This window comes from Delphinus delphis, chromosome 8 (genome assembly GCF_949987515.2).
Source record: "Delphinus delphis chromosome 8, mDelDel1.2, whole genome shotgun sequence".
Lineage (NCBI taxonomy): Eukaryota > Metazoa > Chordata > Mammalia > Artiodactyla > Delphinidae > Delphinus > Delphinus delphis.
The window spans coordinates 57,351,717-57,488,880 of NC_082690.1; the positions used below are offsets into that span (position 1 = coordinate 57,351,717).

The following is a 137,164-nucleotide window of genomic DNA, read 5'->3' on the forward strand; positions in this document are numbered from 1 at the left end:
GGGTCAGGAATACAGCAGAAAGTCACTGCATGTCAGGCCTACCCTTTCCCAGGACATGATCTCGCTGTTTCCCACCCTCCCTGACCTCCCCACTTAGGCCCCTTTCAAGAATTTACTTCTCACTGTCTCCCCTCCAGTGTGGCCCCTGGGCTGAACAGGGATTGGATGGTTCTTGGGAAGCTGTAAGACGTCCCTTCCTCCAAGGGTCCCCTAGGAAGGGAACAGCTAAGGTACCATCAGTCTGCAGGTTCCTCTTCCCACATCTGAGCAAGGTCTGTGGATAAGACTGACAAGTGCTTGGATCAGAAGCCAGCCAAAGGGGTTCAAATCCAGGCCAGAGACTTTGGCCAATAACAGGAACTTCCTTTTTAAAAAACCTATATTCTGGGACAGACATTTCACTAGGGGTTTCCTCCGTATTTTTAAACTGAATCCCCCCCCCCCTTCCCACATGTTTGACCCTATTTCACAGAAGAGGAGCCTGAGGCTCCCAGTTGGGAAGCAACCAGTGTAAGGACAGCAAGTCATAAGGAGCCTGGTACTTGAACCTACCTAGGCCCCAGATTCTGTTGTTGCCTAGGAACTGAAGAGGGAGGAGCTGCCAGATCAGAGGGAGGAGGGAAAAGAGAGAGGGCGAGTTCCCAGCAGCGCGCGCTGACGACAGCAGGTGATTTTTTTTCTGCATCGCGCTATCTCTCAGCATCTTTCCTGGATTTTTTCCCCCCCTCTACTGACCGGCAGAAAAGGGTGGGGCCGCTTCCCCGCAGCAGAGACAGCAGCGGCAGCGGCGGCGGCTGCAGCATCATTGGGAGCAGCGGTGGCGGCAGCAATGCTCGGTCTCCTCGAGAGGTGATCTCCTCTGAGCCCTGCTAGGTGGCCGGCTGCGACTGGACGCCGGCGGGAAGGAGAAGATAGAGCTTTGTCCGCGGCCCCTGCGGCCACACTGCCCGGCCCTTCCTCTGCGCCATGGCTTAAGCCTGCAGTCACCTCGCCTCGCGTTGCCTTGCTTGGCAGGGGTCTGAGCGCCGCAGCAGCCGCAGGGAGGGGCGCGTCCCAGACGCCCTCGCCTGGGGACCCGGGACGCGGTGTCTCACGCTGCGCAGCCTACAGCAGACCGCGCTCCCGAGACCTGTGCGGCGGCTCCCGGAGGCGTTTACAGCCGGGCATCGAGGGACTTTACGGACTTTCTCAGTGATAGCTCTGCCCACGCAACCTTCCCGGGTGCTCTCTGAGGTAGGAGGGGGCGGTAGCTCAGGCCACCAAGGAAAACACGGTGAGAACCAGATTGGCCGGACGAGGGCCAGGGGGCTGAGGAAGATTAGGGACTTGCTTTAGAAACGAGCAAGAAGAGGGAGGACTAGCTCTGAGGCGAGCACCATGGCGTGGCCGTGCATCACGCGCGCCTGCTGCATCGCCCGCTTCTGGAACCAGCTGGACAAGGCAGACATCGCCGTGCCGCTGGTTTTCACCAAGTACTCGGAGGCCACCGAGCACCCGGGCGCCCAGCCGCCGCACCAGCAGCCGGCGCAGCCTGCACAGCAGGCGCCCGCGCCCCCCTCGGCGCGCGCGGTCGCCATAGAAACGCAGCCGGCCCAAGGCGAAGGGGATGTGGTTGCCCGGGCAACAGGGCCGGCGCCGGGGCCTAGCGGCGAACGCGAGGTTGGGGCCACCTCTGGCCGGAGCGGCCCGGGACCGGGCTCCGGCTCCGGCTCCGGCTCCACCTCCAGCGCGGGCCCCGCGGACTCGGTGATGCGGCAGGACTACCGCGCCTGGAAGGTGCAGCGGCCGGAGCCGAGCTGCCGGCCGCGCAGCGAGTACCAGCCTTCGGACGCGCCCTTTGAGCGCGAGACCCAGTACCAGAAGGACTTCCGCGCCTGGCCGCTGCCGCGACGCGGGGACCACCCGTGGATTCCCAAGCCGGTGCATATCCCCACGTCCTCCCAGGCGGCGGCGCCTGTGCTCGGGGCGCCTCAGCGCCGGCCGCAGAGCCAGGAGCGCTGGCCGGTGCAGGCCGCCGCCGAGGCCCAGGAGCAGGAGGCGGCCCCTGGAGGAGCAGGTGGCCTTGCGGCTGGAAGATCAACCAGTGCGGAAGAGCGCGACACACGCAAGAAGCCTGGGCCCGCCTGGATGGTGCGTCGCGCCGAGGGGCTGGGGCACGAGCAGACGCTGCTGCCCGCAGCCCAGGCCCAGGTCCAGGCCACGGGCCCCGAGGGGGGCAAGGGGCGTGCGGCGGCCGACGCCCTCAACAGGCAAATCCGCGAGGAGGTGGCGAGTGCCGTGAGCAGCTCTTACAGGTGAGACGCAGCCCGTAGCTCAGGCCACGGGGCTGGTCATCCTTACCCTTTCCCACAGATTCTCTGCATCGCAGGCCTCCCTGTCATCCTCCCCCTCCAGCCCAGAACACACCCTCTCCTCCTCCCCAGCCCTGGCCGACTGCTCTTTGGCTCTTTCTTTTGTGAAAGCTGTTAGTATTATCCATCCCATCTTGCCAAAGTCTTTCACTTAACCACTTCAGCCATCTTTTCCCCATCTCTGCCCCAACCCGAGTCCCTGCCTGCCCAACAGAGACCTTTGCAGTTTCTTCACTGGCTGTGCTTCCATTCTGCCCCACCCAACTCACTGGCTGCATTAGCCTGGATGCTGCCCCTTGCTGGCTCAGCTGCCGCCCAAGGGCCTCCGTGCCTTCCTGCATGGCCAATCCTCCCCAAAGAAGAGTGATCTCTCCCCCTTCCCCTCCTCCCTAGCCCGGTTCACTTGGCCCTTCATTCTTACCCCCTCTGTCTCAATCCCTGGGAGACCACCAAGCACCACACCCTTTTCTAGATTCCCTGCCGGTCCCTTATAAAGCACCCTCCTCTTTCAGCCACTTATGCTGAAGGCAGATTCCTTACACCTCTAGCTGTGACTCACTGGGCAAATTTCTTAACATTTCTTGGCCTAGGGTTCTTATCTGTAAGACGTGATGGATAATAGATTCTTCGCTTAGATTGTTTGCTCATGTATTGATTTAATATTAAATACTCAACATATTTTTGAGCACCTACTATATGCTAAGCACTGTGCTAGACATTTTGAAGATTAAATGAGATGATTCAGGAGGAGAATTATGCCTGGCACATGGTAGGTAATTAGTACATCTTGGTTCCATTCCAGCCTTCTACATGATGCCTCATTATTTTGATTTCCACTTCCCAGACACTTCCAGCCTTCTCCCCTATTGATGCATCTCCTTTCCTTTCATGTTTGCCAAATGTGGTTCTCATTCTGTTACCACCAAGAACCCCCTCTTCAGCACATTTAAATTCCCTTTAAATGAATGCCTTCCACAGAGCATATTTATTCATTCATTCTCGTTCTCTCTCTCTCTTTTTCTAGAATTCTCCCTCTGCTGCAGCCTCAGTCCTTCCAGTCTGCTTTCTCACCCTTCATTCATTTAATATGTATTTCTGAATGCTTAGCTTTCAGTCCTGCCCTTATGTTTCAAATGGAAACAATTAGCTGACAGATCACTGTTGACTCTGAATATGTGGCATTGGGTTTGGAGTCTCTGGGGAAGAAGATGTACACGATGAGTAATTGAGCTAGAGGTGTTCAAAATGTGGTTTATGGGGTCCTTCATCAATGCCACAGCCAGTTGCCTCCTTCCTGCAGGAGGGTGTGGACAGGAGGACTGCAGAGTTAGTGTCTTTTGCCAGGACCGTATATATAGCCTCATCAGACTGATGTCCTTCTCCATTAAATATGACAAACACTCCCTCTTATGCTGAGGAAGAATAGCATTGATAGACATCCTCTCTTGTTACGGCAAAATCTGCCCCCCACTCAGGTATTACCTCTGGAAAGCATTTCCCAATGAAAAGGGGCAGTTAATCAATTGGCCCCTATTCCTTCTTCCTGAATTCTACCTCCCACCTGGCATTTGTCTCTTGGTGTCTTGTTATCATGACCACACTGGTCCCCCAGGAATACACCACTTCCTTTTAAAGCTCTGGGTCAGGCAAGGACATGGATCCTTTTCCTTGGTTCTAGCTATGAGAAGGTGGAATTTTCACAAAATCTTTATGCTGTTACCAAGGAGAATCAAAAAGAAAAGAAAGGAAACAAATAAGCAAGGGGAATAAAAAAACAAAGCCAGGATACAATCTTATGACTCTGTCATGGCTTTGTTGTTTACAAGGCCCTACCTTTGTTCCCTAAGAACCCTAAGGTTGGCCTAACATCACAGATTTCTGGACTGGCCTCTTCATCATCCTACTCGCAGTCTACCACCCTGCGGCAGGTGGAACCTTACCACCTACCAGACAGAATCTACCTCTCCTCACCTCAATACAGTCAATGCCAATCAAGAGAGATCCAGATTCTCAAATCTCATTTGATGATCCTACTCAGTTTATGTTTCCAGGCTGGTCGGACTTGCTTTGTTCGTAAATGATGGTTCAGTCAGGGCGTAAACCACCCTTCAGACACAACTCACTCCAAATATTTTGGGTTGTACCTTTGTTCTGTGTAGGCTCTTTCCTCCCAAACAACACCTTAACTGTGCAGTAAGCATGTCATGCTTTACAGTTAGAATTACACACATCCTGCAAGTGATTTGATTGAATAGGGGCAGGCTATGCTCTTGCAGCTGGTAAGAATGATTATTTTTCATAGCTATCAGAATTTCATCAACCTGTCAAGAAAAATCTCTGTGTACCTCAAAAAACATTTTTTTTCTAATTTGAGTCTTCTGTAAAATTTAATTATGCATATGACTTTGGGATCAGCCGTTCCATTTTGCTGTATCATCAGAAGGGTTTTGAAGCATTAAGAGAATGAGTATTGCTAAGAAACATCAATTTCTTTAATGGACAATTTAAGTACTTGACAAATTTGATGTGAAATTTAACATTATTTTTTGTTCCAGAAGAAAAATTAACTAATAATAGGGAAATGCACTTTGGGTGAAAGTAGATATGAAGAAATAAGATAATCAATTAATTAAGTATACAATAAAGAAAAAACTGCCTGGAAATTATAGGCTTATCTGGAACATTGATTGTTTCTTTCCCCCCTATTCTCTCACATCCTTTTCCTTGCTAGGATTCTAAATATCTCCTGAATTTAAGTATGTTCCATGTCTTCTGTAGATGAGCCTTACATCACCTTAGAAGCCAAGCTGGGCTACATTTCACTGATAATCTGACAAATCCTTTTCTACTGCCGCTCTACATAAATCATGGTGGTTTACACCATGGTGACTGGTTCATCTCATGGGCTTTACAAATGACATGTCATGTAACATCAGTGTGAGCAGTTTGCTTAAATAGAGAAAGGATATACAACCCATCAGCTTGATATATTGGTACATAATATAAAATATATATTCAGCATCCAGAGTCATATACATGCTATTTGGTTTCCTCCTGCAATGTACAATCAGTAGATAACATCAAATGTCCTTTGACGCTATGGTTTTGAGAAACCTTCCCTGTTCAACAGTTCATTTAATTCATAACCTATCCACACTAGCCTGAGACTTTTTGCATTCAAGCGGTATCTGAGGTATCTTTAGAATTATTCTCAATCATGAAGTTCATTTTCAATACATTCGTATGACATAAATGACATTATAAAATTGAGAAACATGTCTTCGTTATTTTTAATGTTAAGGATGGATTTTACTGCGCAGCTACTTGTGACTTTAGACCTAGCATTCTCAGTTAGGAAATAGATGAGTCATAGGAGGGAATTAAAATTCCTCTCTCAGCCAACCCCATTGCCCCAGCCGTCGGTTAAGAGTGATAGATAGGGTAGCAGGTGCTCCCCATAGAAATGCTAATGAGCAACTTTTCCTGGAAGAAATCAGCTGGGGCACCAGGAGGTAGAATTAATAAACCAGAGGCAAAATAGTACTTGAAAAATGAGAGCGGTAACAAGGAAATCAGAAAGAAAAAGAGCCTTTCCTATCTACCCTGCAGTCTTCCATAAAGGTTAGAGAAAGGCCCATCTGACTTAGCTTATGCTATACAGAACTGCCCTGTGCCTACAGGGCAACTGCCCGTTTCCCTAGGATCTTCCTAACTAAATCCCAGCCATACTTCAAGGCCAATCTCAGATACTAGTCTTCAACAACGCCTTCCAGGTCCTGCCACGCAGGACTAATTTTTCTCTTATTCCCCTTTCGTATTCTGTACACTTGTCATTGTCTGCTTGACTGTAAGATACTTTTGCCTCTGTCTGCCTCCCCTACCAGATAGGAACACTTGAAGGGAAGGGCTGTATTTTGTTCCTCTCTGTACCTCTCACAGTGTAACATTGTGCCTAACTATCATATAGATTTGTTGAATCCAGTGAAAGTTTTAAAGTTAGATGAAAAATTTATTCACCTACATATCGATTCATTTCATTCAGTTTCATTTAGCTGAATTAATTTTGGAAAATGACCACCAAGCCCCTGCAATGTATCAGACAGGATACTGGAGATACCAAAAAGTGATAACCCTATGTAAAGAAATTGTGTTTTCCTTAATCAAAATAAAGGGGGATTCCTACTGGGTTAGCACTAGAAGTAGATGTTCAAATGGGGAAGGGCAGCAAACCTTACAGACCTGACTCTAGGTGCACCTTCACCCGGGGCAGTGGTTCCCAACCTTGGCTGTACAATGGAATCACTGGAGAACTTTAAAAATGCTGTTACAGGGCTTCCCTGGTGGCGCAGTGGTTGAGAGTCCGTCTGCCGGTGCAGGGGACATGGGTTCGTGCCCCGGTCCTGGAAGATTCCACATGCCGCGGAGCAGCTGGGCCCGTGAGCCATGGCCGCTGAGCCTGCGCGTCCGGAGGCTGTGCTCCGCAACGGGAGAGGCCACGGCAGTGAGAGGCCCGCGTGCCGCAAAAAAAAAAAAAAAAAAAAAAAAAATGCTGTTACATAGCTGCCTTGTCCAGAGATTCTGATTTAATTGGTCTGGAGTATAGCCTGCGCATGTGAATCTTTTCAAACTGCGCCAGATAATTCTCATGTGCAATTCAGGTTATGACCTCTTCCCTTAAGACGGAGGTTCTCAAAATTTAGTACACAAAAAAATCATCTGGAGAGCTTTCTAAAATGCAGATTCCCGGGCCTCATCCTCAGACGTACTGATTCAGTACTTTTAAAATGGAGCCTAAGAATCTATATTTTAAGAAGCACTCTAGGTAATTTTTATGCAGGTTAACTTCAGACTTGCTTGTGAAGACACCGCTTGGGAAGATTTGCTATCTTTAAGGTATTGAGTTTTCCCATATACGAACGTGGTATTGCTTGCCATTTATTTGTCTTTTTGTCCTTCACTTACATTTTGTAATTTTCTCCACAAAAATCACATACACACACAATAGTTTTTAAGTTTTATTTTTCTATATTTAAGCCTCTAGTAATATAATTGGATTTAACTTTATGTATGGAATGAGGCAGGGAACTGATTTTCCTTTTTCCCATATGGAAAGTCATTTATCCCAATACCCTTTTTTTTTTTTTTTTTTGCGGTACGCGGGCCTCTCACCGCCGTGGCCTCTCCCGTTGCGGAGCACAGGCTCCGGACGCGCAGGCTCAGCGGCCATGGCTCATGGGCCCAGCCGCTCCGCGGCATGTGGGATCTTCCTGGACCAGGGCACGAACCCGTGTCCCCTGCATCAGCAGGCGGACTCTCAACCAGTGCGCCACCAGGGAAGCCCCCAATACCCTTTTTAACAGTTCAACTTTTCCCCATTAATATCCCCACTGATATCTCTTCTATCACATAAGGGTCGCGTATGCTTGAATATATTTCTGAGATCTCTGTTCTATTCCATTAATCTGAGCTAATGCCATACTATCATCTTTTTTTCTGAGCTATTTAAAATTAGTTTTCCTATTTTCAAGCATATATCTTATTACATTTTCTAATTTGTTATTGCTCATATGTATTAATTTTTATATGTTTTTATTGTATTCAACAACTTTACCACACTCTAATTTTGTTTGTAGATTCTCTTGGACTGTCTGTGGAGATAATGTATACTTTTAGCAAATACCAGTTTATTGTCTTCATTCTGATATTCATATATTTTTGTGTGTATGTATATTGCTACACTGGTGAGGATATCCATATAGTTTTTTTTTTAATGCTTTTTCTTTCTTTCTTTCTGGCTGCATTGGGTCTTTGTTGCTGCACGGGCTTTCTCTAGTTGCTGAGAGCGGGGGCTACACTTCATTGGGGTGCGTGGGCTTCTCATTGTGGTGGCTTCTCTTGTTACAGAGCACGGGCTCTAGTTCAGCAGTTGTGGCTTGCAGGCTCTAGAGCACAGGCTCACTACCTCTTTGTAGTGTTGATTTGCATTTCCTGCACGGCCTTTGTTGCTCCGCAGCATGTGGGATCTTCCCGGCTCGAACTCGTGTCCCCTGCATTGGCAGGCAGATTCTTAACCATTGCACCACCAGGGAAGTCCCTCCATATAGTTTTGATAATAGGCTTCTTTGTCTTGAGACATGGGAATGCTTCTTAAGTTTCATCATTAAGAATGAGGATTGCTCTGTGTCATTATAATATAGCGTCATATCAGGTTAAGAAACTTGTCTTTATACTAGTTTGTTAGGGGTTTCTAAACATGTGGATTGGTATTGAATTTTTTTTTGAATTCCATTTTATTTACTTTTTATACAGCAGGTTCTTATTAGTTGGTATTGAATTTTATTAAATGATTTTTTTGACATCAACTGAGAAAGTCTTATGCTTTTTATTTTTAATCTGCTAATAGATTTTTCTGATACTGAACCATCTTTCCATTCCTAGGATAAATCTTACTTAAAAATATAGTTTATGGTGCTGAATTCTTTTGCTACTTTTTATTTGAAATGTTTGCATATCTATTCATAAGTGAAATTAGTCTAAAATTTTTTCCTTTTTTATATCAGTCGGGTACAGTATTGGAATCATGGTTATGTCTATAAAGTTAGATAGTTAGATTTTGCTCTTTTTCAGTTATTTGGAACAATTCTTATAACAAGTACTCCTCCTCAAATATCTGATAAGAGTCTCCTGTAAAGCTCTCTGTACCTGGTGTCTTTTTCATGAAGAGACTAGTTTTTAACTACCAGTTTGATGTCTTTAATAGTTATTCATTTATTCAGCTTTTGTATTTCTTCTTGAGCCAATTTTAGTAATTTATATTTTTCTAGGAAATGTTATAATTTTTTTTAACTTTTAAATTTATTGACGTAAGAGTCACCATAGCACTATCTTGTGGATTTTAAAATCATCTCCACTTATCTGCAGTTACATCCCCTTTCATACTTAATATTAATTGGTGCCTTGTCTCTTTTTTTCATAATTGTCTTATTGAGGTTTGCTTAGTCTTTTCAAAGAATCAAATTTTGGTTTTGTCGATCATCTCCCTTTTCAGTAAGTTTTGCTCTTATTTTTACTATTCCTTTAGCTTTTATGCTCTGAGAGGTAGGCATAGGTCACGTTAGGAACAGTTTTATATCCCTGGCTGAGGAGTTTGGATTTTTTTTTTTTTTTTTTTAAAGAAATGAGTCACTGAAGGAATCTAGGTAGAGGAACTACATGATAGTTTAATATGATTTAAATTTTATTAATGTCCCACTGACCGGTGACCAGGGGAGGTTAGAGAAAGGGTGGCCTTTCAGTAACGAGCCTACTGGAATAATCCAGGGACAACGATAAAGCCTGAACTGAGGCTGTGGGACTGGAGATTTATAACATAGTACATACAGTTACTGAAAAACAGATCGTAATGACCAGTTGAGATGCAAGGAAGAGGGTAAATCCAGGATAACTCTTTTCTGGTTTGGGTAATTAACTGGTAGTGGTCCTAGTCATTGGAACAGAGGGATGGGATAGGGAGGGAGGGAGGGAGGCTCAAGAGGGAGGGGGTATGGGGATATATGTATACATATAGCCGATTCACTTTGTCGTACAGCAGAAACTAACACAACGTTGTAAAGCAATTATACTCCAATAAAGATATTTTTTAAAAAAAGCAACAGACTTTTATTTAGAATTCTATGATGAATGTAGAGGAGAAGAAAGTCAGGAGTGGAAGTTGAGCTTAATTTTAGTATCTAGAATTTGAGTTGTCTATGAGATATCTGACAAGAAATTTCAAGGGGCAGCTGAGTAAATGGATCTGAAGTGTAGAGAGAGATCCGGGCTGTGATCTGAAACATCCTGTGGATATTATTATTATTTTATTTTTATTTTTTTTAAGAAGATGTTGGGGATAGGAGTTTATTAATTAATTAATTTATTTTTGCTGTGTTGGGTCTTCGTTTCTGCGCGAGGGCTTTCTCTAGTTGTGGCAAGCGGGAGCCACTCTTCATCGCGGTGCACGGGCCTCTCACTATCGCGGCCTCTCTTGTTGCGGAGCACAGGCTCCAGACGCGCAGGCTCAGTAGTTGTGGCTCACGGTCCTAGTTTCTCCGCGGCATGTGGGATCCGCCCAGACCAGGGCTCGAACCCGTGTCCCCTGCATAAGCAGGCAGATTCTCAACCACTGCGCCACCAGGGAAGCCCTATGGATATTATTAAAGCCATGGGAGGAGGTGAAATCATCCCTAGAGAGGAAGTAGAGAAAATTAGCCATCAGAGAGTGGAGCCCTGAGGGATACATGTATTTGGGGTACTGACAGCAGAAGGGATAACCATGAAAAAGACAAAAGAGTGATCGGAAGGGAGGGAAGAAAAGCAGGAGAGAGACTAATCATGGAAACCACATTGGGCACCTAACTCAGCAAAGCCTTATGCTGCCCTGGAAATTTTTACTGAGGAATTACTGTGTGCAAAGCATTTTTCTGGATCATTGGTTGACCTTGAGCAGTTAGATATAATGTTACTGAAACTAACCCACAAAGAGGAGAGGAGATAAGATACGCACAATTAATCCTTGGTTGCTGTCCTAGAAAAAAATGGCATCTAATGCATCTACGAACTTTCAAAAAAAGTCAAGCCAGTGATAGTTCTAAATCTATAATCACAAAGAATCACTGTGTCCAGGATATAAAACTAAAAGAATCCAACCATGTCCACTGGGATTAAGAGCCATCTCTGTAATCAATGCAGCTTTGGCTTTCCAAATTAGGTCAGCTGCAGACATCTAGACAGGTGAGCTTCTAATTCTCCGCCAAATGAAGAAAACTGCAAATGGACCGTGACCAGCAAACTAAAAATTCTTTCGAGGTTCACTAAAGATGCTAGTTTTCACCGTTAGAAACAATAGTAGTACTTAATCAAATGCCTCCTATATGCCTGGCAGGCTGCTAGAAACTTTAGACGCATTTTCGCCTGTAATCTTTATAGTAGCTCTGAAGAAGTGGTCCTGTTACTTCCCTGTTAGAGCTGAGGACCCACAAGGCCTCTTGTCTGTCTTTAGGTTTTAAAACTGTTGAAGGCACAGACTTTGTCTAACACTAATCTCTCTCTACACAGGGCACTTCCTCCACGTCATACTAACATGTATTGTCTCAAACCATTTTCAATCCACTGAATATTGATTAGTGTCTGCTCTGTATCTGGCTAATTCCTAGGAAGACAAAGTAGTCCTTGCTCTTGGAAGACTTATGTTTATTAGGGAGAGACAGGTGAGCTGAAAAGTTATAGGTGCCCTAACAAAAAGTCTATGCAGGGTTTGGTGGGGCGCAGAGGAGAGAGAGGTTAAGTCTACTTGATTTGAGGGTTATCAGGGAAAGGGTTCAGTAGAGAAGGGACTGGTAGGCTGAATCTTCAAAGATGAATGGGCATTACATGGGGAAGGGATCAGTCTGAGCAAAAGTACAGGAGAGAAATTGTCAGCAGTTCTGTGCAGGTAAAACGTAGAGGTCTCGTTGGATGAGGCTAGAATGGCGAGAGGTGGACCAGGCAGGTAGGCTGGACCAGCTCCTTTATCCTATGAGCAAATGAAGAAGGAGGATTAGGTTTTGGATTTTAGCAAAGGTGACTTTGGCAGCAGTGGGAAGGATGGATTGGAGGGGATTAGACTGGGAGCATGGAATCCAGAAAGGAAGCTGTGGTCTAGGTGAGAGATGATGAAGACCTCCAGCCACGAAAGGATGTAAACAAGCACTGATGGTACAGAATAACATAAGGCTAATTGAAAGTCGGCAGAAAGGGAGAGGGAAGAGTCTAGGATGTTTCCTTTAGATGCTTTGGATGTCTGGGGAAACAGTCATTCACTGAGCTAGATAGCAGAGTTTTGGATAAGTTGAATTTGAGGTGTCTTTAGAAAGACTACATGGAGGTGTTCAATAGAAAATGAAAATAGAAACCCACACTGCTGGTAAAGGGTGTACATTGCTACAGTCACCTCATACAACTCTTCAGCATTATCTATTCAAGTTAAACATATGTTTACTCTATGACCCAGCAATTGCACTCTTGAGTATATACCTAGCAAAAATGAGTGCAGAAGCCTTGTACAAGAACGTGTAGCAGCTTTATTAATAATAGCTAGAAAGTAAAATCAACCCAAATGTCCATCCACAATAGGAGAAATACACTGTGGTATATTCATACAGTGGACTGTCTCCTGGTAGGGTGTGGTAGACAGAATCATGGTGCCCTTCCCCCACCCCAGAATGTCCACATCCTAATTCCTGGAACCTGTGAATATGTTATGTTACAAAGCAAAAGGGACTTTGCAGATGTCATTAAGTTGAGGCTCTTGAGGTGGGATGAGTATCCTGGATTATCCAGATGGGCCCATTGTAATCGCAGGGACCCTTATAAGTGAAAGAGGCAGTGATGCAGTGTGATAAAGACTTGGCCAGCCATTGTTGGCTGTGAAGACGGAAGTGTGACATGCACCAAGGGATGCACCAGCTTCTAAGAAGCTGGAAAAGACAAGGAAATGGATTCTTCCCAGAGCCTTCAGAAGGAACACTTTGCTTCTGCTGACACCATGATTCTAGCCAGTGAGACCCATTTCTGACTCTTAACTACAGAACTATAAGGGAATACATTCATGTGGTTTTAAGCCACTCAGTTTGTGGTAGTTTGTTAGAGCAGCTATAGCAAACGAATACACAGGGTTTCTCAGTCTCGGCACTACTGACATTTTGGACCAGATAATTCTTTGTTGTGAGGAGCTGTCTTGTGCACTGTAGGATGTTTGGCATCATCCCTGGCCTCTTTCCAAGCCTTGCCAGTAGCGTTCCCCACGTTATCCCCCTCCAAGTTGTGACAATCAAAAATCTTTCCAGACATCGCCCAAAGCCCTCTGGGTGTGCCAAAATTGCCACTGGTTGAGATCCACTGTTACACAGCAGAAAAAGACAGTTGCTGAAATACTCACTAATATGGATAGATCTTACAGACATAGTGATGAGTGCATGAAACCAGATATAAGTGTACTTACCGAATGATTCCATTTATATGAAATTTCAAAAACAGGCAAAGGTAAGTGATGGTGATGGATGTCAGAATAGTGATGATCTCTGGGGGGGGTGGGGGGGTAATTGACCAAGATGTTGGAAATATTCTGTCTCTTGATCTGGATGGTGGTCATGTGGGTCTATACATATGGACAATTAAGATTAATGGGCTTTGTTCTGTTTGTTATAACTCCACAAAAAATAAGAAACAAATTACAAACTAAGTAAACGGAGATATAAGTTTGATGCTCAGGAGAAAAGGCAGAACAGAAAAGAAATATCTGGATATCGAGCTGTCAGTGAGGATCAAACCCGTAGGGGTCAGGGAGGGTGGGAAGAAAGAGAGTGAGAAGAATAACATGCTGCGGCCACAGCCCAGCCTCCCCAACATATCAGGGATGAGCAGAAGAAGAGTCAGGCGAGGAAGGAGCATGTGTGTCTGTGTTGTTCCCATCCGAGAGCGAGAGCATAGGCCCGCCAGAGTCCCACAAAAGCTACCCACACATGTATAACGTAATAGTAGTCTTTTCCATCCTCCCTATCCCGGCATAGTCCATTGTCTGTGTGTGTTTCTCTTCAAACTGAATGAAGAGACTTTGCAGGAACAAGCCTGATGGAACCTCTTTCGGTAGGAAAATAGGACCCAAGCCCCAAACCACAAAAGCCACCATAAGTGCCTCCACTGTGCTGTTGCTTGTGGTCACTGTCTACTTTGTGCAATGACTTCAAAAAGCTGGCCCATGTTGTGGCACATCCTAGAGTGCCTTTTTGCAATCTTCTTGGCCTCTAAGAATCGTTCTCTATTAAACCGTGATAGTGGGCGAAAGATAGACAATGGCAGAAAGCAGAAGAGCAGCACATTAGAACGGAGACATAAGTGAGTTCCAGCCTCATTTGCTGAGTGCACAGTGCCAATTGCTTTAACATATTTTTTTTATTTAGACGTTATCATGACCTTTTAAGGTAAACATCTCTCTCTTTAAAGATGAAGAATAGAGTCAGGGAGGTCTGGGGACTGAGGTCGCACAACCAGTCAGTGACTGGGCTGGCTCAGGAATCTGGTTCTCCTCATTCCGGCCTCCAGCTGTGTCTCACTCGTGGGCTCAAGCCGACCCCTGCCATGTCCCCGCAGTTCAACATGCCATTCCTGGGAGGGCTGCCACCTGCCCCCCAACTCCCACTCTCCTAAGCCCACGCCATCCTCCTTCACCACCTGGTTCTGCATGGGGAGAGGGATGGATGGTTTCACTATTCCTTGTCTGAACTCTCCATGGATCCCCTTCCCTTCCAGAGCAAGGCCTTGGCGGCTCAGCCTGTGGTCAAGGCTTTCCAGGATCTGACCTCTCTGGTGCATCCAGCATTTTTGCCCACTGCTCCCTTCACAACACCTGATGCTTTTTCCTGCAGATTCTCAGTTCTGGTTGTACCTTAAAATCTCAGGGTCCCCAGCGGGTGATCTAGCCAAATCACAGGCTGAGCTGAGCCATGACAAGCTCCACACGTAACCATTGCTGGATTTTGCTCACAATTATCCCTCCTGCCCACCTTCCATCTTCTTTCTAAATCCTTCCTATCCTTCGGGGCTTTTAGTCCATTGTGAAAGAGGCTTATGCTATAAAAGCAGGGAATTAGGTTGGATTTATTTGATCATAATAGCATAGTAATAATGTAGTGGGCTTAATATCATTTTTATTTCAAGTTCAGTGCATCATCTTAGGAGCATGCCACGGCTGGGGCTATGGGCTATGAGGATTCAAGGTGCCGAGCACACGGTCCCCCATACAGGGGCTTGCCGTCTTGTGGCGGAGGTAACATGGATGCAAGTATCATAAGTACCAGGCAGGGCCTAGTGAGGTTTAATCAGGGCCAGAGTTCTCAAGGGCCACAACAAGGGCTGGTTAATCCTGTTGGAAGATTCATGGAAGAGATGGTTGTATGAGTCCGGGGCAGTGTCCTGGTGGCCAGTAAAGGATTTGGTAACCACTAAAACTGGGTTTGAATCATCTCTCTCTAACTAAAAATCTGTGTGACCTTGAGAAAGCCTTCATATTTCTCATCAATAAAAGGAGATAATTACAGTAGTGAGTTCACAGAGTCATGATGAAGGTGGAGGGAGCTAATGCTTTTAGGAGTGCGTGCCCATCAGTAAGTGCTGCCCACTTTTGTTATCACTGAGAGAACAGAACAGAGTGGGTTACCGATAAAAGTCTTTCACTGATCCATTCATTTAACATCTGCCACATCTTGCATCAGGCACTATGCTAGAACCTGGGGATTTAGAAATGAATTACATAGTACCTGTCCTAAAAGAGTTCCTGGTCGAGTGAGAGAAACTATAGTTTCTAGTGAGAGAAACATATTAAGTTTCCGTAGTTCCTAGTGAGAGAAACATATTAAGAAAATTATAGTAATGGTAGCAAGTACAATAATAGAAATATGCACAAGGTATTGAGGGGATATAGAGGAAAGGGGGGTCTGATTCATTCTGAATCAGGGACCACTTCCTGAGGAGTTGTTGACCTGTGCAGTGTGTCAAAAGCATGGAGTTAGTTCCACTGGGAAGGCAAAGATTAGGAACTATATATTCCTTCCTAGAGGTCTTTACCAATAAGATAAAAATGAAGAAGCCCTTTTAAGAATACAATACTTGGGCTTCCCTGGTGGCGCAGTGGTTGAGAGTCCGCCTGCCGATGCAGGGGACATGGGTTCGTGCCCCGGTCCGGGAAGATCCCACGTGCCGCGGAGCGGCTGGGCCCGTGAGCCATGGCCACCGAGCCTGTGTGTCTGGAGCCTCTCCTGCGTACCGCAAAAAACAAAACAAAAAAACAAAAAAAAAGAATACAATACTTAATAGTAATTCCAGCCCCTCCCAGATATCTAGCTTTATTTGGAGCTTTGCGTTCAAATCCTGCTTACCATTTACTAACTGTATGTCTTTGGTCAAGTTGCTTAACCTCTCTTCTCTGATTTTGTTTCCTGGTTGACAATGACACCTACCTTGCAAGGTTGTTGAAAGACTTAACATTTCGTTAAGTCTGTGACTCTTTTTTTTTTTTTTTTGCTGTACGCGGGCCTCTCACTGCTGTGGCCTCTCCCGTTGCGGAGCACAGGCTCCGGATGCGCAGGCTCAGCGGCCATGGCTCGTGGGCCCAGCCGCTCCGTGGCATGTGGGATCTTCCCGGACTGGGGCACGAACCCGTGTCCCCTGCATCGGCAGGCGGACTCTCAACCACTGCGCCACCAGGGAAGCCCAAGTCTGTGACTCTCTTACCTGTAATATTTACCACTGCACCCCAAGCACCAAGCTTAGTGCATGGTCTTTAGGAGATGCTTAGTAGGTTTTAATTGAACAACTGAATGAATGATATATGTGCAGTACTTAGCATAATGCTTAGCCCATAGTGAGTGCTCAGTAAACAACAACTATGCTCATCATCCAACTCCCCAGTGGGTTCGAGCACCACTTGGCTAATATAAAGAGGTAATTTTGCCCTTCTGTGTGCACACATTCTGTATTTCTGGGAACAGAACCATGAACTGCTCAGATAAAAGATTTTCTGTGAGTGTTGTTAGTCTGACTTGAAGGATCAGGGAAGACCTCAGAGAGGAGGGTATCATCTGAGCTGTACTTTGAAGGATCAGCCGATTTCAGTAGACAAAACCATCAGTGGGCAGGGAGGTGGCACACTGCCGGCAGAAGGGATAGCTGGAGCATGTGGAACTAGATGTGCATTTGGGGACCACAGCTATTCAGATATGGCAAATGTTCCCAGCGTGAGGAATGATACGGCAGGAGGCAAGTCTGAAAAGGTCTAGACCAGTGATCGGAAAATTTTCTGTAAAGGGATAGATAGTAAATATCTTAGGCTTTACTGGACCTTATATAACTAGAAAGAAAAAATTTCCCAAAAATTTTTATTGATGAAATTCAAAATATAATAATAATACTAGAATATAATCTTTTGCAATATGGGTCTACTAATGAGAAGAATGGATTTTTTTTTTTAAGAAGATGTTGGGGGTAGGAGTTTATTAATTAATTAATTAATTTTTACTGTGTTGGGTCTTCATTTCTGTGCAAGGGCTTTCTCTAGTTGTGGCAAGCCGGGGCCACTCTTCATCGCGGTGCGCGGGCCTCTCACTATCGCGGCCTCTCTTGTTGCGGAGCACAGGCTCCAGATGCTCAGGCTCAGTAGTTGTGGCTCACGGTCCTAGTTGCTCCGCGGCATGTGGGATCCTCCCAGACCAGGGCTCGAACCCCTGTCCCCTGCATTAGCAGACAGATTCTCAATCACTGTGCCACCAGGGAAGCCCCGAAGAATGGATTTTTTAGGGGAATAACATTTGCTGAAATCGGGTTCAAAATTAGTGATCTTTTTCATCATATTGATTGCAAACATTTATCTACATAAACCGTTCTTAGCTCCTGGCTGAACAAAAGCAGGTTGATGGCCAAATTTGGTCCGTGGACCATAGTTTGCCAATCTCTGATCTATATCACTGAGGACGGAATATTGTGCTACCAAGGTTCAGACTCTGTATTTAAGTAGCAACTCACCTCCTGAACAGGGTGCCTGAGAATACTTGGTTTGACCATGCCTTGTTAAGCACATCATTTATTCTCCCCAAGTGACATAGTCACTCTCTTGTTTCCTTACCACTGAAGAGCAACAGGGCACTGATGTACGTGTGAGAGTCTCTTTGTCTTTATGTATAATGGGTAACCAACCCATCTCTCATAGCAACCAAGGGCACAAGGTACAGGAGTCTCCATTGTGAAATATTATTAGTCTCTGGCTGCTATGACCATCTGTTTGGGGTTTCCCCAGGTGCTGAAACAGGCTTTAAAAGAAATAGACAAGGAAATAGTGGTATTAAAAGTTGTAGAGGGACGTAATCCACTTGCCTAGGACTCAGCATCCAAGAAAAGTATGGAAGAGAGCTCTGCCGTGGGAGTTCTGTTCTGACTCCTCGAAGAAGCGCCTGATCCAGCATTCCTCCAGTTGGCCAAAGGCTGGCTATGAACTGGAGAGAGGCTTGGTGATTCTAGCTACTAAGAATCTAATCTAACACCATTCTCTGGGGAGCCTTTTTAGCACATCCTGATAGTCCTAATTCAAACAACATTTGTGAGAAGGTGATACTTTATGAGTGCTACCTTAATCTCTACCTAGACGGAGGAATTTTGGTAGAGAGTATTACTTTGTGAATGAATGGATTCAATTCAATTCATATTCAATTCATTCATTCAGTTTAATTCAATTCCTATTTGTTGAGTACTTCCTATGTATAAGACACTGAGCTCAGCTCTGGGGATATGACTGTGAGGTCCACAGTTTGAGACATCCTGATTTACTCTGTGTCTGTTCCTACTTTAATAGCAGGGAGATACATGAGGAGGAGGAAGATGGTGATGATGATGATGGAAAAGGAGGAAAAGGCAGAAGATCTTGCACTGGCAGAAGCATGAGTGCTTTTAACCAGAAGGGTGTTTAGGGCTGGGGGCAATAGAAGAGGGAAGAGTTCTGAAGAAATTGTGAGGAATGTAAGGGAAATTAATAATCACTGATAGATGAATGGATAAAGAAGATGAGGCACATATATACAATGGAATATTACTCAGCCATAAAAAGAAACGAAATTGAGTTATTTGTAGTGAGGTGGATGGACCTAGAGTCTGTCATACAGAGTGAAGTAAGTCAGAAAAAGAAAAACAAATACCATATGCTAACACATATATATGGAATCTTAAAAAAAAAATGGTTCTGAAGAACCTAGGGACAGGACAGGAATAAAGACACAGACGTAGAGAATGGACTTGAGGACACCAGGAGGGGGGAGGGTAAGCTGCGACGAAGTGAGAGAGTGGCATGGACATATATACACTACCAAATGTAAAATCGATAGCTAGTGGGAAGCAGCCCCATAGCACAGGGAGATCAGCTCGGCGCTTTGTGACCACCTAGAGGGGTGGGATAGGGAGGGTGGGAGGGAGACACAAGAGGGAGGGGATATGGGGATATATGTATAGGTATAGCTGATTCACTTTGTTATACAGCAGAAACTAACACACCATTGTAAAGCAATTATACTCCAATAAAGATGTTAAAAAAATAATAATAATCACTGATACTGATCTGGTAGCCATGGTGCAGTGGATCAACCAAATGTCTTGGCATCAGATAAACCTCAGTTCAAATCCCAGCCTTTCCATTTACTATTTATGCAAACTTGATGAAGTTATTTCAAGTCTCTGAGCTTCAATTTCCTCCTCCAGAAAATGGGCAGTATTCTATGTCACAGGTTGTGTGGATGTGAACATGTTTTGTAAACCATTAGGTCCTGCAGTTTTAAATATTTATACTCAGAAATGAGCGTGGAACCTAAATGCACAGCACTTTAGAGGCCGGGAGAGCAATCACTTCGGGATCAGGCTCTTCACTTACGTTCCTGGATTACCGCTATGAGCAAGACAGACGCGGTTCATCATGGGTGCGCAGTACAACAACAGATATGGTGTTAAGCATGCATGCATTCTGATAACTAGTATTAAACACAGCTGTGAGGAATTTTAGGCAAGGAAAGCACAAGGTGCTAACAGAGCACTTAATGAGAGTTGACAGGCCTAACCTAAACCAGGAGCTGGAGCTGTCATCTGAGGAAGTAGCATTTGAGCCGAGCCCTGAAGGATGAAGATGAGCCTTGACGTCTGCCTTCCCGTGTGACCCTGAACAAGCCTCTCCTCTGGCTTCATTTTCCTCGCCTGTCTCTAGAAGCCTGGCCCAGCCCCCTCTCAAGTCCTTCCCAGTGCTAAAGGACCAGACTCAAAGACCCCCAGTGCATGGTACCAGAGAGCCCTTGTCATTGGCTTGCAGTAGACAACACAGGGTAGAGGAGGGAGCACGACCGTGACTGGAAAATCCAATGACATTGAAGAGGGAGCTTGTGGCTAAGGATTTGGTTTCATCCATTTGATACTGCTCTTATTCCCTGCTAAATAGCTGATGCTATCTTGTCTGAGAAATCTTCAAAGCACTTTCTCTTTTCTTTCTTTTTTAGAACTTTAAAAAATACTCTACAAAGAATAGTATAACACCCATATTGCTACTACCCAGAATTTTTAAAATTATTATATCTACTTCCTGTCTTTTTTGTGTTAAAACATTTTTTCTTCCATAGTAAAAGTCTTTTTGCCCACCTGGCCAAAAGACCCATTCTGTTCCTCCCTCTGCTCCCCAGGAGGTCACCACTTTTGGTGTACACACCTCTTTATCCATAAACTATGTAAGGCATTGCTGTATGTGTGTGTGTGTTTACTTAAATGACCTCCAACGCTATGTATCATTTTGTGACTTTGTTTTTTTCATGCAACATTATATATCTTGAAAAAATACAAACATGCATATGTAAACATCCACTCATATAGTTCCTTCTTTTTTTTTTTTTTGCGGTACGCGGGCCTCTCACTGCTGTGGCCTCTCCCGTTGCGGAGCACAGGCTCCGGACACGCAGGCGCAGCAGCCATGGCTCACGGGCCCAGCCGCTCCACGGCACGTGGGATCCTCCCAGACCGGGGCACAAACCCGCGTCCCCTGCATCGGCAGGCGGACTCAGCCACTGCGCCACCAGGGAAGCCCAGTTCCTTCTTTTTAATGGCTGTATAATCTACCAGCATATGAATATATTACATATTTACATATTATTACTTATCTTATATTTAGGTTTTCCTAATTTTTAACTATCACAAATAATATTGCAATGAATTTTCTTATGTCTCTCTGTGAATATATTTATGAGTTAAACATGAAACTGTTGAATCTTGGGTTGTACACATTTTACTAGATATTAGAAAATTACTGGGTTCATTTATACTTCAATGAATAGTGTATAAAAATACCCCTTTTTCTTCTAATGTCAGAATTTAAAATTTTTGCAATTTCATAGTGTGGAAATGGTATATTGTTTATTTCATATTTCCCTAATTTTCAGTGAAATTAAGAAGCTTTTCATGTGTTTATTGGCCATGTGCCTTCCTCTTCTGTGGACTGAATATTCATACCCTATGGCTGTTGTCCTGTTAAGAGGTTGTCTTTTCTTTTAATTGATCTACATTGATTCTGATTATTAATCCTTTTTCCTGTGTCTTGTCTTTTACCTTTATTTACAGAGTGTCTTGTCACACAGAAATTTTTCATTTTAATGTATTCAGTGTATTTAGTCCTTGCCTTTATGGTTTATGTTTTTATTCCTAATTGAAAAAATACTTCACTATCCCAAAGAGAGAGACACATTCTTTTATATTTTCTCCTGATAATTTCAAGGTTTATTTTCACACATTGAGGGTTGTAATACACCTGGAATTAGTTTTTCTGTATAGTGTGAGATAGGGATATGTTTCACATTCTTCTGTGTAGAAGGCCAGTGATCCAAATCCACTTGTTTGAAGGGTCATTTTCCTCCCGATTTAAAAAGTTCCCTCTGTTTCATAGCAAGTTCCCTCACTGGTGTGGATCTGCTGTGGGCTCTTTATTTTGTTCAATGACCTACATTTCTGTTCCTCACAAACACCGCACTTAACTATTATAGCCTTGCAATGTGTTTTGATTTTTAACAGGGAAGTCTCCGTCTGGTTGTTTTTTGTTTTTTTTTTAGAATTGTCTTCATCTTTCTTAGGCATTTACCCTTTCATAATTATTTTGGACTCAGTTTTCAGCCACCACAAATGTTACTGTTGAGATTTTGATTGGACTTGGGTTAAAGTTATAGATTAATCTGAAAATTGATCTTGAATAATACTGAGTACTTCTATGTGTAAACAAGATTCTGCAGATGCAGAACCTAGGCATACGGAGGGCAGACTGGACTGCACCATTTCATCTAAAGGACTTGAGCGTCCTCAGATGTTGGTATTCATGGAGGTCCTGGAACCAATCCCCTGCGGATACCGAGGGATAACTATACGTCATTACATTTTCACAGGTTTTCTTTTATATACTTCAAAAAGGTCCTTTTCTCTTTGTTTTTCCTAGATGTTTTCTAGATTTTGTTGCTGTAGTGAATAAGATTGTTTTCCCATTATGTTTTCTAATTGGTTGTTGGTGATGCATAGGAACAATTTGATTGCTGTATACTTACCTTGTGCCTATAAACTTGCTGTATTCTCCCATTAATTCTAATATTTTCTCTTCTGATTGTCTTAGATTTTCTATTTGCCATGATTTCCTTTGCTCCTGCTTTGATCTATTCCTGCCTTTTATTGAATTGATTAAAATTTTCTGTATTTCCTTCTGTGTAGTAGTTATACATTCTATTTCTGTTTTTTATTGTTGTTGGATAGTTTTGGGGCAGCTATCCTTATTTTTTCAATCTGTATATCTCAGTTTCCAGTTAGTCAAACTTTATACCTCTGATCACCACCCCCCAGCCTGCATGTTCTTGTCTTATATTTTAGCTCATCTTTGCTTTATAAGACATTTCATATAGAAATAATCAATAATACATTTTTAAATTTTTATTTATTTATTTTTGGCTGCATTGGGTCTTTGTTGCTACGCACGGGCTTTCTCTAGTTGCAGCGAGTGGGTACTACTCTTCGTTGTGGTGCACGGGCTTCTCATTGCAGTGGCTTCTCTTGTTGCAGAGCACAGGCTCTAAGTGCATGGGCTTCAGTAGTTGTGGCTTGTGGGCTCTGGAGCGCAGGTTCGGTAGTTGTGGTGCACAGGCTTAGTTGCTCCGTGGCATGTGGGATCTTCCCGGACCAGGGCTCGAACCCGTGTCCCCTGCGTTGGCAGGCGGATTCTTAACCACTGCGCCACCAGGGAAGCCCTAATCATACATTTTTATATTCAATTCTTATTTAGACTTGCCTTAATATTCAGCAATATTTTGCTCACCATTGTTTCTTGACTATCACTCTTGCCTTCTGGAGTATGTCCTTTGTCTGAAATATCTTTATCTCACTTCATGCTTTAGTGATAGCTGAGTGAAGAATCTAGGTAGACAAGCGTTTTCTCTAGCTCTTTGAAGACTTCATTCCACTGTCTGCTGGGCTCTGTCATTACCTGTGAGGAGTATGCCATAACTCTAACAGTCATTCGTTTCTGTGTGATCTTTCTTCCTTGTTTTTATTTAAATGTTGTTCTCTTTGTCTTTGCTGTTCTACCCTTTACTATAATGCATCTAGGCATGGATTTATTTTTATGCTTGAGACTCACTGTTTTCCTGAGATTGAAGATGCATCACTTCTTCAGTTCCATGAATTTCTCAGGCTGTATCTCTGAATAATGCCTCTCTCCTTTTTCTCTGTTCTCCCGCCTAGAACTTACATACACTGTTTCTTCTCATATATCCTCCTTGTCTTTGAAAGTCCTTCTTATTCATATGTCTTATCTCTTTGTGCTTAATTCTGGATAATTTTCTGAATTTGTCACTAATTTTCACATATATGATTTTACCTCATCCACTGAGTTTTTCATTTCTATGGTATTTCATTCTAGAAGTTCTATTTCATTTTTTCAAATATGCTATTCTTTTTTTCATAGTGCCCTATGGTCTCATTATGATTTCTTTTTCTTTGTTTCTTTAAACATTTATTAAATAGTCTCTTTCAGGTCATGATGTTATTTCAAGCTCTTAGGACACTAATCATCATGGCAAACCCTTTCCTCATATGGTTTTAAAGTTTTTATTGTGGGTTGTAAAAGTGGCCTCCTAGAGCAATTATGCACAATTAGGGACTCCACACCCATGCTGAGCAGATCGATTAGTTGTGACAGACTTCCTCACCCCTGCCATCACCCCCACCTAGACCCTTAACAGAAAGGGGCTTCCTTGTTACTTCTCTAGGCCAGCAACTCCCTTACACAGCAGGAGTGCCTCTGTGGCCCTGCTTCATGCTGGAGTTTCAGTTTCCACTCCCCAGACTCCAGAGGCCTGGTCTCCTCCCACTGCCTTACCATTAGAGCTGATACTGGGGTCCAAGGGTTCCCCTCGGCCGTAGTGGTGTCACTTCTCAGGCTTACTGCTCTGATGTGGGGATGCCTTTGTTTTTGGCATCTGAGGTTTCCCATTTATTTCTTTTGAGCTCATCTCTGAATGTAAAAAAGATTTTTATTATATTTTATTATAATTTATCCAGCATTTCTATGTGTTTTAAGCGGGGGGGGAGAACTTAGCATACTCAACCAAATTTCCATTCTTGGATGATCATATTATCTGCAATTAATGACAGTATTTCCTCTGTCTTCACAATCTTTCTCCCTCTTATATATTCAGTTTTATCTTATATCACCGTCTAAGAACACCAGTACACCATTGCAAAACTTCTCCATAGACTAGTATAGAGGTCAAGGAAGTATAATATAGTGGTTAATTTTGGTATCTAGCAAGTCTGGATTGAATTCAAGCTCTGTGACTTAATACCTCTGGTTTTGTGCAGGTTGCTAACTTATTTAAACCTAGTTTTCTCATTTATAAAATGGGATAGTTATGGTATTTACCTTGAAGAATTATTTTTAGAATTAAACTAGTTACTATATGTAAACCACTTGGATTAGTACCTGACACATAATACAAGTATCGTAAATATTAACTATCAGCAGTAGTAGTTGTAGTAGTAGAAATAATAGTAAAAGTTTGGTATACATTATAGCTAGTCTTCCCAAATCTGTTGTAGACGTTTGTTATCTGAGACTCAGAGAGGTTGAATACCTTTCCCAGTGTCTCATAGCTAATAATGGGAAGCATAATTTACACCCCAGAGCAGGTCTCCTGAAGCTGTAGCTTCCCCTCCCTAGATTATCCTGCCCCCATTGGAGTAGCGGTTTGTACAGTTGCAAAATCAGGCCCTGGGCAGAGTACTTGCTAGGCCATCTGTGGGAAACTGGCTGACAAGGGTCCTGGTACCTTGCTCAGCACTTCCAGAGCAAGCAGGGAGAAAAGCTCAGGGCCAGGCAGGATTCTTGAGAGGAACCTCAAAGAAAGAAATAAGCTTATAGCCATGCACCTCTAAGAATAAGAATTCCTGTTTTCCAGTGTGTTGAAAACGTAAACTATAATATATAGAATCAGAAGCTACCTAGGAGAGGAGCTGCTTTGCAAATCATCCGTCCGTCCATCCATCCATCCATCCACTCATTTCTGGATGCCTAAAGCCAGGTGACCTGGGTTCTAATCCTGGCTCTGCTCCTTAACCTTGGACATGCTTTTTGACCTCACTAGACCTCACATTCTTCATCTATAAAATGAGAATAATCATAACAGCACCTACCTCATGGGGTGGGGATTAAATAAGTTAAAGCACTTAGAGAAGCACCTGGCACATAACATATGCAGGAAATGTCTGGTTTTATTATTATTACTTGGTTCTGCATACAGTCAAAGGTCTACTCTGAGCTCCATCTCTAGGACCGCCAGGAGGGACATGTGAGACGTGTGGAAATTGCTGCAGGTGCACAGAATTGGCTGGTTCTATCACGTGTGGGTTTCAAGAAAGATTTGGTAGATGAAGTCAGATTTGCCTTCAGCACCTACCAATGTCCCCCTTTGTGCCAAGAACCTTATTAATCAGCGGGTTTGTGAAGATAGAAAGTTCGAGGTCCCTGCTGTCAAGGAGTCTTCATTCTGGGTGAAGAAACAAATATGTAAATCAGGGATTTTATAGACTGTGGGCTCATAAGTATTAAAAAAATGCAAGGTTGGGCTGCTGTAAGAAAACAAAGCAGGGGCATCTGCAGTGTTGTGCTGGAAAATGGTTAACAACCAGGTCCCCAAGGAAAAAAAATACATTCTGTATTATTGACATAAAGGATGTGAACACACTTGACAAATAATAATAAAATACACAATATTTTTATTGAAAACTCCAAACACCTATAACTTCAGTATGATTTTATATTTCTTAGCAAAAATCCACCATCAGTTTTTATAATTCCACCACCAACAAATAGGTCACAGACCAGACATCACTATCTGACTTTACAAAGAAGGCACTAATGTTACTGACACACGAGTGTAGGTCTGACAAACGTTGGTTGCTACTTAAGGAGGAGGTGAAAGGGAAGCAATGAAGATGCAAAGACATGTCAGAACTTCACTCAGTAGTCACTGCTGTGAGCGTCTTTGCTCAGATAATAGTTTTGAATACTGGAAAAATATTTCCTCAACTTTTTGTGCTGTTCACGATGGAACAGCCACAGATATAGCACACTTTTAAGTTTAATCTGCTTCATCCACTTTTACCCTATCACTTCCTTAAGTCTGGACCGTCAGCAAAACAAGAAAGCTAGTGCTGATTTGTAACATTTGCTGATTTCCATGGTGTCCACATCCCACCACATCCCACCACGGCTAATTTCAGGCTGCCCACCTGACATCACCCGCTACAGGGTGGGCAGGAGCATACCGGTATGTAGCCTTTCCATCCAGTGCATACAGTCGATCTAAATCATCCCCAGAGCATAGATAACAGTAAAATGTGGTAAAATAATTAGAAAGTTGTGCGTTTTGAGCATTTGTTACCTTTATTTTTAATATAATTTATTTAATCATATGTTGATATAATTACATTTCTATAATGGCTGTGCTTAACAGCTAGCTCAGAAAATCTAGCAGTTGGCTCCCTCCAGATAGTATGAGCTGGCTGCAGCACATCACTGACATCTGAAATAGACGTGGAAATCAGAGAAAGCTTCTGAAGGACTGGTGTGTGAGCAGGGTTCTGAGGGTTGAATAGAAGTCTGCTGGGTAGAGGGAGGCATCTCAGGCAGAGGGAACAGAATGAGGGAAGCTCATTCCCAGGCTTCTGAGGAACAGGGTGGGAAGTAGGAGAAAACCAGAGAAGAAAGGCAGAGGTAATTCATGAAGGGTCTTGTGGACCCCTTATCCCCAGAATTCTAGGGAAGCATTGAAGAATATTAAACAAGAGAGTGAGTGATTGGATTTGCATTCTCAGGAGACCTGTCTGGGAGCTGTGTGGTGAGAGGTTTGGTGTGCCATGATGCTGTGGTGCAGTCAGCAAGGTGCCAGGTAATGGAGGTCACGTGGTAAGGGAAGTGCACCCCAAACAGCATGTGCAAAGGCTTGAGGCGTGAGAAACCAAGCACAGGAAATGGGATAGTATGGGAGGCCTGGGCATAGACTTCCTGCTGGGGAATAGCAGGGATGTGACTGGAAACCTGGGCACTGTTGGCACAGTGCCAAGGACTCTCATGCCAGTGGATGTGTTGGATGTAGTCCTGCTCTTGGTCTGCCCTGGCAGGAAGTGGGGTCAGTGTTCTGCACTCTCTCTCTGAACCATACTACTGAATAATTGCTAAGTCCAATGGTTTACCTAATTGGGCTGTTGGCAGGTAAGTGCTGCATGCACCAGCCTCTGGAAGACTGACCATTTCGTTTCTTACTACTCAAAGTGTGTTCCAACGACTTGCAGCGTCAGCCTCACCTGGAAGCTAATCAGAAATGCAGAAATTCAGGGACCACCTTGGACATCCTGAGTCAGACTGCATTTTAACACACCCCATGGGTACTCTAAAGTCTGAGCATCCCTGGGTTAGGGCAGGCTTTCTCTCAAGTGGTCCAGACCACCTGCGTTGGAATCACTTGGGCCCCCTCCCAGACTCCTGGTCCTACGCCTGACCTTCTGAATCTGAATTTCTAAGTTTGGGCCCAGGAACCTGAAATTTCAGTAGGTTTCTGAGATTATTCTTAGGCACGTCAACAGTCACGTTAATCCCCAAAAGACTTGGTCCAAACAGTCATGTTGGAATTGGGTCAGAAAAACTGAACTGCTTAAACCGTTTTGGTAAATTATTTCTTTTGCTTCGTGTGCAAAGCACTTCGTAGGTCAATGACTGGCAGATGGTTGGTGCTCGATAAATGTTAGCATTGTTGTTGTAGTATTTGTGATACTTAAAACATCATGAGTTCCTTGTCAAGGCCAGAACCAAGCAGGATCTAGGGAAAGACGTGTGTGTGTGTGTGTGTGTGTGTCCGTGTGCAGTGCGTTGGGAGGGGGGTAACAGAAGGATGCAGGGTGCTGGGTAACTCCCATGTCCCCCAGTCTGTGCCCCACCCAGAGCCGGCGACCATCTGCTCTGAGCAGCTGCCTGTCTGGGAGTTGAGGGTATCCATGGGAACCAGTATGGAGGTTGCCAGGACGGCTCCAGGGCCATCAGCCAGAGGGAAGAATGGAAATCAAGTGGAACTGAAAGTGACAGACTCATGTGTGTTCAATAGAGTGGGAAGCCATCAGCTGTGAGAGCAAGGGTGAGGCATGAGCAAAGCCAACCCAGCATCTGGCCCCGGAAGGAAACCTCCAGACAGCACTGTGACTTGCGCCCAGGAGGATCTCTTGAGGCAATTTGAATGTTAGCATTTCTCTCCCTCTCTCTTCCTCCCTCCCTCCTTCCTTCTCTCCCTCCTTCCTTTAATAGGAAATTTAGGGTTTTTTTAAAAAGTACAACTTAGTAGAAAAGTAAAACATGAATTTTTTTTTTTTTTTTTTTTTTTTTTAGCGGCACTTGGGCCTCTCACTGTTGTGGCCTCTCCCGTTGCGGAGCACAGGCTCCGGACACGCAGGCTCAGCGGCCATGGCTCACGGGCCCAGCCGCTCCGCGGCATGTGGGATCTTCCCGGACCGGGGCACGAACCCGTGTCTCCTGCATCGGCAGGCGGATTCTCAACCACTGTGCCACCAGGGAAGCCCCAAACATGAAATTTTTAATTGCCTCAAATCCCACCACTCATAATTGGGTGCTTTAATTTTGGTGTTAGTTTGCCTTTTTCTCTATGCATATTTTTGTAAGGTTGATATCATGCATTTTCAGTTCAGTATTCTGCTTTCTTAAAGGTTCTTTTGAGTCAGGCATTTAGCTTCAAGAGAAAAAAACAAAACAAAACATTGGATGTGTAGTGAGATGCCCCCCTGCATTCGCATCGCAGATCTGCCGGGTTGAAAATGAATGGCTGAGGCCAAAAGGACAAATTGATGCAAAATGGATATTCCTAAGTGATTTCTATTGTGCCATCTGAGCCAGTGGTGCCCATTTTAGTAGTTTCACCAGTTTTTGAATTGGGCATTTCTTGTGTGTTTAAGCAACTTTGATAAAGCTTGTGCATAAAGAAAAGCAACTTCCAAAGGGAGAAGAGAATGGAGATTGTTTTGCTGAGATATTTTTGAAAAGAGCATTGAGATTTAAATGCTGTATGGAACATAGAATGTGGCATAGTGGGTAAGAACTGTGTATCTGGATCATTTCTCCTGAATTTCCCGATACAACGAAGCCCAATCATTCCTGTTACCCCAAGAGCACTTACACCACATGGCGGGTGCTGTGTCCTCAAGTGACCAGTCATATTTGAGGGAAAGTGACATCACCAACTGAAATATGCAAACTGCTGGTGAGACCAAGATGCCATTTGAAAGAGTGTTTCTCAGATTGATTCGTTGTTGACACCAGCTCTTTTCTCATGGGTTCACTCAGTTCTGTATGACCTTGAGCAAGACCTCCACAGGGGTGATAGCAGCCACCATGAGAGCTGTAATAAGGGCTATCGGTGATGAGTGAGGAGAGTGTGATCAAATAAGGGCTAATAAGGGCTACCTTAGTATCCTCAAATTTTCCTGAAGCATTAAACTCCTTATTTACATCATTTAAATGACTGCGCACTCTTCCATCACGTGGGCATAGTGCCTTCTATTTAACCATTCTTCTATTACCGCACATTTCACCTGCTTTCACTTTTTTACCACTGTTAATTCAAAACATCATGATGGACGTCATTTTCCCTGCTGCACCTCTTCTATCCCTCCCTCCCTCCCTTCCTTCCTACTTTCCTTCCTTCCTTTCTTCTTTCTTTCAGAAGAACTACATTTCAAGGCCTTAATTTTTATCCACTGGCAGCTTGGTGACTGGAAGTAGTTTTAAAAGTAATTTGTCTGAACTCCCATTTTACAGATGTGGCAGCTGAGGCTGACATCTGGGTTTGTGATTCACCCAGTGACACACACAGATGGGCTCAGAATAGGGAATCAAATCTAAGTCTTTTTGGACTCCTGGTCCAGTGCTCTCTTTTCTCTCACCAAGCAACCTGCAGCTCCATCTTTTTATTTTGCTTGCTCATATATTTCTCATCCCATTGCACAGAAGTACTCCCAACTTAGCCCACTGGAGACTCTATAAAATAGCTGAGTTTATTTTATTGGATATGTTTCTGCCCTTTTAAATATTTCTGTCCTTTTACATGTTTATTAATGAGTAAAAACTGTCTGTTTTCATGGCAAACTAGAAAGCAGGAAATGTGTCTTTTTCAATTCAGTGTCAGTAAATACTGTCCTTGCATGATTGAAGGGAGCCTGTGATAATGTTACCAAACTAGGTTTATTTTCCCCTACGCTCAGCAAGCCAAAACACTGAGACATCAAGGTTTGCTGCAAAGAGAGGGTTTATTCACAAGGCAGCGAAACGAAGAGATAGGAGAAAAGTCTCAGATCTGCCTCCCCAAAGGCAAGGGGCTCAGGGTATTTATGGGGTAAAGAATAATGAAGCAGGGCGGTCTGAGGCTTGGGGAGCAGGGGAAAGGTGATTGGGAAAAGGTGCGACAACTGTCTTCTGCGCAGGCCAAACTAAGCTTCAGCCCTCGGCACATTCAAAAGGTTACTGAGTGGAGAGTGGACATTCACGCATGCTCAGTTGAATGGTCAGTGGTCCTATCCAGCTTTAATCAACTCAGCTCGAAAAAGACACAGGTGACTCCAAGTTCCTGGAAAACAACTCAGGCAAACATCTTATTGTTTAGGCTAAGTTCTGCTTGGAGGAATTCCCTGCTGGTGCAGTGGTTAAGAATCCACCTGCCCATGCAGGGAACATGGGTTTGAGCCCTGGTCCGGGAAGATCCCACATGTTGCGGAGCAACTAAGCCTATGCGCCACAACTACTGAGCCTGTGCTCTAGAGCCCGCCAGCCACAACTACTGAAGCCCATGTGCCTGAGCCCGTGCTCCGCAACAGAGAAGCCACCACCGCGATGAGAAGCTCGTGCAGTGCAACGAACCATAACCCCTGCTCGCCACAGCTAGAGAAAGCCTGTGCGCAGCAACGAGACCCAACGCAGCCATAAATAAACAAATAATAAATAAATAAAATGACCTTGATTAGTGAAGGCAGATGAAATGGATTTGACCCACAATTTCAATAACCCAACCATCATGTGACCATATGTTGTTCACTTGTACACTCCTGCTTGAGAGAAACAATGTAAGTTTGGGAGTAGCTTCAAATTTTACTTCAAATTCTAACCCCCAAAATGAACAAAGTCACTGAAGCTTCATTTAAGCTTCTCGATTAAATTTTAGAAACAATTCAACAAATATATTTTGAACACCCGTAGTGAACAAGACACTGAGTTAGTTTAATAGCTGTTCGGAGAGAGCCAGAATTTGTCCTCAAGTTGCTCCTAGTTTACTATGGGACACTGCTAGAAAATGTAGGCTTTATTGTTATTCAGGTGTGATAAGCCAACACATCAGCAGAGGACGGCTACTGAAAAGACAGTTTGTTGTCAGAGGAGGGGCAGACCACACATGCACTGCAGGGCCACGTGGGGAGGCACGGGGGCTGGTCAGGAGGCAGAAGGAGTGAGGGAAAGCTTGGGCAGGAGCCTTTGTTGTGGGTTTCACAAGAAGGAATGGGTGAGGCAGAGTAAGCAGGCTGAGCAGGGTCAGGATTGGATAGTTTCAGTAATTCCAGTGGCTCTGGGGCACAGAGGTGATCCATGGTTATCTGGTGCCTTGGCCCTGCAGTAGTTAGGGCGGAGGGTAGTGGCCCAGGAATGAGAGCCCAGTAAAGGAGGTGGGGGGGGGGTGAGCACTGGATTTGGGGGGTTTGCATGTGAAAGGCCTGTCTGCTCTCTAGGAACAGCTAGCCTTGGGGTGGAGGTGGGAACAGTCTCCCCAGGGTCAGCAAGTCCCCAGATACCAAAACACCAGAATAAAAAGACATGCTTAATGCAGAGACAGGGCAGGTGCCTATTCTAGCATTGTATTGTACAAGGAGGAAAGCTATAAGTAATAAAAACAGAAACACACTTGGGGTGTTAAGAGGAAAAGATTATTTCAAGAATACTTGTTCTGACAAAGGCTAATGGAAGAAATGGCTTTTCAGCAGGGTGGGGTGAGGGGAGAGAATCCCAGCTCTGCATTCATTGGCCAGTTGCCCACCCTGGGCAAATCACTTAAACCCTCTGACCGAAGTTTATTCTGTTTAAATCTTGTGTATATCTGTGTATATTCTGTTTATATCAAAGTTGTATAGAACAAGTGAATACCTCAGTTGTTTCTCTCCCTGTGACCTGTATCAGAACTGCATGGTGGGCTTCCCTGGTGGCGCAGTGGTTAAGAATCCACCTGCCAATGCAGGGGACACGGGTTCGAGCCCTGGTCTGAGAAGATCCCACATGCCGTGGAGCAACTAAGCCCATGTGCCACAACTACAGAGCCTGCGCCCTAGAGCCCGCAAGCCACAACTACTGAAGCCCGTGCGCCTAGAGCCCGTGCTCTGCAACAAGAGAAGCCACCGCAATGAGAAGCCCGCGCACGGCAACGAAGAGTAGCCCCCGCTCGCCGCAACTAGAGAAAGCCCACACGCAGCAGCAAAGACCCAACACAGCCAAAAAATTAAAAAATTTAAAAAAAGAAAGAACTGCATGGAGGGTCTATTTAAAATGCAGCTTCCTGGGGCTCAGAATCAGACTATGAGGATGGGGCCCAGGAGTCTGCATGTTAAAAAGCCCCTCATTCCCACCCTAGCTGATCCTCAGGAACACTGAAGTCGGATACCAGCCTAGGGAAAACAAGCTAGGTGCATTCTAGAATCTAAAGAGTAAAACACTATACCTATGTAAGGAAATCTTAGGTACTTATTCCAACCATTACCTTCGCTGTGCTTCAGTATCTTCTACATGTCAGCTCTTAAACAAGAATTATGTTTGGGTTGCCTGCCTCATGTAGCATCTGCTGAGCTAGGTGTTAAACACAGGACGACAGAGATACAGCCGCGGCTCTGCCTCCTCTGCCCTGGCTGTCTGAGGCTGGCTGCTGGGGAAGGCTGGTACTACAGATGCTCTGATGGCCTCAGGGGGGAACACAGCCAGGGCACCAAGTCCCCTCAGAAGGCCAGCAGGCTCCACGCCCAGCTTGGCCTCCAGTGTGGCTGTGTGATCTTTCGAATTCCATGTTTATCCCCGGTCTTTCTATTTTTAGCTCAGATTTTTTTAAAAAATATGAACTGACAGACTAACTGAAAGTGATAGGGGTACTTTCAAGGGAAAATACGTGGGTAAGAATTATGAATAATGCTGAGTCCTCTGGCCTTGCCTAACTGGGGTCTCGGCAGATGGTGCTGTGGCCACCGGTGCTGACTGGGGAGGTTGAGAGGAAGGCTTAGTCAGCCGCGCTAGTTTGGCCTTGGGGTCGCTGTGTTAATCCTCCCAGAAGACCTCCAAGGTGCACTTCCCACTGTGTCTCTAGTACAAAGAGGCTCCAGCGGATTCAGGTGCTTGCGCAGGATTCATGGAAGGGAGGGGTGGAGGGGATTCCAGGCAGCTGTTCGATTACAGAGGCCCCTTGCTTTCCCAGCCAGGCTGCCTCAAGAAGATACCGGAACCCCGGGGGCTGGGGTTAAAAGGCATGCTTGTAACTAATTACTTTATAAAACCCTGGTGATGTAGCTCTCACTTTACGAACTGAAAAACTTTCAGTTACTGCCTTTCACAGAAACCATGCTTATCGGATCTCTGACAGAACAACCCAAACCCTGGCTGCGGCGTTTTCCTTCCACTCCCCTAGTAATCATGCAGTAATTATTGTGTTGGTAATTACCTCATTAGTAATTTGGTGTGAGAAAGCTCCGGGAAAGAATAATAAAAGGGGTGTCTCTTTATAGCGAAAAGATTACAAATGACAATTGCAGTTTTCATAGCCCTTAAACCCTCACTAAAAGAAAAGGGGGAATTTTTCCTGCACAATGTTTTGAAAAGTGTCAGCATAACTCTTAATCAATACATGTTTCTCTAAGTTTTCCTTGTGCTCCGAAGAGCCCATTCCTAAGTGAGTGAAGGCCCTCTGAAAGTTCTAGAAAAGAAGAGTAGCAGCAACAATGATGAGCAGCCTCACATGCCCCACGGCCCCTCGTAAAACTGAGAAAGACACACCCGCCAGCAGAACTAGCATCCTGGTCATTGGTCTCCGGCGCCAGCCCCTCAAAGTCCATTCTGCTGAAGCCAGGTCAGAAGCCCGTGGAGGCCAAGCCTCTGTCCTGCCTGGGCCCACCCAGTGTGGCTTTTGGCCTGAGGAGTGGAGGAATGTGAGTGGGCTCTTGGCACAGCAGGGCTGGCTCCCCACCGTCTGGTCATTGACTGCCACGCACCCCCGTGCTCCCTACCCTCAGGACTCTGACCACAGGGGTCTTTGTGCATTTGCTTTCACCATTTTGACCTTGAAAAGCCCTGTGTTCTGCATCTTTGGTGAATTCTTAATCATCAAGCTTCAACTGTAACTTCTTTGACATTTCTGCCCCCTCTCCCATAAAGTGGAATCCATCTTCTCATTTATTTGCCCTTAGCACTTTTTACACACTTCCTGTGTGAGATTACTCATTCATTTAGCACCTGTCTCTACTCAGAGTGTCATCTGCCTGGCGTGGAGATGGGGACACAGCTACTGCAGCCCACTCACCTGTAATCTCTCACGGGGACTGTGGAAGTAGCCTCTCCCTGGCCACCCTGCTTCCTCCTTGCATAAGTAGTGGCTGTCCTTAACCTCCTAAAATGACCAGTGAATCGTGGTGCTCAACACTAGATGGGGTCTCCTCACATCCTGCAGTGACTCCCGACTCACACAGAATAAAATCATATCCCTCGCTTGTATGTGCAAGGCCTACCCATCTGCCTGTCCTTTTCTGCTCCCGTCTCCCTTGACCTTGGTCCCTCACACGCCTCTTGCCTCAGCCTCTTAGCATCCTGCTGGAGCACTCTTCCCCACACATTCCCAAGGCTCACCCATCAGGTCTCTGCCGAATGGCCCTTCATCAGAGAGGTTGTCCTTGACCCTAGGTAACACAGCACAAACTGACACAGGCATATGTGACTCTCTGTTCACCTTTATTAGTCTTGTTAGAACTTACCACCACCTGACCTATTATATAACTGCTTATTGCCCGTCTCCCCTCACCGGAATGTATGTCACTCCCTCCAAGACAGCAGGGACTTGGTCTCTCCTGGCCTCTGTTGTATCCCAATCTCCTGTCCACAGAATCTAGGTTAATATATGTCGAATAAATGAATGAGTGAATTACTGAGCATCACTCAGTGATCCCTCAGTAGTTACGGATGGAAAATCCTGTGTGCTCAGGTTATCTGCCCAAGGAGGGAGATTTAATTTCAAGTCATATGAGGATTAACCTAAAGAACAATAGGCAGGTGGGCCTGTTGGAAAGATCATTTGCCTTCAGAAGTCCTGCAGGATAGGGATTTATGAGCAAGGAACTTGAAGAACACAATGGGATGATTTCTAATGCCCTCTAAATGGTAACTCAAGTGAAATACTTACATAAAGGTACGTTGCAAACTGTTAGGTTCTGCGCAGATAGTATCTCTTGTCGTTTTTAATGACAACGTATTTTAGCAACTTTAAAATAATCAGTCTATTCTGGTGGGGAAAATAAAATAAACAGACTAGGACTTGAGCGACTTGATTGCTGGTTCCCTCTCTGCCACTAGTTTTTCTGCCACTCCATGGAGTTACTTTCCCTCTCTCCACTTCATTTTCCCAATTTGTAAAATTAATATACTGGATTAAATCATCTCCAGAATCTACCAGCTCTAAAATTCCACCACATTTCCCCAGGATTAATGCTCCTGATTGGTTCTAGTTTCTTCTTTCTACTCTTTCCTAGTCCAGAAGATCCCTGTTCTTTACCTGAAAATTTGTTATGTATACCCCTGAAGTCCTTATGTCTTTTTTGAATAGTAGACAGTTAGCAAACAGTAGATTATAGAATAGTAAAAAGCAGAAATGATGGTACCTGAAGCATATTTATTCTGTGAGAAAGGAAGGAAGAAGAGGGATAAATATACTGACTTACTTCCAAGAATTGGGGGAGAAGATAAAGTTCATGGGGCCTGCTTTAGTTGTTACTGTCTGTTTTTGAGAGTCATTCCTTTACACGCTTTTGCACAAGAATTACAGAGAATTACACGTTGACTCTTCCCTCTGGCAAATTATAATCCCAGATAGCTGGATATGGAAAGACCCAGAAGAACATGTGAAGGAGATCTTGCCCACCTAACCTGGTATCCTTGGGCAAATGCCCAGAATTGGAGTGGATGAGAACACAGAGGAGCCTGCCCAGTTTCAGTCCACCAGTCACTTTCTAGGTGACCTTGGGTAAGGCACCCCCTACACCTCATTTTCTTGGAAATGGAATAGAGTTAATGGGGTTGAAGTGAGAATTCAATAAAAAGGCTCAGTGAAGTAAAGTAACATGCCTCCAAGGTCACAGAACTAATCATTTGGACCCCAGAGCTCTCGTAGGAAGTGGATATAAAAGGAATCAAAAGAGACTCATAGTTTTAGACTATCTGTTGATTAACAGATTTAAAGTAAGAAATATCTACATGGTGCCCGTAGAGGTAATTTCACCATCGCTGGAGATTTACTCACTCACACCCTTGGTGTCCATTGCAGCAAAATAGGCCAGAAAGGCCTTGGCAGGATGGAATTGTATGATCCCATCTAAGTAACATAATTGGATACTCAGTGCCTATCTCCTGGGACAGCAGAAATGATCACTTTACATTGATCTGCTTTTAGATCTGACCTTGGTATTCCTTCCTGTCTCCCCCTAAATATATCAAAGCACCAAGGATATAAGCGTTTTCTCCTTCAGTTGAGTTTCACTGCTCTCATGCTGAGGTTTGTGTTCAGAAGCAAGCCTGTGATCTTCTGGTCGCCAGCCTTTGAGTCTGCCTCTCTTTCCCCCTTTTCATGTTGGAGTTTTGTTAGCTCAGAGAGCCACCTGACAGTCATCGTTGTCAGAGTCGTGAAAGTGCATCTGTGCCGTGTCCTGCTGGCTCTGTGTTAAATGATCTCATCTGGAGGAGGGGCAGGGAAGGGGGTTAGCAAAGGGCGAAGGTCAGGTAAGAAAATACTTTTGCTGTATTTCATTAAGTCATCACACTATCAGAGCAAGGTAGATGACATTACCACCGTTTTACAGATGAGGAAACTGAGGCTTAGAAAGGGCAGGTGACTCTCTTGGTTACACAGCTGGTCAATGGCACGTTTGAGATTCAAACCCAAGCTCTTTCTGATAGGCCAGGCTTTGCTGGGAATGAATGGAGATTGTGAAAGAGTGACCCCAAATACTTGGATATGGCCTACAAGCCCGCCAACAATTAACTTTTTACCCAGCTGCAACCCTCTTGGAGGTAATTCAGCTGGTACTTAAACTAGTCACACTGGCCCCTCAGCATGTGCCTTGAGCCTGGGGCCGTGCCCAGCCCTCTCCAGACACGGTTTCTTTATTCATCACCTTCCATCCACACGGTCATGGTAACTTTAAAGAGATGTTTCCCAAAATGAGTTCCTCTGACCAGCTGTGTTAGAATCACCCAAGGAGCCTGTTAAAATACAGAGTCCAGGACTTTATCCCAGGGGTGCGGACAGTGGAATTTTCACTATTAACCAATTCTCTGGTAATGTTTGCCACTCAAAGTTGGAGGACAGTTGTTTTTAAAAGGTAATAAATTCTTGTGATTAATGCAACACTGAAAATCACTACTTTTTTGGAAGGCTTTCTGAGCTAAGCATTTTGTATTTGAAGTGCAGTTATAGGTTCTTCTAGTGAACAGTGAGTGAGTTTAGGAAAGAGAAAGGAGGAAGCTGGAACTCAGTACAGGCTGAGGCAAGTGAATATTTCCGGGCAGTCAGAGGAATTTGAGGGAGTTTATTTTTAGGACTGATTGTAGTCACAACTATAAAATTCAAGTCCTGGTATAAATAGTTTGGAAAATGGCCTCCATTCTGGACTTGTGTAATATTCTATGATGTATCAAGTAGCCTCTTACATATTTAAGTAAAATATTTATAATGCATTTTATAAGATGCAAAATTGTAGAAACAGATTCATTTCTTCAATATCCCTTTTTTAAGTTAAAAAGTTTTTATAGAGGTATAGTTGATGTACAATATTATATGTTTCAGGTGTACAACATAGTGATTCTCAATTTTTAAAGACTGTACTCCATTCATAATTATTATGAAATATTGGCTGTATTCCTGTGCTGTACAATATACCCTTGTAGCTTGTTTATTTTATACAGAGTAGCTTGTACCTCTTAATCCCCTGCCCCTATTTTGCCCCTCCCTCTTCTGTCTCCCCACTAGTTTTTTCTCTGTTTTTCAATATCCTTTAATGAATAGCAATTCTGTGCCAGGTGCAATGGGTTACCAAAAATAAGTAAATAAATAAGCTGGTGCATTCTACCAAATGTTCAACAAGAATCAATCCCAATCCTTCACAGACTCATCCAAAAAATAGTAGAGGAAAGAGCGCCTCACAATTCATTCTGTAAAGCCAGTGTTACCTGTTACCAAAACCAGACAAAGGCATGCGATTCACCTGCAAAGGTGGGAGGTGTGAGCCCGAGTCACCTGCTCATTCTCTGACTCTGGCAGGCAGATTTCAGGGAGCGGGTGGGACAGAAAGATCAGCTGTGATGAAAACAATGACAAGACGGTGGTAGTGATTATCATTACAACAGGGCGGGCACACTCTCACACACACACAGACTGAAATTCAGCCATGTGTTTTTGTGAGACATCTTCTCTAAGGTAGATCCTGGTCTTCGCCTTTCTCTAGATAGCTCCTTTCTGTGGATAATTATAATGTATTAACAGAAGATATTAAAATTAAATATTTATCTTATGAGCAACAATCGGGACTTTTGCTCCTGTGTCAGCGAGATTTACTCTCCCTGACTTCTCTTCTCCCCCCTCAGCCGTCGTTCCCCTCCTATTCTCTCCTGTCCTATAATAAGAGCTCGCTGCATAGAACCCCAGCACACCCCTGCCCGTATAGCTCCAGCCTTGTTTCACAACTTGAATGCAGATCCAGACCCAAATCCAGCCTCTCTCATTGTTTTACTTGGTTATGACTCCTGCCGTTTATGGTAATCCTTTGACAGCCAATCAGGTGATGGCGTCTTCAGAATAAACTGTTTCCTTTCCAGTCCCTTTGGTCTCAAAATTTTAAAATACATTTGAGTCACTTAGTATTTAGACCAAAGCCTTTTATCCTTTGTAGTGAAGTCTTTATTGAGTGAGAGCAGAGCTAATGCAGAATAAATGTACTTGTGGTTCAGAATGTCAAAGAAGCTCCCATCCCGACTTTCTTCGGCTCAGGTTGACCTGCCAGCGTCCGGAGCAAAGACATGCGAGGAAGATCCTGGGGTGGAGTCCCTGTGAGTCTGGGCCCCGGCACTGCCACCTGCCAGCTCTGTGACTTTAGACGGGGTACTTTTCTTCTCTGAGCCTCCATGTTCTAATGTGTAAAACAGGAATAGTCACTTCTATCTTGAAGGATTGGTTTGAGATTAAATTAGATCAAGGGTGTGAATCAACTATGAAAGCTTCTGGCGCACAGTAGGCTTTCACTAATTGTAACTCATAGGGTAGGACAGAATAGTAAGGCGACTTTATTTTTGCCTCCACTATCCCTTGAAATTTATTCTGGGACAAGGTCTTCCCGTACCCTGGCATGAAATCTGGGGCAAGTCCCGTCACTTGTACATCAGATTTCAGTGAATGAAAGTCCTTCCGTCATTAAAAAGTCCAGTCCCGGGCTTCCCTGGTGGCGCAGCGGTTGAGAGTCCGCCTGCCGATGCAGGGGACACGGGTTCGTGCCCCGGTCCGGGAAGATCCCACATGCCGCGGAGCGGCTGGGCCCGTGAGCCATGGCCGCTGAGCCTGTGCGTCCGGAGCCTGTGCTCCGCAGCAGGAGAGGTCACAGCAGTGAGAGGCCTGCGTACCGCAAAAATAAAATAAAATAAAATAAAAGTCCAGTTCCCCTGTTGTAGTTTTGGGTCAGTCTAGTTCAAGTTAAGGCTCTTCCCCTCCTGCAGCTCTGCCTGCTCCAGAGCGGAAGTCTGTGGTGGGACTTATGTCGCTCCTGTCCTGCTCCCCTCCTCCAGCACTCCACCTGCCCAGGTTGGTGTTCAGGGAACGAGAGCCAAGGGAGGGGAGCAGGAGGGTTCTAGCCTGGACTGGCGCAGTCGTGGTGACCGGTGCTGTCCGGACCGGCAGCTGTGTGGGGTGGACTCTCTCTTGTGGACGCCGTGCGGGGTTCTCTGGAGACCCCCACTCATCACGCGGATTTCAGCCTGCAGGTCCCTTGATAAAAGACCTCCAGCAACTCCACTTATTGCTAGCCAAGGTCGTGCCCCTTAACACCCTCAGCTCCTGTTCCCTCATCTGTGAAACGAGAACGATAACAAGAGCACTAGCCTCATAGGTCCTCTGTGACCTATGAGAGAACGCACAGAATGAACTTCCTACGGCCCCTGGCACTGAGAAGGTTCTCTGTGATGTGAGCTGCCTGCACTGCCATCACCATTATCATGATCAATCTCAAAGCAAATCAGTCTCTAAGTGGGAAAATTCCTCATTTTCATGTCCTTTTGTTGCCAACCCTCCCTCCTCTTACTGTTTGGCCGGAGCATACACACGCACACACGTAGGAACACAAATGAGACATACAGGCACGGCCACATGTGCAGAGTAGTGGCTGTCTGGGGGCGTCTCAGTTCCTGACTCCCTTTGATGCTGGCTCTCCCGCAGAAGCACCCTAGGTGCCCTGTCCCCCACCACCCCTGACTTGTGTCTCTCTTACACTGTCCCTCACTAATTAAGTGGTGGGCCTGTGTGAGGCCATCCGCTGCTGGATTGTCGCCATCTCTCTCCCACGATCCCTGGGACTCCCCTAATGGCCCCGGAGTTTCCTGCAGCAGAAAGACAGGGCTCATCCCATTGCCGGGAAATCACACACAGGAGCCTCTGTGTTAAATGATTATAAGCGTGAAGATGGTTTTTGAATCTCATGCAGTGATGCTCTGCATACTTTTCCTTCTGCTTTGAGTTATTTCTTTTTGGGTTTTGCATAGCCTGGTTTTGCTCCAAAAAAACAAAAGTACTAATAGGATGATGGGCTGTTTCCAACTTGTGATGCATTTCTCCTGTCACCTGTCACAATAAGACTTCATCTGTCACCCCCAAGAGTGATTAGAGCCCTGCTCTGGCCTCCCAGCCCCTTTGTTTCTTGGTTACAACACCTCTCATACCACAGGTCTCAAGGCTGCTTATCTTTCTCCTCTTCCCTCACTCGAAGGGGAGCACCTTATTCTCTCTCCCCAGGGGCTGACACGGTGCCTGGCCCCCAAGCTCTCTGAGGCCTTAGACATTCACTTCACCTCTCTGAGCGTCCTGTCCTCACCCTTAAGATGGAAGGTAATCACGTCCATCTGAAAAGGTAGTTCTGAGGATTAAATGAGTGCAAAGCATCTGGCACACCGCAGGCCCTCAGCAGAGGAAAACCATCTTATAACCGCTGTAGGCACTAAGTGGGGAATTCAATAATTCGTTAGCAGAGTTGACACTAAGTTTGTAATGCTGTCATCATTAACTGAAACGTACCTGAGTCTGCAGCTTCAGTCCCTCCATATCCCCAACCCCTCATTGTCCCCAGGTGGCCCGAGTCACCCCACCAAAGTACCTCCCAGGCCACATCATCACATCACTCCCCCGCTTCCAAGTCTCTAGTGACTCCTGCTGCCTCCAGAGTCAAGTCCAAGTCCAGTACGTGTTCCCACCTCACCTCTCCACCTTCTTTGCCTCCACTGCCCCTCATGTAATCCTCTGCTGTAAAATAAGGTGAGAGTCTCCAGGCACCTGTCTGGCTCTGCTGCTCTGTGACTCTCATGCAGTTGTGTTCACCCAACAAGCCTTTTCTGAGTGTCTGCTCTGTGCCTGGCCCTGGGCTCAGCTCTGGGGACACAGCTCCTTCCGTCAAGAACCTCCAGTTAGAGGAGGAGGCAGGCTTGTCGAGAGACGAAGGCAGCAGAGAGGATGTGCTGTGGGGCTGGGGTGGGAGTCCTCTGCCTGCCTGGGGATTTAGGTGAGAGCATGTTTTTGTGAAGCATGTGACTCACTGTGGGCCCGACACATCCCTTCTCTTCTCTCCCCCTCAGTCGCCAGGCTGATGACCTGCTCAGTGTGTCAGATAGAGAAGGCAGGGCACTGATCTGAAGGAGGCTGCCTATGAAATATTAATTGCTTCCCCCAAAGACTAGGTGTTCCGAAGGGCTTTGCTTGCCCAGCTGAAAGGTCGTGACCTTACCAGCTAGAACCTACCATTCCAGGCTGCTGGGGGAGGATGCCGCTAAGATGGCTCTGTGCATAGACAATGTTCAGGAGTTTTTGGACGGGATCTCCTTCCTATCAAGAGCCCTGGAAAGCTCAGAGGGGGAAAGGATTGCAGGAATTTCAATGCTTCTTCCAGAAATGTCAGTGCCTCCCCTTCTCTGAAAACGCCTACTCACCTTCTGAACCCCCTCAGATTCCTCTGTGGGACCTTCAGCTCCAGAGCACTTGCCCTCCTCAGGCCCTGCCATTCACCTTTGCTTTCTTGTGTTGGTGGGGCTTCTGCAGAAAGTTCCTGAAATGCAAGTTCATACTTCACCTTACGCAGGGATGCTTCACGCGTGCCTATTGAACAGAGAGCTAGCAGAGGCTCAGAGGCATGAAACAGGACTTGAAATATTATTTGGGTGCCTGCTGTGTGCGAGGTGCTGGGTTCAATCATGTTTGCTGACCGGGATGTGGCCAGGGGTCAGGCAGGATCTAGTCCCAGCCCAACACGTGCCCGTCTCAGGAATGCAGACCTTTTCCTGACCTCTTTTGGGGCCTGTATTTCAGTTGCATCTTGACACAGCGGTTTCCCCAGTCAAAAGGGGGAAGAAAAGAATTCTAGGTTAAGGACAAGCCTACGCAACACACAGAGTAATGGGAGTGTTTCGGGTTTCACAGGGCAGCTTATGGAGTTGAAAGGTGGAGTTGAACAGACCTGGGCTCAAATCTGGCCCTGACTGACAGACACACCCCAAGTAAATTGTTGCCCCAATCTGAGACTCAGGGAACCTCCAGCCTTAAGGGCTGCACTGATGGTTGAAGAGCGAACGTGTAAATTCCTCCTGCCCCTGGAACAGAGAGGAAGAAGGATGTAATGCGGCCCTAGCCCTTCTCTGGTCCCTTAGCAACCAGCCTCTGAAGGTACCTGCCACAGCAAATCACTGTCACGCTGGTCCCTGACCCAGGCAAGCAACAAACAAGACTTGAGTTCTACGCTGCAGCGGCATGAAGCAATTCTCGACCCCAGTTTTGAGGAAGCCCCTCCAGATTGTGTGGCCTGAAAACAACCTCACGTTTTCTCAGACTCTGATGCCTCTGAGGATGTCTCTCGCTTCCTCAGACCTAGCAGGTTGCTGAAAGACCTCCTGCAACTGAATTTACCGTGTGAAAAGAAAGAATGATATTGAAGCCATAAAGTTTAGTCTGCCTGGGTAAATGAAGTCCTTAATTCACTCACCCAACTGCCCACCCCTTTCCTGCCAGGCTGCTCTTTCCCTGACGCATCCCAGACTTCCCCTGACCTCAGACAAGATGGAACGTAGGCAGTCAAAGGCAGAACTTAAGGGGTACCGCTTCCAGTGAATCATTAGCAACAAGAGCACACTGACATCCAATGCACGAAAAATGACATCATGGAGATCACTTATTTAATATCGTTAGGCTAAATATTATTTAATAATTTCTGAGATTTAGCTGTGCTCCAGCACTGTCAGACTTGGAATGCATTCGTATTTCCAAACAGAGGATTGATTTGCAGCCTTCACACATGATGATAATCCAGAGTTTGTGATACTTGAAAAAAAGACTTTCTTGTCCAGTTGTTTCTTTTTTTTTTTTTTTTTTTTTTTGCAGTGCGCGGGCCTCTCACTGTTGTGGCCTCTCCCGTTGTGGAGCACAGGCTCCGGATACGCAGGCCCAGCGGCCATGGTTCACGGGCCCAGCCGCTCCGCAGCATGTGGGATCTTCCCGGACCGGGACACGAACCCGTGTCCCCTGCATCGGCAGGCAGACTCTCAACCACTGTGCCACCAGGGAAGCCCTCCAGTTGTTTCTTTATGGCAAATTCCTAGAAATGGAATTGCTAGATCAAAGGATAGCAATTTTAAAGGCCTCGTTCACTAATTCACAAATTCAACAAATACTTATGATGTTCCAGACCCTCTGCTGGGCCCTGCAGTTACTGTAGTGCCCTGCTGCACTGGACCAGGCTACACTTTCCCCACATCCTTGACAATAGTGGGTACTGTGATTCTTTCTCTGTTTTGGCCGTCTACATGAAAATAGTAATATATTCCCAATGGAATCCCAAGATTTAAAGGTAAAAAATAAATACATAAAGAAGAAACTCTAGGTAAATATTTATATGATTATGGCATAGAGAAGGGTTTTTAAAGGTTTTTAACCTCAAGAGTGAAAGGATAAAGGAAAAGATTGATAGAATAGGCCATGTGCAAATTTAAAGCTTATATATGGATGTAGCCACAAGTGAGGAAGTCACGCTGACTCTTGTCCCTCCTCAGGCCTTATGTACACAGCTTTCCAGTGATGCTCAGGAGACTGCTGCGGAACACTGGGGTCTCTCATCATGGACTTGTCTAAACACCCTGAGGCCCCTAGAGCAGGGCTCTAGTCCAAACAGGGGGCCATGGTAGGTCACTGTTATGTAAGCTGGGATTTGCATAGACATAGATAGAGCCATAGAGAGGTAGGCAAAGGACAAGCTGGGAAACACAGTGGCAAAGAAATATTATGTCTTATTTTTATCTCTAATACTTATAGAGATTCATACCAATTAATAGGAAAAAGAATAGTAGACAACTAATTGTAACTGCTACGTGTTACTTTTACAATTAAAAAAGTAAAGACAAGGGTGTTTATTTACATGTTCAGCAACACTAACTGGGCGAATGGTCAAACGTTCCAGCCTCCAAACCCGGCACCTGGGACACAGAGAGGGCTTGGAAGCCCTGGCTGTCCTCCCAGGCCTCCCAGATGGGCTTGGAAACAGCCAAGAATGCCGTGTGAGCAACCAGACAAAGAAGCTGGTGCAGAGAAGTCCCAGGGCACTAAAGGAGGCAGAGGTCAGCTCCCTGCAAGGGGAGGGATGTCAGGAAAGAAGACAAGACAGCTGGATGTTTTAACAGCTTTATTGAGTTATAGTTTACATAGCATAAAATTAACCCCTTTTAAGTACAGTTTGATGAGATTTAGTAAATTTATGCATCGGGGCAACCATCCCTGAAAGATGGTATTAGAATATTGTCATCTGTCCCGCTCATTTACCATCAATCCTCCCTCCCACTCCCGGGCCTAGGCAACCATTGATCTTTCTGTTTCTATAATTTGCCTTTTCTATCAATTTCATATAAACAAAATCATATATGTCATATCTTCTGTCTGGCTATTTCATTTAGCATGATACTTTTGAGATTCACCCATGTTAGTTCATTCCTTATTATTGCTGAGTGTTATTCCGTTGTGTGGATTTACCATTTTCTTTATTCATTTATTGGTTGATGAATATTTGGGTTGTTTCTAGCTTTTTGGCTACCATGAATAATACTGTTATTAACATTTGTGTATCAATTGTTTGTAGATGTATATGTTCATTTCTTCTTGGTACTTAGGGATAGAATAACTGAGACATGTTGTAAGTGTATGGTTAATTTAAAAACAATGTTTTTTCCAAAGTAGCTGTACCATTTTACATTCCTATCAGCAATGTATGAGAGATCCAGTTGCTCCACGTTCTTGCCAACATTTAGTGTAGTCAGTGATCTTTATTTTAGCCATTTTAGTGAGTGTGGTGGTATTTCATTGTGGTTTTAATTTGTATTTCCCCTTAAAATGTGGTGTTGACCATCTTTTCATGTACTTATTTGCCATTTGCATATCTTCTTTAGTAAAGTGTCTATCAGTAGTTTTCCCATTTTAAAATTGGGTTGATTGTCTTTTATTATTGAGTTTTAAGAGATCTTTATATATTCTGGATACAAATTTTTATCAGGTATATGTTTTGCAAATATTTTCTTTTAGACTATGATTTGTCTTTTCCTTGCCTTAATGGTATCTTTTGAAGACTAAAAATGTTATTTTTGGTGAATTGAATTTATCATTTTTAAAATTTTATTGTTTTTGCCTTTTGTGTCATATCTGAGAAATCCTGGCCTACTCCAAGGTCACAAAGATTTTCTTCCATGTCTTCTTTATGAAGTATCATTTTCAGGTTTAATTTAGTTTAGGTCTATAGTACATTTCTAATTAATTTTTGTGTGTGGTATAAGTTAGTGGTTGAGATTAATTCTCTTTCCATATGGATATCCAGTTTTCCCAGCACCATTTGTTGAAAAGACTACCCTTTCCTCTATTGAATTACCTTAGCACCTTTGTCAAAAATAAATTGACCATATATGTGAGCAATGATATGATGGTAAATGTTTAACAACTAACTCTCTGGGAAAAAGAAGGGGCTTAATTTGTAGTGTTGGCCAATTTCCTGGTATGAATACTCTTACATGGCTCATTTCAAGCTACCAATAGTTTAACAGTCAGCTCACCAGATTCCTGAAAATTTGACAGTCAGCTCTGTAAGCCAGGATAGGCCAGCTTCAACACACTACTGTATACAAAGATCAATTTCTGAACTCTCTATTTTGTTCATATATCTATGTGTCTATTTTTATGCCAGTAACATACTTGATTACTATAGCCTCATAATAAGTTTTAAAATAAGGAAATATAACTACTCAGACTTTATCTTTCTCAAAAAATTTTTATCAATTCTATATCTCCTGTATTTCTATATAAACTTTAAAATCAGCTTGTCATTTTCTACAAAAACTCCTGCTGGGATCTTGATAATATTTGCTTTGAAATTTATAGATCCATTTCTAGATTTGCCATCTGAGCAATATTAAATCCTCCAGTTTATAAACATTGTATATGACTTCATTTGTTTAGGTTTTCAATTTCTCTCAGCAATATTATGTAGTTTTCAGTGTTCAGGCATTGCACTTCTTTTGTTAAACTTATTCCACAGCATTTTATTCTTTCTGATGCTGTTGTGAATGGATTTTTAAATTTTTTATTTTCTTGTTGTTTGAGACTAGTCTATAGAAATATAATTAATTTTTGTATATTCATTGTGTATCCAGTAACCTTGCTAAACTCACTCATTTGTTCTAGAACTTTTTGTAGATTCCTGATGAGTTTCTAAATGCAAGATCATGTTATATGCAAATAATGACAGTTTTACTCTTCTTTTCTAATCTATATGCCTTTAATTTCTTTATCTTGCTTTATTATACTGGCTGTGGCCTCCACTACAATGTTGAATAAAAGTGATAACAGTGGACATCCTTGCCTTATTCCTGATCTTAAGGGGAAAGCATTAAGTCTTTCACCATAGAGTATGATGGTAGTTGTAGGGTTTTGGTAGATGTCCTCTATTAGGTTGAGGAAGTTCCTTTCTATTCCTAGTTTACTGAGATTTTTTTAATCATGAAAAGGTGTTAGATTTTGTCCAACATTTTTTCTGTATCTATTAAGATGATCATATGGTTTCTGTTCTTTATTCTATGACAATGGCATATTACATTAATTTTTCTTTTTTTTTTTTTGTATCTTAAACCAAGCTTGCATTCCTAGGATAAACTTCACTTGTTAAATCTTCTTATATGTTGCTGGATTTGATTTGCTAATCTTTTGTTAAGGGTTTTAATATCTATATTCATGAGTAATATTGGCCTGTAGTTTTCTTAAAACGTGTTTGACTGGCTTGGTATCAGGGTAATACGAGATTTTACCCATCTTAAAATGAGTTAGGAAGTGTTCTCTCGTCCTCTATTTTGAAAAGAGATTGTTAGGCTGGGTGTTTTTTTGTTTGTTTGTTTATTTTTTTGCGGTACGTGGGCCTCTCACTGTTGTGGCCTCTCCCGTTGCAGAGCGCGGGCTCCGGAAGCGCAGGCTCAGCGGCCATGGCTCACAGGCCTAGCCGCTCTACGGCATGTGGGATCTTCCCGGACCGGGACACGAACCCGCGTCCCCTGCATCGGCAGGCGGACTCCCAACCACTGCACCACCAGGGAAGCCCTAGGCCGGGTGTTTATTTTTTCCTTAATGTTTGATAGAATTCAACAATATGAATTTTAATTCTAATGCTTGATAGAAGATCACCGGGGCTGGATTTTCTTCGTGGAAAGATTTTAAGTGACTAATTCAATTTCTTTACTTGATATACATTGATTCAGATTTTCTCTTTCTTTTTTGAGTCAGCTTTTGTGATTGGCATCTTTCTAACAATTTGTCCATTTCATCTATATCGTCAAGTTTAATGACATGAAGTTGTTCCTAGTATTTCCTTGTAATGGAGCTACACTTTAAAGAGTAACTTAGCATAGGTCTCAAGAAGTCATAAAATGATATTATCTTTAGCACCAGCTTTATTTGTTAAAAAAATATTCATCAAGTCCCTCCTATACACAGAGCAAAGAATGAGGAAACCTGGATTTATTGAGCACTTCACTGGATGTATCATACAATGTCCTTGGCACTTTTTATAGATCATCTCATAGGAGTGTCCTCCCAGAATTCTAGGTTTACCCAGAAGGAGGCAGCAGTCTTTCCCTCCTTTCAGGGCAACTCTCAGGGTTCCCATTTCCTGTCTTAGGAACCATTTTTCTGCAAGTAACGGACACAGGTCCTTGGGGACCCAACCATCCAGAAGAGAGTGGCCTCAACCAGATAACTATGGTCTTGTAGCACATCCCGCATTCCTGCGAATAATAAACGCAGACAATAATGCGAAAGTGGGGGCTAGCAAGCAAGGAAGGGGAACTGTAATTTTCTTATAACCTCTCATCTAGCTCTTACTCTTTTCTACGTGAGGTATATTTGTATGTGCACTTACTTTAACTACCACGTTCCCCCACTCTTATCCTCCACCTCTGCCAACTGTAGGTTTCTTATTTTGGACCCTTTTTCCCAACAGTTCCTAGCGTAGTGCCTGCTAGACACTGCAACCTAAATTAATTTGTGTAGAATCAAACTGACTCCTACTTTGAGCAGTTTTCATTTTTAACTATCTGTACTCATAATTCATATATATCATACTCATATATATCGTGCACATGGTTTTCTCTGTGTGAGGCGCTGTTTCCCAGGTGCACGGGGGCCTGTGAGCCCCATGCAGCCCGTGACAGACTGAGACAGCAGTTAGCTGCAGAATGAGCCATTTACCTAATGCGGGGAACCCACGTCCCGACACTTGTCATTGCCACCTGATGCCCATGCTAGATCTTTCCATGGAAGGGAAAGGAGGATGCTTTTCCTCTCATTCTCCGTTCACATTCGATAAGCTTCAAACTTTATATACTGACAAGTTTTTTGCCCAGTGTGTGCTTTCCTCATTTCAAAAAAAACTCACACATGGTGTGCATGTGTTTATTGGGTTTTAATGGATAAGAAGAGCAATCCTAAATGATTAGAATGCTGGCATTCTTTATAAGATTCCCTTTCACACAAAAGAAGCTGCAAGATGCAAGCAGTACATATACATGCATAGATCATAAAACTCCTCTCTTGACCCAGTCATCTCTAGCGGGAAGAAGCAATCATCCACTCCCCCTAGAAGGAGAGAGAAGCCTCTCTAAGCCCCCTGCAACCCACCAGGCCCAGGGATGTTCTTTTCTTTTTAATCTACAAATCCTACTTCCTTTAACCAACTCCTGACAATAGCTTGGTAACCGACAGCATTCGCTGACTGCTTCCAACCTGAGTTCAATAAGAAGCCTGCTTCCCTTCTTCTAGAACACTTTAATATAAAAGTGTGGACAGGATTTTTGAACAAAGACAATGTTTCCATGGCAACATAAATTACTGATGAAAATCTACAGGAAGATTTTAAACCACTAAGATTTAAAAGGGTGGTTTTCTTCCTTCATAAAGCAGTTGAGGAATGTTGTTGAAAATTTCGTTGTCAAGAGAATGGGGAAAGAAGTATCTTTCCCAAGGACTTAGACACATAATAAATAAATCTGGGGCTTATGGGCAGAGAAGTAGAATTTATATATGATCGTAGTTGGCAATAATCTATTATTCTAAGACTCCACTTCTGTCAAGAGGAGATTTGTACTAATTAACACATGTAGATATTCTTCACAGCAGTAAAATTGTCCTTCTATACTTCTGTTTCATTGTTTCTTGTAAATGTCAGGCTTTTCCAAATGAGAAATGAAGGACCAGCCTCTGTTCTCTTCTTTTACAACACCGTCTCTCCAAGGCCAAACCCTCTGCATTCTCCTGATGCCTCCCCCCTTCCTCTTCTGGGACCTGGCTTCATCAATCACCCAGCTCTCTCCCGTCTTCAGTCTCTCCCTCTGTAACTGCTCTTTCAATATCTCCCCTTGAGTCACTGCAAAAAAATGTGCTTAAGTGCGACAAGGCCTTAAGGAGTGAACATCTGCTTACAGTGGGCCCTCAGTATTGGAGATTCAATTAATCAGGCATTCATTGAACGCTACTTTGTTCAAGTCTAACATGAAATGCATTCAGAAATGAACCTGCCACTGGAAGCTTCTGTCCAAATTTTGTCCACATTGGGCACCAAACCGTTGACTGCAGTGGTCAGAGAACACAATAGCTGGACAGATATTTGATGTCTGTGTAATTGTTTAGACCTTCCCACTAACCGCGAGGTCAGTGAGGCTGGGGCAGCATCTGGCTTTCACACCGCATCTCCAGCCTCGTGACTGCGATGAAGAAGATGTTCAATCATTTTTCTTGAGCACGTGACTCTGTAATGAAAACCAAATACATTATGATACAGTTATCCGCCAAAGACTTGGTAATTCTGACGTTCAGGTCTTCTGCTACTAATACGTTCTCATTTAACCCCACATCAATCCTGTGAAACAGGCCTTGAGCAAATCCTTTCCAAATGAGCTCACTGAAGTTCAGAGCAAGTGAGGGACTGACTGGAGGGTTAGAGCCAAGATGGCACCCAGGTTTATTTTATTCCAGAGCCTGTGTTCTTGCCAGGGAACCACCGACTCTCTTCTGACCCAGGTTCGATGCTTGTTCCCACCTCCCTGCCCTCGGCCTGTGCTTCCCTGAGCCCTGTCATGTGCTGTGTGCACTGAGGCATCATTTTCTCCTGTGAGGGCCTGAGTTTCTTTGTTTCTGCTTGTGACCAGGCCCCCAGGCACGTATTTCTCAACCAGCTTTGCTGCATAGGAGGCTTTGCTACCTCTAGTGAAGGCTGCAAAATGTTCCCCCTCAGGTTCTTACCACCGGAGCATGGCCGTCTCTATTCACCTGATGCCACAGCTCTGCTGGGAACTTGAACTTCCTGGGCTCTGCTCACACCAGTGCTCTCTGCCTTGCTGACCCGAACCCTGGGTTGTTAAAACTCCTTTCAATGGGAAGAGTAATTTCTGATTGGGGTCTGTGTTAGAATTGATTGCTATGTAACAGATTACTCCACAACTTAGCAGCTTAGGCCAACAAACGTTAATGATCTCAGACAGCTTCTGAGGGCCAGCAATCCAGGAGCCACTTAGCTGGGGAGTTCTAACTCAGGGCCTCTCGTGAGGTCCCCTGAACGCTTGCCTGGGGCTGAGGGTCCACTTCCAGGACGGCTCACTCATATGGCTTTTAGCAGGAGGCTCGGTTCCTTGCCCCATGGACCTCTCCCTAGGGGCTGTTTGAGTGTCCTCGTGATGTGGCAGCATGCTGTCCCCAGGCTGAGTGATCCAAGAGAGGGAGAGCAAGGACGAGGCTACAATGGCTTTGCGGTGCAGTCTCGGGAGCTACATACCATCACTTCCACCTTATTCTGTTTATTGGAAGCAAGTCACTAAGTCCAATCACATTCAAGGGGTGGGGGATTAAACTCCATCTAAGGGAAGAATGTCAAGGAATTTGTGGACATACTGTGAGAAGTGGTATATAAGCCATAAGACGCTCGTGTAGCAACCTTATGCCCCCTCCCTGGCTGGGGCAGCCCAGGGACTTCCTGTTTAGCTGTTCACAGGGGTGAGGTGGAGGCTGCATTCTGAATCCATGTCCAGGGCACAGTGAGGATTACACAGATGCAGAAAGACAGTCCTGACCTTCAACAAGGGCACAGTCTGGGAGGGAAGGAAGATATCTACACAGGTGGCCTAGGACAAGCTGGAAGACAGTGAGTGCTACCAAGAGATGAAGGTCAGAGGAGGAAGGCCTGATTCAGCCGTGGGCCTGGGGACTCCCTGGAGGGGAGAGCACTGGATCCTGGCACGCAAGGTCACGTAATGCTTTAGCAACTGGAGGCGTGGAGGGAGTAGCGTGCCAGGAAGGGGAACCGCACAGCAGGAAAGTGCAGTCTGTGTCTGGGGAAGGGCAGCGTGGAGTCCTCCTGGGCAGAGTTGGTGATGGTACCCGTGGCACAGTGTGGTTGTGAGGACAGCGTAAGACAGTGCAGTCAGAGAACCTGGCACGCAGAAAACACTCACTCACTGATGATGCGGATGACTGATGAAGGTAGAGAAATGAGGCTGGAGTGGTCACCTGGGGCCAAGTCCCAGGGCTTTGCCTATCATCCTAAGGAATCGTGACACGTGGCAGCTAGAAGGGACCTTAGCTGGGACTTGGTCCTTCAGGACACTGGGAACCGCTAAGGTGCTCCCACAGGGGAGAGTGCGCTCACAGCCGAGCAGATTTATCCTGCAGCATGTCTTGGGTGGGTCCAAGTGAGGAGATGGGGGCCAGGATCCTGGTGCTGTGGTCCAGGGAGAGGAGGCGTTGAGGGCCCAGGGGAGGTGGGCACAGGGGCTGCACAGGAGGAGGTGAAGGTACAGCATTTGTTGACTCCTTTAAAAACTCTGCCTGGTCAGCACAATCCAAAAGCTCTACTTCAGCAGCTGCTCTAAGCGTGACTGTGCTGTGATTTGAAGGTCCCGAGGGAGCAGCCCAGGAACATCTTGTCCACCAAGTCCCCACACACTGAGACGGCTCACACCGGCCCAGGCTCCCCTCCATAGGTTTCTCCAGCACACAGGGGCCATCAGCAGAGTCCCGTAAGGAGTCCTTATGCCCAGACCCGAACATAGCAGTGGGGCCACTTCTCTGTGCAGTTGACTCACCCACAGAGGGACATCGTAGTCCCAAAGCCATTCTCTGCCCCTGCAGGGATTATTAGGACATCAGTGATGCCCTAAGCCTCAAGTGATGGGGTCCTTCTAGGGGACAGTGAGGCCTTGGCAATGTGGTTGGATCATCCAATCCCCATGACTTCCTTACATCCGGATACAGGAGAAGCCTTGGCACGAGGAACAGCTCTGGGAGGCCAGCGCAGCAGCCTGCAGATGTGGAGCCTCCCAGTTTGCCCAGAGCCTCACCGTGGTGTGTACCAGACAGGCTGAAGGGCAGTGCTTTTTTGTGTTTGCTGCCAGGATCCAAAGTCGCTATGAGCTTGAGGTGGGTTACGCACCCACCCCCAAGTGTGGAGAAGCAGACAGAACGAGGCCTTTGAGTCAGGCAGACTGCGGTCCAGTAACTGCCTGACTACATACTGGCTTGTACTGGCTTGGCTTGGCGTCCCTTCGTTCCCCCCCCCAACCCCCCCAACCCCCACCCCACCCCCCCCACCCCCACCCCCGTGCTCAGTTCCTCACACACAGCATGGGGTGAATAACAGTGACCACACAGGGTGTTCAAAGGCTAAAGCAGGGTTAGATTCTTAAAGGGCTCAGCCTTTTAACAAGTAGGTGTTGGGCAAGTGTTTGTTAAGTTTTCCTCTCCTTCCCTGTCCTGATTCTCCACGGCCCCCAGCCAGCCCCTTTCCCACCTGAGGCAGCTTCGCTCAGCAGGGGCGCTAGGTGCCTCCTGTCCATCTAGGGAGGATGGATTCTGTGGAAGCTTGGGTGACTTGACATGTTTACTTTCATGAGGGAAACTCTTCCCGACAAGAACTTAAGACTTGCGGCTCATGGGTTTTAGGGACGTGGTTTAAGCAGTAATAGAAGCCCCGCGTGTGAGCAGCCTTCACAAGTCTCTGTAGTTGAACAGAACCCTTGATTTTCTTTGATTCTCCAAATGTTTCTTGGATGTTTTGCTCTATGCTATTCAGGGCAGCAGGGAAACACAGATAAACAGAGCTCAGTTCCTGGTGAGAATGGCCTCTGGCTAAGGCAGGAGACAAGTTTGTGAGACCATCATCATTTCAGCATGATGGGCACCGGACAGAAGCATAAGATGTTCTCTTGCTTCCAAGGAGCAAGCTCTGCACCATCTAGGCAGGCAGGAAGGGCTCAGGAGGAGGGCCAGTTGCTGACCAGAAAGGAAATCAAATAACAGCTGTTTCTAGTAAATGCCTACTGAATGCCAAACCCTTCAATCCTGAGAGGAATGTAGGAAAGATATGGAGTGTGGCTCTCAATGATGGCCCGGGAGAGGGAAGGGTTCTGGCGGGACTGAGGACTGAGGTCCTCGCCCAGCCAGGCCCCTAACCTGTAGTCTGATACAGGGTAAGTTAAAGAATATCCCTCTGCAGCCACGCAAATGAGATTGGACTTGAAGGAGAGTTCTGTCATGAATTTTCTGTTGTATATGTTATCCCTCGAGAGAGACAAACGGACTCATGAAAGAATTAAAGAATGTGAAACTGCTAGGTAACCACAAAGTTGGACAGTACAGTAGAGGGTCCAGGAGCCAAGAGCTGGGAGACTTTGGGCTGAGTAATCCAGGAGGGCTTCCTGGAAGAGGAGAGCCCTGAGCTGGGCCTTGGAGAATAACTAAAATTGGGACAGTCTGAGAGGAGGAGGACACCATCAGTGGAGGAATAGGAATAGTGCTGCCTCGCTCAGAAGTGTTCAGCGGCTCCCCAGGCCTCCCACTAGCATCCAGGCATGGCATTCCAGGCTCTGTACAGCCTGCTTCTAGCTCCTGCCTGCCCGGTCACCATGCCATCCCTCCAAGAGCCCCACCCTCCCGCTCCCTGAGTGGTTCAGCCACTCTGTGAACCTGCCCCAAATACCTCACTGCTGCCTGATTCCCCCCACACACTTCTCTATCAGCATCCTTCAGTGCCCCCTTCCCCACTTCACCCCTCAGAATAAAGCATCCTTTCCCCTCTATCCTTCTGAGCTCTGTTCCATTTGCTTCATTCTGCCTTTTCTTAGGGTCACACATGGACAGACCCTGACTCACTAAACTGTAGAGACCTCAACCTTGGCTTCCTCCTCTCTGTGGGCCACGTGCCATAGCCATGGCTGGAGTTTGGCAAATGCCAAACAGATGAATGAATGAATGATCAAGCTGAAATCTGGTTGCACAGAAAGGGGAATTGATGGTTACAGGGGACCATGAACTCGTGGCAAAAGGAACTGGACATGACTGACCTGAGAGTGTGGCCCATACTGCTCTGGGAGGAGCATCTCAGGGCTGGGGGAGCTCAGGTATTCTCTGTGCAGTCTGTCATATAAACCCTCCACAGCATTGCAGACAGGAGGCCACAGCCTGCACAAGCACCTCCAGTGAGGGCCACCAGCACGCTGCAGCTCCAGCACATTGTCCGAGTGCAGTGGGAAGGATGTGGGCTGTGGAGCTCGACTGACCTGGGCTGAGAATCAGCTCTGCTATTTGCCAGCTGTGTGGCCTTATGCAAGCCACTTAACCTCTCTGAGCCTTGGTGACCCTCTTTCATAAAAGGGAAATAATACTGCTTCCTTTCAAAGTTGTTGTAAGGATTATAGAGAATATACAAAAGAAAAACAACCTTCCAGCTTTATAAGAGGTGACTAATGAATGGTACATAATTTTTTTATGACACATGATTAATTGTTCCATGTGGCTGGGGAAGGTTTTGTGGAGAGTTCAAAGAAAGTTCTAGGTAATAGAATTTGGGTTTAAACCTAACAGCCTGTTATAAGTACAGTGAACTTATTATGGGACTCATTAACACATCCCACGTGAAGATGATGTACCAAAGTCGTTCAAGACCAGGGTGACCAAGCTGTCCCCACAAGGACACGTCCCGTGGTTAATGCTCACAGAGAGACACTTACCAGCCCACAGGGGCCGCTGCAGAGAGAGAGAGAGAAAGCTGCAGAAGCTGGCCTGGGAGAAATGACCCAGAATCAGTGCTTGGGGCCAGTGTATACCTATCTCAGCCCTCATTCTGCAAGCAGGCAGGCAGGCAGGGGTGGGAGCAGAGAATCCGGGTTTCTGCCATCGTATTTTGGGAGCCAGGCTGTTACTGCTTTGGCTACTGGGAGATGCAGGCCAAGTATCAGGGCCCGAGGGTGGGAGGAAGGAAGGGAGTCCTGGCGCCTCAGGCAGGTAATGGGGCCCAAGCCCCAGAGGCAGCCCGGGCCAGCACTGGGCCTGTGTGTAGAGCCAAAATGGCTCAGAAGTCGGGTCACGGTAACTGGTCGAGGCTACAGAGGTGAATGGGGGGAGGAGGAGGAGGGAGGAGAGGCTCCAAAGGCAGCCTTGAAGCCGAGTAGGTGGCCGCCATTAACAGAATCAGGAGGGTCTCAACCCTCCTCCCAAATCCCCTCTCTTCCCAGTTTCCACGGCTCAGGGGGGTAGTGTCCCCACCCACAAACCCAAATATCTCTCCAAGCCTGGCCTCCCTCAGCTCAGCCATGTTCGAGTCCCGCCCATTTCCCTCGACTCAGTGCCGTGTTCCGTCCCCACTGCCACGATCCTGGTTCAGGTCTCCGCTTTCCTCCCGGCTCACTGCACATCCCTTCTGGCCTCCCACTCCACCCCTCCCCCTCTGTCCCCATTCACACTGCTACCAAAGTTCTCTTCCCCAAGAAGAATCTGGCCACACGCATCCATGGCTTGAACTCATCTGGCAACTTCTTGTTACAGTCAGACCATCCCCTTGACGTGGCTGGCAGGACCTTCATGACCTGCCCAGCCTCTCCTGTCCTTCCCCACCAAGCTTCAACCCAGCCGCCCGAGTTGCCCGCAGGTCCTCCTGGGGGGCTGGGCCTCTCGTGAGCCTCTTTGCATGCCCCCCATTTTGCCTGGAAACCCGCCCCGCCACGTTCGGCCGGCTCCCTGTCAATCTCCATGACTCCTTCCAGAACCCGCCCCCCAACTCCCGGGCTGGTGCAGGAGCTCCTCCCCTGTGCTCCCCACTCCCTCCTCCTTCGTGGAGCCTATCTTATTGTCCTGGAGTAAACTCCAGTCCCTCCCTCTCCCACACCTTGAGTTCATCCTGCCAGGCAGACCTTAAGCACTCAGTAAATGTTTTATAAATGAATGAATAAATGAATGAATGAATGAGTGCAATGGAGCAGTGAGGGAATCCAAGAAGAGTAGAGAACTTGGCAGGGGAGACAAGATGATTTGGTTCTAGGGATGCTGAGTTTGAGTTGGTGGGGCATTTAGAAGTAGGTCCAACTGCACTGAAAAGGCAAGTCTAAAGCTTCGGGAGGATCTCTTAAGAAACTGTGGTCAGTCTGCTCACACATGAGCCAGTGCCCCTCAGGAGCTCAAATGACCAGGATATGGCTCAGTGTTACCAAACCAGCTTTATCAACTCAGAGGCCCTCAGAGCCTGAAGGGCATTATAAGGACATTGTCTGGTCAATTCTTTTTTTGACAGATGAGGAAACTAAGGCTCAGAGAGGGGAGGGGCCTGCTCAGCATCTACCTAGAGGCAGAGCTAAGGCTAGAATTCGTGTGTCTCCTTGGCAGCCTGAGCTCTCTCTACCGTCCCCTGTGGCCTGTTGTTTGTGGCACTCGTGTCTGAGCCCTGAAGGAGAGAGTTACCATGAGGATGAGAGAAGGTGCTGGAGAGCCTCACTCCACAGATATTCGTACACTGGCTCTTCCTTTCCCACAGCACAGCTTCTCATGGCCCCAAATCAGGGGAGACTGATAAAGACCTCAGAGCCACAGAGCTTATGTACTGGATGTCTTGCACTCAACAAACAGGATGGACCCTGTGGCCTACATCAGCAGCGACATTTATTTTACCCTGTTTTGAACACTGTCACCATCTACTCTCCAGTCCTGTAACAGATCAGATATGGCTCATTAGAAACCAGGAGAGAGATTGCTATGAAGAAGCAAACTGACACACTGACTCAAAAAACACCAAATAGGGATCATTTAGGGTAAGGACCAACAGCCATTCACACCAAACCCACCAAGACTCTTACACATCATGTATCCCAACACAAGTCCCCATGGTGACATCCGGTTGTGTTCAGTACATTTTGCTTATTTATGACCTGCAGGCATTTAGACATTTCATAAGGATTTTCATCTAAAGTGATTGAGATTGTTAAGGTTCAGGTAGCACAAGAAGCAAGCCCTCTGCTATTTTGAAGAGAAGTATTAACTTTAAAGATTCAGGGTTACAGAGCATCTTCATCATGACAAAGGAAGGAACAGAACTGGCTTTTTTGTTTGTTTGTTTTGTTGGTTAGTTGTGGGGTTTTTTTGTAGAGTTTTTTTTTTTTAACATCTTTATTAGAGTATATTTGCTTTACAGTGGTGTGTTAGTTTCTGCTGTATAACAAAGTGAATCAGCTATATGTATACATATATCCCCATATCCCCTCCCTCTTGTGTCTCCCTCCCACCCTCCCTATCCCACCCCTCTAGGTGGTCACGAAGCACGGAGCTGATCTCCCTGTGCTATGCGGCTGCTTCCCACTAGATATCTGTTTTACATTTGGTAGTGTATATATGTCCATGGTACTCTCTCACTTCGTCCCAGCTTACACTTCCCCCTCCTCATATCCTCAAGTCCATTCTCTACGTCTGTGTCTTTATTCCTGTCCTGCCCCTAGGTTCTTCAGAACCTTTTTTTTTTTCTTAGATTCCATATATATGAGTTAGCATACGGTATTTGTCTTTCTCTTTCTGACTTACTTCACTCTGTAGGACAGTCTCAAGGTCCATCCACCTCACTACAAATAACTCAATCAGAACTGGCACTTTTTCGTTTGGCCACAACGTACCAGGCACAATGTCCAACACGTTGTCTCACTTAACAGTCACAGCTCTCTAACCTCACACACAGCAGCATTCGGTCGTATGTGCTGAACTCATAAATGACTGAATGGATTGAGTTTTTTCAGCCTCATGTTAGGTATTGTGAAAATGAGGCCTAAAGATGAGAACTGCCTGTCCATGGTCACACAGTGGGAGCTGGGAGCCCGTGCTCTTTCTCTGAACTACTGCTGCTGTTGTCACAACCTGCCTCTACCGGGCAGGAAGGAACACTTACACTTACGCAGGAGGAGAGAGTGAGTTCACTCTTCAGCCACACATCAGTCAGCCCGACAAGCACTCACTGAGAACCCGCTGCGCTCGCCGCCCTGTGTGAGAGCACTGCTTCTGGGTATAGGATGTATCGTATCACTGAGGCTTTCTTTGATTTGCAGGAATGAGTTCAGAGCATGGACGGACATCAAGCCCGTGAAACCCATAAAAGCCAAGCCCCAGTACAAGCCCCCGGATGATAAGATGGCTCATGAGACCAGCTACAGCGCCCAGTTCAAAGGCGAGGCCAATAAGCCAACCCCAGCTGACAATAAGGTCATTGATCGCAGAAGAATACGCAGCCTCTACAGCGAGCCCTTCAAGGAACCGCCAAAGGTGAGACTGAACTTCTGGGGACCCATCAGCACTGTCTGGCATGGAGGGGTTAACTGCAGCAGAGATTGGTGGGGTGGGGAAGCGGGTACTGCCAACTCTGGCCCCGCCCCCAAGGGCTTCTTTAAAGCCCCTCCTTTCCTTCACAGCACACAGAGACAGAGGGGCTTCTTACCAGGGACCTTTGCTAAATTCAAAGTGAATTTTTAAAGGAACATTACCTAAAATGAAAACAGCTTAAAGACTGGTAGCCTTCCAGAGAACTAGCTTCTGATTTTGAGAACCCCCCCCCCAAATGGCAGAAAATCTCACATGAGCCCTAAATCCCCTTGTCTTAAAATAACTGTGCTTTTGCCCCTGAAGTGCTGACCCAGCCTTGGAGGCTTCCTTGCCTGACTTCTTTCCCACCCAGCCCCTGCCTCATCCTCAGCTCCAATCACTGGACACTTCTTTACCTCCCAAATCCCTAAACATCACCTGCCTTTTGTTATCCTTTCCCTCCAGCCAGCAGCAATTCTCAGTCTGTCACATCAGCTGCAAGATGTGTTCCAAGTAATTTGCTACTATAATAAACAGTTTGTGAATGATTTTCATGCCTAAGTAAGTTACAGTGGATTCAGGGATTTTCCAGTGACATCAGAGCTTTGCCTTATTTGCATCGCAATATGCATTCATGAGAGGGAGAATCATGTTGGAGACTCTGCTGCTGAGGCGAGAATCATACACGCCATAGCTTATTCTATGATGTCAAGCCATACGGAATTGTGCAATTATCAGCTCTCCTCTCTATAAAAGTCTGAAAACCTAAGAGCCTTTGCTCTGCTTTGCCCTAAAGTCCTGCAGTCAAGTGGAGTCTCCTCTTTGGCCCAGGACTGGTTTACAGGTAAGGCAACTACCCAACCCAGTTTGCCTAGACTACTCCAGGTGAAGCATTGAAAACTCCCTATTCCATGAAAGCCCTCAGTCCTGGGCAAACCAGGACGATCGGTTACCTTATTTCCAGGTCAGGGGTGACTTGAAAACCCCTAGACTTCATTGAGTGGATGACCCAGCCTGTGAGGCCCAACATCATCTCCGTCCACCTTCCACAGATGAAGTGGGACCCAGGACATGGGGTTGACTTTGGACAAAAGAAGATTCAAGTAGAGGAGCGAGGGAAGATTGGGGAACGTAAATCCAGAGGTGGGTGGGAGGAGGGTGGCATATTGAGGCATCATACCCAGTGGCCCAGAGTTCTTGAAAAAGAGAAGAAAAGACCATCTTCCAGGAATGAGGGGGCAGAACTGGCAGGAGGTAGCTTGGGGAGAGGGAAGTGGGCTTGAACAGCAGCCCTGGGGAAGACCGTCTGGGAAGCCAGCCAGAGGGGAGGAGGGGATGGCTGGACAGCGCTGAAGGGCTCACTGGGCGAGACTGCCCGCCCAAGCCTCTCAGTGAGGACGTTTGTGCACAGGAGCTCAGAAACAGGAAAGGCCGGCTCCTGCTGTGGTAGTAAACCGCCCAGAATCTCAGTGTCTTCCATCAACAAAGTTTATTTCTTTTTTATTTTTTGCGGTACGCGGTCCTCTCACTGTTGTGGCCTCTCCCGTTGTGGAGCACAGGCTCCGGACGCGCAGGCTCAGCGGCCATGGCTCACGGGCCCAGCCGCTCCGCGGCATGTGGGATCTTCCTGGACCGGGGCACGAACCCGCGTCCCCTGCATCAGCAGGCGGACTCCCAACCACTGCGCCAACAGGGAAGCCCAACCAAGGTTTATTTCTTACCAGTATGGGCCCACCGTGGGTGGGCTGCAGCTCTCTTCCTCGGCACTTCTTCCATCTAGAACTCAGGGTGAAGAGCAGCCTCTCTGTGGCAGAGGAAAGGGGCACATTGGGAAGCACAGGCTGACTGTTGATCTTCTGTCTGGAGGTGACCCATCACCTCTGCTCACATCTCATTGCCTAAAGCCACTCACGTGCCTGCCTGAGTTGAGCAGGATGGTGAGGTACAGTCCTCCCGCGGGCAGGGGCAGCAGGGAGTGCATCACAGAACACAGTCCGCCTGGCGGGGCCCGGGACGCAAGGGCTGGCGGCGGGAGCCAGTGTGGCCAGCGAGAGGGCAGCCAGAACGGCTGACGGGGGGCTTCAGAGGGGAGATGCCGGATGCCCTAGCGTCCCTGAAGAGGCTTTACACGCCACGCCCCTCCGAGTCCTGTGTTGTCACTGTTATCCTTTCACTAATCACGTCTTCTCTCTAAATTCGTCCTCCTACTCCCTCCCCTTCTGTGTTTCTGTTCGCCGTCTGTCTGTCTCTCCGTGCAGGTGGAGAAACCTAGTCTCCAGAGTTCCAAACCAAAAAAGACCTCAGCGAGCCATAAGCCCCCGAGGAAGGCCAAAGACAAGCAGGTGGTGTTGGGCCGGGCCTCCAAGAAAAAGAGCGCGGAGGGCGCCAGCGCTGCCCCGCCTGCTGACAAGGAGCAGAGCGCAGAGATGAACAATAAGCTGGCTGAGGCTAAAGAGTAATGCACTGCACTTCCCTTGCTTCTTCTCTTCCTTTTCTTTTTTCTTTTTCACTAACCAACAAAAAAGGCCACAAAATTGATTAGAGGCTTCCCATCTGCATGGGTCCTGAACGTCCTAGGAGCTCTTTGGTTTCTTTGAACAGACGGATCCTGTTTCAGAGACTGGGCGGCCTGCCTCCTGTGCAGATCTAGAGCAGGTCTGCACCACGGGCCCCTGGACCAGCCAGAGCCTGTGTGCAGGGCGGTGCCTCCTGGCGGGGGAGAATATACCTGCCGAGGGAGGCCCGGGGACCACAGGGGAACCGTCCTGGCGGTGCTTAGACATGAATGTAGGGCGTCCCCCTCCTGTTCCTCCCCAGGGTCTGTGCCAGTGATCAATTTTGAACTTTAGGTAAAAGTGTTCTTTTCCAAAACTCATGCGCTATAGAAGCTTGACCTGGGCTTCGGCAATTGACAAAATTTGTGGAAATATTTAACAAGCAAACAAAAATATTCTGGCCTTCATATCAATAAAATGAGTTGCGTCTGTTAAGTTTAAGTAATTTTTTCATAGACTCTTCTGTTAGAAACATGTGACTGCATTTAGTTTCCTATCAGTGGGCTTTAAATCATATACCAAGTAAATGATGTGCCACTGATGACCAAAACTAGGCCAGGGCAGAAAGATTAGGTGTTGTAGGTACACTCCAGACAGCATAGGAAGATGACGAAAATGAGGAGATTGTTTTCCTGTTAACTCTCCGCCTATCCAGTGCTGCAGATTTTGCAAAGTGACTGGTTACAGAGGACTGAGGAAGAAAGTTCAAGGTGTAAAGAGAGTGTGTTTAGAATGTGGCTTTCTTGCTTCCGAGAAACACACAGCAGGAAGCAGATGTAGTGGCTGCTGTGACAATGTTTACTGTTCCTGCCTGGGCTCTGCTTGCTCTGTTCCTCAGAGAGGATAGGAGATGCTGAACTTCAGGTTATGGGAAATTTCTGTGACTTAGCCTAAGACGAGGACAGTTCCCTGCTATGTGATTAGCAAGCATTTTTGACCTCATTTCTGAATAAAAGCAGCTCTCCCTGCATTGTGTGTCTCGTGTCTGTGTGGCCGAAGCTGCCAGTGGCAGCAGTGCCACCTTAGCTGTGCTAGAGTTGTGCTGTAGGCATTAGCCAGGGAGCTGTGGAAAGACCCCACATACCTACTAGAAAAATTACATTTGCAAACCCCGTGGCGGCGTGTAGGTTGCGCAGTACTCTTTATTTCCCACATCCCCAGGGTGCTTCCTGTCGCCGTCATTCTGAAATCGCTGGGCTGTTGTGTGACACCAGCCTCTGCTCAGGCGTACTTTTCTTTTGTAATAAAAGTGGTAATGAGTGAAGTTCTCACGGTTCCCTACCTCAAAAGTCCCGTTAGGTCCTTCAAGTTGGAGGAAATAGAGCCTCCACAAGCTCTCTCATCTTCTGACCATTCAGGCAGCAAAATCCCCATTTACACCATTTTCTTTGTCACCTTTGGGCTGATTGAGAAGTCTCTTGCAAATTAATTGAGACTGTGCTATGCAGGCCCTATTTCCTAAGAGGACAGAACCTGCAGAAATGAAGCGCTTGGCCAGGCCTCTCTGCCATCTTCTTTTCTGCCCCAGGGAAGGAACTGTGAGGAAGAAGTACCGAGGAAGGTAGAAAACGTTAGTGAGTTTCAGTGTTTATGGATCACAGATTTTGATGCCTAGCTGGAAAGGGCTAGAGTAGATCTCGGTACTGATTCAGGTATTTGCTATCTGATCTTAACGATAATCTCATGCTGAGAGCTCGGTCAGCATGATCTTAACTTTGTCCGGAGAATCTGCCAACGTATGTTCGTTCTCTTGAGATCTGGCATTCGTCAGACATGTTGATGTTAGCCACGATTTGGATTTCTCCGTAGAATAGTCATCTATTTTTTTGCAGATCAAGTAAATCAAACTTTACGACGCACAGGGGACCATTCACTCAACATTCGCTCATTGGATGCCTGTGTGCCCGACACGGGGCCAGCTGTAGTGGGTAGCGTGTGTAAATGTCTCCACCACAGCACAACCAGGATACGTAGGACTCCACCCCTGTGTCTGATTCGAGTTTGTGTTGCCCCAATTGTAGAGTTAACCACCCACCTTGTGGCCCCAGGCACTGAGTTTCTTCCCTGCCCCACCTGACGCTTTAGATGACCTGTAGGATGTCTTTTCAGGCCTTTAGTCTCCCCATCTTTTTAGTGCCTCCAACTGAGAAAACCCTGTTGGTAGTTCGCTTTGACTCTTGAATGTGTCACTTCACTGGCAAGAAACCTCCTTTGATTTCTACTGTTTACAAATAAAACTCAGCCGGTCTAGTTCTGCATCCCAAACGCGCTGACTGAAACTGATTTCAGTTTCACAAGCAGTGTTTTAGTGTTGCCTTTCTGAAGGTGGCCAAGCTTCAAATGCCTGTTCGCCCCATTTTTGTACACTTCCCTGTGGTTCCCTGAACTCCCCTGACAAAAGAGCTAGGACTGAAGCTTTCTCACCTTCTGCTTCACTCACCTGCAAAGATGATCCCTAAAGCTGTGCGTTGGGTCCTTAAAGCTTTTTGTTATCTGCTGGTGCTCCCGTTACGCCTTTGCCTCTCTCAAGGCAGACCGGAAGCGTCTAATTACGATTTTGTGGCCTGGGTTTTGTTGCGAACCACAGATTGTCTATGTATGTGTAGCGCACACCTCTCTTGGTGCTATTTCATTCCTGCTGTTAGTAAGAAAATGACAAAAATATTCATGTATAGCCAATTGATTGTGACGTGCTTGTGGTCTGTGCTTGCTCAGAAAAACAAACAAACAGTTTTTCCAATTATAAATAAATGCTAAAGACGAACACCACTTTCTTGATCTTATTTCCTTGGTAAGGCCCAGCTGAGTAGGTGAAGGAACCAACTTTTGCCATTTGAGCCGCTCTCCACGAGATGAGCTGCGCCCTGCAGTTTCTCTGGGGTTCTCCGTAACGCAGCTTGACTCTTTTAGATACTTGCCTCTCAGATACTAATTGCAAGCAGTCAGAGCTAAGTGTTGGGAAAGGCGACGATGGACCGGGAGACCCAGTGGCCAACAAGGTAGTGTAACGATCTGATCCCATGTAGCTGGGGGTGAGTGGCCAGCACCACCTCGCCACCCTGGGAGGCTGGCCCCCGACCTCCACCCTCTTCCCGTCAACCCGCAGGACTGTCTGTGATGGCTTTTCTCCTCCCAAGAGATGGCAGAGATGCCTTCACTTATTTAATCTGGTCACTGTGGAGGCTCCACGCTCAGGGGCTGGCTCACTGTGTGGGTGATGGCGTGACGGTCGGGTGTGCGCCTAACACGGGGGTGTGGAAGCCGCCGTAAGGGAGTCCAAACAAGGTAACAACAGGCCAGGGAGCTGGGAGCTCAGATGGAAGACAGGATTCTTCCCACCGGGAGTGGGGAATCTGTAGTCTTCATGGGGGGGAAGCTTGGCGAGTGGGTGGCATGTGGGTATGCGGGGCATGCAGGGGCAGGCCTACAGGCAGGAGAGCAGAAGGGTGGGCACCTCAGAGCCGGGGCCGAGGGTGCCCACTTGGATGTCCTTCTGCTGGAATGGGAGACAAAAGCTTCTATCCTTTGGGATCCCGCTTCCTTTTGCCAGTGCATGTTGACTGAATACCTCTCATGTGCCAGGCATTGGGCTTGGAGCAGAGAAGCAGGATGGCTGAGACCCCACCTCCAATCACAGTGAAACGTGAAGAAGGAGTCTGTTCTAGCAGATTCTGTGGGTCAGGGAGGACCTCAGTGGATGGGCAGGCGGCGACCAAGTGAACAGAGCTGGATGGGGGGCGGCCAGTCATGACAGGCAGAAGGGCTGCAGGAGCAGAGATGTGGGAGCCCAATGCCAGGTGAGCTCAGTCCTTGGGAGGGTCAGGGTGCCGTGGACGTCCTGGTGCCGTCGGGGGTGGGGTGGGGAGGTCACTAACCAGGGTGTCTATTCACACCCCCAGCTGTACCCCACCTGCGCATGCTCCTGCCATCGTGCTTCTCACCCTCAACCTCAAACCGGGCACCAGCCACAGGTCCTCTCTTGCTCTAGGCTGGGAGGTAGGCTGGGACTCATTCTGTTGCTGTTTCTCAAAATCTGGGCTTTGAGTAGGAGCCGTGGTAGGAATAATCAAGGATCGTGTATGTGGAACAAAACACTATATATTTGTTTTCCAGATGAACAGAAAGCATTCCACCCACCTGCCTGCTTTTGTATGAGGCAGAAAATGCAAAATACTGTCCAATAATAAAACATACCTAAAAGTATATTATTAGCTCTCTTTTGATCAGTTAAGAATTGTTTGATCAAAACTAGGGATTGAGAGATGAAAAGACAGGAGAAGTAGAAACAGGCAAAGAGAGAAGACACCCAGAAAACACACATGTATGAAGACACTGAGAATAACCCAGGAGAAGGTGAGACGCACTCAGAATCAAAGGGCAAGAATGGGCCGCGGAGAAGCAGGAAGGTGGGAACCACCCCGTGGTCAGGCTCACCTGGAGCCTCAGCCTCACTTCCGCTGTGCTCCCTGATGCTGCCCAAGCCCAGGAGGCACATCTCCACCCCTCACTATCATCACCTCCCTGAAACAGCAAATGGAGTCCAAACCAGCCTCTAGTTTTAAAATAGGTCCCCACTGCTACATTCGTTATAAGCGTAGTTTAATCCTTCCTTAGAGCTTGTGTTCTTAGTGAAGTTCTTCCCTCATTTTTTTTTTTTTTTCCACTACGGTTTAAAACTGCACAGCCTGCTTCCCGTAGATTCAGGGAGTGTCAAGCGGACGCGCTCTGTGTGCGGACTCCCTCCATGAGCATCACGTTTCAAGGCCCTCTCCCTGCTAAAATGCTTAGAGCAGTTTACATTTTCAGGACCTCAGGTATAAAACGTTTCTTTCAGGATGTAGACCGTGGACCATCTACAGTTAAGGGGAGACCTAGAGCAGCCCCGCCTGAGGCCAACAGGGCAGGGACAGCAGCAGGGACAGCCGAGCCGAGACAGGACAGGCAGCTGTTTCCAACCAATGGAACCAACCCTGCTCGGCTTCCCCTCGTGCAGAACCCGGCACGTGATCCCAAGCTCTCCATCCCACTGCCACTGATGCATCGATCCTCATGACACCTAGACCATCCTAGAATAGCTCTAACAACAGAGTTGCCATCCTTGCATATTTTCTTCCTTAGCATGTGAATACGGGTTAACAGTGGCGGTGCCCATAGGCCTTTACCAGGTTCATGGATGGATGTCGGTGGCAGCTATGCCAGTCTGTGTCTTTCACTAAACACAGACTGTCCTCCTCTAAAAATTGGGACACGAATACCCACCTCATATGAGAGGAGTGAGGATGAAATGACTTGATGGCTATAGGCAACCCATAGTGGACACTAAATAGAGCCCATTTCAGGCCCCTCTGCCTTCCCTGTACAGTACTTGAAAGGTCTGTGTTCTCTGTCTTTTTGATAATTACTCTGACAATAGATGAAGCTGATTGAGGCAAACACTGATCAAGAAGAACACTTTTAAAGAATCCCAGCTACTGAATTACCTTGAGTTCACAAACCTAAGCAATAATATTCTAAGGATTTATAACTACCGATTGCTTACGAAGCCTTTCTTTCTGTGCAGTCCCGCTGAGCCCTCCTGATGTAGTGGAGCAGGTGTTTGCACCAGGTGACAGACAGGAGGGGGAAGCTCAGGGAGGAGGGTGTGTGCCAGCTGCACCTGGCTGCTCCACAGCCTGGGCTGCTTCTCCCTTTCACCCAAGGGAGGAGGCCGGCCTGAAGGGAGTCAGGTTTCAGATGAGTTGGACTCCTAAGCTATATCCTCACCTCGAGGTGCCCTGTCTGCTTGGGCAAACTGCAGGCTCACCCAGGATCCCCTCTAAGTCTTGGGAACCAGATACAAATGAGGGGAAGTAAGAGTTGGGTCAGGTTTTCACACACAACTGGCTCAAACCTCCTGAATGAATTGACCAATTGTCTCAGCCAAATATATAGGTTTTCTCCTTTGGGTGCTAAATTAACTGACTGGGTTACTGAATACAGAATGATCCAACTGTTTTCATTCATAAGAAATATACTTGGTACTAGAGATACCAAGATAAAACAGGGGCCCAAACCTGACACTGGAGGTGTTGGATCAGAGACCGCCAGCTTGTGCATTTTATTTCAAACAGTGGAACCGAGCTTAACTCTCTGTCCCTTGTCCTCATATAAGTGGCCCTCAGTCGCTTGTTAATTTGGTATTGTGTATATCTATTTCAACCTGGACATCTTACCTGGGGCCAAGGGAGCTTCAGATGCTGAGATACGCAAATTACCGCCACTGGTACTGGTTTAAGCTGCCAGAGGGATCTTTAGAACATGCAGTTCTGACCATGTCACGCCCTGCTTTAAACCGTCCGTGGGTTCCTCTCTCGGCCTGCAGAAGCTTATGTCTGCTCAGCGCACCATGCTGCTTCTCACCTCCATGCTTTACCCACGCTCACCCACCTGCTCAGATTGCCCTTCTCCTGCTTCTCCACCTGGCTAACTCATCCTTCAAGACTCCGCTCAGGGGACAGCTCCAGGAAGCCTTTCCCGCACCTCCCAGGCTGGGTAAGATGCTCCCTGTGTGTTCTTCATCGTGGAACTTAGCACACGTACTGTGTCATCTGCTCATATGTGTGTGTGTGTCCCCCCCACCACTAGACTATGCTCCCCCAGGGCAAAGACCCTGTCCTTCTGCTCATCTTTGTAGCCCTAGCTCCCAGCCCATTGTCTTCCACAGATAATGTCTTCTAAAGTGTTTGCTGAATGAACAGTGAGCGAATGAATGACTGATGATATCCACCATCTGCCTTCATAGGCACCACTGAGCCTCCGCAAGGCTTTATTCTGCCTCGTAACTGGCTCTGCTCACAAGACAGGGCTGGTTTCAAGAAAGGTCACGGCAACGGCTGAGCACAGAGGAGTCAACCGCTGCTTTTATAATGGCCAGCCTCTGGGCCAGCCTCCTCTGTACGTCATGTGGCCACTTTTTCTAAACAGTCCTGACTTCATAAAATCATAGACTCGTGGTTAGAGGGTAATCTTAAGAGGCTGGCTGAGCCCAGCCCTTGCCCAGTGCAGAGGTGCTAACTCCGTGATGGCAGAGGCATCCTCCAGGGGCATGTCTTAGCAACAAGGGCTGGGAATTAGAGCCAGCAGGCCTGGTTCTAAATCCAAGCTCTACTAGTTAGTAGCTGTGTAACCTTGGCTGAATTTCTTACTTTCTTTGAGCCTCAAAGAAATAACAAGAATACAAGTATCAGTGACTACCCAGATCTATATGACTCCCAAATTCAGAAGGTAGGAGTTTGGTCAGCAAGGAATATAGTGTGACCTGAATCTGTTTGGTTCCAGAGTGTGGGTAGCAGGTGGTAAGAGGTCTGATCACAGAAAATCCTGTTTGTGATTCAGAGGACTATTATGAGGGCCCCGTAAGACTGCATACGAAGGCCTCTGTGAACTGTAAGTGGAACACGCTTGTCACAGTTCACTTTATGGGTAATTTGCTCACCACCACTTCCCAGTTACTTACCACCCTTAGTCCCAACGGAGTGGTGGTGGCTGGAGCTACACGTGGCAAAGCCACTCTCTCTGCCACACAACAGCTTGAGATGATGCCCCTCTAGTACTGGCTCTTGCTGCCCCCTCGCCTTCCCAGCCCTTCCCCAGCCCCTCCTCCCTGAGCACCTTATTAATCAACCTCCTGGTGCAGATTCCATTTCTGCAATTACACGGTCATTTTCATCGATCCCCTCTGGACACACCAAACCAATTTTTGATTAATGGCTCAAGATCCCATCCTTTGCTTTAGATGGGGTAGGGGGAAGGACAAAGATTGATTTGCAAGTTCCCAGGTAGACAAGGACTGAGCCATTACTGTCTAGCAGCCTTAGTCCAGCACTTCACTTTTTTTTTTTTTTAACATCTTTATCGGAGTATAATTGCTTTACAATGGTGTGTTAGTTTCTGCTTTATAACAAAGTGAATCAGCTATATGTATACATATATCCCCATATCTCCTCCCTCTTGCGTCTCCCTCCCTCCCACCCTCCCTATCTCACCCCTCTAGGTGGTCACAAAGCACGGAGCTTATCTCCCTGTGCTATGCAGCTGCTTCCCACTAGCTTTCGGTTTTACATTTGGTAGTGTATATATGTACATGCCACTCTCTCACTTTGTCCCAGCTTACCATTGCCTCTCCCCATGTTCTCAAGTCCATTCTCTAATAGGTCTGTGTCTTTATTCCCATCCTGCCCCTAGGTTCCTCATAACCATTTTTTTTTATATTTCGTATATATGTGTTAGCATATGGTATTTGTTTTTCTCTTTCTGACTTACTTCACTCTGTATGACAGACTCTAGGTCCATCCACCTCACTACAAGTAACTCAATTTCGTTTATTTTTATGGCTGAGTAATATTCTATTGTATATATGTGCCACATCTTCTTTATCCATTCATCTGTCGATGGACACTTAGATTGCTTCCATGTCCTGGCTATTGTAAGTAGAGCTGCAATGAACATTGTGGTACATGACTCTTTTTGAATTACGGTTTTCTCAGGGTATATGCCCAGTAGTGGGATTGCTGGGTCATATGGTAGCTCTATTTTTAGTTTTTTAAGGAACCTCCATACTGTTCTCCATAGTGGCTGCATCAATTTACATTCCCACCAACAGTGCAAGAGGGTTCCCTTTTCTCCACACCCTCTTCAGCATTTATTGTTTGTAGACTTTTTGATGATGGCCATTCTGACTGGTGGGAGGTGATACCTCATTGTAGTTTTGATTTGCATTTCTCTAATGATTAATGATGTTGAGCATCCTTTCATGTGTTTGTTGGCCATCTGTACGTCTTCTTTGGAGAAATGTCTATTTAGGTCTTCTGCCCATGTTTGGATTGGGTTGTTTGTTTTTTTGATATTGAGCTGCACGAGCTCAATATGGAGATTTTGGAGATTTTGGAGTAAATTTTGGAGATTAATCCTTTGTCAATTGCTTCATTTGCAAATATTTTCTCGCATTCTGAGGGTTGTCTTTTGGTCTTGTTTATGGTTTCCTTTGCTGTGCAAAAGCTTTGAAGTTTCATTCGGTCCCATTTGTTTATTTTTGTTTTTATTTCCATTTCTCTAGAAAGTGGGTCAAAAAGGATCTTGCTGTGATTTATGTCATAGAGTGTTAATGCCTCTGTTTTCCTCTAAGAGTTTGATAGTTTCTGGCCTTGCATTTAGGTCTTTAATCCATTTTGAGCTTATTTTTGTGTATGGTGTTATGGAGTGATCTAATCTCATACTTCTACATGTACCTGTCCAGTTTTCCCAGCACCACTTATTGAAGAGGCTGTGCTTTCTCCACTGTACATTCCTGCCTCCTTTATCAAAGATAAGGTGACCATATGTGCGTGGGTTTATCTCTGGGCTTTCTATCCTGTTCCATTGATCTATATATCTGTTTTTGTGCCAGTACCATACTGTCTTGATTACTGTAGCTTTGTAGTAGAGTCTGAAGTCAGGGAGCCTGATTCCTCCAGCTCCGTTTTTCGTTCTCAAGATTGCTTTGGCTATTCGAGGTCTTTTGTGTTTCCATACAAATTGTGAAATTTTTTGTTCTAGTTCTGTGAAAAATGCCAGTGGTAGTTTGATAGGGATTGCATTGAATCCGTAGATTGCTTTGGGTAGTAGAGTCATTTTCACAATGTTGATTCTTCCAATCCAAGAACATGGTATATCTCTCCGTCTGTTTGTATCATCTTTAATTTCTTTCATCAGTGTCTTATAGTTTTCTGCATACAGGTGTTTTGTCTCCTTAAGTAGGTTTATTCCTAGGTATTTTATTCTTTTTGTTGCAATGGTAAATGAGAGTGTTTCCTTAATTTCTCTTTCAGATTTTTCATCATTAGTGTATAGGAATGCAAGAGATTTCTGTGCATTAATTTTGTATCCTGCTACTTTACCAAATTCATTGATTAGCTCTAGTAGTTTTCTGGTAGCATCTTTAGGATTCTCTAGGTATAGTATCATGTCATCTGCAAACAGTGACAGCTTTACTTCTTCTTTTCCGATTTGGATTCCTTTTATTTCTTTTTCTTCTCTGATTGCTGTGGCTAAAGCTTCCAAAACTATGTTGAATAATAGTGGTAAGAGTGGACAACCTTGTCTTGTTCCTGATCTTAGAGGAAGTGATTTCATTTTTTCACCATTGAGAACGATGTTGGCTGTGGGTTTGTCATATATGGCCTTTATTATGTTCAGGTAAGTTCCCTCTATGCCTGCTTTTTGGAGGGGTTTTCATCATAAATCGGTGTTGAATTTTGTCGAAAGCTTTTTCTGTATCTATTGAGATGATCATATGATTTTTCTCCTTCGGTTTGTTAATATGGTGTATCACCTTGACTGATTTGTGTATGCTGAAGAATCCTTGCATTCCTGGGATAAACCCCACTTGATCATGGTGTATGATCCTTTTAATGCAGAACTTCACATTTTTAAAAGCGTCATTAGCAGGATTGTCAGATTCATGGCAGCTCATTGAGACAGTCAACTATGCCCCTGACTTTGCCTTCTTGGTGTTAAAACAACCAAGGGAGCTTTTAAAATATTTTTTATACAAATGGGAATTTATTTAGTTCTTAGGAGGTTATATCCAGAAAAGGTATTTACCAGCAAAAATGTAAAAAGGAAAACGCAGGGACTTCCCTGGTGGTCCAGTGGTTAAGACTCCGTGCTTCCACTGCAGGGGGCATGGGTTCGATCCCTGGTCAGGGAACTAAGATCCCACATGCCACACATGGCGTGGCCAAAAAATAAATAAAGTAAAAAATTTTTAAAGAAAGAAAGAAAAAGCAACAACAACACAGGGCAGAAAACAAAACTATCTAGCTATGTACTGCAACCATCTCCCTGTACTTCAGGAGAACACATCTTCCCACAGGGGACCTGGAGTGGTGGAGAAAAATCCGAACTAGGAATCTGCTCAGCTGTCTGGTGCCACTTCTGTAAAATGCAGAGGTGGCACAACCTAGGGGAAGGGAAGGAGCATTTATTTGACCTTTACACAGTTGTTCACATTTAATCCTCACAACAGGGCTAGAGAGTCTGTTGTAGGCATCATCCCCATTCACAGATAAACAAGTCAAGACCAGGTGATTAAATAACAAAGTCACACAACTTGTAAGTGGTGAGCCAGGATTTGGAGCCTGGTTTGGGTGACTGAAACCCATTCCTTGTCCAGTACTTGGGACCATCTCTAGGATTCCTACTGTAAAGAATTCCTGAAAGGGCAGTCTCTTCATCCTCTCTCTTCCTTGCTCCAAAACCTTCAGTGACCCTAAGTATTCTCATCATCTTTGGAAAGTGAGTCAGATGAAGGTCACAGATGCTGAGTTTGATCAGCACAGTTACTACCTCCTACCCACCCCCCTCCACCCAGAATTAAGCCTTGTGTTGGCAGGCATTTTTTTAGCCATGGTCCTAGCTGCTCTTCCTGTGCAAATGAGCCACATCTGGGTGGACTCCCTTTGTAGCCCCGGGCTGGTAGCCTGGCTGGCAGCCATACAGGTAGGGTTTACAGGTGTGGGTGCAGATGGGCACTCTTAGACCAGGATGCCCCTGTTTTCTGAGACGATTTTCTTTGCCAGGGTCTGCTGAACACCAGGAGGTAAACCAGGGAGGTCCTCACGTAGTGGATGCGGGAAGGGCTGAGGCAAAGGGGGACTGGTTGTTGGAGTCCCAGAGGGGCAACTCTCAGGAGAAACAGTTGGGAGCTCGAAACTGGGGACCTGCAGAGGTCAATGGCTCCAGCCTCCTGGACCAGGCAGAACCAGTCAGAGTCATGTCAAGCCAGACCCAGTTCAGACCTCAGCAGACAAATTTGGAATCTCTATGGTTGAAGTCACACCCCTGAGGGATACTGTTGTAAAAAGGAAAGAGCTTGACCAAAAGTCTGTCATCCTCAGTTAAGGTCTTGACGTTGCCACCGACTCACTATGTGACCCTTCAGAGCCCCGCTTCCACCTCTGGAAAATGGGGGCACGAGTGACCCCTGTCTGCCTGGGTGACGGGCTGCTGTGAGAATACAATGTGCCACATTGAATGTAAAGTCCTCTTAGAAAACCAGAAAGAGAGGTTACAGTTTGGGAGGACAAAAAAGGTGCTAAGGCAGTTAAGAATAGGAAAGCATTTGTGTGTCTTGTAAATGCAGTTGTTAGAATTTGATCTTGTGTGAGTTTTTGTTTTTAATCTTCCCATTTGGGGTGCAGGCCTCCTGTATGTGCCAGCCCTATGCCAGGGTGCTCTGGCTTTCCACTCTCGTCAGTAGCCTGGCACTGAGTAGGCATTTATTAAATGTTTGTGGAAAGATGGAGGGAGTAAAGAGGAGGGGAGGGCGAAGGGTGGGGAAGGAGAGAGGGAGGGAAGGAAAGACAGAGGAAAGAGAGTGAAGCAGACATGGTCTCTGCCCTAAAGAGCCCCAGTCTGGAGAAGCAGCTACAGAACGGTAGGCAGCTCATCTGATGGAGGCTGCTGTGATGGGGCGAGGGGATGGGGACAGCGGGGGGCTGCGGGGACACAGGAGAGGGAGTACTCGACCCCTGGAGGCGGAGGGTCAGGGTGATCTCCCTGAGGGAGTAACCCCGGACCTGAACCTTTAGTTGCTGAGGGCGTTACTAGGCAGATGGGCAGTGGTGCTGGGCAACAGCACTGACATGCCTTAGAGAGAGCTGCTGAGGGCCGTATCGGTAGAGGTACCAGGGCGGAGGCGGCGGGTGCTGCTTCTTGGAGACTGTAACTGCGACATCCCTTTCAGTTCTGGGGGCACACATTCCAAGGGAGGGGAGTCAATGGAGATGTGCAGTGAGGAGAGCAGTCAGAATGGTGAGGGCTCTGAGCTGTTGGGGGACATGCGTTGCCCAGAGAAGCCAGGAATATCTTCAGATATCAGTCCTGGGTCAGGCAGCATGGCATTCTCTGGAAGGGTGGCCCCACAGCACAGAACCCGGATCAGGGCAGGGACACAGGGAGTGGAGCTGACAGAAATACAGGCTTCTGTTCAGGGTCCAGGCTACAGAGGGTGGGCTGCCTCACCCGGCTGTGTGGCCCTGACCCCCCCCGCCCCCCACCCCCTGCACCGGGGCAGCGCAGGCAGAGGCTGGGGCCAGCCAGCGGGAGACAGCAGCACAAGTTCAGGAGACCCGATGACCCCCAGGTCTGTCCTTTCAGCCTGGGTGCCTTTGAAGTGTCTCTGCGGAGTTGTGCTTTCAGGGCCCAGAGAGAAAGGACTTCTCGAACAAAGTAACGTCTTCGCACTGAAAGGACTTTCAGCCCTCTCCGGTTGGAGAAACTCAGGCAGGTGAGGGCTTGGGGCCAGGGCTGATGGTCCTGGTGCACTGGTAGCTTTACAGTGTTCGTGGTGTGCACCCCACACGGGGGGCTCCGCAAGTCAGGGCCCCGGGCTCATTCCCACCTGTTCCCCCAGCAGAGGACCTAACCCAGAGCGCAGGCTCAGCAGACTTTGTCCAATGAATGGATAAAAGAGAAAAAAACATCAAATAGAATAAAGAGAAAAAGCTATATGCCAGCCACCCATTACTCCCACAGATAGCTGCCAGGTACTGTGAGCCAGACACTAGGTACTGACGGTGCAGAGATGAACAAAACGCAGCCCATGAGCTAGGGGGAGAGGCAGGCAATTACCGAACACCATGATAATCTCTAGAATAGAGGCCACAGAGTCCCGTGGGGGGGGGGGGGGGGGGGGCGGGGCGCGAGTTCTTGTTTTGAGAAGGCCTTGTCTCCTGCAATTCTTCATAAGAATAACAAGCCTTTCAAAGACGGTTTCCTTGACACCCCCCCTCGGGTAACTGCATCTCTTATAATGTGTTGGGAGCTCTGTCTGTGTCTAGGAAACGTGGGTGCCTGTCCAGGGCCCTTGGAGGCAGACAGGAGGAGACAAAGCTGTGAAATCGCCCGGCCCACCGTCCCCCCTCCTCCTGCAGGGCCCCTCTCAGCCCCTCCTGCCCATCTTTGTTTCAAGTGAGTTTGCTCCATCCCTTCTACCCACCCAGTGAGATTTTGAGAGGTCTCTGTTTAGTCCTGGACCTGCTATTTCTAGCTGTGTGGCTTTGGGAGAGCTGCTTGCCCACTCTGGGCCTAGTTTCCCATCTGTAGAGCGAGACATTGGACCAGATCACCAAGTCCCTAACTAACATTTAGTTAACTAACTAACTAACATTTAGTTAATACTAAATATCACCTGTATTCCAGGGGTCATGCCATGAGTGTTTCCATAAATGAATCCTCCCTGGAAGGTGGGCACTGTAATCCCCATTTTATAGATTAAGGAAACTGAAACGTTGCAGCCTGGATGCCCATGATGACACCATGGCTAGGATGGAGTTGAGTCAGCCTTCGAACCCAGCTCTTCTGGCCTCGAGCACAGTCAGTGCACTTTCTCCTCCAGCAGCCTGCTCTATACCGTCCAAGAAATGACCTAGGTTAAAATACCCAGCACCGAGCCTGGCACATGGTTATTGCTCAGGAAATATGAGTTTCTTGCTTTCTCAGGGCTTTTCTAAGCTGTGGAAGCAGGGGGTTCAAGGACAGGGTCTATAGGTCCCTGATTTCTGAACAGGGCCCTACACCAGGAGCACTGCCCCAGCTCTGGGCTGCTGTGATGGTGCATCAGGAGAGTCTGAGAAGAAAAAAACCAGGTGGATTATGGGATTAGAACTGTGTGCAATGGCAAGAATCAGCCTTTCTCCAGATAGTCTCGGGCAGCGCTTGGTAATCCTGTTTACAGACTCTAATAAAGCTTGGATCCAAGGTCAGCGTGTGTGTACCCAGGAGGCATTGCTTGTCACCATGGAAACAGGAAGAAGGGCAGAAAACTAAGTTCCTAAGACTGGTTGTCTCATGTAACCTTGGAACGCTACATTTTACAGATAGGACAGAGCCTGGCACAGAAAAGTCTCTCATTTATTCATTCATTCGACAAGTATCTAGTCAGGGCTTTCCCTGGGTCAGGTACTGTTTTAGGTACAATGATTTACGAAATTGACACGGTCCTGCCCTTTGAAGCTCCAGTCTAGCAGGAGAAACATTAAAGAATGCAAGTAATTAGCTGTGATAAGGGATATGAAAGAAAGTGTCAGGGACTAGGAGAGGCTGTAGCAGGGGCCTGGTCACATCTGCTTCCCTGGGAAGGGGAGCTGAGAGACGGAGGATGAGTAGTATGAACAGGAGAAGAGGAAGCAAGAGAAGGTCACAGGAGGAGACAACAGCATGTGCAAAAGCTGTAAATGGAAAGGAGCAGAGCATGGGAGGCCGGGGCATAGAGAGCTGGGAGACGGTGGGAGCAGGCTGGTCAGCGAGGTGAGGCCATGGAACAGCGTAAAACCTCTTTATTCTCAGCGCAAGGCGAAACCTTGAAGAACCTCAGCAGGGGAAGGATTTGCGTTTTTGAAAGGTCATCCTGATTTCTGTATGAAGAATGGATTGGAGGAGGGGCCAGGGATACCAGTTAGGGGACGGTGACAGTGGTCCACAGAGATGATGGCACAGCTGGTGGGGGAAGGGAGAGAGGGAAAGAAATGTGAATATTCAGGAAATAAATGTTAGGTGCCGGAACAGATGGCTCCTGATGGATTGGGTGAAGGTTTTGAGGGAGTCGAAAGTATCTAGGATGACTCTGAGTTTCTGGCTGGGGCCATGGGATAGATGATGAACCAGGTTTCAGCAACAATAATTTGTACATCTTTCTGTTTGACCTTCTTTGCTCCAGGTACTGTGCTGAGCATTGGGGCTGCAGGCCAGGTGGATGGCCCCTGGCTTCAGGGAGTTCACAGTCGAATGGGGGGAAAACTGACATGCGATTAGGGTATCTACGAATGTGGGGAGAGACTGTAAAATGGTGCTGCAAGGGAGATACAGACAAAACTAATTTGGAGAGGTGCATCCAGGAAGACCTTGTAAGGTGGGATCTGAGCCAAGCCATCAGGGACAGACAGGAAAAGTGGGTTAAAGAGGGCAATCCAGGCAGCAGAAACAAAACAGCATCATGGGGTGGCCAGAGGACAGTGAGGGGGGGGAGGCTGCAGGGCTGTCCACCACCTTCCCTGCCTTCTTCCAGGGCTGCCAGGAGGCTCCAGTGAGCTAAAGTGATGAGCGTGTGATCATCTGATAAACTCTTACACAGTTATTATGGTTATGGACTTATTCATGTAAGGCACAAAAGCACTCTATAGATGTCACAAATTATCATTTCAGATCCCTGCCCAACAGGATCATCTAATCCTCTGTCGTAATTGTCCCTGACATTTGTATTGCTATCCCCATTTTACAGATGAGGAAACTGAGGTCTATTGTGGTTGAGTAATTGCCCAAGGTCTGGCAGGCAATTAGCAGCACAGAAACCAAGAGAAAGCCAGCAGGTCATTCTAGTTTCTAAGAGGGTACACAGGCTGGGAGGTGAAAGGAACCTGTCTCATATGCTGTCTTGAGAAGATCTGCTGCTGGCTCAAGGCACCAGACTCAGACTCAGTTGTGCAGGTTGGGCTGGGCCCCTGGGCAGCTGGCCTGTGGGCTGAGTGGAACTGAACCCAGCCCATCTCCACTCACCTACCACGCATCGGCTTCCACCCTAGGGGAGTGGCTCTGTCTCATTCACACAGATGGCACTGTGAGTGGTGGGACATTTTACAGATGGGGAGCCTGGCAGGCCACCATGGAACGAAGTGATGGCCAGTCAGTGTCAATGAGAGTTTTATGTTGCCCTTGAGAGTGGTTTTGTTCACAGGAAAACCAACCAAGGCTGCATTCGTTTTAAAAACAAAAGCTTAATTTATAAAAGTAACAAACTTAAAAATCTAGTAAAATTTAACAAACTCTTTTAAGGAGGATTTTATGACTTAAATCAATTCCCCTAAATATTTTTAAATAAATTGTAAGTAACTTAAAATAAACTAAGCTTAAAAATATGTTTACTACTGGGCTGTAATAGAAGTTCCATCATTGTTTACAAAATTTATAAAATTGTCTTATATCTTTCTTTTTTTTTCAACATCTTTATTGGAGTATAATTGCTTTACAATGGTGTGTTTGTTTCTGCTTTATAACAAAGTGAATCAGCTATACATATACATATATCCCCATATCTCCTCCCTCTTGCGTCTCCCTCCCACCCTCCCTATCCCACCCCTCTAGGTGGTCACAAAGCACCGAGCTGATCTCCCTATGCTATGCGGCTGCTTCCCACTAGCTATCTATTGCACATTTGGTATTGTATATATGTCCATGCCACTCTCTCACTTCATGCCAGCTTACCCTTTCCCTTCCCCATGTCCTCAAGTCCATTCTCTACATCTGTGTCTTTATTCCTGTCCTGCCCTTGGTTTCTTCAGAACCATTTTTTTTTAAGATTCCATATATATGTGTTAGCATACGGTATTTGTTTTTCTCTTTCTGACATACTTCACTCTGTATGACAGACTCTAGGTCCATCCACCTCACTACAAATAACACAATTTCGTTTCTTTTTATGGCTGAGTAATATTCCATTGTATATATGTGTCACATCTTCTTTATCCATTCATCTGTCGATGGACGCTTAGGTTGCTTTCATGTCCTGGCTATTGTAAATAGAGCTGCAATGAACATTGTGGTACATGACTCTTTTTGAATTATGGTTTCTCAGGGTATATGCCCAGTAGTGGGATTGCTGGGTCGTATGGTAGTTCTATTTTTAGTTTTTTAAGGAACCTCCATACTGTTCTCCATAGTGGCTGCATCAATTTACATTCCCACCAACAGTGCAAGAGTGTTCCCTTTTCTCCACACCCTCTCCAGCATTTATTGTTTGTAAATGCTTTGATGATGACCATTCTGACTGGTGGAAGGTGATACCTCATTGTAGTTTTGATTTACAGTTCTCTAATGATTAATGATGTTGAGCATCCTTTCATGTGTTTGTTGGCCATCTGTATATCTTCTTTGGAGAAATGTCTATTTAGGTCTTCTGCCCATGTTTGGATTGGGTTGTTTGTTTTTTTGATATTGAGCTGCACGAGCTCAATATGGAGATTTTAGAGATTTTGGAGTAAATTTTGGAGATTAATCCTTTGTCAATTGCTTCATTTGCAAATATTTTCTCGCATTCTGAGGTTTGTCTTTTCATGTTGTTTATGGTTTCCTTTGCTGTGCAAAAGCTTTGAAGTTTCATTAGGTCCCATTTGTTTATTTTTGTTTTTATTTCCATTTCTCTAGGAGGTGGGTCAAAAAGCATCTTGCTGTGATTTATGTCATAGAGTGTTATGCCTATGTTTTCCTCTTAGAGTTATATAGTGTCTGGCCTTACATTTAGGTCTTTGATCCATTCTGAGCTTAGTTTTGTGTATGGTGTTAGGGAGTGTTCTAATTTCATTCTTTCACATGTAGCTGTCCAGTTTTCCCAAGCACCACTTATTGAAGAGGCTGTCTTTTCTCCATTGTATATTCTTGCCTCCTTTATCAAAAATAAGGTGACCATATGTGCGTGGGTTTATCTCTGGGCTTTCTATCCTGTTCCATTGATCTATATTTCTGTTTTTGTGCCAGCACCATACTGTCTTGATTACTGTAGCTTTGTAGTATAGTCTGAAGTCAGGGAGCCTGATTCCTCCAGCTCCGTTTTTTGTTCTCAAAATTGCTTTCGCAATTCGGGGTCTTTTGTGTTCCCATACAAATTGTGAAACTTTTTGTTCTAGTTCTGTGGAAAATGCCATTGGCTGTTTGATAGGGATTGCATTGAATCTGTAGATTGCTTTCGGTAGTATAGTCATTTTCAAAATGTTGATTCTTCCAATCCAAGAACATGGTATATCTCTCCATCTGTTTGTATCATCTTTAATTTCCTTCAGCAGTGTCTTATAGTTTTTTGCATACAGGTGTTTTGTCTCCTTAAGTAGGTTTATTCCTAGGTATTGTATTCTTTTTGTTGCAGTGGTAAATGGGAGTGTTTCCTTAATTTCTCTTTCAGATTTTTCATCATTAGTGTATAGGAATGCAAGAGATTTCTGTGCATTAATTTTGTGTCCTGCTACTTTACCAAATTCATTGATTTGCTCTAGTATTTTTCTGGTAGCATCTTTAGGATTCTCTATATATAGTATCATGTCATCTGCAAGCAGTGACAGCTTTACTTCTTTTCCAATTTGGATTCCTTTTATTTCTTTTTCTTCTCTGATTGCTGTGACTAAAGCTTCCAAAAGTATGTTGAATAATAGTGGTGAGAGTGGACAACCTTGTCTTGTTCCTGATCTTAGAGGAAATGGTTTCAGTTTTTCACCATTGAGGACGATGTTAGCTGTGGGTTTGTCATATACGGCCTCTATTATGTTCAGGTAAGTTCCCTCTATGCCTATTTTCTGGAGAGTTTTTTTTTTATCATAAATGAGTGATGAATTTTCTCAAAAGCTTTTTCTGCATCTATTGAGATGATCATATGGTTTTTCTCCTTCAATTTGTTAATATGGTTTATCACATTGATTGATTTGTGTATATTGAAGAATCCTTGCATTCCTGGGATAAACCCCACTTGATCATGGTGTATGCTCCTTTTAATGTGCTGTTGGATTCTGTTTGCTAGTACTTTGTTGAGGATTTTTGCATCTATGTTCATCAGTGATATTGGCCTGTAGTTTTCTTTCTTTGTGACATCTTTGTCTGGTTTTGGTATCATGGTGATGGTGACCTTGTAGAATGACTTTGGGAGTGTTCCTCCCTCTGCTATATTTTGGAAGAGTTTGAGAAGGATAGGTGTTAGCTCTTCTCTAAATGTTTGATAGAATTTGCCTGTGAAGCCATCTGGTCCTGGCCTTTTGTTTGTTGGAAGATTTTTAATCACAGTCTCAATTTCAACACTTGTGATTGGTCTGTTTATATTTTCTATTTCTTCCTGGTTCAGTCTCAGAGGGTTGTGCTTTTCTAAGAATTTGTCCATTTCTTCCAGGTTGTCCATTTTATTGGCATATAGTTGCTTGCAGTAATCTCTCATGATCCTTTGTATTTCTGCAGTGTCAGTTGTTACTTCTCCTTTTTCATTTCTAACTCTATTGATTTGAGTCTTCTCCCCATTTTTCTTGATGAGTCTGGCTAATGGTGTATCAATTTTGTTTATCTTCTCAAAGAACCAGCTTTTAGTTTTATTGATGTTTGCTACTGTTTCCTTCATTTCTTTTTCATTCATTTCTGATCTGATCTTTATGACTTCTTTCCCTCTGCTAACTTTGGAATTTTTTTGTTCTTTATCTAATTGCTTTAGGTGTAAGGTTAGGTTGTTTATTTGAGATGTTTCTTATTTCTTGAGGTAGGATTGTATTGCTATAAAATTCCCTCTTAGAACTGCTTTTGCTGCATCCCATGGGTTTGGGTCATCATGTTTTCATTGTCATTTGTTTCTAGGTATTTTTTGATTTCCTCTTTGATTTCCTCAATGATCTCTTGGTTTTTTAGTAGTGTATTGTGTAGCTCCATGTGTTTGTATTTTTTACAGATTTTTTCCTGTAATTGATATCTAGACTCAGCGTTGTGGTCGGAAAAGATACTTGATTTTCTTAAATTTACCGAGGCTTGATATGTGACCCAAGATATGATCTATCCTGGAGAATGTTTCATGAGCATTTAAGAAAGTGTATTCTGCTGTTTTTGGATGGAATGTCCTATAAATATCAATTAAGTCCATCTTGTTTAATGTATCATTTAAAGCTTGTGTTTCCTTACTTATTTTCATTTTAGATGATCTGTCCATTGGTGAAAGTGGGGTGTTAAAGTCCCCTACTATGATTGTGTTACTGTTGATTTCCCCTTTTACAGCTGTTAGCATTTTCCTTATGTATTGATGTGCTCCTATGTCGGGTGCATAAATATTTACAACTGTTATATCTTCTTCTTCTTGGATTGATCCCTTGATCATTATGTAGTGTCCTTCTTTGTCTCTTGTAATAGTTTTAATTTTAAAGTCTATTTTGTCTGATATGAGACTTGCTACTCCAGCTTTCTTTTGAATTCCATTTACATGGAATATCTTTTTCCCCCCACTTTCAGTCTGTATGTGTCCCTAGGTCTGACATGGGTCACTTGTAGACAGCGTATATATGGGTCTTGTTTTTGTATCCATTCAGCCAGTCTATGTCTTTTGGTGGGAGCATTTAATCCATTTACATTTAAGGTAATTATTGATATGTATGTTCCTATTACCATTTTCTTAATTGCTTTGAGTTTGTTATTGTAGGTCTTTTCCTTCTCTTGTGTTTCCTGCCTAGAGAAGTTCCTTTAGCATTTGTTGTAAAGCTGGTTTGGTGGTGCTGAATTCTCTTAGCTTTTGCTTGTCTGTAAAGATTTTAATTTCTCTGTTTAATCTGAATGAGATCCTTGCTGGGAAGAGTAATCTTGGTTATGTTTTTCCCTTTCATCACTTTAAATATGTCCTGCCAGTCCCTTCTGGCTTGCAGAGTTTCTGCTGAAAGATCAGCTGTTAACCTTATGGGGATTCCGTTGTATGTTATTTGTTGTTTTTCCCTTGCTGCTTTTAATATATTTTCTTTGTATTTAATTGTTTATAGTTTGATTATACAGGATTATACAGGATTTATCCTGTATGGGACTCTCTGTGCTTCTTGGACTTGATTGACAATTTCTTTTCCATATTAGGGAAGTTTTCAATTATAATCTCTTCAAATATTTTCTCAGTCCTTTTATTTTCTCTTCTTCTTCTGGGACCCATATAATTCGAATATCAGTGAGTTTAATGTTGTCCCAGGAATCACTAAGACTGTCCTCAATTCTTTTCATTCTTTTTTCTTTATTCTGCTCTGCAGTAGTTATTTCCACTATTTTATCTTCCAGGTCACTTATCCGTTTTTCTGCCTTGGTTATTGTGCTATTGATTCCTTCTAGAAAATGTTTAATTTCATTTATTGTGTTGTTCATCATCGTTTGTTTGCTCTTTGGTTCTTCTTGGTCCTTGTTAAATGTTTCTTATATTTTCTCCATTCTATTTCCAAGATTTTGGATCATCTTTACTCTCATTACTCTGAATTCTTTTTCAGGTAGACTGCCTATTTCCTCTTCATTTGTTTGGTCTGATGGGTTTTTACCTTGCTCCTTCATCTGCTGTGTGTTTCTCTGTCTTTTCATTTTGCTTAACTTACTGTGTTTGGAGTCTCCTTTTCGCAGTCTGAAGGTTCGTAGTTCCCGTTGTTTTTGGTGTCCTCCCCCAGCGGCTAAGGTTGGTTCAGTGGGTTGTATAGGCTTCGTGCTGGAGGGTCTGGTGCCTGTGTTCTGGTGGATGATGCTGGATCTTTCTGGTGAGCAGGACCATGTCCGGTGGTGTGTTTTGGGGTGTCTGTGACCCTATTCTGATTTTAGGCAGCCTCTCTGCTAATGGGTGGGTTTGTGTTCCTGTCTTGCTAGTTGTTTGGCATGGGGTGTCCAGCACTGTAGCTTGCTGGTCATTGAGTGGAGCTGGGTCTCAGCATTGAGATGGAAATCTCTGGGAGAGCTTTTGCCGTTTGATGTTACATGGAGCTGGGAGGTCTGTGGTAGACCAATGTCCTGAACTCGGCTCCCCCACCTCAGAGGCACAGGCCTGACACCCGGCCAGAGCACCAAGACCCTGTCAGCCACACGGCCTTGCCTAAAATTTCCAGTGTATCAACTGGGGTGAGTTGAACAGCTGGGGGTTAGAGCAGCTGGGAGCTGGCTGGGTACCTCTTGCTTTCTCCATATGGCCTTTCCAAGTGGCTTTTCCAAAAGTCCAGACTTGGCTTCTTTACAGTATGAGAGCTTCAGGACAGTTAACTTATATCTTTCAACTTAAAATCAAGTCTAAATTAATTATTAAATTACACCTTTTTTATAGGAATCACAAAGCTAATCTGTTAGATATAATATGCCAAATTATTTTAAACATTACAAATACTTTCAAACTAAATCTACACAGATTTTTCCTAAATTTATTACCCAAAAAAGGTAATATATAGATTTGATTTAATTTATCATTTCTAATCTTTTTTCTAAAATTTCCATGATTAAAGATACTTACTTACTAAGGAAACAAGTTTACTAACCAGAGCAACATAGGGGTGTATATCTGAGCAAATTTAAGGTTAGTTCACAGCTGGCTGAGAATGCTCATTCAGAAAAATGAGGCACATGGGAGCCAGTGCCCCAAACATCGGGAAACTATACTTTGCACCCCATGCTGTGGGTCTGGCCCTCTTTTAAATCTCCATGCCAGCAGGGGACACTGAGTCCATGTCCTGCCAATGGGATAGGTTTTGCAACCCAAGCTCCTGAGATCAAGTTAAGCCCTGGTCACCTCTTTTGTCTCCTGTCTCAGCTTCATCACCCCTTTCAGGATGACTCTACCCAAGTTGTTCACTCGCAGATAGGATTCATCTAATCAGTGTCCTGCTGGATTCTATTCTGAATTAGGTTTTTATTTTTCCTTTCTGGCCAACCACCAGGTATTAGAGGTATTTTAATGCCATCCTTGGATTCTGCATGTTTTTCGTGGCCTTGCCTGGCTCCCTCCACAGACACTAAGGTCCTACTGATGGCAGCCAGCTGGGTTCACGTGGCTGGGACAGCTGTGCTCTGTGATGTGCTGAACCAGCAAGCCACCCCGGCCCCTCTCTGTCCACTGTGATGCTCAGAGACATCAAGGGGGACTGGATGGACAGGCTGCCCGGGGCACTGTGTACTCTGCTGAGAGATGTCAGTTCCTAAGGGCTCAAGGTGCTAAATATAGTAAAAAGCTTCTGGATCAGGATGACATGTCAGAATAAAAGTAGTCCAGATGTGTGTAAGTAAATAGAAAAATAATTATAATATTACATAGTAATATGGTACAAGGTGCTCTATGTACATAATTTCTCATCATCATAAATTTCTGAGTGAATATCATTTTACCCAATGAAATAGATGACACACTTGGGGCCCAGAAAGACGAAACCATAATGAGCTAAGAAAGTGTTACCAAGTAGAAGTCTTACCGGACCAGCTTTAAACTATAGGAACTGTTAAAATACTGAAATGATTTTAAGCATAAAGACGTGACTGCAATGTGTAAAAGAGTAATAATAACAACCAAGATCGAGCACCTACTATGTGGCAGGTGCTATAAGGGAAGGAGCACAGGCCCCGGGAGTGGAAAGACCCAGACTTTACAGTCCATGCAGGTCCCCTTACTTCCCATATCACTTGCCCACTCGACCTCAGTTTCTTCATCTGTATATCATACAAGTAAGGGTAATTAATCCTCCCTTCGAGCTTCACAGGATTGCTGGGTTGCTGAAATGAGCTTTGGAAAGAAGTGATTTGGAAAGTAGAATGTGCTGTAAGTGTGCATAGGCTTGTGACACTGGCTGAGCCCAGCCTGCAGGGCAGGAGGGTGCATTCTCATCTTGACTGGGGTGGTCTGAGTGTGGCAACGTTTGCCCTTGGTGTCAGTGATGTCACCTGCTCTCCATGATGTGGGTGGGCCGAGAGGTGGGGCGGGGGTCCACGGTGAGGCAGGTGGAGCAGCCTGTGAGGGTTCTGATGAGAGGCCTGGACTCTTGGTTGCCGGGAAATCAGCCCCAGAGCCTTGGAGTAAGTGAGGGCAAGGGCCCAGGGAGAGTAGAGGGAGCCAGAGTGGGGACGGAGCGAGGGGAGCAGGGCCTCTTCACTGCCTGAATGGGGAGTCCCAGCCAGTCACCTACCAAATGTGATACAGGCGACAATGGGGAACATTGTTTATAGAGAATTTAAAAGCAATAATAAAACCAATTAAAAGCTGGTCTGCTTTTTATTGTCACCCCGGCCTGCTGGCTGTTGTAAGCAATGTCGGTGATAAAATACGTTTTTACGTTTTCCCTTTTCAGGGAGGTGGGGAAGAGGAATATTCCCTCTTTCTTTCATGCATGCCTTGGACCCTTTGCCCCTCCCCACTCAGCACTTAACTAGGGGGTTGGGGAGGGAAGGAGTCTGGGAAGGCCCTGAGAACAGGAGCACCCTAGCCTGTAGAGTCCTCTGAGAGGATAGCTAAGATGGGCCCCCAGGATGGGCCCAGATATTCTGGAGGAAGGAAGCGTGTCCTGTGGAGTGTGGGGTGGACAGGCTGCTAGGACGCTCACTGGAGGACTCTGAGTCCCGCTATGGTGCTGCCGCTGTCACCCAGGGGCTGCCCTCCGTGCCACGCGCAGGTTATAATCAATTGGCAAGCACATTGAATGACCAATTCCCAAGCCTGCTCCCCACCCAGCCCCACATTCTGTACTAAGGATGTGGAGATCAGGTTCTCCTCCTGACTCTCCAGCAAGAGCTGCCCTGCCCAGGCTCCACTAGGCCAAGACTTATCAGGCAATCTGTGCTCTGCCCTGTCCCTGGCCTGAGCAGTGGCCCTCACAGTGACCACCTCTCTCTCCTCTGCAGGAACCAGGTCGAACCCACCAGTGATTCACGTAAGAGTCAAGGTCCTGTAACCATAGAACCAGACAAAGATCAAGGTCCCGTGGGCCCTGGGCCTCTGAAAGATCAAGGTCCTGTGATCCAAAAGCCTTCAAAGGGTCAAGACCCCACAGTCCCAGAGCCTCTGAAGGATCAACCTCCTGTGGTCCCGGGGTCTCTGAAGGATCTAGGTCCCATAGTCCCTGCCTCAGTTAAGGATCAAGATCACGTGGTCCCTGAGCCTTTAAAGAAGGAAGGTTCTGTGATCTCAGCACCAGTCAAGGACCAAGATTCCTCGGCCCCAGTGCCTCTAGAGAATCAAAGTCCTATGGTTCCAGCAAGAGTTAAAGATCAAGGTTCCGTGGTACCAGAGCTTCTGAAGGATCAAGGCCCCGTGGCCCCAGCACCTGTCAAGGATCAAGGCCCTGGGGTCCAAGCACCTGTCAAGAATCAAGGCCCCATGGCCCCTGAACCTGTGGGTAAAGGCCCCATGGGCCCAGCACTTGTCAAGGATCAAGGTCCTATGGTCCCAGAGCAACCGCAGGATCAAAGTGCCATGGTCACAGCACCTGTGAAGAATGAAGTTTCTGTGCTCTCTGAGTCTGGAAAGAATCAAGGTTCAGTGGTCCCAGAGCCAGTCACAGATCAAGGTGGAGGGGCCCCAGAGCTCCTAAAGGATCATGATGCTGTAATTGCAGAACCTGTGAAGAATCAAGGTCCAGAACTAGTCAAGGATCAAGGCCCCGTGGTCCCAGAGCCTGTGAAGAATCAAGTTCCTATACCCCCAGTGCCTCTGAAAGATCAAGGTCCTCTGGTGCCACCACCAGCAAAGGACCAAGGTCCTGTGGTCCCTGAGCCTCTGAAGATTCAAGGTCTCAGGAGCCCTCAGCTGCCCACTGTACAACCTCCACCCCCAGTCATGATCCCAACTGTCCCCTATGCAGAATATGTTGAGAGTTCTCCTTGACACTCACCCCTCGACATGCCAAAGAAGGAGCTAGCAATGAAAATGCTCCCTCTCAGGGGCGGCAAAGACACTTATTTAATCTGCATGAAACACGTATTGTATAGTCTTGCTGGAATCTAATAAAACTTGTCCCTCTGGCTCAGCAGTGTCCCTCTCCCTGTCTGGCTTCATTTGAGTGTGTGTGTGTGTGTGTGTGTGTGTGTGTGTGTGCGCGCCATGCACATTTGAGGGTGGGCATTCAGGGCTCTGCATTCATCCAACCGGGCCATCTGAGAAATTCCCAGCTCCTGTGAGCTGTCGCTATGAGATGGGAGTGGGTGGGAGTTGCTTGAGACTGAGGACAGGACCCCATCGTGAGGGTGTGGGCGGGACACACATGTGTTTCCCTTTTACTCTCACACTGTGACCACACTTCACTTCTGACACCAGAGGTGGTTGGGGGGGGTGGGGGTGGAGGAGGTCCCTCACATCAAGCAATTATCTAACACCAACTGGGGGGCCCTACATTGAAATCAATTCTGACGCTATCTACCTAGAGACAGCGTCAGCTCCCACAGGTGAAGGGCTCAGTCCCACAGGACTGTCCCCCCGCACCCCCCCCCCAACTTCAGATGCCAATTGCAAGTCCCAGGCTATCACCTGTACTTCTGACTGACTTGCTATAAATCAGCATTCCCACAACCCCCTGCTTGGGTTCAATAATTTGCCAGAATGGCTCACAGAACTCTGGGAAACACGTACTTATGTTTACTGATTTATCCTCAAAGGATAAAGCATACATCCAGATGGAAGAGATGCATAGGGTAAGGTACAGGGGAAGGGGCACGGAGCCTCCCTGCCCTTACCAAGCACACCACCCTGCCAGTGCCCCCAGCAACCCAGAAGCTCTCCGAACCTCAGACTCTGGGGATTTTTATGAAGGTTTCATCATGCTGGCATAATCAATGATTAACTCAATCTCCAGCCCCTCTCCCCTTCCCAGAGGATGGAAGGTGGGGCTGAAAATTCCAAGCTTCTAATCGTGACTTGGTCTTTCTGGTGACCAGCCCCCATCCTGAAGTGATCCAGAAGCCACCAAGAGTCCCCTCATTAAAACAAAAGACACTGCTAGAACCCAGGAAACTTTGAGGGTTTTAAGAGCTCTAGTATTTCACAGGTCAGTTTCCATGAAAGCCTAGGTACCCAACAGGGACCAAACTGCAGCAGCTGACTGTTCAGAGTTGAAACCTGCAGAGGAGACAGGAGCAGGGACCCAGGTGCCCAGGATAACCCTGGATGACAGTTGTTTGCCAAGGGCTCAGTCCTAAAGGTCCTCCAGGGGTCATGCTTCTTGAGTAAACCAGGCCTCTGATCAGAAGGGTCCCGGGACACTCATGAGGGCAGAACCTAACATTTGCTGGTCCTCATTCAGTATCCAGGACAGCTCAGCCAGGGCTTTTAAAACAACGCCTGAAGTCCCCCACTCATTCATGCCTGCAGTTGACTTGTCCTCAGCACTCACTTTGTGCCTCGCTCAGTGCTGGGCATGAGGTCACTGTGGTACAGAAGTTCCAGTCTTATGACAATAAAGGTGGCGTGGGATGAGGCCCTAGGACAACTAAAGGCCTGGCTTTGAGAGGACAGTGAAGAAAGAAAATCTAGTAGGGGCATCCAGGAAGCCTTCTCAGAGAAAGTGGCTATGAAGTAGAGACAGCCCAGGCAGCAGGGGTTGGAAGGGGTATCATGGATGTGGCTGGGAGGGCCAGGGTAAGCCCCCTCTGGAAGTCCTTGAATCAAAGAAACCTGATTTTCACGAGGGCCTGACCAAAGGGTGTAGCAGGCCTCTGGGGCAGACAACGGAGACCAGGGAGGGGTGACCAATTTTCTGAACCCCAGGACCTCAGGGAGGGAGTCAGGGAGTCAGTCCTGTAGGCTGTGAGCGTGTTACTGGGAAGAAGCTGGGGGCTAAGGCTCAGGCTTGCTCAGAGATGGGCCCTGCTAGGATCCCACTGGTGTGGGTCACAGTAGCCTCCCCTTTAAAACCCAGAGCCCTCAGGGGCCTGGGGGTGTGGGGAGAGCTCCACCTGTTGACCCCACCAAAGCTGGCTCCCAAGGAACACTCCTACCCCTTTAAGACCTTTGAGACCCATTATGAACACTAACCCTTTTTAAAGGTCTCTTTTTTAAGAAGCTCAGCGTGGTTCTAACAGAGAAATCACAGGAAGTACTGATGACTTCCAAATGGTGAAGTTTTCTGAGCAACAGGCCCCAGTCCCGCCTCCTCACTCCACTCCCAACAGCACCAGTGTTTTCTGCCCCACAAGCCACCTCTATAAACACACACACACACACACACACACACACACACACACCCCCCATGAGGATTCTTCCTGGCTCACCCAACACAGAGTTTGCTGCCATGTGAATTCTAATAGGGCCCTGCAGATAAGAAAAGACCACGCTGAGGCTAAAGAAGTATTGTGTACGGACACCACGCCCCTCCTTTCAGTTCTCCCTCTGACCCACACACCTGGTCCCGTGGCACACACATTCCCACGGGCCACATAGATGGTGCTCTCTCTGTGATGGGCAACATCCAGGGGCAAATGTCCAGAAAGCCACTGGCTACCAGGGCTCCCCCTCTGAAGAGACAGCTGCCTGGAAACAATGTGTGGGGGTCAGCCCCACATGGGGAGGCTGAGCTCCCTCAGGGACACTGTCAGAATGGAAAGAGAAGTGGGCCCAGCCCAAGGCTCTGATGACTTTTTAAAGGTAGGAAGAGAAGGGCACAAAGGAAGCTGAGGAAGGTCTCGCCCAAAGCTGTAAGGAGAGACCAGGGCCTGCGGTGCCAGGAGTGATTCAATAAGGAGAGCGATGCCCAGGGTCCAAAGCTGAGGGAGAGAGTGCAGATGACCGAGAGGCGGCAGTGGCGGAAGCAGGTCGGCCTCCAGCCCAGCGCCAGCCCCCTCAATTTCCTCCTGATGATAAAGTGGCTCTGATGATAAGAGGTGATACTGAGGCAGAAAACCTCCAGCTCAGGCTTGAGCTGCAGGCCACCGCCTCACCTGCATCACGCCCAGCTCTCTACTGCATTGGAAGAAGGCCCAGTGACAGAGGTGGTAGGCTCAGGCCCCCGCCCTGGGCTGGGGCGGCGAAAGGCGGGAAATGAACTAGATGCTCTTGGCCCTTCTCAGATGCAGACTTCATCCTAAGCCTGGTTCTTCCCAGCTGCAGCCATTTCCCAGCCCCTCCCCAGCACGCGCCGTCTCCACCCCTCTCAATCCCGCCCCTCGGCGGCCTGGCGAATCCAGATAAAGGACCCCGGCGGGCCGCGGCCTGTAACCCCACCCAGACGCGGCTGCCTGAGGGAAGGAGGAGAGGGCGGCGCCCCTTCCCCGCGGAGCGGCCTCGGAAGCGCGCCGGCATCCGAAACTCGGATCCCGAAGATGCCCAGGCTCCGCCCAAGAGCCCTTAACCGGGCTCCCGGCTCTGAATCTGACAGCTGGGGATCCGACATACCCCCCGGGCGGGCGGCGCTGAGCCCCAGTCCCCAGCCGCGGCCGTCCTCGCACGCGCACGCCGTCTTGCCCATGCGGCCAGGTCAGTTTCCCCGTCTGGGCTCCGGGCCCAGTTGCCGGAGCTTCTCGGCGCGGGGTCGGGCCAGGGCCTGGGAGCGGGCTGGCTAGAGAAGCCTGGGGACCCGCGGGCGCGCGCCCCCCGAAGGCGGGTCTGGGGGGCCCTCTTGGAGCTGGGCTGAGGCCTCGCTGGAGCCCCTTGTGGCGGATCCAAGGAAAGACTGCGATTTTACTCCTCGCACAGTGATCCCCGCCCTGAACACCTGCCGGGGACACCCCCGCACTGCCTGGACACCTTTTGGCATTTTTGTGTAATGAGGAGGCGGTGCGTGCGGATTCAGGGCAGACCATGGGGCCAAATCGTACTGCAGCGGCACCTTCCGTAGTCTTTGTCTTTGTCGCGGCGAGGATGGATCACCTAGAGGAAGGGGATGGGGAATGCACGCCATTCTCAGTCCGAAACCTGGAAATATTTTTTGCACCAATTACCAGCCCTCCACTTCCAATCCGTCACTAAGACCTGCGCCCTCTACCAGCTAAATAAATGGTGAATCTGCCTTCTTTTCTCTATCTCTATGGCCACCCCCTCTTACGTCACATATATCACAGTTTGTAATTCTGTATGTGAATTACATGATGGCACTCAGGGTGTAAGAAATGAGGCATTTCTTTATTCTGATAAATCAAATTAAATCAAGTTGGAGCCCCTCCTCTCACTGCCAGGGTGGGCAGGAACTCTAATATTAGTCATTTTCCTAGAGCCTCACCCTGTCCCTAGGTCCAGGAGGCTTAGGCCATCCTGAGAAGACACATAGGTTGTCACTATGGCTGCCCCAGCCCAGCCAGAGGGGCACTGGCAGCCCCACACCCCCTGCACCGTGTCTGGCTGCGGAGCTCCCAAAGCCTGCCCAGGTTGTGTGGTGTTAATGCCGTTCCCCAGATACTCCTGTAGCCATCCACATCTGAGCCCATCCCTCAGAGGCCCCGTAATCCAGACCCCCCAGCTCCCTGCCCTTTCTACACACCCCCATTCCCAAGTCAGGCCAGTCTACCCCCTCATCCATCAAAGCACCTACACTTTTCCCCCCTCTCCATCTCAGCCCATCCAGTTTAACATCCTCCGTGAGCTTAGACCTGATTCTTGGGGGGGCAAGGGCTGCACCATCTTATATTCTCACCAGCAACACATGAAACGTTCTAGTTTCTCCACATTCTTGTCAACACTTGGTCTTGTCCATCATTTTTATTATAGCAGTGATTTCTTTGTCTATTACAGAATCTTCCATTCTTGCCTACACACCCAATAGATATGTAATAACTATGTGTTGGGTGGATGAATAGGAAAACAGGAAACGGAAGGTTTGGGCAGGAGGATGAACTCAGTTTGGTTCTTACTAGTTACTCCATAAATCAGAGCGGAACACCAAAATGTGACATACATTGCCACCAAAATACACAGAAGCCCAACGAGTGTGCTTCTTTCTTACTACTAGGGACAGAAAACAGCAAATTCCTTTCACTTTTCAGGATGTGACAGTTTTATGTATCAACTTGACTGGGCCATTGGGTGCCAAGATATTTGGTCAAACATTTTTCTGGGTGTGTTTGTAAGGAATGAGATTAACATTGGATCTGTAGACTGAGTAAAGCAGATTGGCCTCCCCAGTGTGGGTGGGCCTCATCTAATTTGTTGAAACAGAATAAAAGGCTGAGTAAGGGAGAATTTGCTCTCTGCCTGGCTGTCTTCAAGCTAGGACATTGGTCTTCCCCTGCCTTCAGGCTGGAACTAAACACCATCAGCTCTCCTGCTTTTCAGACCTTCAAACTTGGACTGGAACTATACCACTGGCTCTCCTAGGTCTCCAGCTTACAAACAGAAGATCACAAGACTTCTCAGCCTCCATAATCCTGTGAGTCAATTCCTTATAATACATCTCTTTGTATCTATCTCTATATACACATATCTATAGCTGTATCTTCTATTGATTCTGTTTCTCTGGAGAACCCTGACTAATATATGTTTCCTGGCACGATCCAGACCACTGAACACCCAGAAACTTCACTCAGGGGGCAGGGCCCTGTGTTCTTATGGGATTCATCTCCCATTCTCAGCACATTTGTATCTTATCAATGCATCTAAAGTACCTGCTACTTTCCACTCTCTGAATCCTAGGAACATGATGTAATCAGTGTAGCAGACAAGTATGATGTTGTGTGTTATGGGAGGATGGTCAAAATCCCCACAGGTTACATTGTAACAGAGAATCAGAGACTTGGGGAGTTTCAAGACAAGATGAGAAAGCTGTATTGCTGTCCCTGCCAAGAAAAAGAAAGCTGCTTCTGGTATTTTCCGCAGAGGAAGTTTAAAAAAAAATTCTTTCTCAGATAAATAGTTTCACATTAAGTAACAAAATATATGTGTATTTGCTCCCATAAAAAGACCATACCTAGAATAGTAGCTGCTGGAATCATCTGAGTAAGCTTATGATAATTCGCTGTCATTCTCCAAGACCTGTGCCTTCTGCACAGACCAAAGAAGTAAATTAAGTGGGATGTAATAGAAACCAGCCTGCATCTCTCAAGTTTTGATGAGGGCACAAATTTCTGTGATTCTCCCAGATCTGTACCAGTTTATTGATTGGTAAGAAGAAAAAGTTCCAGAAGCTTCCACTTGGCCCTTTCTACCATAATGGCCCTTATTCCACAGGTCTAGAGGCTCATGTGTGCTGTAAATTTCAATTATACACCCTGAAACTAAAAATACAATTGCAGGATGATGCCTGGACTTGAGTCAAAGCTCCAGTTGTCACCTGATGCACCTGAGCCTCTACACAGTGGCTTTCTATGTCCTCAGGAATTAGCATTAGATAAGCTCAAGGTCTGCTAATCCCTGAAAAGCCTGTGTATTTTCCTTTCACAGAGCACAGTTCTCTGGCAAATGCCCTAGGGCCCTTTGTGGAAGGTAGGCTGCTAAAAGGAAGATTTACAGTATGTATCTGGGGTGCTATTGAAGGGGCCGCTCTGAAGGGTACTGACCTCTCTTCCATTCAAGGGGCTTTGGGTGAGAGACCAAAGTTCTCTTTCATAGTGGGTCAAATCAGGCTTCTGCTACCAGGCCTGGAGGGTTTTGGTCGTTGTTTTGCTTTGTTGTTTCTGTTATACATTAAGGAGGACTTAGAGGCTGCCTATCCATTTGGTCCCTTTGGTCCTATTTGGCCCTTAAACAATTAGTCTTTGCTAAAGACATCTGTGGGTTAGACCATTCTGAGTACCACTTGGCATCTGACGTCCCAGATGGCCAAGTGCTGCTGTCTGTGCTCTGCTCCCCTGGGATCCCATCATTTCCACTGAAATCATGGAGCCCATTTCTGTGGCAGTGTCTTTCACTAGTATCCCTAGCCTGCAGAGAACAAGTACTGCATCATGTTTCAGAGATGCTCCCCTCACTAACATGTTTCTTCATGCCTTGGCGAAGGGAGTTTCCTCCAGGCTCTATAAGAGGAAGTCGGGAGTGTGGAACTTGGCTTGGGAGTATGTGAGTGGGTCACACAGGGTAAATCCACACCAACATTGCTCCCTGCTTTAGCACTGGATTCCTTCCTCTATGTTAAAGCAAGGAATTCTGGCATTTCAATATCAACTAAGCATAGGCCTCAGTTGAATCCAGGTTTCAGTCAACCAGCTAAGCAAACAATGAAAACCACTCCTAGGTGCTCAAACTGGCACACTGACTCTGCGATCTGAGGTAAATGTACCCGTATTAATAAATCCAGCCCAGTGAAAACTGTGTTCCTGCCTCCATGCACTAGCACCCGCAGAAGACGTTCCCACATATATCATCCAGACTCCTTGGTGATATAAATTAGCAAAATCTTGCAATTCTTCTGATGTGGCTGCTTCCTCCTCCCCCATCTGACTCTGGAACTAGTCTTCTGAGACAGGAAAGTGTCTAATCCCAGTTATAGGACTGGAGACAATGGGATTGGTGCGTGAAGAGACTTGGCCTCCCCCTGTGGGGTAGATTGAAATCATGCCCATGATATTTCGCTGCTCTTTCCATCCAGACGTGAAGTCTCTTTTTCAGCCCTCGAATCCAGGCTGGCCTCGTGACTTGCTTTGACCAACAGGATGTGATGGAAGCGACATGTTATAAGCTGCAGAGCCCAGGCCTCAGAGGCTTAGCTCCTGCCTTCATCCTCTCAGAATCCTGAGGCCACCACGGTGCCAGGAAGAAGACGGGGATGCAGGCACACATAAGAGAGAGGCTCAGCGCCCAGCCATCCCAGCTGAGCCCAGCGTCCAGTGGATACAGTCACCCGAGCGAACCCAGACAAGACCAGTAGAAGGACTGCTCAGCCACCCCGCAGAACTGGGAAAAAGAGTGAATTGTCATTTTAAGCCACTAAGTGTGGAATGGCTTGTTTCTCTGCAATAAACAACTAGAACACTTTGCAGGGTAACTTCCAAGACAAGGTCACTTCAAGGTCTTCAGGCAAGGCAGCTTGGGCTGCACGGGGATTTACTGGAGCTAGGGGTGCTCTAAATCGTCCAAATCCTGCCATATGGCCTCTAATTCCCTCCCTGAGATCAGTGCCCTAAATTTCACCTGAGATCTAGCAGCACTGTGAATTCAGCTGACAAACTGACAATGTAATTTGTTGACGGCAGCATCAAACTCCTGTCTTGGTAAGTTATATAACACAGCTTAGCTCTCCCCTCCTGTTGGGCCTCCTCTCGGCTCCCCTGTTGAGTTTGTCATCTCTGGTTTACACCAAGACAGAGGAATGACATGAAACACAAAAGGAAGTCTGAGAGCTGACCGCTTCTCAGTAGGTGTGTTTGAAGTGTCAGAACACTTTCTAATTCTTGCTGGGACAGCCAGGTGGATCAGCTCATGCCCGGACATGTGGACTCCGTGCTCCCCCCAACAAATGAAACCCTGGTGGTAGGCACGTAGGGGAGCTGAGCAGACATGTCCATGTCACAGAGAGAGAGGAAGAAAGGTGACAGCAAGAGGTATTGAAGGACCAAGTCCCCCAGAGAGCACCTGGAGGGAAAATGTGGTGTGTGCTGCCCAGAGATGCTTCCCCAGAACTCTGGGAGCACAGAGGCAGCTGCGCTTCTGACAGGGGCCCAGGAAGGGTCTCTGGAGAGTCGGTAACCTTTGAGATAGGCTTTGAAGGATGAGGAGGGCTCCACTGGCAGAGGTAGGGGGAGGCATGATACCAGCAGAAGAGGCCACATGAGCAAAAGTAGAGGGAGGAAAGTCCAGGGGAGGGGATAAGTCAAGCGGGGGCTGTGGGAAAAGGAGGGAAATTGGAGGGGTGGGAGTGGCAAAACCAACTGCTCTGCTCCTGCAGAAGCGTTCACTGACCTCAGGGCCTCCCCGTCAGCCGCCTCCTCCCAGCCCCTCTCAGAGCAGTTCAGCCCAGCACCTGGCAGCCAGGCCTCCCTCTATCTCACCCCCACCCTCCCCTGGGCCCCTCGCTGTGTCCCAAGCTCCCATGGCCCTTCCAGCGGCCGCACCTCTGTTCACGCTGGGCCTCTCTTCCAGAATGCCTCTTCCCCTCTTTCCTACCAACCTCTAGCACCTCTTCTTCCAAGAAGTCTTCCCTGACCACTTCAGCTCTGCCTGACCCCCAGGTTGTATGGCATGATGGAAAGAATCAGGCTTTAAAGTTGTGGAGATCTGGGTTCAAATCCCAGCTCTGCAGTATGATCTTGATTTACCTTCTCTTATTAATAGTTAATATTTCTCGGCCACATATTATTTGCCAGGTACCATGGGTTACCTCATTTCGTTCTCACCACAGCTCTATGAGGTACTTGCTATTATCATTCCCATCTTACTAGTGAGGAAACTGAAGCTCAGGGAGGTTAAGTATCTGGCCCAAGGCCACACAGCTAGGAGTGGCAGAACTGGGCTTCCAGTCTGGTCTGCCAGGCTCCAATGCCTCTGTTGCTAAGCACCAGAGCACCCACTGGACCACTTCCTTTGAATGAGCATTTATTAGGCACCTCCTGTGTGCCAGGCGTTGTGCTGGGTTTGGGGATGTGGCCAGGGCGTGGGCAGACAAGGGCTACTCTCAAGGCGGCTTTAGCTGCGGGGACTGGAGTAAAGATTATATAGAATCCCATTGGTTACTGACCGCCTCCTGTAAACCGTGGAGCACGGAGCTCACGCGTATCGACCATCTCTCTCCTCCACAGCCAGCTGACCTGCGCTCCCATACGTGCCAGGCTCTGTCACTGACCTGCTAGGTGGCCTTGGGCTGGTCACGTTATTCTCTAAACCCCAGTTTTCTCTTCTATAACTTGGGATGGTAATAGCTACCCCTGAGGGAAGCTCTAAGAATTAAGAGCTTCCCTCATGTGTACCCGGCAGTGCAGGGCACATAGTCGGTGCTCAGTAAAAGTTAATCCCCATCTCCCCACACTTGCGCTCACATCCAAGACCCACACAGTGCAGCAGGGTCATCATCTTTCTGAGACTTTTAACAAGGAGGTCCCTTCAGTGGCCTCCAGGTGGCAAGAAAGCTCCACACAGAGCTGTGATGGGCCATCAAGGGCGCCGACGTGGCTGGTCCAGCCCCAGCCCAACCTTGACCTATCCACCTCCACCACCTGCCCTGCCACCCTTCACACCAGCAACCCCACCCCTCACTGTGAGGTGGGAGCACAGACCTCCCACCACCCTCCCGCCTGTGCCCGGATGGAGGCAGGTGGCCTCAGGGCCCCCTTTGTGTCATCTGGGCAGCCCCACACTCAGCCCTGCCTTCCTTCACTGCCCATGCCCACCTGGTGGGGAAGCTGTTGCAGGCTGAGCGTTGGGTCCAGGAGTCCCAGCTTCTAGTCCAGTCTCCCCATCTCTGAACTATACCTGTGTGAGTAGGAAGACTTCCCACCTAACTGGGCTATTGTGGGGACTAAGTTGGACAACGTATACAGACTGAGGTTATGCACCTTTCCTGTTAAAATCTGGCCAGTTCCTCTCCTGCCCTTTCTGTGTGTCATGGAGGAAGAACAACTCTCCAGCTGGCTAGGAGCATTTCCCAGCCCAGCCCTACTGGCTGTGGAGCCTCAGGCAGGTCACTTAACCTCTCGCAGCCTCGGTTATCTCACCTGTAAAATGGGAATAATCCCTACCTAGCCAAGCCGTTAGGAGGCTGGGATAAAATTTATATATATCAAGTGACCAACATGGTGTTCGGCACATAGTAGAAGCAAAATACAAAGGAAGGACCAGCTGGTATTATTAAAATCATTTTTCTGATCAAGAAATGCCTACTTACCCTTCAAGGCAGCCTACATGGCACTTCCTCCTGGGAGTCTTCCTTGATCTCCCCATGGCAGTCATGGCGCCCACCCATAGCACCCTTCTGGATTCCCGAAGCCCTGGTGCCCTTCTAACACAGCTCTTTCACTTACTAAAATGTTTTGAGTGCCTTATGTGTGTATGACACTGAATTTGAGTGCAGGACATACAGTGATGAACAAGACATGGGCGCAGTGGTTAAGAATCTGCCTGCCAATTCAGGGGACGTGGGTTCGATCCCTGGTCCGGGAAGATCCCACATGCCGCGGGGCAACTAAGCCCATGTGCCACAATTACTGAGCCTGCGCTCTAGAGCCTGTGACCTACAACTACTGAGCCCACATGCCACAACTACTGAAGCCCGCGCACCTAGAGCCCGTGCTCCGCAACAAGAGAAGCCACCGCATGAGAAGCCCGTGCACTGCAATGAAGAGTAGACCCCGCTCGTCGCAACTAGAGAAAGCCCGCATGCAGCCAAAAATAAATAAATAAAAAATTTTTTTAAAAAGTCATCGTCCCTATTCTCGTGGAGCTTCCATTCTAGTAGTGGGGACAGACCAAATGTGTCAATAGGTGGATAATTTAGGAGCACTGAGTCAGTAAAACAAGAAAACATAGTAAAGAAACTGATGTTGTGGAGGAGCTGCTTATACTGGGTGCTTAGGGAAGGCCCTTGTGGAGTAGATGACATTTAGGCCGAGTCCTGGACGACAAAAAAGCAGGCTTGCAAAGATCTAGAAGAACCACTTGCCAGAAAGAACAGCTAGTGCAAAGGCCCTGAGGCAGGAGAGTAAGTGTGGCATGTCTGGGAACAGAATGATCCAGGGGACTGGAACACGGTGTGTACCGAGCATACTTGTCACTGTCCCTACGTCTCCACTTCTAGATGAAGCCTCCTGAGGGCAGAGATCTAATTTATTGGGTTCACAGCACAGAACAGACCTGGAGTTCTAAACAGTTGTGTTGCATTATGGTAATAATGGGAGTGAATCAGCTGGCCCTTCTGCAGCCCCATTCACATCTTGGAGGACTCCAACTAGGTTGCCCAGCCAGGCAGGGATTCCCTCCTCGGACCAACAACCCCCAGGGCAGAGTTGTTGGCAAACAGAAGCTGGAGAGGTACCCAGAGAGAGGTAGTGACCTTCCCAAAGTCACACAGCCAGCAAACAGCAGAGATGGGACATGAATCCAGTTTCCTCTGTTCCTCTGCCTCCCTGGCCACTGGTCTTCTGTCCTGTGCATCCCACTTGCCCTCTCCCTCCCTGAGCTGTGATGTCAGGAGCCCCAAGGACCATGAAAAGTAACCAGTGTGAGGACTGTTATCAGGTCCCTCATCTCCTGCTGCAAACCCAGACACAGAGCAAGGTTCCCACAAGCCCCTTCTTCACAAAGTCCTGCCCAGCTGGGCAGCCTGAGCTTGTGCCCTCTGGCCCTGGATGTGGATGAGGTCAGCTTTAAGTGAAAGCCTAGGGGGCTGAAGACTGGGACCCTGGGGCCCTGCACAGCAGGACAGCAGAGTCTGGGCTCCAGGTCCAGCACTGTCACTCCGGCCCTGCAGCCACCATCTCTCCAGGGTAGCCCGAGCCAAAACAATTTCCAATTCAGCACATAGTGGGCCTGCCACATGGTATCATCTGCCAGGATTTCAGGGCCTGACAAGGGCTATTAGTAGCAAACGTGGCTTAACAGAAGGAGCCCTTTTCCCCGGGGAAGAATGAGATGGGAATCTCTGATCCAATCTCCTTCCATGCTCTGACAAAATTTCACTGGAAAATTTTATTGAAAAAAAACAATTGTACAAATAAGATCTTTGTTTGACAGCAACAAAGGCTCATTTCCCCCCTTTCCTCCCCATCTTTGAAAATCTATAAAAGGGAAAAAAAAATGTTCATCCCCATGATGCCTGACTGGAGTCTGCCCAAGAGCTCCCCCTGCCCCCCCATAAGCTATACCCGACCCCCTCACTGGGGTCAGACCCATGGGGGGGCAGGGGCAGGGGGCAGGTACATGTCCCAGGGGCTGCAGCACCTAGTTTTATAGTTGAGGGAAGTCAGAAGATTGGGAGGGAGCCGGGGAGGGGCTGAGGTGGTGGTGGTATCAGGAAGAGGGCCCCCTTTCCATGAGGGCTTGGCTAAATCCCCAACTCGATTCTGTCTCACAGATGAGAAAGCACACAGCTATAAATATGAACACTGACCGAGGCAGCCTGGATCCCAGGGCCAAGAGCAGGGCTCCACGACTACTGCCCAGCTCCCACAGGATGTGGGGTCTCTGGGCTCAGCATCCTGACATCTGGGGGCCTGTGTCCAGGCAGAGTGAATCCTGGCTAGGAAGGTCTGCTCAGACACAGCCAGCCCCCCTGTTTTCCCACCCCCACCCCATGGACCATCCAAGGTCAGTACCTCAGCTCCCCACCCCCATAGCACCCATGTGTCTCAGGAGCCTCCCGCTGCCCCGTGCCATCCCACACCCACCCTGGGGCCCTACAACTCGTCTCGCATCTTGTCACCCTTGGGCCGGACCAGGCGCCCGATGAACAGCAGGGAGCCGCTCTGGGTGTCTCGAACCAGGAAGATGAAGGGGTGGTCGGCGTAGAAGAGCTTGGGGCTGCGCAGCTCCTCACGCCCATAGATGTCCTGGTCGAAGGGGTTGCCGTCTGTGTCCCACTCGAAGGCGGTGGCGTGGAACACACTGGCCAGGTACAGGTCCTTCTTGCCGGACATGCGAGACAGGTCTGCCTTGTTCTTGTCGATGGCCTCAGTCAGACCCAGCCCAGCCAGGTGTTTCTGCAGGACCAGGTGAGTGCCGGTGAGGCCACGGTGGGTAAGGCTCCTAGACCCTCACCCTCCACCCACACCGCCTGCCGTCTCCTCCCGTCTCTTCCCTCAGAGCAGAGATGACCACTCCCTGCCACCTTCTGTGTGCCAGACATGGCGTGGGCACTGCCAAGCACTGCTTTCCTAATTCTCATGAAAACCCTGCAACAGCTTCCAATCACCACGTCACAGATGAGGAAACTAAGGCCCAGGGGGAAAAGGCAGAATCTATGCCTGGCCCCGCCGAGCCACCTTGACCTGTGCTTCTCAGACTGTGGGTGGTGGGTCGCCAGCATCAGCGTGACCCAGGGGCTTACACGAAGCGCACATTCCCTGGCTCCAGCCCAGAGCCACGGAATCACAATCTCTGGGGGTGGGCTGGGAACCTTTTGAACCAACTCTCCAGGTAATTCTTGACACACTCGTTTGAGAAAGACTTATCCTAAGGACAGCTATGACCACATCACTCTGGGGCTTAAAACCTTTCCAGAGTGATATGATATCTGGGATTTGCTTCAAAATAATCTGATGGGTGAGGAATGAGTGTGTATAAATGAATCCTTATTGGTCATGAGCTGACGATGGTTGATGTTGGGTGATGGATACATGAGGGTTCCTGATACTAATCTCTCTTTAATATATCTTTATACATTTCCATAGTAAAAAGTCAAAAAGCACACACACACACACACACACACTCTTCTAAGGCTCCGCACCCTGGAAGCCAAGGACAAGCTCTTTCCTGTGACCTGTGCTTGCACTGCAGCCTTAACCCTCAGTATGTCCCACTCCGCTCTCCACTCAACAGCCTCCCTGAAACTGCATCCTCGATGGCATCTCAGTGGCTACCCTGTCTCTGTAGGTCCCTTTAGACTCCACGTCTTCCGGGAAGGCTTCCCTATCCCACAAGACTGGAGCCGCGCCTCTCTGGGCCTCAGCACCCCTGGCCTCCCTCTGGCTATCAGTGTGTGGTCCTGTCTGTCTCTCCCACCTGGCTCAGAGCTCCCTCAATGCAGGGCCCATATTCAGGGCTCTCCCTGGCTCTCAGTGCAGAAGAGGTGGCAGTAAAGGACTGTCGGCTGAGTGAACAGCAGCCTTCAGGGCCCAGGCTTCTGCGGGACAGTGCACTTCCCCAGCATGGCCAAACGGGCACGAGACCTAGGGATCTGAGAGTCAGGGTGTCCTGAGACAGGCATTCTAGGCCCAGCTATTCCAGTCCCCTTGACTTTGCACAAATCACCCTCTTGGAATTTCCCAACTCAATCTATTGCAGGATAGCGGGTAGTGTGTCCAACCAGGGTGCCAGGAAAACACGGGAGAAAGAAGGGGAGTCAGATGACAGCAACTGCAGGAGAAAGGGCTGGGGTAGAGTCGGGACAAGCGCAAGAGGGAGACAGGTGGTTCCTCTGGAAACCCTCAGTGCCGTCTACAGTACAGACCACACAAGTTCCACTAGTCTCCAGTTTGGAGCCTAAGCCCCATCTCATCTCAAGCTTTCTCTCTCCACGCTCTCTCAGCAACAAGTCTGAAACAATTCTGTAGGTGAGAGACCTGCCAAGGAATCATTTCTGGAATCCAAGGAAGGAATGAGATGAACGTTTTCCCTTTCGAGTAGAGGAAAAAATCTTTCTCTCCTGATTGACAAAAAGGCCACCCTGAGTTTTCACCTTGAGAACTAGCTGCAGCTCCACTGCTTACTAGCAGGGTGACCTTAGCGAGTCACTGCTTCTCTCTGAGCCGCTGCCCACCACCCAGGGTGGTCATGAGGGAGAAATGATGTTGAGCGGGTTTGGTTAAGTTTCCAGCCAAGTGACTCAGAGCTGAAAGCCATTATTAGTCTTATTACTGCATGGGGGACAGTCCTCCAGCTTGAACAGTCTATACACGCATACCCCAGAGATATTGCGGGTTCGGCTCCAGACCACCACAATAAAGTGAATATTGCAATAAAGTGAGTCACACGAATTTTTTGGTTTCCCGGTGCATATAAAAGTTATGTTTACACTATACTGTAGTCTATTAACTCTGCAATAGTATTATGTCTTAAAAAATCAATGTACATACCTTAATTAAAAATACTTTATTGCTAAAAAATGCTAACCATCATCTGAGCCTTCAGGGAGTCGATCTTTTTGCTGGTGGAGGGTTTGAAATATTGCGAGAATTACTGAAATGTGACACAGAGACACGAAGCGAGCAAATGCTGTTGGAAAAGTGGAGCCAATAGACTTGTCTGACGCAGGATTGCCATAGGCTTTCAGTTTGTAAAAAAACGCAGTAAAGTGAAGCACAATAAAATGAGGCATGCCTGCAAAAACGTCTGAGTTATTGACTGTGTGAATTTGGATACGTTATTTCACTTTCCTGAGCCTCACTTTCCTCATCTGTAAGATAAGGTTGATAGTCCTACCTAATAAAGTTGTTTTGAGAATTAAGAGTTTAATACATGCAAAGTGCTTAGGAAGAGTGCCTAGCATACAGCACGTGCTCAATTATATTGGGTTGGCCAAAAAGTTCGTTTGGGTTTTCCGTACGGTGTTACAGAAAATCCTGAACGAACTTTTTGGCCAACCCAATATTTAGCTGTTGATGTTATCACCATCTTCCCAAGGGCAGGGACCATGCCTCCTCCCCCAACACAGCCCAGTACTGCCTGGACAGCCAGAGGGGCTCAGGACAGACCTGCTGAGCTGGTGAATGGTTGCCCCGTGCGCCATGCCCCCCTCCAAGCCCTGCAGGCCCTTGAGTTGGGCCATCCCTCACCTGCAGGTCGTGGGTCACCTCTACCACACCCTTGGGCAGGGAGATGGCAACAGCCTTCTTCTGAATCTTCCCCATCCAGGTCTTCAGCTGCTCTTCGGTCAGCAGCTTCTCAAGGCGCTCAAGGGGCTCCACGTGGTGGGGCATGATGATGATGAGGCTGGAGAGCTTGTGCGCCAGGGGCATCTCCACAATTTGCAGCTTCTCCTTCTCGTCATCATAGTAGTTGTAGAGACCTGGGAGAAGAGCAGAAACGGCGCTGGGAACACTGTGGGGCGGGGGCGGGCCAGGCCCCAAGCACCCTCAAGCCCCCACTTGGCCCCCCCACCCCGCCCTGCAAGGCACCTACCTGTTCGGTGCATCATGGTGACGCCCACGGTATAGGAACGGGTCACCATGAAGCCTCGGTTGTCCACCATCTTGTGGTGGAATCTCTCATCCCAGTGTGCTGTAGTGGGAAGTAGAACACAAGGTCAGAAATAGATGCCCCCATCTTGTCAAGACACTCCCCTCAACTGCATACCCTGGATTTCTCCCTGCTCAAGGCCTTTGTTAAAGCCTTCTGGGCTCAACTGCGGCCCACCTCCCCCCGAGCACCCAGCCCACAGAGTACATGTTCCCTGGGGGTGTGGGTCTTGGCCCCAGGACATGCTGCCTGAAGATACGGTTCTCTACATTTAGGGCCTACCCGTTTCCACATGACAGGGGGTGCCTTCAGAAGGAGGACCCTCAGCTTAGCTACCACCATGTCCACCTCCGCCCTGACAGCTGTCAGGCATTTGTGCAACATGCGCTCAGCTAGACTTCCCACCCCACCTGCTAACTGAGGTCTGTGCCCCGGGCAGGGGATGCCCCAAGACCACCCTTCATTCTTGTCTGCAAGCCCTGTCTCTGTGCCCCCCAAAATGACCCAAAAAACCATGAATACGTGACAGTGGCATGAGCCCTGCCCTATGTCACATACAGACGTGTATTCAAATTCAGTCTCAGTCACCAACTGGCTGCAAGACCTTTCACCCCTATCTTGGTCCCTTCATTTGTAAAAGAGGGGTCACCTCATCCTCACAGCATGCCGTGAGAGGGACAGTGCTATCCATATAGGTACTCAAAAATACACATTAAGCCCAAATCGAATCTTCAATTCAAGATGCACCTGGACCTGAGTCCGGGCTCTCTCCTCCTAGCTGAGCCTCAGTTTCCTTACCTGTGAAATGTAGGTAACACCACCTGCCCCCAAAGTTGCTTTGAGGGTTAGTAATGGTCACAGATGTGGAGCCTTTCTCCAGCTCATTACTGAGATAGAACTGATTACTAAATTTGATTCTAAGACAAGCAACAACACTCTGATGTGATGAAACATGGCAGGAGCACATCTTATGGAGTCCTTCAGTGGGTCTTGCATCTCTGTCCCGTTCCTTTAGACACAACACTACACCTCTCTGAATCTAGTGTCTCGTATGTAACAAGAGTTCAGTAACAGTGCCTCCCTCTGGGTCCACAGGTTGTTAATGAGGACTGAAGGAGCCCCAGCTGTGGTGCTCGGCACGGGAACACTGACCTGATTTGCCAGGGGCGGGGCTCCGGGGAGAGGAGGCCCCGCCCCACCGCGCCCTGCCCCGCCCCTCCGGACTCACGCTTGAAGAACATAGCATTGACCAGCAGCGCGCCGTCGGTGCGCTCCACGTCCTTGGTGACCTCGGGCAGCTTGCCGTCGGTGGTCTGCGCCGCCCACTCGTTGATGGACTGCAGGGCGCTGCGCTTGTCGCGGAAGTTGATCTTGGAGTGCTCGCAATTGTAGTGCTGCTTGCTGCTGCGCACGAAGTCCTCTGCGAAGCTCACCGAGCTGGGCCCATACAGGCGGCTGCCCAGCTTCCACGTCACGTTGCGCGCCGTGCTGTTGCTGAGCGAGCGCAGCAGCTCGCCCAGGCCCGCGTGCACCTCCTCGTCGCGCAGCTGCTCGGCGCTCAGCACCGCCTTGGCCTGTGACGCCGTGGCCGCCTTGCCGCCCAGCGACACTAGCCCCAGGGACGAGGCCACCACCACAGGCGACAGCAGGATGTTCTCCACCGCCTGGTCCTTGGCCATGGCCTGGTACAGGCTGAAGGCCAGGCCGGCGCTGCGCTCAGCAAACGTGGCCGCCTTGGGGCTCAGCTTCTCAGCCGGTCCGGGAGCTGCTGTAGCCGCGGGTTTCTTCACCTCGGCGGCCAGGGCCCTGGCCAGTAGGCAGAAGGTGCTGACGAGCAGAAGGGCACGCATGGCTGGGAGGCGGGGTGTGAGCACCACGGAGGACCTGTGAGGGTGGCAGAGAGAGGGTGGCCCTGAAGCCCTAGTCGTTCCTCGCCAACAACCATCCCTAGCCTCTGGCTGTCACCAAGTCCCCTGGAGATGGGAGCAAGATGGCCCAGAGCTCTAGGGAGCCCGGACCTAACTCCGGGTTGCCCAGATTGGGGGTCTCCGTCTGCCCACTCTCTCAGAGGCCTTCTTTGACTCCCTAGCCAAAGCAGGCAAATCCCCACCTCAGCTCTATTGATTTCTTGCACTGAACTTAACATTTAGACTTATGTTTGTTATGTACTGTTTCCATCCCTAATTAGTCTGTGACCTCCAGGAGGGTAGGAAACCTAGCTAGTCTGGCTTCTGTCTATATCCCCAGTGCCTGGCACACAAGAGGCCTCAGCTGTTCCTTAATGAACAAAAACCAGGGCCACTTGCCCAAACCTGGGGCCTTTAGTTATTAGCTCTGATCTCATACAACCCTGGGGCCCTTTTCCAGTGGGAAAAAAAAAAAAGTGGTAGATGGGCTCAGGGTCTGCATGAAACTCAGGGGCCTGGACAAAGGATGTCATGTGGGGTGGAGGTACAGGCCTGCTCCTCCCCGAATGCCTTTCCTCCTGCCCTGGGATGTTAATGAGTCGCCAGTCGGTTCACTCATTAAATGAGAGAGTCCAGATGCTCTGCTCTGCTGCCCCAAGGGTGACCTTGAGTTCGCCTGTGTGCATGTGTGTGTGCTCCCCTCTCTGAGCCTCAGGCGCCATTTTCCAAGTTGTATGGGTCTAGGTCTCCATGCCCAGGCTTCTGTCTCGGCAGGGACTTGCCTGCCCGTCTGCCCACAGCCCCTGGAGCGGATGTGAAATCCCCAGGACAAAAGCGGGGGGAGCCGGCGGGTGTGGGGGGGGGAAGGTTTCCTGAGAGGAAGGATACTAAGGGAGAGGGTAAGTCACAGCTCAAAGGAACAATGACACCAACACCCCTTCACCAGAGGCTGGTGGCCAGATGTGTGTTCATTCTCCCAGGAAGCTGGGCCACCTCAGATTCCATTCTTCCCTCCCATCTGACAGTCATCACCACACGTGCCTATCTACTCTGTGGCTTCAAGATTGCCCTCAGGTCCCCTCCTCAAACCACAGCAGTAGCAGTGGCCCCTAGGACAAGCCCCTCTCCCCTCTCTGGGGCCTCCCATCAGGACAGTCTCTCCACATGGACTTATTTCCACACTCCTCCAATCTGAGGTCATTTCCGCTTCTCCAGGCAGCACAAGGGAAGAGGAGGTGACATGGCAAAGGGAAGGTTTGGAAGGAGCCGCGGTGATCCCATGGCTCTGGCAGATTCCATCTCATGGTCCTCAAGAAGACGGAAAACTCAGAATCCTGGTGGACGACCCTCAGGCCTTGAACCTGCCTGGGGAGCACTGGCTTTCTGCGAAGACTCTACTGCTGCAGCCATCCTGTGAACCAAGCCAAGGCCCCCCTCCCTGGGCTGCCACCTCCTTGGAGGTGCGGTGCAGAGGAGAAGCAAAAGGTACATGGGGAGAGGTGGTGGGAGGAGGGAAGGCCACTGAGCCCCACAGCTGCCTGGGGGGAGGTATCAAAGAGATCTGTAGCCTAGAGTATGGATTGCAGAGGTAAGACAGAATTTCACCCTAAAGAACGGATTGGGAAGGGAATATCTCAGGGCCCAGCCTGCCTTCCTCCCAGCCCTAGCTACTTCCCCACCAGGCCTGGAGCCTCAAAGGCAGAGCGGCCATATAATTATTGTACAAAAAAAGACACTTAGGAGTGTAAAATGGGACACTACTAATTATTAGGCCAGGACAACAGGCATATATATGGTCATCCTATTCAAAGGCCGCCTTTAGTCCAGACAGCTGATGCCAGAGCTGGGACCTCTGCAGAGGCCACCAGCATCCCCTTGAGAGACAGTCTCGGAGTCTAGTTCACAGCCTTGCCACGTGGCAGGCACTGTCTTGACAGCCCCACCCCCAGCCAACCAGAACCTTAAAGGGCTGGGAGGGGCTTTTTAAGAAAGCTCCAAATGACTAGTTTGGGATTCCTCAGGCAGCCACACAGCTGCGCTCCTGCGCCGGGTGACGTGGCAGGCTGGAAACTGAATTATCTGCACCCGCCTGCAGAGGGGGGCTTCCTATTCGGGAAGCGGGAGGCCTGGGTTCAGGTCCCAGGGGGTGCCACAGAGCCTCCCTGGCCCTAGCTTCCAGCCCGCAACGTCACTCTCTGCAGGGAGATGTGCAGCTATGGAGAAGGGCTGCCCTGTTAACCCAGCAGTAGGAACGGAGGAAGGCAAGTCACTGCAAGCAAGCCAGCCTCCCACAGCCCAGCCCCTGTTGCTACAGAGAAATCCTAGCCCTTAGGCTAAGGTTAGAAGATTTATACTCCCATAAAGAAAAATACACGAGCCCAGAACCAAGGGCTGTGCCCACAGCTAGCCAGGCCAAGTTGAGACTGGGTTCCAGATTTTTGTAAGTAGAGGGAAGGGAAGCAGATGCTGGGGGGGGACCACCAGAAGGGCTCTCGAACACTTGAGGAGGGCTAAAGTACCTTGAAACTGCCTCAGGGGGAGGTCAATGCCTGCCTTTTTCATTCTGAAAGAAAACAGAAGAGTGAGGAGGATGGGATAGGGCAGAGCTGGCGTGGTGGTGAGGAGGGGGCCTGGTAGGCCCAGCCCCCATATGGAACCCTGTCTGCACTGCCCCTGGCAGAAGGAACACATAACCAGTCCCAGATCTACAATGACCTTGGAGGTCATTCACTTCACCAAACAGTGGGAGAAACTGAGGCCAGAGAGCGGGCAGGGAGCCACCTCCAGTCCACCAAGGATCAGTGGGGGTCAGGCTTCCTAGCACAGGGCTCCTTCCTCCCAGAAGCACCCACAGAGCCCCTCTGGAGGGCTGGATGTGGTGTCCTGTTACACAGCCCGTGAAAAAACATTTCTGCTGGGAATCCCGGTGACCAGAGACAAAAGGAGGAGACACGGAGGCCTCAGGAAGGGGGGATGGGCAGATGAACTGCCAGAGGACAGTAGGGTGTGGTCCCAGCCAGAGACTTCCAGGGAACCAAAGCCCCCTGATTTTCCTTCGGCCTCCATCCGGCCTCCATCCGGGCCCTGCAGACCAGCGGGACCAGCCGGAAGCCCGGGAAGAGGAGGGGCCAGGCCTTTCTGGTCATGCTGGAAGCGGTTTCATTCTTCTTCCACCACTCCAGCCGTCTCAGGAATGTCCCTAAGCTGGGGGCAGGGAACCCCGGCCTCTTAAGTAGCCTTAACCCTGCAGTTACTCCAGGAACCAGGTGGCGGTGGACAGAATTAGAGTGGGTGACTCAAAGCCTTCTAGGGAGCGCCCCCTTGTCCCTTCTGTGGGAGGACGCACCCCTTTTTTGGAGGGAAGTGGGGGAGACTGGTGCTGGCTGCCGATCAGAAATGGAGCCGCGGTGGGGGACTCCTCCCAAACCATGGGGACCCCAAGAGCCCAGTAAAAGTCAAGGCTATTTCACCTCCTTTTCCTACCACCCTACCTCAGGAGGCTCAGATGCCCCCCCAGCAAGCCTGTGAGGAGGGTGGCCCACTGGCCCTTGGGCCTCAACCCCACAACTGGAGGCACCCAGACATGCAAAGCCAGCCTGGCCTCCCTGTCCCTGCTGGAAGGCATTCCAGACCCCATCTTCTCCCTCCTTGATCCTGCAGAGGGACGAGCCTCAGCATCCCGGCTCCCAGCCCCACTGTTTCCTCTCTGCCACCAGCACCCCTGCCCCACACTTCTGCGGAACCCTGCACTTTTTCCGGGCCCTCTGAGTGCCCCGACTCCCCATCCCGGCTCTGATCTCTGCTCTGGCCCTCGGGCTCGCTCCGCCATCAACCCCCAGCCCCGGGTTCTCCATGCCGAACCCTCCAGCTGTCCCCAAAGTGCCAGGGACTCCAGTTTGCGGGCTCTGGAGTGGCCCCTAAACCCTCCCGCGGGCCGCTCTCCCCTCTCATTTTCTTGAGCACCCCCAAAGCTCCCGCCGCTCTCCCCGGCCGCTCCCGCCCCACCCGGGCCGCCCCCGCCCCTCACCTGGCCGGGCTGTGCTGGCGCCGGGACCGCAGTCACAGTGCCGCACTCGAGCCGCGAACGGATTCCACTCTCCGCCGCGCCCCCGCTCTCCAGATCTATATATGGCGTTCCCCCACCCCACCTCCCTCCCGTCCCGAGAAACTTCTGGAAAGTTAGAAAAGCTTCCGGAGGGCGCCCCGGCTCCGCCAAAAAAAGCCAAAGACCTCCCCCAAACCGCCCCGGCTCCCGCCTCTCCCTCTGCGGGCAGTCACCCGGCCCCTGGGTCCTACTGCCCCCCTCATCGGACGGGGTCGCGGCACCCGGGGAGCCCCTGCCTTGAGGCTGGGCGCCTGGGGCCCGCACGACTGCAGAGCGAGCAGGCATCCTTTGATTCAGCTGAGACTCTGCACCCTAGTGGGAGCTCGGAACACTTAGCTGGAGGGGACATGGGTCTCCAGGGTCCAACTCCCCGGAGAGGAGCCCCCTAACACCCCAAGGCTCTTTGCACAAGCCAGCTACCCCTGATTGCACATTCCTTCCAGCACCCCTTTCCCTGCAGCAGCTCTGCCTCCAAGTGGATCCATTCCTTCATTTTTGAGCTGAAACTTAATTGGGTTCCCCTACACAACCCCTCCTCAGTCAGGGCCCCTCTCCTTCCTCTCAGGGGAGGTGGTCAGAGGTTGGGAGGCAGCACCCTTCTCCATGTGCAGTTTATCCTGAACACCTTGGAGCTCAACCTCAGTGGCCAACCCAACAGGAAGAGTGGTCGGGCCAATCCCAGTACCTGACCCTCACCTAGGAAAGTATTGGAGACACCTGGGAAACACCACATGGTCTGCCTGGGCCTGGAGGGGTACACAGGAAGAAAACCCTGGCTGTCCACTAAGTAATATGCTGTGTGCCTCTAAAGAAGTTACTTTCCTTTCTGGGCCTCAGTTCCTTTGTGAAATGTCATTCCTTGCTTCCTTTCCTTGTCTGTCTCTGTCTGTCTCTGTCTCTCTGTCGTTGATCGTCCCTGCCCCCTCCCTGTCTGGGTCCTCTCCCGCAGGTCTCACTATCAACTCCTCTTGCCCCACCCTTCCCCAGTTGATAGCCTCTTGAGCTCTGAGCTAAGCTGGGGTATTCATTTCCGTTCCAGGTGCAGAAGACACAACCAAGAACAGGACAAAGTCCTTGCCCTTAGGATGAACATTCTGAGGGGGGTATGTACATCTTAGTAGGGAACTTGAGAAGGTAGAGGATGATTTAGGACATCCCCCTCCCTCCCCCAAATCTTTAATAGGGAAATCATAGATAACCCATGGACCCCAGTATGGAGAGGAAGGGACAGACACTTCACTCACGCACTCATTCATTCAATCAACAAACTGTGCTGAATATCTTCTTGCTTCCAGGTGCATCTCTGGATCTTGGGGAGCAAAGGAAGCCCAGCACCCAAAAGATGACTCATCCAGGTCCCTGGCAGCAGAGGTGAGGGGAGGGCAATTTCTGGCTACCCCAGTGGTGGGAGTGACTAACTTCTCAGTCTGGCTTAGGTTCAAAGTCTGATTACAAGGATTGTGGGAACCCTTAGATCCCAAGAGCTTCAGACTCTTCGAATCAGGGTCAAAGAATCAGAGATCACTTGAACCTTAAGGTAGTCATCACAGAATATGATATCCCCATGAAATCTTCGAATTCATACAAGGAATCTTAGAATGTTTACTCTCAGAGTCAAAGAATCTTAGAATAAAATTATTGAGGACTCTGGGCTGCAAGGCATCTCAGAGGTCATGGATTCCTGTCTGTAGCCCCTAGCGGAAGTCCTCTCTGCAGTACCCCAAAAAGGCAAGCACCCAGGTTCCTCCAAGAACAGGGAGCTCACCTCCCTCGGAGGCAGACCAGTATCCTTTTCTTAGGACAGGTCTGATTGTTGACAAAATCTCTTAGCCTCAGGGCAGTGTCCATCTCTTTGGTGCAGCTGTCCTGGTTTTCATGTACTTCCCTCTGCCTCATCTGTGTATTGTTTTTAAGAATAAGTCCTTGCTATTCAAGGAAACTGAGAAAATCGCCTGGGTCCCAGGCCCCACTCCACCCTCTACCCCACCCCCAGCTTGGCCCTCAGGTGGTAATTGGCCGGTCAGCTAAGGGTCCATCAAAGCTGGTGTAATGAAAGAGAGGTTTGCCTTGATTTTCAGCAGGTCCAGATGTTAGAATCCCGCAGAGATTTCCTTTCCTCCACACCCTTTCATCTCTTAGCTCTCTGAAGCCTCACCAGAAGTTTAGGGGAAAGCTGAGTGCTACGACCCTCAGTGACGGCCCTGAGGGGGAAGGGTAAACTGAGGCTCACTCTGTTAGATAAACCCAGAATCCTAGAAGGTCAGAGTAGAAAGGACCAATGCCCACCATATACCGATAGGGAAGCTGAGGCCTAGGGAGGGGGCTGGGTCTGGACACTCTCTACCAGACTCACTAGACCGATACTGTAGCTCAGACTGGGTCAGAAGCCTCCTCTATGGCATTGTGCTGCGTTCTCTCCGTGTCATCACCCTGTATGGTCACTGAATGTCATTGGAGATTTTGGATGGGCAGAGATTTCTTCTCACTCTGAGTCCCCAGTACCCAGCACGTGGCGTGCCCAGAAAAGGCATACGGTGAGCGTGGCCAGTGAGTGAGTGATGGGAAGTGTCTTCCTGAGTCTACTGGACTCCAAGCACAGCCTCCCTGCAACCTCCCTGAAGAAAGAAAGGCAACGGCTCCTTTAAATTTCCAAGATCAGCAAAAAAAAGTTTGGAGAGCCTTTGCCACATTATTCTTAGCTCTGAGCCCAGCCCAGGCCCTGCTGACTGCAGCCCTTCCCCCACACTCCCAGGCTGCATTTTTTGAAAAAGCACTGTTTTTGGAGGGAGGAAAGAGTCTGAAATGCAGAGAAACTCTCCAGCATTTCAGGTCTGGATTCCTCCAATGCTTCTGCTCCCAGCAGGAGCGGTTCCTGCCCACCCCCTCCCCCGACAGAGGCTCAGCTGGAAATCCCATGTCCCAAGAGGTGTGGGCAGCAGGAAATAGAAAACCATGGAATCCAACTGCATCACATCGTACAGAGAGGAAAACTGAGGCCCAGAGAGGGGCAGAAACTTGCCCAAGGTCACACAGCAAGTCAGAGGTGGAGCTGGGCCAGAGCCCATGCCCTGGGCCCCAGCCCTCTTTCTCCCACACCATCTTCTAACTGGGCCTTCCAGGTACACAGGCCCAGTTCTGCCAGATATTGCAGAAACGGCTCTCTAGCCCCAGTGGCTAGATTGAGGCAGTCCTCACCCTACAGAATCCTAGGACAAAAACTAACATGTTAAGTGCCCAGCATGTTCATATTACCATATTTAATACTCTCAGGTTAAGTAAGAATGTCTCCATTTTAAACACAAGGAAACTGAGGTTCAGGGAGGCTAAGTTCAAGACCTTACAGCAAATTGCAGTCAGAACTGGGATTTGAACTGTTTGTCTGTGGAAGATGGGGAGTTGGGACAGGGAGAGGACAAGGAAATGACCTTCATGGGGCCCTTTGCTGTGGCCAGGTACCCTAAACAATATCTCACTTTTAATTATTGGACGTTAATTGGAAGGAAGCGTCATCCCTTTCTTCTTTTTTTTTTTTTTTTTTTTCTTTTTTTGCGGTACGCGGACCTCTCACTGTTGTGGCCTCTCCCATTGCGGAGCACAGGCTCAGCGGCCACGGCCCACGGGCCCAGCCGCCCCCACGGCACGTGGGATCCTCCCAGACCGGGGCACGAACCCGCATCCCCTGCACCGGCAGGCGGACTCCCAACCACTGCGCCACCAGGGAAGCCCCCCTTTCTTCTTTTAACAGAGGATAAAACTGTGGCCAAGAAAGGCTTGGATAGCCAGCCCATGGTGGGCCTTCTCCCTGGGAAACCAGGGCTGCCACTGGCAGTTTTTCTCTGAGATGCTGTCCAGGAGCCAAGAATGTGCTTGCAGCCCCAAGCATGAGTCAGGGAAATGCAACTTCTGCAATCGCTGATTCTCTCTCGTGGAGTTTGGGGCCTTCTGACCCAAAGGGCTGTCCTGTGAGCTGCCACGTTGGAGGGTGGGAGGCTGGTGAGGGGTGGGCAGACGCATGACTCCTCCCTTCTCCTCCCAGAGCAAGCCCCACCTTCCTACCATCCTCCTGGTGCTGAGGCAACTCCAGGGCCTTCACCCACACGCCTGACACCCTGACAGGACACCCCAGAGACACACGTCCACTGACACATGACACTGCAGACACACATGTCCACCCACCCACTGCGGCCGCTTCATGCAATCCACATACACACATGTCTGCATAACTCTCTAGCAATACAAATGCACCACATGTGGCACACATGCCTAATAGGTACCTGTACACAGGCTCAGGCTCAAGGGGAGGCGGGGAGGACAGCCCGCAGTCGGGATTCCACTCTCTTCACCCCTTATTAGCTGTGAAGCCTTGGGGAAGTCACTTCCCCTCTCTGGCCTTCAGTTTCCAGTTGTAAAATGAGAGGGTGTGACTCCTCCTTGCCACCCGCCTCCCTGCCAGTTGACATTCTCCCCTGCCTTCACCCGCAAAACCTGCAGACATTTCTTGAGCATCTACCATGTGTGGGGAATGAGCCAGGTGCAGAACACAGGGACAGGGCTCCTGACCCTAGCCCAGGGCTCAGTCCATGGCACCAGCTCCAAACCCTTCTATGGCTCCCAACAGCCCCTCGAGAAAGTCCAAGCCCCTTGGTGGCCCTTTGCAGCAAGCCAGTTTGCAAGTGCACGTCCTCGGTGCTCCTGGGCAGAGACTCTCTGCCTTCTTAGGGCCAGAGCAAGGGAGGATGCTCTCAAGAAAGCTCAGCTTTGGGACTGGGAGCTCCCTTCCTTCTGCCAGTTTCCCTCTCCCAGGCCTCCTTTGGCAACTTATGGAAATAGCTCCAGCTGCCTGGAGAGCCCTGGGGTGGTCAGATGGCTTTTAAGTACCACTTGCCTTTTCCCTTCCCCTGTTGCCTCTCTACCCACCCCCTTACCCAGCACCCAGCTCTCCTTTTCTCCCCCAGGGGACGCTGACAGCTGTAATAATAGTGATGGCCAGGTTAGCCGCAGGGCTGCCCTCCTTATCTTAGGGTCTCTGACACTCAGAAAAGGGCCCCTGGGCTCTGACCGCCCCACTCCCAGCCCTAATCCGCTTCAGCCCAGTGCAGCCACCCCAGTGTTACGGGATACAGTAAGCCCTGGCATGGGGGTCAGGAGACCTGGGATCCTGGCCCAGCTCTGCTGTGTTTTCGCTGGTCTAGCTCCCCACCTCTGTCAAATAGGAATGATGATCTAGAGGATGATGAGAAGCACAGATGAAACAATGGATTGGAGAGCACTTTGAGAACTCTGCATGCACACTGCTCACCTCTCCATCACCTGGTCAAATCCTTCCTAACCTTAAGACGCCACTTCTGACCATTCCTGCTCTGTCCTCTGATCACCATCCTGTCAGTTCCACTCACACCTGGCCTTGCACATACACATGAGGGTAGCAAAGGGCTGGAGTGGGGCCCTTCAGAAGAGGCACAGGCCAAGGGTGGCATCCTGGCAAAGCGAAGAGAATCCAGCCCAGGAGTCAGGAAGGCTGGGTGCCACCATTCAGCGAGTGACCTTGGAAAGTCACTGCACCTCTCTGGGCCTCCGTTTCCTCATCTGTAACGTGGAGAAATGAGGAGGATCTGGAAGGATCTGAGGGATTTCATTTTAAATGGGAAAGTTTAGTTTCGTCCCACTGTTGGCAAGAGAAGAAACGGACACAGCCTTTCTAGAAGGCAGTTCGCACTGGGAGCTTTAAAGATTGTACTGAATATTTCCCTGCAACATTGTTTGTAATTGCAAAACTTGGAAACAACCTAACTGTCCATCAGTAGGGGAGGTGGGAATACCAGGAAGTTGGGAAAAGCAAAAAGCAAGGAAGTTCTTTATGTCTTGATATTGATTCGATCTCAGAGCTGAAGTGAAGGAGGGTGTTACTTAGATCTGCACAGACTGTCCCAGCAGGTGGGTAGAAACTGGTAACATTCCTTGCTGGCAGGGGAAGGACTGGATGTGAGAGGGAGAGGGGGAGGAGTGAGACTTATCTTTCATCCCCTATGAATTTGGAGGCTATATGAATGCATTACCTATTCACACATTTTTAAATTTTTAAGTTATTTGTTCTTTAAAAAAAATTTTTTTAATGGTTCTGAAGAAACTAGAGGCAGGACAGGAATAAAGACGCAGACATAGAGAATGGACTTGAGGACACGGGGAGGGGGAAGGGTAAGCTGGCATGAAGTGAGAGAGTGACATGGACTTATATATATTACCAAATGTAAAATAGATAGCTGGTGGGAAGCAGCCCCATAGCACAGGGAGATCAGCTCGATGCTTTGTGACCACCTAGAGGGGTGGGAGAGGGAGGGTGGGAGGGAGACGCAAGAGGGAGGGGATATGGGGACATATGTATATGTATAGCTGATTCACTTTGTTATACAGCAGAAACTAACACACCATTGTAAAGCAATTATACTCCAATAAAGATGTTGAAAAAAATAATAATAAAATTAAAAACAATTTTTTAAATTTATTTTTGGCTGTGTTGGGTCTTCGTTGCTGTGCACACGGGTTTTCTCTAGTTGCAGTGAGCGGAGACTACTCTTCATTGCGGTGCACAGGCTTCTCATTGCAATGGCTTCTCTTGTTGCGGAGCACGGGCTCTAGGCGTGCGGGCTTCTGTAGCTGTGGTGCACGGGCTTAGCTGCTCTACGGCATGTGGGATCTTCTCAGACCAGGGCTCGAACCCGTGTCTCCTGCATTGGCGGGTGGATTCTTAACCACTGCGCCACCAGGGAAGCCCCCCAAATATTTTTTTAAAATTTTATTGAAGTATAGTTGATTTACCGTGTCATGTTAGTTTCAGGTGTACAGCACAGTGGTTCAGTGATATATAGATGGATAGATACATATATATATTTATAAATTCTTTTTCGGGTTCTTTTTCCTTACAGGTTATTACAAAATATTGGGTACAGTTCCCTATGCTATACAGTAGGTCCTTGGTGGTTATCTTTTTTATATAAAGCAGTGTGTATGTGTTAATCCCAACCTCCTAATTTATCCCATGCCCTTTCCCCTTTGGTAACCATAAATTTGCTTTCCATGTGTGTGGGTCTATTTCTGTCTTGTTAATAAGTTCATTTGTATCTTTTTCTTTAATTTGTTCTTTTTGGGGAAAAAAATCAGTTTTTAGAAATTTAACGTAAGGAAACCATTATTTAAAAGTATGAGCATTGGGCTTCCTTGGTGGCGCAGTGGTTAAGAATCCACCTGCCAATGCAGGGGACACGGGATCAAGCCCTGTTCTGGGAAGATCCCACATGCCGCGGAGCAACTAAGCCCGTGCGCCACAACTACTGAAGCTTGCGCGCCCAGAGCCCGTGCTCCACAACAAGAGAAGCCACCGCAATGAGAAGTCCGCACACTGCAATGAAGAGTAAATCCCACTCACCGCAACTAGAGAAAGCCCGCGTGCAGCAATGAAGACCCAACGCAGCCATAAATAAATAAATTTATTAAAAAAAAAATTAGGTGGAAATCACCTAGTAACAAGAATTGACTTTTTGGTGAAATGTAAACATCCTTCCACACATCTGTGCCTCTGCACATGGAATTTTCGTAAACATGCTGTTTTATAAGCTGCTGCATTTTTTATCCACCAATCCATTAAGCTCTCCGAGGATTAAAGTGGCTTTTCCACATTTATGGTGGCTGCCAATAGTCCTTGCCTTACTGACATTGTCTCTAATTTTTGGCTCTTACAAATGAGGCTATAATGAACATCCTTGTACGTGTATCTATGTTCATATTTTTATTTTTTAATTTTTTTAACATCCTTATTGGAGTATAATTGCTTTAGAATGTTGTGTTAGTTTCTGCTGTATAACAAAGTGAATCAGCTATATGCATACGTATATCCCCATATCTCCTCCCTCTTGCGTCTCCCTCCCACCCTCCTTATCCCACTCCTCGACCAGGGATCAAACCCGTGTCCCCTGCACTGGCAGGCGGATTCTCAACCACTGCACCTCCAGGGAAGTCCCTCCACCTAATTTTTAAACCATTTCTACTATTTCGAGCTTTTTTTCCTCAATGAATGTGTATTCAAAAATATAGAGAGATCTGCATAATATTCGTAGAAAAAGGCCAGAAGGAAATACTCTTAAATGGTTTAATCCTATCTTTGGAGATGGACATACACATTATGTCTATTTTCAACTCTCTGCTTCTCTGAATTTTTTCAATAGCACATATTACTTTTATAATCACTTTTTGACAATCAATAAAGTAAATAGAAAAGCAACATCCAGTGGGAGATCAAGCCAGGCTTGAAGGCCATGTCTGAGTAGGTGCTGGGGAAGCACGGGCCGTGATGGGGCCTGGGGCTCGGGGCCCCTCACTGCAGCTCTGGGGAGCCTGGGAGGCTGGAGGTGGAGCCCGTCTGGCCAGGGCCGGCATTTTCCACCCCCATGGCCTCAGGCCAGGCTAAAATGAGCTTGATTGTGGCAGGATTTCATGGGCAGCAGCCAGCGGGGACAGAAGAGTCATGCCAAAGGTCACCATGTGAAGGGACAGGAGTATGTGTGGGCAGAGCTGCAGAAGGTGGCCAGGCCAGTCCTGGTCTAGCAAGAACTTGGGCGCCCCTCCCGAAGGCAGTTTAGCAGGGAAATGACAAGGTCTCGTTGGAGTTTTTAAAGGAGTTCTGCGTCTGCTGAGTGGAGAGTGACAGAGGGAGGCCAGAGAGGAGAATGTCACAATAACCCAGAGCAGGATTCTGGTGCCTGGACCCGGGCAGGGGCCATGGGGCTAAGAGGGTCCAGCAGTGGACTGGGGCTTGGAGGGCCAGGGAGAAGGAGGGAAGCGGACTCTCAGGGGTGTGGCCTGGGTAAACAGGTGGCAAACTGTCCCCTCTCTGAGATGGAGGCTCTAGGGGGAAGGTAGTGAGCTCTGTTGTCTGTAGATAGGAGGCATCCAAGAAGCTGTAGCATCCGTGAGTCTGGCACTCAGGAGAGGCCAGGCTGGGATTTGGGATTGTGGCACAGGAGACTAATGGATGCCATGGGATGGTCGGTGTGGGTGAGAGCAGGCGCAGAGGCTGAGAAGAACAGAGGCTGGGGAGGAACAGGCCCATGCCAGGCAGAGGGGGGAATACCTCTGCCACCTCCAGGAGGGAGAATCAAGGAGGAGCTGGCCGGGCCGCTAGTGGGGTGGGGGGGCGGGCAGAGGGAGGAAGGCCATGCTGGAGGAGACGGAGCCACGATGCCCTCTGTCCCCTCCTCCCTCTCTGAGAATGCCGAGGGAGGACCAGGCTGCCGCGTGGTGATTCCGTGGCTGGTGGGGTGGGTCAGAGCCAGGATCTGTACACTCGGCCGGGCCCCATTGGCTGGCGGGCAGGAGCCGGCGCAGGGACAGGCCAAGCTGATGCAACATGGGCCTATCGTTGCAGGCCCTGCTGAGGGGATGCAGCTGTGCTGGCCGCTGCCCAGAGGTTCCAGTGGGGAGGGGGGACCAGCTCTTAGGGCAGGCTGGAGCTGTCTGCTCTGGGTGTGCTCTGACTCAGGAGGGAAACACGCCTTTCATGGAAGCACCCAGAGCCCTCGGCTGTGTGCATGTGCGTGAGGCGGGGGAGGGGCCCCAGCAGCTGCTGCTGCACAGCTCAGGCTCGGCATTCTCAAGGCCAGATGGGGAGACGGGAGCGGAGGAACCTGGTACCTGCAGAGCCCAGGGTGAGAGTCAGGTCCTGGGTGCCAGCCTGTGCTCAGCCTCTGACTCTGTGTGTGACTTCGGGCAAGTCCCTGATCTCTCTGAGCCTCAGTTTCCCCATCTCTTTCGCTAGGACAGAGAGTTGTGAAAAAGAACTCAAGGCGTGGGAGCTGGAGGGGGAAGGGGGTTACCAGGGGCACAGCTGACCAGTCTGGGCGCCCAAAGTAGACACAGGAGGAAGGGAACGAGCATTTATTGATGCCCGCTTTGTACAGGGAGCGCTTTCATTCTCTGTTAACTCCCATATCCCTGCTGTGAGGCAGGCATTTTCATTCCCAATTTGCAGATCAAGAAACTGAGCCCTCAGAAAGCCCAGGAATGATAGAGCCTAGATTTGAAGCCAGGTTTCCCTGCTTGGGGTCCGGGGTTCTGTCCGCTGCAGCCAACTGGGGAGTGTCACACTAGCATCGCTGATGCCCAGGACTCAGAGTTGTCCAAATCTTGGGCACTGCCTACAAGTCTCTTCTTCATTAACCCTGCCCAGGCCCCAGTGTCAGGGCCACAAAGAAGGGGGATCTGGACAAGTGGTGGCCAGGTCTGACAGAGTCCCAGGATCTAAAGGGGGCGATCTCAAGGGACCCAGCCCTGGAAGACTGGCAGGAGTGGGGCTGAGTGTCAGAAAGGGTCTCAGCTGCAGATCTAAACAAGCCTGGTCCCAGGACCAAGACAGGAAGCCCAGTCATGGGAGCAAGACTGAGTCCCTGAGGCTAGGAGCCACGCAGCAGCTCAGTGTGGCTTGTACAGTGAGCGATGGGCCAGTGACAGGCCACAGGCGGGGATAGCACAGCACAGAGATGAGGCTGCCTTGATACCAAAGTCCTGACAGGGGGCCCTCTCCGCCTTCATCCACACCCACAGCACTGGCCCATCCCCGCGTCCTGCTGGAGGTCTGTCCTGCCCTCTGGAGTGGGACTGGGTCTCCCGCAGTGTCCTGGGGGAGGGGTGTGGGGGACAAGCAGGCCCAGTGCCCACAGAGCTGGCTCTGCCACCACTGGGCATTTCCAGGGGGTTTTACCAAGGTCCTTCTCGAGACAGAAGGACTTGACAAAGGCATCATGTTGACACAGAATTCCAGACGCTGGCAGGCCACTCATTTTCACTCGAAACCAACTTTTCCTGAGCAACTGTTTTGAGCCAGGCCCTGTCCTGGGAACACAGAAACAAACCAGATCCGCCCCCTGTCCATAAGCAACGGAGCTCACACAGGCTGCTCAAGGCTGTGACAGAGGGGAGAAGGCAGAGGGCTGCCAGAGCCCATGCAGGGATGGGAGCAGGGAAGACTTCCTGGAGGAGGCTGCCTGGGGTGGAGAAGGAGCTCACCTCAAGCAGAGAAGGCTCGGGGAGCGTGAGAAAAGGGAGGTGGCCTCCTCGGGTGCACAATCAATGGGAACACCAAAACCCACAGTAATGAAGATAAGTAATATTTTCATGCAATATTTAAAAAAATGAAAATCCATGCTAAAAAAAATAGATGATGAACAAAATATCAACGTTTTAAATAAAGACAGGATCAGGGCCAACTTCCTGGGCATGCAACCTGTGTAGTCTGACATGGTGCCACACTTCGTTGCATATTCTGCTGTTGCCATCTTGAAATTTGGAATAATTTTTGAAGGAGGGACCTCACACATCACATAGCCAGTCCTGGACAAGGACAATAAAATAGTACTGTGTCGAGCCATGTTGGAGCTGAGCCAAATGGGAAAAAAAAGGGTTTATTTAAAATTTTGATATTTTGTTCATCGTGGGTTTTTTGGCATTAACTTTGATTTTTAAAAAATATTGCATGGAAAGCTTATTTCTTCTGATTCCTGAGGTTCGGGGTGCCCCTTGTAATTTGCACCGAGGTGCAAATCACTCTCCTCACCCTAGTCCCAGCCTGGAGAGAAGGCGAGGTGTGGAAGGGCATCCCAGGCAGATGGACAGAAGGGCTGTCCAGCAGCTGGAAGCCTGCAGGGCCTGGGGAAGGCTCGGGGGACAGGGCAGCCTCAGGCACTTCCCAGATCCCATGAGCCCTTGCCAGAGATGCACCTGGATATCTTCCCACTCTCAAGTCACTGAGTGCCTCAGTGCCCCATCTGCAAAGTGAGAACAATGGTTCCTTTCAACAGCCTGTCTTCCAGGTTGAGAGACAAAAGAAAAATAAAAGGTGCTGAGTTTGAAACCAGAGAGGGCTGTACGCTAGGAAGTCTGTGCACCAGTTCTGTGTTAGGTGCCACTGTAACTCCCACAGGCACGCAGAGATCAGCTCCTCCACCCTCCATGCCTCTCTCCTTCTGACCTCCAAGCTTCGAAGACCCCTTCTGCCTTCTCATAGCCTGGGAGACTCCCCCAACCAGCCACAGCTTCTCCCTTCCCTTGCCTTCAGTGCACACAGGGGAGAGAGATCATACTACGCCCTTTTTTTGTTGTTTTTTTTTTTGCGGTACACAAGCCTCCCACTGTTGTGGCCTCTCCCGTTGCGGAGCACAGGCTCCGGACGCGCAGGCTCAGCGGCCATGACTCACGGGCCCATCCACTCTGCGGCATGTGGGATCTTCCCGGACCGGGGCACGAACCTGTGTCCCCTGCGTCGGCAGGCGGACTCTCAACCACTGCACCACCAGGGAAGCCCTAAGCCCTTTATTTATTTTATTTATTCCTTCTTTCATGTAACCAACATTCATCAAGGACTCACTACGCACCAGGCGCTCTTCTAGGTGCAAAGAGCACAGGAGGGAACAAACAGGTCCTTCGCTCTCAAGGAGCCTCACATGCGTCTGGAGGAGACAGGCTATACGCTACGAAACAGATCTGATAATTCCAGGTAATGGTAAGCGCTACGAAGAAACAAAAGCCGGTGGTTGGAGGTGCGGGGATGAGTACTTTACAGGGGGTGTAACCTGAGAACTGAATGATGAGAGGCTGTATTGTTTTCCTATTGCTGCTACAACAACTTACCATAAACTTAGTGGCTTAAAACAATAAAATTTATTCCTCTTATAGTTCTGGATGTCAGAAGACTAGAATGGGTCAGCAGGGCTGCGTTCCTTCTGGAAGCTCTGGGGCAAGTCTGTTTCCTCACCCTTTCCAGGTTCTAGGGGGCTGCCTGCACTCCTTGACTCATGACCCCTTCCTCCATCCTCAGTGCCAGCAGTGTAGCATCTTCATAGCTGCCCCTCTCTCTGACCTCTGCTTCTGTCATCACCTATCTTTCTCTGACCCCCCTCCCCTCCTCCCTCATATAAGGAACCTTGTGGTTACATAGGGCCACCAGGTAATATCTCTATCTCAAGATCCATAATTTAATCACATCTGTAGGAGACTTCCCTGGTGGTCCAGTGGCTAAGACTTTGCACTCCCAATGCAGGGGGCCCAGGTTCGATCCCTCGTCAGGGCACTAGATCCCACATGCTATGACTAAGAGTTCACATGCCGCAACTAAAGATCCCTCATGCCGCAACTGAAAAAAAAAAAAAAAAGATCCCACACACCACAGGTAAAGATCCTGCACACGGCAATGAAGATCCCGTGTGCTGTGACTAAGACCCGGCACAGCCAAATAAATATTAAATCGCATCTGCAAAGTCCCCTTCACCACGTAAGTTAACATATGCAGGGATTAGCACCTGGATGCCTTTGGGAGCCACTCTTCTGCCTGCCAACGAAGCCAGCCCCCTGAAAACTTTAGAGTGGAGGAGAGCAACCCAAACAGAGGGGACTATATATGCAAGGGCCCCAAGGCTAGAAAAAACTAGGCATGTTCTCAGAATAGCAAAAGGCCACCCTTCTAGAGAGCAGTGCTCCAGTTAATTTGATTGTAATTCACTTCATCCATGGGGCCAATCTCACCCCTGCAGATGAATGTGGTGTGTTCCAGGAACCCTGAGCAGCCAGGACAGCCCTTAGAGAGCATTCTCTTGGCACATAAGGTCATCTCCTCTCTCCCCCTGCTTCTAGCTGGCCAACCCTTCACATGCTTAGAATGAGAGCCCTGCATGTTTGAGGAAGGTGCCAGCCCGGGTGCCCACCTGGAGCTGGGGGCCAGACTGACTGTGGTCGAGGAGTGGGCCCAGCCCCTCGTGCCTGCGTATAATCCTGCTCTCTCTTCCCTGCTGAAGGCCAGGACTGTGTGGCTGAGGGAGAACGGGAGCAGGAAAGGCTGGACCTCGAGCGGTGGCAGCAAACCTCAATGGCCATATTGTTAGCTCTGGGCTGCAGTGGGGAGGGCGCCAAGGTCTGGCTGAATGAGGCATCTGTGCTTGCTAGGTCAGGATGCCCAGGTCAGGGGCCCTCCTGGGAGATGCCTCCCACCCCCCACCTCTGCCCAGACCCTGCCATTTGGCTTCCTTGGCATCCCTTGTATTGATCCCTCAGGGACCACAGATATCACTGGCTGGCTAACTGTGCCATGAGCTGTTGGTTGGTGGCCTTTCCTGTTAGATTGTAAGCTCTCTGAGAAGGCCACCAAATCCCAGCATCCAGCCCAGGGCTTAGATCAGAGAAGTTGCTCCATAAATGTGTGTAATGAGTGGACGAATGAATGAATGAATGAATGAGACTGTTGCCATTCTTGCTTTGTCTGGTCACCCCTTCCCTGGACCACTGTACCGACCAACTCTCTAGCTTCCCTGCCCCTGGTCTTTCCTCCTCCACACCATTGCCTGGGGATCATTCTAACATACCATCAGTTAAAACCCTCCTGGGGCTCCCTGAGACCTTTAGGATCCAATCAAGCCCCCACCAGCCTCGCCAGGTATTCACCCACCAATTCTCCCCCCTGCCTCTGTGCTAGCCCTTGGTAACACCTGACATTTCCCAGCCTGCATGCCCTTGTACTTGTGCAGAATGCCCTTCCACCTCTTCTCCCCACCTGGGTGACTCCTACTCATGGTTCAGGCCACAAGCTCCTGCAGGAAGCCTGCCTGACTACCCCCAGCCTTCTCTGGGTTCCCACAGAATCCCCACCCAACTCTACTCTGTGCTTCCCAGCACCTCAGCGCCAATTATAATTGCCAGTTAACACCTGTGTCTCCCTAACCAGACCCTGAGCTTCTCAAGAGCAGGCACTGAGTCTGACCCATGTTTTCATCACAGCCAGGGCCCTGGACTTGGTCAGGCACAGAGCAATTGCTCAGCCTAGGTGTAAGCCCAGCCCCAAGACAGTGGGCTCCCCGTGAGGCCTGACTAGTGGGCGCCTCTGCCCTCTGGTGGTTATTTTGGGTCACTGCACATTTCTGGATCCTATTCATGGGCTTCACTGTGGTAATGGACCCTTGAACCTTGGTTCTCAGAATGTGGCCCCAGGACCAAAAGCATCAGCATCACTTTGGAACTTGTTAGAAGTGAAATTCTTGGACTCCACCCAGACCTATGAGTCAGAAACTCTGGGGATGGAGCCCAGCAATCTGTTTTAACAAGCCCTCCAGTTGATTCTGATGCAGGCTGAAGTTCGAGGGTTCTCCTCCTAGAAGCCCCAGGTAATGGAGGAGACACCAGGATGCCCCTAGTAGAGTTGCCAGCTAACGTACAGGATTCCCAGTTAAAGCTGAATTTCGGATGAACAACGAATAATTTTTTAGTATAAATAAATCTGGTGCAATATTTGCAATTTTTACCTTGAAATTCTTAATAATTTTTGGACAGGGAGCACAGTAGTTTTCACTTTGCACAGGTAGTTAGTCCTAGGAAGGACTCAGAGCTTAAAGGTGGGAGGGGTCAGGGCACAGCAGCTGAACTGTGCCTCTAAGTTTTCCAGCTCCCCCATCTTTCACATCCCCCATTGCTTCCTTCCCAGAAGGAGTCAAACCTTCATCCCTTCTCCCCAGATTCCATTACCTGTCTCCTCACTGTCTCACTGCTTCATTCTCACCCCTTCTGTCCCACCTTCCGCAGAGTGAAATGAAGTCCCCAAAATGTCTTCCCTTGTCACCCTCCACTCAAAACTTTCTTCTGGGTGTCTCCTTACCACTGCTTTTGTGATAACAGCCATCTGCCATCTGGAGCACTGAGTTAGGCTCTTGATTTCATCAGCTCCTGTGTTCTGCGCAGTAATCCTGCCTCTGGCATATGCCCCAGGGTGGGGTGCTATGAGCAGGACCTGCCCGCAGCCTTGGATGGAGGGCTAAGTATCAGCTCCAGCTGATGCCCAAAGAAGAGCTGCTGTCTGGGATGCAACAGAGGAGAAGGAGGAGGAGAGGCTCCAGAATGATTTATTAAGCACCTACTATGTGCCCGGCACTGTTCTGAGTGGTGGGAACACATGATGCAAGAAGCAGGTATAAACCCTGCCTTCAGTGGAATGACTTAGTGGGTCCTGCCCACATTGATCTCAGGTTTATGCCCTAGACTAGTGCCCTAATCAAACAGGGGAGGATGCTGACTTTTTTTATTTTTAATTTTTCAAAGGCAAGCAGGAAGTTGTTTTATTCTTTCTCACAGATTTGATTCAAAATTCCTTCAGAGGGAGTGGGCTGAGGACACAGGTTGAACAAGTTTGACCTGACCTGACTATTGTTGAAGCTGAAGGATGGGTACCTAGGAGATTCATTGTACTAATCTCTCTAATTTCATATATGTTTGAAATCATCCACACATTTCTCTTTTAAAAATACAGTTCAAAGTAATATCAAATTTCCAAAATCTCTCCAGTCTAGAATGAGACCCTTCTTTCAGGCTGGGCTTACCTCAGAAACCAGAAACCCGGGGAGCGTGCCGACAAGTTCCTTCTCTCCCTCTATGAGCATCTCTGGCTACTACTTGCGGCCGCTTCAGGGTGGAGTGCAGAGTGAGAGAAAGGGCAGAAAGAGCCCTCCTTGCCTGACACAGTTGTAATCTGGCCGGGGACCCTCTGGACATGGTTGATGTCCAAAGTTGATCTTTAACTCAGGAGATCTCCTCACCTCCCCCAAAGGGGTCCTCAGGCAGCTGGACACGGCCTTAGGCAGGCAGGCAGGCCCTCATCTGGCCAACAGGCAAGTCCGGCATCCTTTGTGTGGTCTAGCTGGCAGCGAGCCCTTCCCGGGGTAGCCCTGGCCTCCCCCACCCCATTCCGCCTCCCCACACAAACCGTGCTGTTAGACTCTGCAGTGTGTGAGAGGAGTTCCGGTCCCCGAGTCCCCCAGATTCTAGGTGCACATATCATGCTCTCCCAACAGTTCTCTGGAAGTCCTCTTCACTTACAGGAGGGAGGGGAAGCAGAGCAGAGTGACAGTTCTCTCTTAAAAAAACTGATTTAACAAGGATGGGTGATGGGCGGAGGCGGCAGGACAGGTCTGGGAACACACCTCCTGCTGGTCCTACAGGATGGTCTGGTCCTACAGGAGGGTCTGACCCTCCATTTAGGATGGGGTGGGGGAGGGGTGCCGGGGCCCTCTTGTCTGAAGTTTCTGGAGCCTCTGCAGAGACGCCAGCCAGCAGCACGAGCCTGGTTCCCACCCCACCCTTAGTACAGGACAAGAGAGCCCTAGACACAGTGAGTCGCAAGAGGCTCCTTCATCGCCTGGATCTGCCTGGCAAAAATCTGCTTCTCTGCAAGGCTCCACTCATGCTCCGCCCCCTCCAGGAGGGGTTTCCTCAGTGCCCCATGGGCCCCGTTGAGACTCTCCTCCTCCCTGATGCTCCCACCACACCTTGTTCACGCCTCCATTAGAACAGTTATTTTATCTTTGATAACTGTCTTGTGTCCTGTGTCCTTATCAGATTGTGATTTCCCTGGGGAGTCCCTGGATGTCTTCGGGCTTATCACTGGGGCCCTGGCAACCAGCACAAAGGCTCCCTGGCACAGAGGAGTGGTAACGCAACGACAGTGATGATGACGAGCTTTATGGGTGTTACCCGTGTGCCAAGCCCTGTGTCAAGCTTCGTGGGGCATTATCTCATGAACCCCTGCCCCAGCCTAATGTGGTAAGTACTATTATCCCTATTTTACAGATGAGAAAACCGAGGCTCAACAGGTGAAATCACTGGCCAAGTTCACTTGGGGAGAAGGTAGGAGAGCCAGAATTTGACAGGAGTCCTTCTGAGTGCAGAGCCCCTTGTGCTATTCTGAGTCAGGGCCCAGCCATGCTTGATGGGTGCCTGGAGGGAGACAGGAGTGGGTGGGCACCCTCGGGTCAGCCTGATTGCCTCAGACCACAGCAGGCTGGGACTCTGTGCTTTCTTGGTGGGAGGTGGGCGGGAGGGGCGGTGGTTTACAGGATATGCAGAGAGTCAGGGGATTAAAAAAAAGGTCAAGACAGGTATGGGGGCTGCTGACTTCTGAGACCAGTGCAAGGTGAAATCAAGATGGAATTTGGACTGTTACTTCCTGCCAGTACGGATGAGCCCCATCTCCTTAATCCCTTAACCAAGGGGTCCGCAACCCCCGGGCCATGGACCAGTAGGTACCGGTCCATGAGCAGAAGGTGAGCGGCAGGCAAGGGAGCGAAGCTTCATCTGTATTTACAGCCGCTCCCCATCGCTCGCATTACCGCCTGAGCCCCGCCTCCCGTCAGATCAGCAGCGGCATTAGATTCTCATAGGAGCAGGAACCCGACTGTGAGCTGCGCATGCGAGGGACCTAGGTTGCACGTTCCTTATGAGAATCTAATGCCTGATCATCCTGAAACCTTCCCCTCTTCCTTGGAAAAAATTGTCTTCCATGAAACCGGTCCCTGGTACCAAAAATGTTGGGGACTGCTGCCTTAACCCCGGCCCCAGCCCCTCACCAGACCTCAGGGCCTCCCACCTAAGGCCCCAGCTCAGCAAGCTCCCAGGGCTCAGGGATGGGGAGGGAATAAATGCTTGGAAGTGGGTAGGTTGTAATGGCTCAGGGTCTGGGTGTCCACAGGGCCAGCAATGGGTCCAGGCTGGACCAGAGCTCTAGGGTGACCACCTGTCCGGGTTTGCCCATGACCGAGGGATGCAGGACTCCTCGTGCTAAAGGAGGGACAGTCCAGGGCAGACCGGGGCAGTTGTCACCCTGCAACATCTCTGACCCCAAGACAGTTCCTCCTTCTCATTAGATGATTCTGGGCCCTGGATAAAGAACCCTGGGAAACCCAGAAGGCATTAGTGCACACAGGGAGGTCAGCCTGGGTGTGGGCCCAGGGGCTGGCGGAGAGAGCAGGGCCGGGAGTTGGAGTGCCCAGGGCTTGAGCCCACTTCAGCCTTGCACTGGCCTCTTGCCGAAAATCCCTGAGCCCCCTTTCCTCTTCTCTAAAATGAGGCGGGTAACGTCCACTCGACAGGGCCATTGTCAGGATGAGCATGAGATAATGCAGTGAACAGGAGGTATCATTGCAGGATTAAGCTCAACTGCAAATAACAGAATCATTCTGGCTTCAACAAGAGAGTTTGTTTCTGTCTCACATAAAAGTCTGGAAATAGATGGTTCAAGGGTGGTATGGAGGCTCTGCTTTTTAAGTCCTCGGGTGTTCAGGCTCCTTCCAGCTCATGGCTCCTCCAACCCTAGGGCGTGACCTATGTCTTCAAAGACCAAGATGGCGGCTAGAGCGCCAACCGTTATATCTATGGGAGCTGTAGGTCCAGAGAAGGTACTTAAAGCTTTGCAATTGATGAGCCTGACAAGCAAATGGTTCTGCTGGAGAAGAGAAGCCCTAAGACTGAGCTCCAGGGCTCCCACAACAGCAGAAGAGAAGGAACAAGCAACAGCTCCTGAGTTTCTGGACTTCTCCCAGCCTCCAGACTTCTAAACCCAACTGTATGCCTAACGTCTCCACTTGGATGTCTAAGAGACACCTGAGAATTAGCATGTCCAAACTCAAATTCTGCTCTGTTTCCCAAATCTGCTCCTGCTATCACCTTCCTCAATGGCAGATCACGGCAGCACCATCCTTCTAAGTATTCAGGCCAAAAACTCGGGGCCATACTTGACTCCTTTCTTTCTCTCACAACATACGTTCAGTTCATCAGAAAATCCTGTGGTTCTACCTCCCAAGGACACCCCAGCATCTGATTACTTCACCATGCCTGCTGTTGCCCTGATCTGAGCCACCGTCACCTCTCACCTGATGCCTCATTCTGCTCTCCCTGCTTCTACCCTCTCCCCCTTGGTCTGACTCATAAGGCAAATGACTTAGAAGTCTGCAGTGCCTTTCTATTTCAATTGGAGTAAAAGTCATATTCCTCACCGTGGGCTCTAGGCCCTTCGTGATCTGATCTCAGTGACCTTGTACACCATCCTTTACGTCCTTCCACCCAGTCACTCCCTCCGCTCCAGCCATGTTGGCCTCCTGGCATGAACAGACCAGGCACATCCCACCTCAGGGCCTTCGCACCTGCCGTCTGCTTCAGGTTTTTACTTACATGTCACCTTCCCTGACTACTCTGTTTAAAATGGTAACCCCCTCACCGATATTCCCTACTTTCCTCTGTCTATGCTGTTCTTTCTCTTGTCCAAAGTGCGTGTCCCATCTAATATATACCATTCTCTCTCTCTTTTTTTTCTTATTGTCTACCTTCCTCTACCGGAAAGTAAGTTTCACAAAGGCAGAGATTTTTGCTGCTGTGTTAGAATGTTACAACCATGCTGAGCACAAAGTAAACACTCAATATAAATGTATTTAAAGAGTGAGGAAAGGGATGGAGCAATGAATAAGTGAAGGAATTGCTCTCCCCGCCCAGGAGGGTTGGGCTGCCCAGAGAGGGCAGTAAAACAGGGGCGATGATGACCACCATTGTGTCGCGATGTACCCGGCCCTGTGCCAGCTGCCAGGTGTGGCCTGGTGGAAGCAGACACCTAAGCTGACATTCACAGAAGCGGCTGGTAAATGAGAGGACGGAGGGAAGCCCAGGGGCCTGTGGGAGCCCAGAGGCGCTTCCATGAGGTGGTGACACCTGAGCCCTGTCTGAAGCCACACCATGCCAATCAAAAAAATTTGATTTTTAATATTATATACTGAAATTTGTCAATATTTGAAAGATCTGCATGACTCGGTGAACCACTTTTTCTCCCAAATGGCCAATGTATGCTTCTACAAAATCATCCATGGTAAAAGATACAAAGTGCAAAAGAGACCAATGGATTTTAATGTAACTGAGTAAGAAAATCTCATTGATATGGTTTGATTTTTTTTTTTTATTTGGTTGCACTGGGTCTTATTTGCGGCAGGTGGACTCCTTAGTTGCAGCACGTGGGCTCCTTAGTTGTGGCAGGCGGGCTCCTTAGTTGTAGCTCCGGGGCTTCTTAGTTGTGGCATGCTAACTCTTAGTTGCGGCATGCCTGTGGGATCTAGTTTCCTGACGTGGGATCTAGTTTCCTGACCAGGGATGGAACCCGTGCCCCCTGCATTGGGAGCACAGAGTCTTATCCACTGCACCACCGGGGAAGTCCCATGGTTTCAGATTTTAATAGTAACTAAACTTCAAGAAAGATTTCAAGATTAAGTTAGTATCAAATAATAGCCACAATTATTTGAAAAGGCCAATAAAATACTCCTCCCTTTTCTAACTCATATCAGTATAAGCCTGTATTTTCTTTGTAAACTTTAACCAAAACAATATACTGCACCTGACTGAATTCAGAAGCAGATATGAGAATCCAACTGACTTTTATTAGGCCAGCCATTAACATTTTTTGTAAACATATAAAAAATGCCTCTAATTTTTTTTAAAAAAAATACTTTATTTTTTTCTTAATTAATTAATTAATTAATTTTGGCTGCTTGGGTCTTCGTTGCTGCACGCGGGCTTTCTCTACTTGCAGTGAGCAGGGGCTACTCTTCGTTGTGGTGTGCGGGCTTCTCATTGCAGTGGCTTCTCTTGTTGCAGAGCATGGGCTCTAGGCTCAGAGGCTTCAGTAGTTATGGCACACAGGCTCAGTAGTTGTGGCTCGCGGGTTCCAGAGCGCAGGCTCAGTAGTTGTGGCGCACAGGCTCTAAGCACGTGGGTTCAGTAGTTGTAGCGCATGGGCTTAGTTGCTCCGCACCATGTGGGATCTTCCCGGACCAGGGCTCAAACCCATGTCCCCTGCATTGGCAGGCGGATTCTTAACCACTGCGCCACCAGGGAAGCCCACCTCTAATTTTTTGTTTTGGAAAATGTAGGTGTTTTTCATTAAGATATGTTAACATTTACTAAGATTGTTATAACTATTTTAAATTAATTACTTAAATATTTTAAATGTCTCAGTTTAAATTTATAATACTGTAAATACCGATACAAGCCATATAAATAGAAGTTCTCTGGGGTCCTCAATAATTTTTAGGGTGTGAAAAACAATCCTGAGACCAAAAAGTTTGAGAACCAGTGCTCCAGTGTTAGCAATTAGGATTATTATTCTGCACCAATCAGGATCATACAGCAGGGGGCAGCAGAGGCGGCCAGAGGCAGCAGAGGCATCCCCTTTGCCTTTCTTTAGGGAAAGGTACTGGGCGCCTGCCTGTTGAGTATCCCTCATACCCTGTACTGGCGACACAGTACCCTCTCGTGAGCATCAGGAGGTGCTGGTAAAGGTAAACTTGGCGTTACTGGGATCACGAAAATTCCCATCTGCTGGTGGCAAGGCCTGGTGGGAGGGAGGAAGCCCACAGACTTTGGGGTCCGAGAAGCCCTGAAGCTCCCCGCCCTTTCAAGACTGGAGCCTGAGCAGGGATCCAGGAGAATGGGAAGGGGCGCCCGGTATCATTGACAGGTATTCCCCGAAGCCAGCCGCCCGCAACCCCTCCACCAGGGGAAAGGAGCTGCCACAGATTCCCATCTCAGTCGGACTTTTCCCCTCCCCTCTCACTTTCCACAGCAAGCCTCCCAGCTTCAGGCCTCTGCCTCGGCGGCTCCACCTGGCCCTGCCCTGGCCTCCTGCTTCGCTGAGACCCCAGGTCTGATCTTCCTCACCTGCCCCACCCCCACTAGGGTCCCCCCCAGCCCCTGAGGTGGAGGCGCTGCCTCTCTAGCCTTACCCATTATCTCATCCTTGCTCACGGTTTTAAGTCCTCTCTAAAAGCCTCCACCTCTGCCTCCTCCTCCAGCTGCCACCCAAGCATGCACCCTTTGCAGCTACCCTGGGGAGGGCACCCACACCAGCTCCAAGTGCACCCCTCCTCCTGCCTCCACCTCCCCCGGGCCACCCTCAGTCCCAGCCACTGACCCCAGGACGCTTCCGTCCTGGCCCTGCTCACCTCTCCTTGCCGCTCACTCTTCACTCAGTGTCTGATTCCCGCCTCTCTCCGCCTTCTCTGACCAGTCCCTCTCTGGCTCTTTCTGGGCCCCTTCCCCTGCCCACCCCTCTCCCTGTGGATTTCCCACTCCCTCCCTGGGGCCGCTGACCCTCTCATCCCAAAGCCTGTCTCAGGCCGTGGCCTCGGGCCTGGTCCCTCTCCTGAGCTCCAGACCCAACTCACTCTCTCCCCCCCTCACCCCACAGAGACACCATCAGCGGCCTGCCTCTCCCCCTACTCCGAAATGTTCCTGACCTCCCACCCCTGCCCCACGGCCAGGGCCCAGCTCAGACCCTCATCTCTCCTTGTCGCCTGGACTCTTAAAACAGGTGGCAGCCAGCCTCCCTGCCTCAGTCTCTTCTCCAGGCAGTGATCAGGCTGAGCTCTGAAGGGCAAATCTGACCTTGTTACCGCCGCTTCGACCCTCCCAAGGGTCCCCTCTGCCCTCAGCAAAGAAGCCAAACTCAATGACAAAGACACGTGACACGCCCCCCTGCCGCCTCTCCAGCCACGGCTGCTCCTGGCCTTTCTGCCTCGGTGCCACGGAATTGAGTTTGGTGTTGGCACACGCACCATGCCACCTCAGGCCTGGTGACGGAGCACTGCCTCTCCTTCTGTCCCCACCACCTTCAAGGGGCCACGCTTCTCATCTCCATTTTACTCACGGAGAAGCCGAGGCAGAGCGGGGAGGTGCCTGGGCCAGGATACCCGTCTGGCTCCCGAGCCCTCTGCATCAGGCCCCAAGTGTCCGATATCCAACTTCACCTTCAGTCCTGGCAGTTGACTTTCTCCCCCCAGCCCCATCCATTCCCCACTGAACACACACTTGGATCCAATCCCACCATCCTTTCAGCCCAGCCAGGGCCTGGATGCTAGGCCCCGCCCATGTACCTTGGTCCTCCTCGGGGCCCCTCTTTGACCTCCTTTGGCAATTAATCGGGCCATAAAGTTTCCCTGGGTGTTCCGGGGTAGGGGTGGCCCCAGCCCCTACAGTCCCACTATACATCAATTGATGCCACAGGGCTACCGGGGGCACCGGAAGGCCAGGGAAGGGGAGAGGTGCGCAGGGCTGGGGAGGCAGGAGGCCCTCTGGGTGTCCACGGGCTGGGAGGCGCAAGGCTGGATCTAAGCCAAGCCGCCTCCACCCCTTCACCCCTCCCCCTTTGTTAACGCTCTGGTACCCTCTGGATATAAAGGCCAAACTCAAAGCCCCACCTAATGTGGCCTGTGCAGTCCCCTCCAGCTCCATCCTGTTTATCAGACACTCGCAGCGAGGCTTATCATGTACCAGCACTGCCCTAAGCTTTTATAGAAATTGACTCATTTTATCCTTATAAATAGACTACAAAGTAGGTACTAGTATTATTCTCACTTTACAGATGGGGAGACCGAGGCACAGAGCAAGGACAGAGTTAGTGATGGCAGAGCCGGGATTCAAGCCCAGGCCATGTGGGTCCAGAGTCTGCGCTCTAACTGCTCCCAGTGCGACCTCCATTTCTTCCTTCCTGTGTCATTCCCATTCCCCCAAACACACCGAACTTCTCACCCACCACCTGCCAGTTCCCACTTTCATGCCTTTGTGCTCAGCGTTCCCTCTGCCTCAGGTGCCACCTTCCCAGTGAAGCCGGCTGGACCCTGCCCCACCCTCCCCCTGCCGAATCAGGCAGCCTCCTCTGTGTTCGTGGCGCCTTCTGTGTACACCGCCACTGCAGAGAGCCCTGGGACCAGGGCTCCTTGATGTCAAGGGCAGCTCCTCCCTGATTGTCCCATCCCTGGATGCCCAATATTTGGTCTGGGACTTCATCCAGCCTAAGAATTCTTGGTAAATGTGGGATGAGTGGGGCAGGGTCGTGGGATGGGGACAGAGAGAAACAAGACTGCATTCCTTGCTCTCTAGAAGCTCACACTCCTGTGGGAAAACCAACCCAGAAAGAGCCCAACATCTAAGCAGATCAGAACCCTAAGAGAGGCACAAAGAGCCGCGTCAGCAGCTCCGTGGGACGATGCCGTGCTCCCCACTGGGGGAGTCAGGCAGGCTTCTCAGAGAGGTCAGTTTGTGTACTGGGCCTTGAGGATGGAGAGAAGTCCAGTGGCCGAGTGGGGCGCATGCAGGCATGAGAGCTGGGGAAAGGAATCCGGGCCGGCAGAGGCAGAGGCAGGAAAGCAGGATGTATTGTGAGGGCCAACAAGTTGAGTTGAGCCTATCAGCCCCACACCAGTCAGTGAG

General features: G+C 48.3%; 2 protein-coding genes and 1 long non-coding RNA gene across 5 annotated transcripts; 2 read left to right on the forward strand and 1 right to left on the reverse strand.

The window, feature by feature from the left end:
- Nucleotides 1-765: 765 nt before the first annotated feature.
- MAP6 (microtubule associated protein 6) lies at nucleotides 766-89,340 on the forward strand. Its single transcript, XM_060018255.1, has 4 exons — nucleotides 766-2,294; nucleotides 60,013-60,226; nucleotides 62,521-62,717; nucleotides 88,222-89,340. The coding sequence occupies exons 1-4, from the start codon at nucleotides 1,378-1,380 to the stop codon at nucleotides 89,201-89,203; spliced, it is 2,310 nt and encodes a 769-aa protein (XP_059874238.1). The 5' UTR covers nucleotides 766-1,377; the 3' UTR covers nucleotides 89,204-89,340.
- A 3,223-nt stretch (nucleotides 89,341-92,563) lies between these two features.
- LOC138414136 (uncharacterized) lies at nucleotides 92,564-97,197 on the forward strand. Of its 2 annotated transcripts, none has more exons than XR_011246554.1 (3): nucleotides 92,564-92,782; nucleotides 94,574-94,667; nucleotides 96,822-97,197. It is a non-coding gene; the product is annotated as an uncharacterized lncRNA (long non-coding RNA). The 2 variants fall into 2 exon arrangements; XR_011246553.1 differs by having other exon boundaries at nucleotides 96,842-97,197.
- Nucleotides 97,198-101,825: 4,628 nt separating this feature from the next.
- Nucleotides 101,826-112,101, reverse strand: SERPINH1 (serpin family H member 1). Of its 2 annotated transcripts, XM_060018256.1 has the most exons (6): nucleotides 111,989-112,061; nucleotides 110,481-110,524; nucleotides 107,283-107,938; nucleotides 105,998-106,096; nucleotides 105,652-105,884; nucleotides 101,826-102,858 (listed from the first exon to the last, which is right to left on the reverse strand). In XM_060018256.1, exons 3-6 carry the CDS (start codon nucleotides 107,902-107,904, stop codon nucleotides 102,556-102,558), a joined length of 1,257 nt encoding a protein of 418 aa, XP_059874239.1. In that variant the 5' UTR covers nucleotides 107,905-107,938; nucleotides 110,481-110,524; nucleotides 111,989-112,061; the 3' UTR covers nucleotides 101,826-102,555. The 2 variants fall into 2 exon arrangements, with proteins under 2 accessions (XP_059874239.1, XP_059874240.1); XM_060018257.1 differs by lacking the exon at nucleotides 110,481-110,524 and having other exon boundaries at nucleotides 111,989-112,101.
- Between the last annotated feature and the right edge of the window lie 25,063 nt (nucleotides 112,102-137,164).

What these genes read in the sequence shown, in the direction of transcription:
- MAP6 (XM_060018255.1), top strand. Translation starts at nt 1,378, where the DNA reads ATGGCGTGGCCGTGCATCACGCGCGCCTGCTGCATCGCCCGCTTCTGG. An exon ending in CCTTCAAGGAACCGCCAAAG is followed by an intron (nt 60,227 to 62,520) that starts GTGAGACTGAAC and finishes CTCTCCGTGCAG; the next exon opens with GTGGAGAAACCTAGTCTCCA. An exon ending in AAGCTGGCTGAGGCTAAAGA is followed by an intron (nt 62,718 to 88,221) that starts GTAATGCACTGC and finishes TCTCCTCTGCAG; the next exon opens with GAACCAGGTCGAACCCACCA.
- SERPINH1 (XM_060018257.1), bottom strand. Translation starts at nt 107,904, where the DNA reads ATGCGTGCCCTTCTGCTCGTCAGCACCTTCTGCCTACTGGCCAGGGCC. An exon ending in CACCATGATGCACCGAACAG is followed by an intron (nt 105,885 to 105,997) that starts GTAGGTGCCTTG and finishes CTCTTCTCCCAG; the next exon opens with GTCTCTACAACTACTATGAT. An exon ending in AGGTGACCCACGACCTGCAG is followed by an intron (nt 102,859 to 105,651) that starts GTGAGGGATGGC and finishes CTGGTCCTGCAG; the next exon opens with AAACACCTGGCTGGGCTGGG.